Genomic DNA, 132064 nt, shown 5'->3' with positions numbered 1-132064 from the left:
GATATATAAACGACAGCACAACTACGACATTGCAATCGTGCTCTCGTTTGTATACCTAATATGATGTGCCTAGACTGAACGTTCACTCGTTCAGTCTCGGCACATACCTCATCCCCGCACATGCTGAACCTGATGAGATCGTCAGGTTGAACTGCATGTACGGGCGATGTCGAATGTCAGAAGCGACCAGCGGGCATGCGCATCGCTGGTCGCTTCCGACCAAAACATGCAGGATGCATACGCGATTTGCAAGTGATTGCACGATAACGATGTTATCGTGCAATCGCTTGGCTAAATCGCTAAGTGGATACCCCACATATGCTCCGTGAGCGATATCGTCTAGTGTGTCCCCGGCAGGGTGTGCTCAATGTCGTTCATGACATTGAGCACACCCGCTGAACGATATCATTAACAATTTCGTTCATCGCCAGGCTCTCTCCCCCATTCCATAACATGCAGCAACCTGGTGACATCGTCAGGTTGGCCTGCATGTTAACCCAATGAACGATGACGAACAACCTGCGGGAACGCGCGTCGTCGTTAATGTTCATCGTTTTTGTGTTAAAAATGGATGATAAAATGGACGACTGAACGATAGCAATATTGTTATCGTTCAGTCGTCCACTTTAATCGCCCAGTGTGTACGCACCTATAAAGGTGCGTGCACACGGTACGATTAAAATGGACGAGATGAACGGCAACGATATCGATCATATTGTTCATATCGTCCATTTTTTGGTGTCCCACGACCTGCGATGCGCGGGCACGTGTGGTCGATATCGCCCGTGCATGCAGGCCAACATGGTCGATATTGACCAGGCTACTATAACAATTGCGGGTCGGTGAGGAGGTGGTGTGCTGCATGATCGATATCGATCGTCCAGCATATCGTTATCGTTGTCGATCGTCCCGTCTGTACGCACAATTAGATTATAAGAGTATGCCCTGCACAGTAACACAGGACACACTGCTATACAGCATGCTGCCTCTGCTCCTGGACAGAGGGAGCAGCACCGTGATGGCTGCTAGTGCTACATCTACTTGCTGCATACAAGGAGGGAGAGGTGAGGGGGGGGGGCAGAAGTTTTGAATATATAATATTAAATGTTATTCATAATGCATTACCACTTGCGCACTGTTAATGTTGGGATGGTAGGGGGTGTAACTAAGATGAGTGATTGAGAATAACCGGAATGGGTGCAGACCCCCATAGATAACCGTTCTGGGTGCTGGAACAGGGCAGAGACCACCTCAGCCAGCCCTTCAGGGTGCTGGAATGGACTGCAGACCACCTTAGATAGCTGTACTGGGTTGATGTACTGGGTTACCACCTTATACAGCTTTTACACCTAAATTCTGGGTCTAACCCGGATGTTGGAACAGGGCTCCAATCCGGATCAGACCTGGAATTTAGCTGGCGCCGACCCAGGATATTCCCGAGTTGTCGCTGTTCACACTGGAGCCAGGTCTGCAGAGACCCGGCTTTTCCGACATTGAAGTGGATGCTTGGAGATTATGGGCCTCATTCAGACCCACTCGCGAGCAGCTGTCCGCTCGCAAGTGGGTCGATGGTGTGCACTGCGAATGCGCACGACGGAGGGAGCTCCGTCGTGCGCATGCGCGAGACGCGACGAGCGAAGGACTTTCCTTCGCTCGTTGTGTCTGATCAAAGGGGGCGTGCTGTCGATGTTGATTGACAGCACGCCCCCTTTGGTGGGCGTGCCGGGGGCGTGCCTGCCAGACGGAGGCGTTCCCAAGGGAACGCCTACCGTCAGAAGCCAGCCCCACTGACATCACTAGTGATGTCTGTGGGAGTGATTTTGGCTCTGATAGAGCCAAAATCACTCCTGGCCTTGCGGTTGAGAAACTCAACCGCAGGCTTCTGCTCGCACTGGCGATGGTCAAGACCATCGCGACCATCATCCTGCACGCTCGTATAGGCTGTGGGTGGTGACCCACAGCTACACGAGCGTCCAGGAGGACGCTCCATATTTATGGAGGTGGGCCCTGATTCAGAGCGAGCGCTCTGGTCAGAGCGTCCGGCTCTGAATCAGGGCCTATGTCATCTAAAAGCGCCACTGTAGCTGCACAATCAGCAGGCAAGCGGCAAGATACAGGTCACCCTGACCCGGATTGCGCCGTTTACACTGCAGGGTTTCACGGGTTATTCCTGTGTAAAGCCCTGCAAGTTACCTGGGTTGGATTGCCGGTCTCTCGACCCGGCAATCCAACCCAGTCCCCTTGAACACAAAGGAGCTACCCGGTGTAACCCTGCAATAACCTGGGTTTTAGGTCTGGTGTAAAAGGGGGTATTAGATAGCCGATCCAGGGGCCAGAATGTGGCGCAAACCTACTTAGATAGTTGTTCCGAGTGCCGGAATGGAACTCCGGCACAGCCGTAGATAGCCGTTTTGGAACAGGGCGTAGACCACCTAAGATAGCCTTTCCGGGTGCAGGTCACCTTAGATAGCCGGAACGAGCCGCAGACCACCTTAAATGGCCGTTACGTAAACCAAAATGGGGAGCTGACCATGTAAGAAAGCCATTCTTGGTACCAGAATGGGGCACAGACAGCCTAACGGGACGTAGGCCACCTAAGATAACCGTTGTGTGTGCCGGAATGGAGCGCAGACAGCTGTAGATAACCGTTTTGGATGCTGGAACGAGGAGCAAACAACCTAAGATAGCCATTCTGGGTTGTGGAATGAGGCGCAGGCCAACTTAGATAGTTGTTCTGGATGCCGATACAGGGAGCAGGCCACCTTAGCTAATCATTCCGAGTGTCCAAACGGGGCACTGACCACCTTAGCTAGCCGTTCAGGATGTCGGAACAGGGCACAGACTACCCTAGCCAGCCGTTCCAGGTGCCCGAAACGGGACAAAGACCATCTTACCCAGTGTTCAGGGTGCTGGAACGTGGCGCTGACCAGCTTAGATAGCCATTCTGGGTGCCTAAACGGTGTATATTCCACCTTATGTTGCCTTTCCAGGTACAGGACTGGTGCTCTTACCACTTTATCCAGCTGTTCAGGAATGCGGCATAGACATCCTTTGCCAGCCGATCCAGGTGCCAGAATGGGGCACTGACCACCTTAACCAGTATTTCAGAAGTATTTGAAAAAGCAGGTGGATCAGTGAGAGAGGAAAATAAGTCAGGCAGCAGAGGTAAAAAGACACTGAAGGGGGAAACAGTTGGAAATATGTAGGCAGTAAGTAAATTTTACAGTAATCAAGGAGAGAGATGGGGGTTTTAGTGGCTTACAGGGTAATAAGGTGCATGAAAATATAGCAGAGAAAGAAATTACATGATTTGGGAGAGGGAGTAACTGCATGGAGAGAAGGTGGAAGCAAGTATGACTGACACCTATACAACAGACTTGGGGAATAGAGGAAAGTGAGATTTTGTTAATTGAGATGGATGGGGGAGGGATACAATAACAAGTTTTAAAGAGAATGAGTAATAAGAAGTGGGGCGACATCCAGGAGGAACAAGTGGCATGGGAGAGGGGAGTGGTCAGTGCAGGGAATAGAGGTACATTTTGTGCCACTGGTGTGTAGATGAAATTGCATGATGAAGGAGCTGATGCCCATCAAGGGAAGAGATGTAGAGAGAAAAGAGTGGGCCAGTAATAGTTAAATTGAAAGGAAGGGACATGATGTGAGGAATAGTGCTTGGACAGGCAGGAAGAGAGCAGTGTCACTGAAGCCAACAGAATATAGGATATAATGGAGGAGGGAGGGGACAACTGTTAAAAGCCCCCATTAAGTCAAGAAGGATCAGTAGAGAAAAGTGACCCATCGATTTAGCAGATAGGCTCTCAATACTCACTTTGTTTAGGGTGGTTTGGGTAGAACCGAGAGGTCTAAGGGCCTGATTCAGGTTCGTTCGCACAGAGGGCCTGATTCAGAGATGGACGCTCTGACAAGAGCGCTCGCTCTGAATCAGGCCCTCCTACCTAAAATTGGAGCGGCCTCTTGGCCGCTCGCATAGCTGTGGGTGACCACCCACAGCTTATGCGAGCGGCCAAAATGATGGTCGCGATGGTCAAGACCATCGGGCTTGCGACGAGACCCTGCGGTAGGGTCTCGCTGCCGCAAGCCCAGGAGTGCTTTTAGCTCTATCAGAGCCAAAAGCACTCCCACTGACATCACTAGTGATGTCAGTGGGGCCGGGCCCAGACGGATAGGCGTTCCCATGGGAACGCCTCCGTCTGGGCAGCAACGCCCACCAAAGGGGGCGTGCTATCACTTACCACCGACAGCACGCCCCCTTTGGTGCGAGACCCATAGCGACGGCTGGCCGTCGCTATGCGGGTCTCGCGCATGCGAATGACGGAGCTCCCTACGTCGTGCGCATGCGCACTAGGGCACCATCGACCTGCTTGCGAGCGCCCGCGAGCGGGTCTGAATCAGGCCCAGAGTCGGACGATTTTTGCATTCTATCTGCCCGCCCCTAGACTCCCATTGACTAGTTACACAAAACCAAACTTAGATGTCTATTGGCCTGCTATTTGTGTCTGCACTGCAGCCCCCACTGAGCAACCACCACTGTGATGACACTCAGATATCTTTCTTCTCCCCCTGACCCGTCTCCCTCCATTCTCTCTTCCACTTTCATTTCCTCCTGGATGTCATAGCACTTCCCGAAGCCTTATATAACCGAGACCAAACTTAGAGGTCTATGGGCCCTATTTAACAACAAATCTAAATACAAGCGGCATATGTTGTTAGTATCGCAGTGATACATACTGTATGCCACTGATATTTATTACTGACCTCGTTGGCGGTGTCCTCCACTCAGCTGCTGGCAGCCTATTGCTGCCAGCAAAACGCTTCAATATCATGCGCAACTATCAGCCTGCGCATGTGCATGACTGTTTCACCTGGCAGGGACCCGGTAGTGCCTGGAAGGCTTTGCTGAACCCGAAAAGGCTGCTGCCGGATCCCCATTGACGGCAACGGGAACTATATCGCTGACGTTATCTAAAAATGACATACAACGGTAATCTTAGAATGCCCGTTTGTTAAATATTGAAAGGAAGACATAACCCCTTTAGCGAGTGTTAAAGGGGTTTACTAAAGGCCTGATTTTAAGATGGATGGATTTACAGAGCCGCATACAATTGGCTGTGCAAATCCGTCCATCTCAGTTGCAAATGCAGGAGGTGTCAGACACGTCCTTGCTGCATTTGTGATCCCAGCACTGCCACCGACAGGCTGGGATCTCCACCGCAACCATCGCGACCGCTGTTCGCTCCTTTTGTCAGGCTGCGGGAGCTGAAGATGCCCGCAGCCTTACCGGGTGCTGGTCACGTGAAGGGGCCAGGAATCTGTGACTGCTGACACAGACCCTGGTGTCACTCCCTGAAAATGGGGATGACACACCCTGGTTTCCGCGAATGGTGATCAGACACGCCCTGGCTCTGCCCCCCCCCAAACGCCACAGCATGTCAATAATGCAGATTGGGGTGGTCTGTGAGCGAGAATGCAGGATCCGTTCTGCACATCCGCAGAATGGGTCCTGTGCAGGCGCAGACCCCTAAATATCTGTGGCCTCCCAATTCCTGGCCTTCATCTCCCTTGCCTCTCCCCACTTCAAATTTGTTCTCAATCGCATTTTAATTTCCCAACGAATGCTGTCTGCCTCCCTCCTCTGCAACCTGCCATCTTCCAGCACGGCTTCACTGGCCCTGGCTGCATGAAAACACCGGCTATCCCGAGTAACCTGAGGGTTACTCAGACCAAAGACACAGCTGCTGTGAGATCTGAATCTCTACATCAGGCTCAGAATCCAGCTCAGTCTCATTTACAAAGCCTTAAACCTCTCTCCCCCATCTCTAATCTCCCATGCTCACCCACCCTCTCTGCTCCTCCTCTGTCTAAAGCGTCTCCTCCAGTCTGGGTTGACCAGTTTGGGGCTGGTTGCCATTCTGGCAGGGGGACCCCATATTGTGTGTCCCCTTACTACAGCATTCGCCCCCCGGCTGGTTCACCCTGGTGCTGGTTATTGGAAAATAGGGTGTTTTGATCGGATAGGTCAAACTCACTTGACTTAACAGCAGCACAAACTGACCGGAATCGACATCGGGTTTCAATTGAAAGTGAATCCTGAGGGCTAGTAAATACACATTTTATACACACAAACACGCTGTCTATACCCGTTTAATTGCATCTGTTTTGGAAACGATCAAAAACCGATGGTTAGTCAATTAGCCCTTCATCTTTAGACAGAGGCGGTTTAATAGAGGAGAGGGGCCATGTGCAGGCTCCGTGCTTACGCCCTTCTCTTTGGCAGCACAGTAGACCGGCTTTGTGCTAGTCTCTGGAAACATGATGCCCGTGCCACACTTTCGGGGACTTATCTAACGCTCATGCGCAAAACACCAGGAGATTGGCTGTCCTAGTGATTGATGCTGCACTGCAATGCCGACCGATGTAGGCCTCAGGAGAGATAATTATAATTATGGGTGTGGGCCTGCACCACACATTCTGCACCATACGCCAATGCCTTCAATTAATCTATACGAAAGACATGGAATATGCTTGGTAAAGCTGTATCATTTGTGGGCATTCATTACAATTGCAAATGCTCGATGTACACCGCACAGCCTACAGAGTCAGTCTATACAAAAGGCGTGAAATATGCTTGGAAAAGCTGTATCATTTGTGGGCATTCTTGATATGCAAATATTCTATGATGGTGACAGGGCTTGAACTACAGTACTTAGCATTCCCGCTAGGCTGTTTTAGAGAGGTGCCGCCCCCTGCCCGATTTCAAAAGAGCAGAATGTGCCTTTCCCGTTTGGCGGCGCCACGCTAAAATAACATAGCAGATGCCATCCCTACTCGTGGACCACAGTGTCCTGCGGGTGGAAAAAATTGTGGTGCAGCGATCGCTGCCAGTGAATAGATGCCAGACGCATGCACCCAGCATCTATTCACAAAGACAGGAGAGCTTGGGGGCAGCCCGGCATGTCCGTAAGTGCCAAGCACGCCCCCCAAGAGTGATGAAAAGGGGGTGCGTCTTAAAGACATGCCCCCTTTTCTCGTGACCACGCTGCCTTTTCGGAAACGTGCAGAAGTGCCCCTATCTAGGAGTAGCGCCCTGCCCTGTGCCGGACCTAAAATGAACACTACTATTGAAAGGTATGTGAATGGCTGTTTGCAAATGCTCAACTGACAGCGATTGGTGATTTTTTCAATGTTTGTGCACAGAATATGCTTCTGAGAGCATATTTAAGCAATTGCATTTTTTTTTTTTTTATAGTGTACACAGGACCTAATTCAGAGACATACATTGACCTGATAGGTAGGGCATATCTCTGATTGTTAGAGGACTGCGCATGCACAGAATGTGTACTGCTCACAGTGCCCCAAGCTACAGCTTGATTGACAGGCTGCAGCATTTGGGAGGCAGAGCGTGGGAATTCCTGGGCAGTATTCCCGGAAATGGGGGCGTGTTACTCCTGTTTTCCTAGAGGGACGAGGCCAGTGTCTGCATCGGTGGACGCAGATTTCCTGCCTCGCAAGCCGCAAGGACCCAAAAAGGCTGTGGTAACCTTCAGCTACCGCAGTCTGGCCAATGAGCCAACTATTATGACCGGTGATCCCAGGCTGCGACCTGGGATCACAGATGCAGCAAGGATGTGTCTGTTTCCTACAGAGGGATGTAGTTTAAATCCCGGTGGTCGGGATGTCGGCGCTCAGAAGGCTGGATTCCCATCAGCAAACATAACCCTGGCGCAAGCATCCCAACCGCCGGCATCCTGAGGTAAGTATTGGGGTTAGGCACTAGGGGGAGGATTAGGGTTAGGCTCCGGGGGGGGGAGGGAGGGTAAGGTTTAGATGTGTTTCTCGTATTAAAGAGATTTTAGATATTTAAATGCTGTATAGCAAATGCAAGTATTATTACACATAAACAAAGTGGTTTAATGTATGTGAGGCTCCATTGCTTTATTTAATGACTGATTCAGAGATGGACGGAATTGCAGAGCCGCACACAAACGGCTGTGCAATACAGTCCATCTAAAATGCTAAAATGCTAATGCTGCAAGAGGTGTATGAAGAAAAGAGACGCCTCCTGTCAGCATCTGCGATCCCAGCGCTACGACCAAGCGAGCAGCCTAGGATCACCATCATGACCGATGGTCACGATTTTCCCTGGCATCGGCCAGCTGTGTAAGCCTCAGCTTATGCAGGCTGTCTTACTCCTGGCTGCTTGCGAGGCCAGGAAGTCTGTGTCCATGGATGTAGACCCTGACCTCAGCACTGCCAGACACTCCCCCCAAACGTTTTTTTTCTGTCAATCATGCAGAGGCTATGGTTATGTACACCATCCACCTCTTCCATGTTGCCCATATCTGTGTACCCACCATCTGTCATACCTGTTTCCGTCTCCTATTTCCCAGTTCTCTAGCTGTCTCCCCACTTTCTTCTGATCTCTCCTCCCTCATGCTAGGTGACTTTAATATTTCAATTAATGATCGTGCCAATCCTACCAACTGCAAACTTCTCACCCTCTCTTCCTCATTTGGCCTCTCTCAAGGGACTTCTACCCCCTCCCATAACAACGACCAATCCTTATACTTGGTTTTCACTCATGTTTGTGCTATCTACAACATCTTCTCCCTCACTCCTCTTCTTCAGCATTTCTCTTTCCTACCTCTGCCCCTCGCACGTCCTCTAAGCCTAATCTAATTAGAAGTAATCCTGATCACTTTAATTTCACCTTAACCTCATGCTGGGTACAGATTAGATGATATATCGTCCGATATATCGTTTTGACGTGGATCGGGGACATAGTCTAATGTGTACCCACGATTGCGCTACCGCGGTTCGTCAGCGACCTCATCACATCTGCTGTTCTGCACAGTAGATATGATCCTGGATGCAGTCACTGAACGATATATCGCTTGGTCACGCAACATATCTTTTTATATGTACGGGCAAACAATGTATTGTTACATCGGTTATCCCGTCGCCCACGATCCATGATCGTCTAATGTGTACCCAGCATTCGTCTCTCTTCTTTCCACAATCTCCACTCTCTTCTGTCAGACCAAGTTGTCCACCCGCTATGGCCAAGCCCTTTCCTCTGTCCTTGACTCTACAGCAATGGCTGTCACTATTAACACATAATGATCCTCTTCTCTGCCTTTATCACTCACTCTGAACTCTTTCTCAAAACATACTCACTTTCTGCTGAGCTCCTGTGAAAGAAATTGCACTCTCGCGCTGACATCCTCCACTTTAAATTCATGCTCTCCTCTTATAGCTCTGCACAGTAACGTGCCATGCAGTCTAAGTTTAAAACTATCATCTCCTCCCAATACTCAAACCCATGGCATCTCTTCACCACATTTAACTCCCTTCTATCCCTTTCCTATCTACTCCGGCCCTTATCCCTCTCCGCACTTAATTATTCCACCCACTTTTACTGCAAAATCAATTAGATCTGACATCTCATCCTTGCAGACTCCTCCTTTTGCCCCCCACACACACCCGGCTGCCAACTTTGTCTTTTTCCCCCCTCTCAGGTGTTGAAGTTCAAAACTGTCTCTTTTCTTCTTCTTACTCCACCTGCCCCCTCAACTTTCCCACCTCCACTGGTGCCTCTTCCTGACTCCTGCTCCCACATGTCACCCTACTTAACCTATCCCTCTCCTCAGGTACCTTCCCCTCTTTCTTCTGATGTGAAGTGGTCACCCCAATTCTTAATAAACCAACACCTAACTTATTCCCTCTTCATCTCTAGGCCTCCAAACTTCTTGAGTAGGTTGATTACAACACACCACACTAATTCATCTACACCCAAGCTCTCCTTGACCCTCTCCAATATGTTCTTAGACCTCTCCATTCTACCCAAACCACCCTAAAGAAAGTGAGTATTGAGAGCCTATCTGCTAAATCGATGGGTCACTTTTCTCTACTGATTCTTCTTGTCTAATGGGGGCTTTTAACAGTTGTCCCCTCCTATATTCTGTTGGCTTCAGTGACACGACTCTCTTGCTGTGTCCAAGTACTATTCCTCACACCATGTCCCTTCCTTTCCACTTAACTATTAATGGCCCTCAAGGCTCTGTCCTTGGTTCACTCTTTTCTCTCTACACCTCTTCCTTTGGTGGGCATCAGCTCCTTCAGCATGCAATTTCATCTATACACCAGTGACACCAAAGGGTACCTCTATTCCCCTGACCGCTCTCCTCTCTCGTGCCACTCGTTCCTCTTGAATGTTGCACCACTTCTTATTACTCATCCTCTTTAAAACTTGTTATTGTATCACTCCCCCCACCTTCCATCTCCATTAACAATATTTCCCTTTCCTGTGTTCCCCAAATCTGGTGTATAGGTGTCAGTCTTGATTCCACCTTCTCTTTCTCTCCAAACAGCCACTTCCTCTCCCAATCATGTCATTTCTTTCTCTGCAATATTTCCAGGATCATGCACCTTCTTACCCTATAAGCCCCTAAAACCCTCATCCGTGCCCCCATCATCTCTCTCCTTGATTACTGTAAAATTTACTCACCCACTGTATACATATCTCTGACTTTTTTCCCCTTCAGTGTCTTTTTACTGCTGCTGCCTGAATTATTTTTCTCTCTCACTGATGCACCTGCTTTTTCAAATACTTCTGAAATACTGGTTAAGGTGGTCAGTGTCCCATTCCGGCACCTGGAACGGCTGGCTAATGAGGTATGCACCCCATTTCGGAACAGCTGGATAAGGTGGTAAGAGCACCGTTCCCGTACCTGGAACGGGAATATGAGGTGGTCCGCACCCCGTTCAGGCTCCCGAAATAGCTATCTAAGCTTGTCCTTCCCCTTTCATGTACCTGGAATGACTATCTAAGCTGGTGTGGTCAGTGTTCCGGTACCCTGGATGGCTGGCTAAGGTGATCAGTGGCACGTTCCGGCACCCTGAACACTGGTAAGATGGTCTGTGCCATTTCGGCACCAGGAACAGCTGGCTAGGGTTAGTCTGTGTCTTGTTCCGACACCCTGAATGGCTAGCTAAGGTGGTCAGCGACCCGTTGAGATACCCAGAACGGCTATCTAAGGTGGGCTGCTCCCCATTCTGGGACAGCTATCTAAGGTGGCCTGCTCTCTGTTCCATCACCTGACAGTTATCTAAGGTGACCTGCGCCCCGTCCCGGCACCCAGAATGGCTATGATGAGATATTCAACATAAATATGACCATGCCTCAAAAATGGCGCCATGCATATTTCAGCTTGATATCTGTTTATTTACATGTTTTATTTTAAAATAGACACTTTACATAATTTTTTTACAGACATTTTGAGGTAGTACAACAGTCATGACATACTCTTTTGTATGTTGCTTAGAAAAAACATAACTATAATAAATATACTGTACATAAAGTAGCTGGGTATAAAATGATTATTCATCCTGAAACTCCAAATTTTCTATTTGTGATATCAAAGTTGTGAAATATATTGTGTTACTCATCCATGGATGTTCACATTGCAATCAGTTATTGTATTACTGAGTAGACATTTTGGTCAAGTTTCATATATAAACAGTCTAGAACACAAGTGACATGTAGGTATCATAACCTGTGTTAGTTCAGCCTTTATCCATTGTCAACGATCGGATTGTTATAAAATAAAATCATTTTAAGACAGGAGTCATGTGAAGAAGTGATTTCGGAAGTATAATATCACTTTACCTAATAATCAGACACGGTTATTTAGGAATCCCCAAAATGTACTGTACGCTTATTGATTTGAAGCAAAACTTTGCTATGTCTTCTTTGATTTTCTCTCACATATATGGACGGAAAATGTGAGAAGCCAAGTTGCTTACTGGAGGCTACATATAACATGCTGCAGTTGGTTGCTTTTACAGGCATAACACAGCTTTGCCTGCAGTATGCACCATTGCCAGGTAGGGGCGCTGTAGAGCAGGACCTCTGGGTGTGACTGGATAGGTGTATTCTGAGAATGGTGCCATGATGCTTCTTGCCATTATTTGTCACTGTACAGAAAAGTGCCAAGCCTGCTTAGCAGTCTTATTATGTCAGCTCATTAATGACTTACAGTTGCCATAATACAATTAAAGCACAGTCTCCAGCAATTCATCCTCTGTAAAGTTATCTGCTGCATCGATGCAAGTTAAGTTCCTTGTTCCTGTATAAAGAAGAACACTTTTATCAGAAAGTGCACAAACAATGTAGTTGTGGTCCTGTTAAATTTTTAGCTTGCTACTAACTCCAGGTAAAATATTATTGTCATTTTAAATGGCAAAACTGCCATTGTCGACTATACCATCGACAATCAGCAGTTGTTTAGTAAATATACCACTAAAGGGGGGTATGCACTAAGCGATTTAGCCAAGCGATTGCATGATAACTACGTAGTTATCGTACAATCGCTTGCAAATCGCACATGCATCGTGCATGTTTTGGTCGGAAGCGACCAGCGATGCGCGTGCCCGCTGGTCACTTCCGACATCGCCCATACATGCTGGTCAACCTGACGATCTTGTCAGGTTCAGCATGTGCGGGAATGAGGGATGTGCCGGGACTGAACGAGTGAACGTTCAGTCTAGGCACAGCAATCCCGAATGAATTTGGATATCAAGAAGACGAGGTAGGCCAAGATAATGTCATCCAGACAAACAGAAGAAACAAGAAGGATGATATAAGAATTAATAAAGGACCTATAAAGAATAGAAAGGGTGGTGATGAAAACAATAGAAAAAGATGATCAAGGAGTTATAACTATAGGTACGACACCGAAGATGTCAGTAATAGGAGAAGATCACCACATGAAGTTCAGAGAATGATACATAAGGAAGACTATTGGCAGAACAATGGAAGAAGGAATTTTGAACAAAGGGGTGTTTATAGGAACTTTGACCGAATAAGGAATAACAATAAAGAATATCGGCATCAACAGAAAAGATATGATATAGAACCACACTTCATTCGTTCAGATGATAGACAATGGAGAGGGAGAGATACGTAAATGGTGATGAAACGCAATGGCAAAAAGAATATGTTCCGAATTATTTTTTAGACAAAGGACACGATCATGGGACAAGATGGTGACATATAAAAAAGAGGAAAAAGAGGGGGGGATAAGAATAGGAAAAAAATAAAGAAAACTAAAATTAAGGACAAGAAGAAATTAATAAGAGAGGGTGATTTGAATAGTATGACGAAGGAAACACAACAGAGGAAGGATCATACATCTGAAACTCCGAAGGATGAGAAAGGAAAAATATACAATTTAAGTAGGAGAGTTTTAACAAAGGATGAAAAGAAATTGTTATTAAAACGCAAATTTGCAACAAGCAAACAGATTAACCAGTTTAACACCTTTATAGACGTTGAGAAATTTGTAAGAAAACTGACGATCAAATAATTTTTTGATGGAAAGAAAGTCAGAGAAGAACCCGGTGAAGAAAGAAATGGAGAGAAGTTTAAGAAAAAATCTACTTTCTATCCTAAACATCTCAAGGGATCGTTGATAGATCGTTTCCAGAGGTCAGTATTAGAGGATATTGAAAAGCTAGAAAAAATCCGTCTGAAAAAAGTTAATCTGACGAGAAAAGAAAGAATAGCTTTAAAAGAATTACAGAAGGATGACACGATTATAATTAAACCATGTGATAAAGGGGGAGGCATCACTATTATGAATAAAGAGGATTACATCGCAGAAATTGAGAGACAACTCAATGAAGGAGGAACATACCAGAGATTACATTGTGATCCCACAATGAAGATTAAAAACAACCTCTGGAAGTTTTTAGAAGAATCGGAGCATAAAGGCATCATCACTAAGAAAGAGTGCAAATTTTTAAAGGTGGATAATCCAAATATTCCCACCATCTACGTTCTACCAAAGGTGCATAAAAATCCAATCAACCCACCTGGTAGACCGATAGTGGCGGGAGTTGGGAGCCTTACGACAAATTTATCCGAGTATATAGATGCTTATCTCCAACCGGTTGTTGGTACTACTAAATCAAATTTAAAAGACACTACAGACGTACTCCGAAAAATGTAAGATATAGTATGGAATGAAAAGATGATATTAGTAACCGCGGATGTGTCTGCTCTATACACCAATATACCACATGATAAGGGTATAGAAACTGTTAAATGGTATCTTAATAAAACGGATTTGACAGAGGGAAAAAAAAAGAATTTTTACTAAAAAGCATCGAATTCATTTTAAATAATAATTACTTCTATTTTAATGGTGACTATTACATGCAAAAGATGGGTACCGCAATGGGGACCAAATTCGCTCCCAGTTACGCCAATTTATTTATGACATACTGGGAGGAAACACGAATGAAGGAAACATTGGATGGAAACTTGAAAATTTGGTATCGTTATATAAATGATGTCATTTTTATTTGGGAGAAAACAGAAGAGGAGTTGGAATCCTTTTTTAAAGTTCTTAATGATAATGATTTTAATATAAGTTTTGGTTTTCAATCAAGCCAACAAGAGATCAATTTTTTGGACCTCACGATATACATGGAGGAAAAGAAATTGGAAACTAAATGCTATAGCAAACCTACTGATGCTAATAATTATATATCAAATTTTAGCGAACATCATGAGAATTGGCTTAGGAGTGTGCCGAAAAGCCAATTCCTAAGGTTAAGGCGGAACTGTAGCAAGAAAGAAGTGTGCGAAGACCAAATCATGGAGGGAAGATTTAAAGAAAAAGGTTATGAGGACGATGTATTAAATAAATTCAAGAAGGAAGTGCTGGACAATGATAGGAAAACACTTTTACAAAGCTAACGAAAAATAAATGAAGGAAGTGAGACTTTTAAACATGCATTCATTACTGAGTACACAGGACAATATAAAAAAATGGAAGGCATTGTGAAGAGACATTGGCATTTATTGCTGAAAGATCCAGCACTAAAAAAGACATTACCCATGAAACCGGTCTTTATCTACAGACGAGCACATAATTTGAAGAATAAATTAATAAAGAGTGCACTCAATACAGAGAATCCACACCCTATACTTAGTTAAGGATTTTTCCGCTGTGGTAATTGTGTAGCATGTAGAGAAATCAAAGTAAAAGAAACAAAATATGTTGACTTCATAGTCAAAGGGAATACATATAAGTTAAATCAATTTATGACATGCAACACGACAAACGTAGTATATTTTATTGAATGCAGTTGTCAATTGGTGTATGTAGGGAGAACCAGCCGAGCACTCAAAACAAGACTGGGAGAACACCTCCGAAATATTAGGAACGGATTGATGACGCACTCCTTATCAAATCACTTTAAATTAGTACACAATTGCTCCACAAAAGAGATAGTACGGTTCATGGCGATTGAAAATATCAAAAGTACGTGGAGAGAGAGAAATGAAGAAAAGAAACTAGCAAAAAGTGAAATGCAGTGGATTTTTAAATTAAAAACGATGATACCAAGAGGTCTTAACTCAGACTTTGAGCTAAAATGGTTTTTATAGAGGTTTTATAACCATATACTGTTTATTTATTTACCATTTATTTACTTACTATTTTATATGATATTATCCACTGATTTACACAGAGCCATTTTAGTCCCTCCACTTTGGTTCTATATATGTAGCCCTATTGACTTTTTATCGATATTTATATTTTTTATTTATTCACCCATTCTCTCTTATATCAGATTTTTAGTGGAATAATTATTATATTCACCCTATTTATGCACAAGTCACTTTATTAGATATTATTTATCTAAATTGCTCTTTTTTTCACCATCATGTCAGGGAAAAAGAATTATCTGCAAATCCCCCATGGTTAAGATGGCACTTGGTTGGAGGAAAAGATCGTTTTGACAATGATTAATGCCAAACATAAGATGGCTACCCTGACTAGTGGGATATACGTATGTACTATATTGAACATTAAGAAAAGTGTCCCACCTAAAATGGCTGCCGAAAAACGAGATATTATATAGAGGAAAATTGAGCTACATAAAGATGGCCGCCCATACCGGAAATATAATGGGCCTAAGATGCGTTCCACACACAGGATGCGGAGACGCTAATGGGCCTGGGAGCCACGACTTGGGGGAACATGGTACATGAACTTCATATAAACGCATGGTGCGAGTGGTGGGAGCGCGTTGTGGACGGACTGATATGCGCCGGAAGTAGGAGTGACGTACATCCGGTCCGGCGATATACATATAAAAGTAAATTAAAGTATTTTAGAAGTATATAAGATACTTTAGAAGTATGTTGTTTGTTTGAATTATTGAAGAACATCACATGGATGACTAGATTATGCGTATAGGTTGTCTGACTAAAGGTATAAAGAAATGAAATACCCTGACCTTTGACCCGGAAGTGAATCTTGAAAAGAGTTTAAAAGATGATCATTTCTGCACATGTCACTTTACCTTGAGGAAGGGAGCAGCTGACTCCTGAAACGCGTTGGTACACAGTGACAGGATCATCCAGCAGGGAGGATTTGCATGAATATCCCTCAAATAAGGACCCTGAAACAGGTGATCCGGAAACCTCCATCTTTAAAAACTACGGGCCCTTGTGAGGGGGACTTCTGGTAATTCCCCAATTTTTATTTTAAAAAGGACCATTTACCTCCATCATACACATACAATTTGTTATTGCTTTTAGGGCATTAGTGATCATATGCCCATTTTAATTTTTTTAATTCTAATTTTCATTGAGTTTAATAAATTGCATTTGTGATTGTACTACACCATGTTTGGCCGATCTTATGTCTTTCATGTGTATGGAAATTCCACTACTGCAATTTGACGATTATACACAGTATCCTGATTGGAGTCGTGGGGAAGTATTGTGATTATTATTTATATCTCTATCTGGGAGCACTGTGCGCACTTTACGGATTATTTTATTATTCACATCACTAGCTATACGAACGAGAACACGATTGCAATATCGTAATCGTGCTCTTGTTTGTATATCTACAAGTGGATACCCGCCTTAAGAGTTTTATATTTTCATAATGCTGAGAACATTAAATCAAACATATAAAAGAGTACATATCAGTTCAATAATTATCACTTTTGGACAACTCACTAATAAATTATTGTTTTCCTGAAGCCCATAGCTATCCACCTGAGGGCTCATAAAGAAATATATAAGCGTGGAATAAATCCATCTTTAGGACTAGGCAGTTTATAGATTAATCGCTAGACTGCTAATACTGTAGTTGTTTCAAATTACACATTTGCAATCACTGTGCAATGCAACAATCTTTCTTAATCACTCAGTGTTGTCATTTAATTGCTTTGCATAAGTTTGTGATGACTCAACCTCACCATAGTGTAATGGGACCACCAATTAATCAATGATCTTAAGAGATTTTTGGAGATTCTTGGCAGGAAATCCTCATTTGAAGTACAGAATACAGGAAGTTAGTGTTTTATTTATAAGGGGCCGCTAAGCAATTCATATCATGCATTTAGTTGCATAACATTGTATTTAATCACCATGGATCTCATTAACCATGATCAGTTTATGCACATTGGTTTGGTTTTGGATCTATAGGCCTAGACGATCTACCCAGCGTTCATCAATTAGCATGCCTACTCTTCACTCTTGGAAGATGCCTCCACAATATATAATATAAGTGCAGAGTGGGGGGGGAACAATCTGAAGAGGTGAACTGCGTAAAAGTGTAATAGTCAAAGTTCTAAATCCTGCCATGTTAGAATCACCATTTGCATTAAAACAAACTGTTTATTTTACCCCTTATAATTCTTGGTTTAGCCTGAGTAATGGCTTACACTTGTCATACAAGTTATGTGATCTCAGCATTGTCTTTAGTACTTATGGTATTTTTGTGTGTTTGTAGCTTTCTTTTACTTCGGGCATAGCGCTCAATTCTGAGTTGGACAGATGGGATTCAATCGGGAAACCGGCTGACGTAAGCCCGACAAATCGGTTCCCGATTGCTTTATCCCGGCGAGGTTATTAACAAACAGACATACTAATCATCAGCAGGCACCACATTGAATGAGTGCTGTGGATACATTGACCAACACTGTTGAGATATATGCAATCACTATTATTGTGGTTACTACTATTTCTTTATATGACTCTGCTGAGTTCATAGACAGGGTTAAATATTATATTAAGAAATTATACATGGATTAATATTTATGCCATCTAGAGCCACACTATTTGCTTACTGACCTATTTGGAGTGATATGAATACTGCCACTAATAAGATAATGGTTATGATTATCTAAGATCAACTGCACCTATTCAAATTCTTTTTCCCATATACTTGAGGCATATTATACATACTATTTCTCTCTGAATATGCAGCCATCATTGGCATAAATAGTGTCATCCCAACACTGAATAACTACTTATAAGCTGCTAATAACTGTGAACTACTGTAGCTGATTTGCAACATCTCAATCGAACACATTGTATCTAGTAAAACTAATACAGATTACTCCTTTAAATTGTGGCTAAATTTCAGTTATCAAACTGATATTACTCTGATCATTCCTTCATTAATAAATTGTGGAAACAATAGTCAACATACAATCTCTAAGATTAAATATTTATTTCCATAAATTATATTTTTAAAATAGCGTAACAAGTTACGATCTATCTCTATACATTGATCAATATCACATTGCTTATGTCTTCTTTATATGGGTGGATAATATCCCGATATATTGATAACTGAAGGAATATTATATATATTGTGTCTGTGTAAGAGTGTGCAAGCACCTTTGGCATATTTTAATCTTTACTTTCATTTCTTTGATCTTTATTTTTAATACTTCGCCATTAGTTCAACGTTTGGAGGGTAATATAAATATATTTTGAATGAATATCAATTAAAGGTTATTTTTTTAGATATTTTTGGAATTTTTCCGACTAGTGCACCGTTATAGTACTCCTTTGTCTTTCAGCATGTATACATCAATTGGTAGTTGGTAGCACACACCCTATAGAACTCTATTGAATATCAGCTCCACTTGCATCTAGCATACTAACAGTACTATAGGGTGTTTTGTTGGATTGGACCTGTGCAGTTTTTCTCTTTGTTGTTAGTGTCTGACTATACAGAAGTGAGGCTGACCTGTTGCTGCCTCATCTCTCGTCTCCCTGCAGTCCCAGGGAGCTCCACAAAGCTGGTGAGTGTCAACTACAACATAATCACAATAAACAAAGAAGATGTTTATAAGTTATAAATATCTTATTTGTATTATTCTAATCATTTTAAATCAAATCTCATGAGTATACCTACCCTGACTGCATGTCCATGAACGCGTGCGCAGATTCAGTTTTACACAGTTTTGGTAATGTCTGTCCTATTCTGAGTCTTAACTGGTCGGATCTGTTTTTCCATGAAATTGGGCAGTTTGGGACGGCAATTGGGAGACAACAATGTGAGCGCCCTGACTTGTGGGAGTGTTGTGGGCCTGTATCTAAAGCCCAGTGCGATTCTCAGTCATACATTGTGCAAGTGCAGATACCAATGATGCTTGTTCCTGGAGCTGATGTAAAATCAATGGGCAGCACTCCTTTTTGCTTGCAGATGGACTAACCCCTGCATTGGCACTATGGATTCTCCCATTGGCATACGATAGTAAGTCATGTTTCTGCGGCTGCCCTACAGCCACTTGTCGTACAACTCAGAATGAGCCCCACTGAGGTGCAACTGGAAAATGCAAAATGCATCCACTTAAAATTAAAGAATGGGAACCAACCTTCACCCCTTCACAGTTCTGCCCAATTGGGTCCTCTCATGGGCAAAACATGGGCAAGTGGGATAGAATTGTAACAATTTTCCAATTTATGTTACCATATGCAGAAAGTATTTTCTCATATAGCAGCAAATTGTATTTATCTGTTTTCCATGCATATTGCAATGGCCATGGAAATAAGGGCCTGATTCAGAGCCGGACGCTATTTGCGCTCGCTCATCCAGAAAAAGGGGCTGGCTATTTAAATCAATCGTTCGCTCTTCACATGCGAACGTAATTTTGAAAAAAACGCCCCCTGGCCGCTCGCATCATACGTCATGTCCGCTATTTATTAGATTAATCGAGTACATCGGACGGCGTATGAACGTATGAACTGCTCGCTATTCTTGTGGTTGGTTTTTCCTACCACAATCATGCGAGCAGTTCTAACTATAAAACAACCAAGTGACTTGGGCAATGACGCTGCTTTGTTAATTATGCACACCCTTAAAACGCCCGTTTTGGCACGCCTGCGTTCGGATCTCCACTCCCCGTTTTCAAGCACCTTCCCCTGTTACCACCCCCAAACTCCTCATTCTGTCACTCAAAATAGCAGGCATTCGCTATTTAGCGAGCACACGATTTTGGGCCGCACTGACTGGTTCGCGCATGCGTATTAAAATCCGTACGCATGCGCAGTTGTGCGAACATCGGTCGGAACGAACGAGCGGCCGCTTACGAGCGGCTCTGAATCAGGCCCTATGTCCCTTACTCATGCCTATAGAACGTAAGAGGGAAACTATTGCAGAACTGAAAAACTCAGATTTCTAACAGCAAAATTAAAAAATTTTTCAATTTGGTCATTATTTTGTAATATATTCCTACTGTATTTTCAACACACACAACATTCCCAGCTTTAGAATTCTGACTTGGGGTATATTTACTAAAGTGTGGGCTATTAAAAGTGGAGTTGTTGCCCATAGCAACAAATCAGATTGTAGCTATTGTATTCTAGAAGGTGCTAGATAAGGTAGACTCTGATTGATGGCTTTGGGCAACAACTCCACTTCTAAAAACGTTTCCCTTTTGTGTTTTTAATAATGAACCTATTAATGAAAATACCATTTTTGCAGTATTAAATGTATTATAAAATTTTGAGACCGTATCCTTAATATAAATATCATGTTATATCGTGTAGATGGCAGAAGCAAATTTCTAAACATCCAACAACATACAGTAAGGTACATTCAGAAATCTTATATTGTTTTTACACACCGTTTAATTTTGTGAGTACGGACTCCCCAATTATACTGGTGACTTCATTGTGCCATTTAGTCCATTTAACTTCATTTATTCTACAAATTGCAAAAATATAAGGCATTGTTAGTATACTGTATTAATTTTAATGATAAATGTTGTGTAAATTATCCAGTGATGGTATCTACTCTTCTTTGCATTACCTTAAACATATTCGTTTGTCATTTTCTGAGACTTTGTATGTCTCTCCAAGTTTAAAGATATTCCTTAAGTAGATTGGCAAGCTTTTTTCAAATGTTAGTATTGTCCTTGCTCTCTGAGAAAAAAAGGAATAAAAATAAATAATTATATTTAATTTTGTGTATCAAAAGATAGATGAAGATTATGGGCCTGATTCAGCAAGAATTGCTATTCTGCTAATACACCCGCAACGCAGTTGCTAATATCAGAGGTGATATGCAAATAACTGCACTCATATTTCGATCGCAGCCTAACATAAGGACGCCCACTAGGGTATCGCAGTGGATAATTTATGCACACCCATACAACGGCACTGGCACGCCTGCATTCACCCTACCACCCCCCTCCATCACGCACAAATGGCATTTCCTGTCAATCACTCAGTGATGGGTCTGCGTGGCAGGTGCAATCGCAGGGACCAGTTCGCGCACTGCGATGCATATGCATGCGCAGTACACAACAATCGGCCGGGATTCAATTAGACGTTAACCCGTTAACTGAATGGGTGCTAATTGATCACTGGCCCATATTTAATTAGCCCCGCGTATCAGGATTTATTTTCGAGTCTCCTGAGACCCTAAAAGAATCCATGTTAATTATGCAGTTATCGGGTAATAACTGGCAGTTAATTAATGTACAGGTCCATGAACTTATCATGGATCCTATGCATTAGCAAGATATAGGCAATTACGGGAGATTATTTGATTAACCCCGGACGTTAAAACGCCTGAGGCTACCTCCTGTAATTTCCTGCGGTAATTAAATTTTCCCCCATGATTCTTTATCGGGTATCCTTCCATAAGCAGAACACAGAAATAAGATACTGACTTAGAGGCTTTAAGGAGCATTTTCTTGTGGTCAAAGTTTTGCCTACACTCTGGGCATGATTCAGAGGTGGACGCAATGCCGATGTATGCGAAGAAGAGCAATTTTTATTCTACTTCGCATACATATGAGTCACATTGAGGGGTCAGTCCAATTAGGCTGGGTTCTGCGAGCCGTTCTCACAGCAAACTCGCACTGCAAATTACATTTGCAATCTAGTTCCAAACTCGCAATAATTTTCTAGATGTATATCACCTTTCCTTGTGCGTAGCCCCTTGAGCAGGTGAATATGTAGGGAAAATCTTTACTTTATTTTAAGGTCAACATGTCGGAACACAGTGCAGAACTTCTGGTACACCCTTTCTTTAAATAGCATAATTTGGCCAATAAAATACATGTCGGTTTTCTGGTGAATTTCTATAAAAAGCTCAATTATGGGTTAAATGATGTGGGGCAGGTATGTGGAGGTGTAAGTGATGTGGGACAATGAGGACGTGTAAATGATGTGGGACAGGTATGGGAAGGTGTAAATGATGTGGGACAGGTATGTGGAGATGTAAATAATGTGGGACAGGTATGTTGAGGTGTAAATAATGTGGGACAGGTATGAGGAAGTGTAAATGATGTGGGACAGGTATGTGGAGGTGTAAATGATGTGGGACAGGTATGTGGAGGTGTAAATGATGTGGGACAGGTATGCGGAGGTGTAAATTATGTAGGACAGGTATGTGGAGGTGTAAATGATGTGGGACAGGTATGTGGAGGTGTAAATGATGTGGGACAGGTATGTGGAGGTGTAAATGATGTGGGACAGGTATGTGGAGGTGTAAATTATGTAGGACAGGTATGTTTAGGTGTAAATGATGTAGGATAGGTATGTGGAGGTGTAAATTATGTAGGACAGGTATGTGGAGGTGTAAATGATGTAGGATAGGTATGTGGAGGTGTAAATGATGTGGGACAGGTATGTGGAGGTGTAAATTATGTAGGATAGGTATGTGGAGGTGTAAATGATGTAGGACAGGTATGTGGAGGTGTAAATGATGTGGGACAGGTATGTGGAGGTGTAAGTGATGTAGGACAGGTATGTGGAGGTGTAAATGATATGGGACAGGTATGGGAAGGTGTAAATGATGTGGGACAGGTATGTGGAGGTGTAAATTATGTAGGACAGGTATGTGGAGGTGTAAATGATGTGGGACAGATATGTAAAGCCTGTCTGTGTTGTATTGATGGGAGAGGGGTTTTTGAACAAAAACAGGCATTTCCCAAGCATGGCGTGTCTTGGCCAGCGGCTGCATCTGTATACGGAGGTGCACTGGCCCCGGAGGCTTACTTCCAACCAACATTCTGAGCAACCATAGGGTTTCTCAGATGTACGATGGTGCGACCATTTGAGAGGGGTGTGTATAAACTCAAAAATTGCACGGTACAATTAAAGCTGTCCAGCATTTGTGGGCTGCATGCAAAAAACACCAGTATTGTATTTATCCAGCATGCAAAAAATAAAAAATAAATGTATTTGCACAACTTACAGTGCAATATAGTTTGTTCCAGATACAAAGCTACTTGCTTTTTTTTTGCTTTGCTCCCAACTCAGAATCAGCCTCTCTGTGTGTTCTTCTTCCTAGCAGTGGCATATGGCAAAGCACCTATTAGTAAAAGGAGCCCTGCTTCAACCCCTTGAAATATGGGCCCTCACATACCCTGCACCTACAGTTAAATAGCCACAATTGTAAAATGTAGTGTTTCTAGTTGGTGACAACAGTATTGTTGCTGCTTAATGACCCCTCCTCCTGTGCTGCATCACACTCAATGAACATACCTAGTGCTGGGGAGGCACCTCCACTGTTGTCTCCCTGTGATGACTTGTTTTATTGCTATTTTATTATTGCTACTATTCTTTTAAAGTGACGAGAGGAGAGACAGGGAAAAGGGGTGGTGAGGGGAGCAGAGATGAGATACAGGAAAACTGCGGGATAGGGGGACAGATAAGAGACATGGAGACGAGGGGGTGAAGGGGACAGATATGAGAGACATGGACAAGGGGGGGAGAGGGGAACAGAGATGAGATACACGAAAACTGGGGGATAGGGGGACAGATAAGAGACAGGGAGATGAGGGGTGAAGGGGACAGAGATGAGAGACATGGACAAGTGGAGGTGAGGGGAACAGAGATGAGATACAGGAAGACTGGGGGATAGGGGGACAGATAAGAGGCAAGGAGACGATCGGGTGAAGGTGACAGAAACAAGAGATAGAGCAAAGGGGAGGTGAGGGGGAAAGATGGGATACAGGAAGACTGGGGGTTAGGGGGACAGAGATAAGAGATAGTGAGACAATGGGATGAAGGGGACAGAGAGGGGAGAAGGGGAGATGAGGGGGACAGAGATGAGATACAGGAAGACTGCAGGTTAGGGGGACAGAGATAAGAGACAGGGAGACAAGAGGGTGATGGGGACAGAGATGAGACACAGGCAGAAGGGGGTGTGAAGGGAACAGAGATGAGATACAGGGAGACTGGGCGTTAGGGGGACAGAAATTAAAGATGGGAAGATAAGAGAGAATGACAAAAACCTGCCACATCGGGCACAATAACTAGCAACTTAGTGTATGATGGGACTAAGGCCCTGATTCAGAGCCGGACACTCTGACCAGAGCGCTCGCTCTGAATCAGGGCCCACCTCCATTAATATGGAGCGTCCTCCTGGACGCTGGTATAGCTGTGGGTCACCACCCACAGCATATACGAGCATGCAAAATGATGGTCGCGATGGTCTTGACCATCGCGACCATCGGAACTGCGAGTGAAAGCCTGCGGTTGGGTTTCTCAACCGCAAGGCCAGGAGTGATTTTGGCTCTATCAGAGCCAAAATCACTCCCATTGACATCACTAGTGATATCAGTGGGGCCGGCTTCAGACGGTAGGCGTTCCCTTGGGAACGCCTCCATCTGGCAGGCACGCCCACTAAAGGGGGCGTGCTGTCAGTCACCATCGACAGCATGCCCCCTTTGATGAGACACCCCGAGCGAAGGAAAGGCCTTCGCTCGTCGGGTCTCGCGCATGCGCACGACGGAGCTCCCTCCGTCGTGCGCATGCGCAGTGGGGAACATCGACCCACTTGCGAGCGTACTGCCGCTCACGAGCGGGTCTGAATGACCCCCTAAAAACCACTTACATACTAGAGTGAAAATGTTCTTAAAGGAGTTGGAAACAAAGCAAAAAGCAACTTGAGTGGACAAAGCATGTTGCAATACAAAGGTTACATGCATGTAGCCTACAAATACTGGACTAGTTTTATTTTTACACTACAATGTAAAGTTCACTTAGGACACAACACATTTCATATCTACATAGTTTTGACAAGGCACAAATACTGTATGCTCCTTTGTTTTTATTTGATCCCAACTTTGAATCAGCTCCATAGTGTTTTGCTCGGAAAACAACAAATGACATTGTACATACACACCTGCAGTCTCCAAATGTTCTCGCTCTGCTTACTAATATTTTCCACGGTTTCTCCCATTAATGCAATTAACATGTTCAGAAGAAGCACAAAAGTTAGTATGACATAAATGATCAGGAGCATTAGAAATAGGACCGGGTATTTAGAGTCCTGCTGCATGTCCAGGTCTCCTAAGCCGATGGTGAGCTTAAACAGTTCCATGATAGCCATTCTGAAACCACTATAAGCGCTGCACTCTGTACCATCACTGCAGTGTTCAATTAGAGAGGCAAGGGCTGTAAGGGAAAAAGAAGAAAGAAAAACAATATGTTCTTCATTTATCCTTAAGATGTTTTCATTATTAGAAATTTCTAAATGGTACTATTACAAACTGCATATTCAAGTCTCTAAACATGCAGGCTTAATGTAACTATTACAGAACAGAGATGAGCGATATTAAACATAAACACCGGGCGCAAGTATTGATATGTTTATTATACAGCAAGGGCACAGTAATGGTACCTGTGCACATTATAGTTGCATAATATGGCCTGGACATTAGATGGCATGTGGGGAGAAACTGGTACAGTTGATAGCATGTAAGGGGCATTTAGACCAGTGGATGAAATGTAAATTATAAATCATAAATCTTTACCCGCTTTTCATGAATCGCGGCTTTCTATAATAGGGGACAGAGCTATGTTGACGTGATCGAGGCACCATGGCGCCCGCATCGACCACCTTATGTGCCAATCCTTCCCGCCTGAGGGGACTGCCAGGATGTCGACAACTATGGTACGCATGGCACAATGGCTGCATGGTTGGATATAGTGATGTTAGAATGTTGTTGGGGCCTGGTAATATAGAATGTAACACCCCTGCTTGAGTTTCCTTGGACACATAAATTCAATTTGGGCTGTAAAAATAGCTTTTACCATTTAATAGTAGCAATACAAAGCTACTTTCATTACTTATTTTTTCTGATTTACTATAGACACACTTTTGGGCCTGATGCAGAGCTTGCCACAATCACACCCCAAATTGCATGCACAATTTGCATGCACAATTGTTGCCAAATGCAGAGTGGTAACCATGGAACCATTTGCTATCAGGAGCATCATATACAGTACTCAGTAGCAAGTCTGTTCTTCATCAGAGTGAGAACGCTAATCAGAATTACACTGGTTACTGGGGGACCCGGAACCACAAAGTGCTGAGGTACCTAGGCCATTCCATGATTACTCGGCTGTTATTTCACATTGTGCACACAGGCTTGCTATGGGTGTATAAAGCTAAGAAAACTGGAAGCCAGGAACATCTGGACTGTTTGTTACATTTGTTTCTATGTGACTCCAATTGTAACTTTATATCAAGAGCTTCCTAATTTCCTGCATCTAATACACTGAATAACACAATTAGGAGCTCCCAACAAGGGATTCACATTATCAACTTTATGAAAGATCCAATTGTCTGCTACTAAGGGCCTGATTCAGATGTGGACGTATATGCAGTAGATGCTGCGACCTTTCTTGCAGTTGCTACTGCAAATTTATGCTAATACTATCAGCCGATGGGCTTTCTACTGAGACGCCCACCGGCTGCGGCTCTAATCCTCCATGGTGCGCAAAAAGTCGCACCATCGGTCAGACATCGACCACTCCATCGGACTTCTGAGCATCACTATGGTTGATCAGAATGTCCGATGGAATTTGGCCGCTGGTGTCAGTGGAACTGCGTCTTTCGGTGCAGTACCTGAGATCGCATTTCGGGCACATGCGCAGATGTAGAATAACGGGCACTCACACAGTATGTTCTACCTCTGAATCAGGCCCTAAGCATATTTGCCTACTTTTGAAAAAGCATTTTCAGGGAGATTGTGAAATCAACACCTATGCGCGGGGTGGTAAAGTGGGCGTGTACTGCTACATCTAGTAGGCGTGTCATAAATTTAATTTACAGCCAAATGTAAATGAGAATGAAAGCAGACAGTAAGATCTACTTTTGGATGAAAACACATTGATACTTATTAGAAAATGCATGTGGCCATAGGGATCATTGTGCCTTATTACCAATGCAGGGAAATAATACCAATGATCCCATTTGAACGTATAAATCTGGATGTTTTTTTTTTATGTAAAAGCTTCATAATGGGGATAAGGTGCAAACAGGGAGATTGCTGGACTCTTCAGGGAGTCAGGGAGAGTGCTACTATTTCAGGGAGTCTCCCTTACAATCAGGGAGAGTTGACAAGCATGGCCCTAAGGGGCCTATTTATCATTAAATATTTGTGTCATATAATCACATAAAAGTGTCTGTTGCCGGATTATCCCAAAGTTTTTTGTTTTGTTTCAAACTCAAACATTTGTAAAATAAACTTCAAGAGCCCCTGAGAGTCACTCTATTTTCTCTGTGGCTAATGATTGAAGCATGGCTTAGGTCTTAAATTATAGTATGTATCTTTACACCTGTTTCTGCTGCATATGAAAGCTGTTAAGTAACATGGTAATACAGAACTGTCAAATGTATTTCATTTACCATTTTAAAATGGTTGCAGAGAAGGCTTACTAGCTGGAGGACCAATCAAGAGCTACAGACTCTTGCTGGTGCTATGAGAAAACCATGGTAAAGTGGCTGCACAGAGTATCCCCTGGGGCTCCTGTTAGGGAAAGTAATAAACAATTTGTGTATTCTCTTTTTAGTAATGCTATGTTTTTGTGGTATGTTTAGCTACTGTATGTTTAGTACAAGTAGTAATCATTGTCATCATTTGTGCCCAAAAGCTTGCCAAGGTGTGTAGGTGCCAGTCAAAACTCCTCTTAAAACATACATGATATTACTGTGCACTCCCAGCAATTAAAGACTGATATCCCAAATCTCCCATAGTGACACACAATACTATAAATGGGAAAGGCAGTTCTGTCTGGAGGCTTACTGTATGGTCTTCTAAAATGTCCATTTGACACTAACCAAACACAATCATAAAATGAAAGGTGTGTTTAGAGGTATCATTTATACTGTCATGGAAGAATAAAGCCACCAGCTACTGAACATGTAATGTAAGGAAAAGAAATAACTTACCTACACCAAATCCAAATAAGAAGAGACTATATACTAATAAAAACTTTAAGACATCATTCAAGATAACCTGGAAATAAAATAAAATGAATGCGAATAATACATATAATAATAATGTAGACACTAAATACCTTGACAAAAAAAAATCCAATACTATATTGCATAGTAAACATTTGAAACAGTTTAAACCATAGATACCATTTAAATTTGTTTATGACACTTGTTATAATAACATCAGAATCTAATGCAGGTCAAACATCTATGGTCCGAATTCTCATTCTGCTGATCTGATAATAAGCGATCCGTTCAGCGGACTCCAATGATCTGTTACTTGGATGATTGGGAAATTACTACAGGCCAAATGTAATAGGGTGAGAGTTTAGAAAATGTGAGAGTTTAGCAGTAAACTCTCACACTTTTTAAACTCTGCCAATGTACTAGAGTCCAAGAACATGCAAACTCACATGTTTTTAGACTCATAAAACTCTCACGATTTAAACTCTAATCCAGATGTTTTCTCATTTTGAAGATAAAACTCGACCAATATGAGAGTTTACTGCCAAACCTCACAGTTTCTAAACTCTCACCCTAACATTTGGCTCTACTTGTTTACAATCCCCAACTGAACGTTTTTGATGGTTTTTGGCTCGGAATCGGCGAATCAAGATGGTTCAATTGTATGAATAGAGCAAATGTACTTAGCGCACCAAATAGTAAACAAGCAGCTATCTATTTTAAACAAAGAGTTGCATAATCATACATATATACAACAAGAAAGAGCTAATTGATATTAGTGTTGATAAATAATGAATAAGCGGCAATGTAACAGGTAAACTGTAACCAACAAAACAGTGTTTGTAACCTTTGAACAAGTAAATGATGTTTATAACTCTTTTTATAGGTAAGTTGTGTCTGCTTCTCCGGTGCAATGATACAGGTAACTCTCCCTATCTTACCCTAAGTAATGCTGATTGTCCTCCAGCCGTTGCCGGTGTCAGCTGTGCTGTTGCCGGTACCCAGATTTTCAACCCAGGTTGAGGCCACCTGGGTCAAAAGTTTTTAATTTGTATACCCATTCAGTTTCAATTCTGGAAAAAAAATTTCTACAAAAGCCACTCTTTCTAGTCTTGTTTGACTTGGTCAATGGCCATAAATGTAATTCCTTGAGGGGGGAAGGTTAGGTTTAGGCACCAAGGGGGGAGGGTTAGGTTTAGGAACCAACGAGGAAGGTTAGGGTGCGGGGTGGGGAGGGTTAGAGTTAGGGGGCAAGAAGGGAAGGTTAGGGGGAGAAGAGGGGAGAGTTAGTATACTTACCCAACCCCTGTAGGGATACCGAGCATAGGGATGCCGCTGTCGGCATTTTGACAGCAGGCATCCCGAATGCCGGTACTAAGGTATGAAACCCATTATTTACAGGGTTTCTCTATAAAAGATAAAAAATGAACCATGTACGGTCAATATCTGGGTTGTAATGGAATTAATTCTCTGCAATATGTGGCTTCCAATTGGATTTTTTTTTCGCACTATATGGCTGGCAATATTTGGTTATCGTTGTGCAATATATTCTGTGCCAGTGGGAGATATCTGTAAAATTTATCTATGGGCCTGATTCAGAGTTGTAATGGTTTGCGTACAACTCTGATAGTAAGATATCTGCGCAGGTGCAGGATCAGTACTGCGTGTGCACAGGTCTCTATCTGAGAGTACGTACGCAGTGCCCCTATGCCCTTAGGAGCAGAAAATGGGCAGGGCCGGCCAGCTTTCCAGAAAACAGGGAACAGTGGCGAGGCCAGGGTCTGTGACTTGTGATCCGCAATTCTGGTAGCCAGTCTAAGTAAGGTTAGGCTTACTCGAATGGCTGTTGGCTGCAACCATCAGTGATCCAATGCTGTGTCTTCAGACGCAGCACTCGGCTTTGTGATTCTGTCGGGGGGGGCGCCTTTTGTCTCAGCATTAGAATGCGTTGCTGCGTCCAAAGACACAGCAGCGATAATAGCGTGCAACTCTGAATCAGGCCCTATGCCAATGATTATTTATCTGAAATAAGTTTGTAATAAGGAATTATGGGCTTGATTTGAATTTGTAAGCAAACTCAATGGTTTCCGTACAAATCTGATGGTTCTGGGTCTGCCCAGACGCAGGACCCATTCTGTGCATGTGCAGAACGAGTCCTGTCAGATCACTCGCAGTCTCCTCTGATTGACATGCTGCAGCGTTTGGGGGGGGATCAGGAGAGTTCTACAAAATGGGAGTGTTCCCCCGCTTTTAGTGTGCCGAGCCCAGGGTCTGTGTCGGCGGACGCAGACTCCCTGGACCCTGCAGAGGGGTTCCGACGGCCAGGCTGAGTAAGCTTCAGGTTATACAGACCAGCAGAGGGCAGCAACCATCACAGTCACGATGGTGATCCGAAGTAGCATCTACTGATGCTGCACTGGGATCGCAGATACATGCAGGAGGTGTCTATTTCCTACAGACACCTCCTGCTGCATTTGCATTTTACTTGAACGGTATTGCACAGCCGCTACCCTGAGAATGAACAATATTTATATAACAAGGATATGAGATATGCCATATGTGTATACTGTAGCTCCATTTCCAATGACTTACAAAAAGAGGTAGCCAGGTACATTATTCCATTTAGTATATCATAACACATATAATATATCCTAGTTACTGTATGAAGTAATTAGAATTTTTATGACATCATATTGCATATTGCCCCTTACATTCTGTATCATAACACTGTAGATTCCCAGGGACTGAAATCCTCTCGTGTAATACAACATGTTTGTCCATCCAAGCACCATGGCTATGACATAAAATGCCAGATATTCTTGTGCCCCAAATACGTAGCAGAAAATAGATACCATAACCAGGACCGCTTGTGTGAAACTGAAAAACAAATTAGCACATTTTACATTTTCTCTCTTTTTCACTTCTCACACAAGTTAAATTCATGTAAGGTGCTGATAATGGTCAGAGCTTATTCCTGATGATATTCAACATCTAAGTTTAGCCTACAGCCATATTGATATATTTTATGATCTGTTTAACAAGGGATTATGTACATTGAAACCATTTTCAAACAAACCTATTATTTATTCACCTTCGATAAATTAGTTTTAATGGAAGAATAAACAAATATAGTAGTCATCAAATAAGCAGTTTGGTAAGGGATCATAAAAAGTAAAAACAATTGTTTAATTTCCTGAAGAAATCAGAATTGCAATATGTATGATTTATGGACCACCATGTGTCCAGCTGGGCGGCCAGTCATCATCACACTGTCATGATGATTGGCCTATTTATATGTGGAGGCCAGGAGCTGTAGCCCCATACATCCCATTGTTAATTCGGTCCTGGGACAGAGGCCCTGATTCAGAGCCGGACGCTCTGACAGAGCGCTCGCTCTGAATCAGAGCCGTCCCTGCTCCTTTTTGGAGCGGCCTCCTGGCCGCTCGCATAGCTGTGGGTGATCACCCACAGCTATAGCGAGCAGCCAAAATGATGGTCGTGATGGTCAAGACCATCGCGACCATCGAGCTTGCGACGAGACCCTGCGGTAGGGTCTCGCTGCCGCAAACCCTGGTGTGCTTTTGGCTCTATCAGAGCCAGAAGCACTCCCATTGACATCACTAGTGATGTCAGTGGGGGCGGCCCCAGATGGTAGGCGTTCCCATGGTAACGCCTCCGTCTGGGCAGCCACGCTCCCGGCACACCCACCGAAGGGGGCATGCTGTCAATCACCATCGACAGCACGTCCCCTATGGTGCGAGACCGTCGTTATTCGGGTCTCGCGCATGCGCACAACGGAGCCGCGTCCGTTGTGCGCATGCACACTTGGGCACCATCGACCCGCTTGCGAGCGCTCAGCATCAGGCCCAGACTCACAAACAGAATCAGGCCCAGACTCCCAAACAAAAGTGATATAAACACTGTGTTTTCCCTGGGCAAATCTAATATCTCTAGGTTGGCATAAAGATTTTGCATTACAGTATTTTGAAATAAGGGTACCTGCACGAAAATATAGGTACAGAGGTATAGAGTGGAACCACGGCTCATGGAGCAAGTGCCAGCTATGGCACTCTTGCTCCTATCCACCCACAATCTCGGTAATGAAGTGCACACGGAGGTGGCATGGCCAGAATGTGGGAGTAAATTCAGACGCCCAATACTACACAATGCCGCCCACTTCCCATTACCCTTAAGCCTGAGTAGTCCGCAAGACATCTGAAACATCGGTAGATTGAAACCATACACACAGTAGAGGTTGACCTGATGTCGTGCAGGATTTTGGTCACTTCCTGCATGCATCGAGTTGTCTAGCTGAATATGCCGCCACATTGCCTTAATTATGCATGCCCCTATAACGGCGTCCCAACGCACAGGTACGCCTGCTTTCGCCCAACCACCCCCGTCACCACCCACAAACAGCACTTCCTGTCAATCAATATCGGAAGGGTCTTCATACACACTGCGTGTAGTCTGCGTACCCTTACCTGTTTGTACTGGCTAGTTCGCGCACATGCAGTGCAATGCATACGCATCCGCAGTGCAAAAACATCGGCCGAGTGCGTGCGTTCTCTCCCTTGCATTCCTTTTGCTGAATCAGGCCCTATATTAGTAGCAGAATGTATCAGCAGTGTCACGGTTCTTTTCTGTTTTGATTGTGGATTTCTTTAAACATGCAGTACAAAACCCGAGATTCGGTTTTTATATCCGAGTTCTGAACTTACAGTGGACCCAAACCGGGACTTGGTTCTACTGGGAACCCCGAAATTCGGGTCACTTTGATTTTTAATGAAACTGAACCGCACATCTCTAAAAACAATAAATGCATCTGCACCCCTAGCATTGCATCATGGTAATATACAGAAAGTAAAAAGCAGACTTTCTGTCTGAACTGATATTCGTGAGGGGCAGGGATAATCCTGACAGGTGCTGTGTAATTCAATACTTTTCAAGGTAAATCCCTCACCGACATGTACATTGGGTGCTTTGATGACAACTATTACCTTCTTTTGGCAAACACTGCTCAAATAACTGGATCTGGTGCTCCCACCTATGGCAACTAGTTAGGGATGGTTCAAGGGGCTGGCAGGGCTATTGCCTTGGGCACTGAGACCTATGGGTGCCACCACAATCACACTGCCATCACTCTGCCATCTCTCTGCTGGGCCAACAGCCGCCAGGCACTATGACCCAACGGCTCTCCACGGAGATGCTGCCACGCGCCCTTTCTGACATGCGCATACATAGCTCACCGTCAAGTCTTTCCTCCACACCACACTGCAATATGCCACTAAGGAAGAGTCAGAGCATGCAGAGAAGAAGAAGGTAAGTTGGAGGGGGCCAGGGAGGGGGTTGGATCTTGAGGGGACACAGTATACTGGAGTGACAAGAGGCAGAATGCTCGTCAGACAGGGGGCAAGACCCTATTTAGTAACGGGCTGGAGTGACAGAAGGCAGAACACTGAAGTGATGGGGGGCAGGACCCTCTTTAGTCACAGGGTGCTGCAGTAATGGGATAGGTGGCTGCAGTGATAGGGGGCTAGAGTGGCAGGGAGCTGAAGTGACAGGGCTGGAGGCTGGAGTGACGGGGGGCAGGAGGCTGGAGAGACGGGACTGGATTGACAAGATTTTAGTGACTGGGGGCTAGAGTGGCAGGGAGCTGGTGTGACTAGGCTGCAGGGGCTGGAGTGACGGAGCTGGAGTGACATGTCGTAGTGGGCTGGAGTGACGGGCAGGAGGCTGGAGTGCCGAGGCTGGAGTGGCAGGGAGTTGGAGTTACAGGGGGCTGGAGGTTGGAGTTACAGGGTTTGAGTAACGGGATTGTAGTGACTGGGAGCTGGAGTCACAGGAAATGGGATGCTGGTGTGACATGGGGCAGGGGGCTGAAGTAACGGGACTGGAGTGACGGGCTGGAATGGCAGGGAGATGGAGACTGGAGTGGCAGGACCAGGAGGCTGGAAAGACATGGGACAGGATCCTGGAAAGACAGGAGGTTGGAGAGTCACAGGGGGCAGGAGAGTGGAGAGGACATGGGGAAGGAAGTGGCACAGGAGGCATTAGTCTGGTTGAACCTCTGTGGTGTGATGAAAACAATGGTTAAATTCTGACACAAACAGGCATCTCCTGGACCATGTGATCTCTTACATGAATATTGAATACCAACTGGAGACAATGGCCCTCATTCAGAGGCGGTTGCAAGAAATGAGCGCTCGCTCTGAATGAGGGCGGCCGCTTGACTTTTCAAGTGCGGCCTCCTGGTCGCTAGCTAAGCTGTGGGTTACCACCCACAGCTTTAGCGACCGAGCAGGTCGATGGTCAAGACCATCGTGACCTTCGGGGGTTGCAACGAGACCCTAAGGTTGGGTCTCAGCAACCACAAGCCCCAGGGAGCTTCCTGCTCTGTTCGAGCAGGAAGCTCCCCACTGACATCACTGCTGATGTCAGTGCGGCCGCCCACAAAATGGCAGGCGTTCCTTAAGGAACGCTTCTGTTTGTGAAACCATCCCCCCGCCCCGCCTACAAAACGGGGCGAGCTGTGGATCAACATCGACAGACGCCCCTTTTGTAGAGAGCTCTCCGGGGCTTGTGCACGCGAAGTGCAGCCACTGCGCGTGCGCAGGGCCTAAACATCGACCCGGTTGCGAGTGCTCAGGCGCTTGCGAGCGGGTCTGAATGAGGTCCTCTGACTTAGAGGCTTTAAAGAGCATTTTATTGTGGTCAAAATTTTTCCTACACTTTCTGCATGATTCAGAGGTGGACGTAATGCCGATGTATGCGAAGAAGAGCAATTTTTATTCTTTGCATACATATGAGTCACATTTATGACCGGGTATAAATTAGGTCCAATGTCTGCCTATTGAGGATTAATTTCTTGAGAGGTTCCCCCATCGCAGAGCACTCACCATATAGGCAAGGTGTATTTTTACTTAGTACACACAAAAAACTATGCATATATATATATATATATATATATTTGTGATAGAAGCACTGGAGAAGTTAGGGATAGCGTGTATATGTATCCAAGATTCCTGTAATATGTATCTTAACCCCCACCAAGAGTCTGTTTTACAAACAGGTCTGAGTGTCGGCTTTAGGTAAAAGCCGGAGAATGGGGCCTGGGGGTGTGGGTGTGAGAGAGAAGGGAGGGCTCCATCCACAGGGCCGCTTCAGGTGTTGGGCTTTTCAGCCTGAGACCAGGCTAATTAATGATTACACCTGGAAGTTTCTCATAAGAGCTGTGTAGAGTGTTGATGCAGTGTCTCACACACCCTGGTGAGAACAGACATTGATGTGTTGTTCTGAGACACTGTAACATTGGTATGTACTATGTTTGTGGTAAGGCAGTAGGCCCTGCCACATGTAGAGAGGGAGTTACCTATCTAGTTAGAGCCCAGACGGGCTAGGGTTTATTTTTATGTTTTGTTTGTTTGATTATTGGTGTCACACAATAAAAACTGGTGCCGGCCAGCTTGCACGAAAACCAATGACTACTGCTGTTTCCTGGCTGCTGTGTGTAAGGAGGCGTCCGTCTACCCCAGGAGTGGGACACCCTACCCCGACTATATCACAATATATATATCGTTATGGTCCCTGAGGAAAATCTCCAAGATGGGAGATTGAAACGTCGGCTATTAAATGACCTGCTGGTGATAGATTGTGTTTGGAAGTCCTGTGAGTGCCACCCTTTTTCCACTACAGATTATATAGATATATATATATATATGTATATATATATATATATATATATATATTTAAACACATGTACACGGCTCTCAGTGCAAAAGAGAAAAACAGGCAGCATTCTTTTGCAATGAGTGCCGCCTATGTGTGTTCTTATGTTCATCTGCTACCTGCTTGGTAGGGAGATCGGAGGGCACCTGCATTTACAGAGATTGTTTTTTTTTTATAGAGGAGTGCTGCCTGGCATGGATTTAGGATTTTATATTTATAAAAATCCATACCAGGCAGTGTTTTTCAAGTTGTTAATTACAAACAATAAATGTAAATGTTTAAATTGAAAAAGCATAATTTATCTAGGCACTTAAAGTAACATGTCACTATATTAGGAAATCAACACATTACTTTACAAAGAGAAGATAAAAAAGTATTGGTATAAAACTTACAACAGAATATGGAACCAAGCATCGGACACAACTGATTTTAGGTCTGAGGGCTTCACCCAGAAGATTGCTGTACCCTAGATAGAAGAAAACTCCATTAACTAGTAAAATTTAGAAATATACTCTGTTGTTCTTCAGATGATTATAATATAATCATAGCATTTGTTAAGAAAATTGATTTAATTGAGTCATTATTTGCCAGTTTATAGATGTACATTATTAATGGCTCTTTTAAAGATATAGCTAATTTTTGTATATTATATGATACTTATAAGGTACCAATCACCAAGAAATATGGTGACCACACAAATTCTAGATTTCTGAATAGGTAATTGATTGACCTAGAGCTGTAAAGCCGGCCCTCTGAAACAGTTTTCTTACTTTTAACCTCCTGTGTGGGCATGGCAGACCTAAATTATTAGTATCAATTAAAATAGACATCTCTAGTTTTACCCTGTGATTTATATCAGTGATGTGCGGTCAGATGAGGTAGATGAGAGCAGTGGTAGATCTACATTTTTGGGGCCTGAAGCTTGAACTGTTATTGGGGCCCCTTTGCAACCAGCAACAATAGGGCAACATCCAACAAGGTCCAAAGAGCTTTGCTATCCTTGCAAGGACCTTGAGGCCCAAATGTTGTAGATGTAGAAACCACCCCGAGATAGTGAGAGACTGTAGATTAATAGATTTAGAAACCCCCAAAAGAGCAAGAGACTGTAGATAGATAGATAGATGTAGAAACCTCCCAGACAGTGAGATACTATAGATAGATGTAGAAACACCACAGTGAGTGAGAGACTGTAGATAGATAGATACTGTAGATATATAGATAGATGTAGAAACCCCATGGAGAGCGATAGACTGTATATAGATAGATGTAGAATCCCCCCAGAGAGAGAGAGAGAGAGAGACTGTAGATAGAAAAAGAAACCCACCTGGTAGTGATACACTGTAGATAGATAGAAGTAGAACCCCCTAGAAAGAGAGAGAGAGAGACTGTAGATAGATAGATAGATAGATAGATAGATAGATAGATAGATAGATAGATAGATAGATAGATAGATGTAGAAATCCCCCAGAGAGAGACTGTAGATAGATATATAGATAGATAGATAGATAGATAGATAGATAGATAGATACAGTAGATAAATAGATAGATAGATGTAGAAATCCCCCTGAGAGAGAGAGAGACTGTAGATAGATAGATATGGAAATCCCCCAGAGAGAGAGAGACTAGATAGATAGATAGATAGATAGATAGATAGATAGATAGATAGAAAAAGAAACCCACCAGATAGTGATACACTGTAGATAGATAGAAGTAGAACCCCCTAGAAAGAGATAGATACATGTAGAAATCCCCCAGAGAGAGAGAGAGAGAGAGACTGTAGATAGATAGATACAGAAACCCAGTGATACACTGTAGATAGATAATGGAAAAATATAGCCCAGGCGTTAGAGAATTAAATAAATTCTACCAGTAACAATATGGTTGAATGAAGTGGTCACCCTCATAAATAACAAGTATATATATATATATATATATATATATATATATATATATATATATATGGAAAAGTGGGCAACCATAGAGTCTGGGGTTATCTGTAGTAACGCACTCAAATCAGTTTTGCAATAAACTACAAATGTACATTTATGTAAACAGACATTTCAACACATCGCATCAGACATAAAAATACTACTTGCATAAAAGGAATAACAGACACTAAATAAAAAATCCTAATGATCAAAAAGGTGATCCCAAGAAACAGAGTACAAATTGATACAGTGTTAATTCAGAAGAACGTTACTATCTAATAGTCACTGTCCAGCTTTATATTGTGTCAATTTATCCACTGTTAGGCCTGTATATTAAAGTCAAATGTTGTAACCAACTCCCGTTGGGTATTCCATCAAGGGGAGATTAACGCTGATAGTAAAGGTACTTTATGTCCGGGTAGTGATGAACCCGACCAGCGGGGAAAAAATCCGGTGGAAGCCGCTCCTAGAAAGCGTGTAGCTGCCTGAGGGGTGCAAAACGTTCTCACTCCAAGTGTACTGCAGCTCGAGCTGTGACAGTACAGGGATGGGGTCTTTGTCAATGGAGCCACATCAACCGCGGTATTGGTGATATCACTGTTCAGCGCTATAGCGCCATTTGTTCAGCGCTAGCCACAGATGTCCCCGCTCCAGGTAAGTGATAGCTCCGGCTGTCTAGAGTGTGGGATGCGGTACTCTATTGTGAAATCCGCAGCAATTAGGATGGTAATGGCCCCATCTCAGTGATCAGAACAACTTGGTGAAGTAAAGCATTACAGAGGGAACCGTATCTACGATGAGCTGGAAAATGAGCTCTACCCGTGTCTGAGGAGCAAACAGATCTGTCCCTCTGAAGTCCGTAAAATTAATTCTGAGTTGGCTAGCACATAGCAATTCAAATTCATTGGTTTAGAGCATTATCAGAGTAGTTTCTGAGGGAGCACCATGAAGCATAGAGAGAGCACCTAGGCGTTTGGTTACAACATCTGACCGTAATATACAGGCCTAACAGTGGATAAATTGACAATATAAAGCTGGACAGTGACTATTATATTTGTCATTTTGAGTGCGTTACTAGATAACCCCAGACTCTATGGTATGGTTGCTCACTTTTCCACTGTAGATAGATATAGAATCCCCCCCCCCCCCAGTGAGTGAGACACTGATAGATAGATAGATGGATGTAAAAAAAACCCTAGTGAGTGAGAAAATGTAGATAGATAGATAGATAGAGAGATGTAGAAATCCCCCAGAGAGAGAGACACTGTAGATAGATCACCTACAAAATCAAACCTTGCTCACTCCCTCTGTAGGATCCCAGCTATTTATCCTCCTGAGTGGGAGAGTCAGGTCTCTCCGCCACGCTGCATGCTCCTGCCACTGAGCTGTATGCCATCCCTCAGTAAGCTCAGCTTTTAATTTGTGCTCAGCGCTGGAGGGCCGACTTCGGACAGAAGGGACAACACAAATGGAGATGGGAGCATCTAGTGGCACCTGACAGTCCTGCACTCAGCAGTTACACTGACAGCAACATTCTATTCTATGCCCGGCCGGCTCATAAGAGCCATCCTCCGGTAAGAGCTGTAGTTAGAGTGTCTCCCAGCCAGCATTAATCATGGACTACTGTAGAGCATATTTGAATGTCAATATTAAGTACTTCAACCCATTGTTGTGTTATTCTATCACTAAAATAACCTTATTTTAATAACACTCACTTAAAAAATTCCATTGATTTTGTTGAAAAATTCACTCATTAAAAAAAAATTTGATTGAGGGCCCTTCGGGGGTTAGGGGCTCTGAAGCTTAAGCTTCATTAGTTTCACAGTAGCCTTTCCTGTGTATACTCCACAGCTTTGACTATAAAAATTCTAAGAAAAATTTTAGGAAAATATTATAAATATCCTCTTTGTATTATGCTAATCATTTTTATAGTCACAACTGTGGAGTAAAAAGTGTATGGCAGGTGAGGCACTGCCTCCCCTCTCTACCTTTTCCGCACATCCCTGATAAAAACACACCAAATTTCCAGCACTATATACTGCTGCACCTTCATATAATGCCCACATGAACCCTCAGCTTTATATATGTATCTGTAAATCAGACTCTAATAATAGCCATTGCCTCCCCAGCCATTTACCTCACCGAACGTCACTAATTTATATATTGGAGTTAAGGAGATACATTTGTATAACAATTTGAACAGATAGATTTTCTGTACATTCTGTAACTGATCCTGCAACAAAAAGTCCTAATAAATCACAAGTTTGTTTTGATTAATAATAAATTCTTCTACATGTTTGTGCTAAAATTGTCTACTCCCACCACCCTTGTCCACCTCAAACTATACCATTCCCTTACATACTAAAGGTAGAAAACTTATTTTATCAGATATATGTCTAAAAGTGAGAAGGATTGGAGGAAGAGGGGGGAGCACAACAAGGTACCATTAAGGGCCACTTTAGGTTAGTCTGCTGTGTATGGGCAAACTCAGTGGAGGTCATTAGGAAGCGCCCAACCACTAGTCCTCAAGATTTCTGCCTGTGGAAGCAGCTGGTATAATTACTGACCTGGCAAAATAGATGAACTCAACTCTGAATGATTAAAGAAATCCACAAAACATGACTTGTTGGGGACACTTGAGGACTGGAGTACAGCAATAAGCCTTCATTTTATACTGCTCAATTTTCAGATATAGGTTAACAGGATAAATGACTCCCCCAAAAATTTTTTACAACTTTTTCAAAATATGAAATAAACATTTATCTTCTTTCGTAATCCGACATAGAGCCTGATTCAGTACTGATCACAAGTGTAAGTACGGACGCACATCGAGCGATTGTTTGCCATCTCACATGTGTATAAGTCGCACTGGGTGTGAGCAGCGATCACGGCAGTGGTCGTCTTTATGCCGGCTGAGCTTTGGCAGCCATTAGCATATTTTACCAGCTGCGTTCTGTTTGGATTTGCAGCTGCGATCTTAATTGCGATCCGTACTGAATCAGGCCCATAGTCCCTAAATTGGTTGTCTGTAATGTACCAAGAGCTATTTTCATATAGATAATAAGATAACGAGCAGAGAATCTTACCTCTTTATCTATCTGTAATTACTAATTCTTGTTTTATTACTGTGGGTTCTTTTTTTAAGTGCTGTAGAATATGCTGGCTCCATATGAATATATGTTAATAAATCATTAATAGTAATCTTAATAGAGGAAAAAAAACATGAAAAGTCCACATAAAAAAAATTACCCGCCAGCACAAAATGAATGACTGAAGTGAAATACAGGACGTTAGAACACTGAGGGCCTGATACAGAGGTGGACGCAGTAGCAGTCATGTTTGCGATTTTTTTACGGTAATATGCAAATACTAGTTTTAGCCTTCCCCTTGTGTACTAGTGTGGGCTGGACAGTGTAAGCCATTTCAATGGCTATGGATGGTGCAACTCCACTGGTGGTTCTAAACACTACACCATCGGTGCACCATCACGTTCACCATAGACACTTACACCAGCCTATGGCTGGCACAGTGTCTCCTTCCTTCTGAACTCCAGCTAAACATGGCCTCTGTGGCTGTGGCTCTGCTTTAGGGAACACAGCCGTGTTCATTGATACGTCCATGACACGCCTATAACACAGCCTTTTTTTGCGTTCACTAGAGGTTACCTCCCAGACACTGGCCTACACTCAGGGTAACGCACGCAGGACTTTTCACGCATTCACGGTAGCAAATAATCGTTCCACTGCACAAACATCAGCTTTGTGTCCACTTTGAAAAAGACCCTGATTGTCCGAATGGCAATTATCCGAATCACCAATTAAGAAAATGGTGTACTTGGACCCATCATACATAGTGTGCAGGTGAATGTTTTCCATTGGACTAGCTCCATTTTTGTAAGTGGTGAACAGAGGTTTTGGAGAATAATTTAGTCAAACTTTATTTAAAAATTGTGTATTTGTGTTTAAATAGATTCTGATGAGGATGAAGTTCCCCCATACTAGCTAGGCACTTCAAATTGGATAATTGAGACAAAGGTTCAGAGAGGGTGGTCAGTGGGTGCTCCTTACCCGAGGCGGATGGAGGATCTCTGTTCAGCTGCTGCCACTGGAAATATGATATTTTTATGGGCAGCCTTTTTTTGTGTGTAAATTACATCCTCAGACCCTAAAGCTGGTTACACACCTATAGATATATCTGTTCAATCCATCTGGTGGGATGGAAAATCTGGTAATGTATGGGAGCAAATATCAATAGAAATTTGTTACCAAACACTGGAAAATGTAACAGATTTTTCTTCCCACCAGACAGATTGAACAGATATATCTGTAGGTGTGTACACACCTTTAGACTCAGGGGTCTATGTACTAAGCCTTGGGGAGAGATAAAGTGGACAGAGATAAAGTACCAACCAATCAGCTCCTAACTGTCACTTTACAGTTGAAAAATGACAGTTAGGAACTGATTGGTTGGTATTTTATCTCTTTCCAGGGCTTAGTACATAGATCCCTCAATCCCCACAGGTATAACAATACAGTTTGATTCTTTTCTGCTCCCAGTGAACAGAATGATATCATCCCCTCAGATTATGGTGCCAGTTCCAGGGATGGTATTGTTTACTTCATTCATGACAATAACATACCTCTTGGATAATTTCATATGTGGCACAGATCAAAATAAACACGTGTGCAACGATTTTCAAAATTCCATTAGTGCTATTTAAGTTCAGTGAAGCTAGAGTCTACAATGAGGAAAACACGTTATCATTTGTAGAAAACATAAATTCTGGTTACCAATATATGTGATAAAACATGATTTAGTATACTTTTATTACATGAAAACAAGATAAATAATTTTACATATTTTAACATATTTCAAAATATGAAGACGCTTAGACTTTCTTTTGATTCTCAATAGATTGTTATTTAGCTACAGATCTCTTTAAAAACTCAAACTAATTGAATACATTACTTTGTCTTTCTGGCTTCTATCCTGTGCTTTTGATATCATTAGAGTAATTTGTTAGGAATGTCAATTAACATGGAGGGACAGCTGTCCACCACCATGTCGCTCTCACACAGTGGTAAGATGGCACCGTGCATGCTAGGGGCAGAACTCTGGGAGACAATGGAGATGCCTGCCGCCATGCTCCAGCACTGAAGGGGCACCTCCTCCATTGCCCACAATATATTCACCCCACTTAGGGCTGTAACTATGTACCCAGAGTGTACCGCCACAGCCGCCCAGTACATGGCACCTCTTCCTGCAACCTGAGAAGCCACCATACACTTGTGCAGAGCTCCGTGTCAGACCATCAGCTGCCGCATCCATCTATCTATAGCCTGTCCCCACTCATTGGTGTTGCTGCTCCTCATCAGCTTCTTTTGTCAATGTAACACATCCGGCACCCCCCTCACCCACAACTCTCTGTCTCACTCCTCCATGGCATGCCTATATTCTGTGCAACTGCGGGTGTATCTGCTTGCAAAATGCTACATTACAGTGTCAGCGGCTGTGCCGGGGGGGGGGGGGGACCACCAAATTAAAACTTGCCTCCGGGTGTATGGGATGAACTTACGCCACTGGCACATGCACAAATAACCATCTTGGTTAGGGAATGAAGTGTCCCCAGAGGAGTCATTTTGTTGGAGATTGGGCCATAGCGCACTGCACTTCTAACAGAGAGGACACTTTTTTAGGGCTGAATTTTGCTTTGTGGAAGTTCACTGCCATTTTCATTCCCCAAATCACTTGAAATTTCAGAGACGAGATTTGATCTCATCCTATGCTTTTTGCACCTTCCAATTGTGCTTAAGTAGAGAATCTCATTTGTTTTAGGGGTGAGCGGGTTCGGATTTCTGAAATCCGAACCCCCCCGTGCCCCCCCGATCCGAGGCCGATCCGAGTCAGGCTCGACTTTTCCCGCCTGACTCGGATCTGAAATCGAGGCAAAACGTCATCATCCCGCCTTCCGGGTCTCGCGGGTTTTGGATTCTATATAAGGTATCCGCGTCAGCACCATTTTCTCACTCGGCTGTGGACAGTGAAGAGGGAGGGTGGGAGTTAGGGCTGGCTGAGCTGTGTAGTGTGCTGTGCTGTGCTGATGTTGTCCATAAGGGCTGTGTCCACTCCTCCAAAGTCCATAGGGGCTGGCTGTGTTGTGCTGTGCTGCTGTTGTCCATAGGGGCTGTGTCCACTCCTCCAAAGTCCATAGGGGCTGGCTGTGTTGTGCTGTGCTGCTGTTGTCCATAGGGGCTGTGTCCACTCCTCCAAAGTCAATAGGGGCTGGCTGTGTTGTGCTGTGCTGCTGTTGTCCATAGGGGCTGTGTCCACTCCTCCAAAGTCCATAGGGGCTGGCTGTGTTGTGCTGTGCTGCTGTTGTCCATAGGGGCTGTGTCCACTCCTCCAAAGTCCATAGGGGCTGGCTGGACTGTGTTGTGCAGTCAGTTGTCCATAGGGGCTGTGTCCACTCCAAAGTCCTGTGCAGAGTCCCAGTCCTAAAGGGGTGCTGAAGTGTTGTCCAGGGGGTGCTCTGTCTGTCAGGGGTGCTCCCCCCAAGTGCTAAAAAAAATAATATTTTTTCTGTGTTTGTGAATTGTGTGCGCAGTAGCCGCACGTGCATCAACAAAGTAGTGCCAAGCGTGCGCCTGTGTCCCATAAATAAAGGGCCGGCTGGATTGACCGTTAAAGGGTGCTGTAACCCCCAAAGGGCACTCCAAACAAAATAAAAAAATATATTTTTTTGTGTTTGTGAATTGTGTGCGCAGTAGCCGCACGTGCATCAACAAAGTAGTGCCAAGCGTGCGCCTGTGTCCCATAAATAAAGGGCCGGCTGGATTGACCGCTAAAGGGTGCTGTAACCCCCAAAGGGCACTCCAAACAAAACACAAGATTTTTTTCTGTGTTTGTGAATTGTGTGAACTGTGGCTGCACGTGCATCAACGAAGGAGCAGCGCCAAGCGTGCGCCTGTGTCCCATAAGTAAAAGGCCAGCTGGCTTGTCCGTTAAAGGGTGCTGTGACCCCCAAAGGGCACTCCAAACAAAATAAAAAAATATTTTCTGTGTTTGTGAATTGTGTGGGCTGTAGCTGCACGTGCATCAACAAAGGAGCAGCGCCAAGCATGCGCCTGTGTCCCATAAGTAAAGGGCCGGCTGGCTCATTTCTTAAAGGGTGGTGTAACCCACAAAGTGCACTAGTCTCCAACAAAAATAAAAAAATATTTTCTGTGTTTGTGTGCGCCTTAGCCGCACGTATATATCAATATAACATAAATGGAGGACCAAACTTTCTCCGATAAAAATAAAATAGGGAAAGATCAAGAACCACTTCCTCCTAGTGCTGAAGCTGCTGCCACTAGTCATGACATAGACGATAACATGCCATCAACGTCATCTGCCAAGGCCGATGCCCAATGTCATAGTAGAGGCCACATACAATCCCAAATGACAAAGTTCAGGAAAATGAACTTGAAAAAAACATTTAAATCATCTGAAGAGAAACGTAAACTTGCCAATATGCCATTTACGACACGGAGTGGCAAGGAACGGCTAAGGTCTTTCCCTATGTTCATGACTAGTGGTTCAGCTTCACATGACGATGGAAGCCCTCCTCCCACTAAAAAAATCAAACGAGTTAAGCTGGCAAAAGCACAGCAAAGAACTGTGCATTCTAAGAAGATATCACAAATCCCCAAGAAGAGTCCAAGTGTGGTGGCGGTTGCAATGCCTGACCTTCCCAGCACTGGATGGGAAGAGGTGGCTCTTTCCACCATTTGCACGCCCCCTGCAAGTGCTGAAAGGAGCACCCACAGTCCACTTGCTGATATGCAAATTGAAGATGTCACTGTTGAAGTACAACAGGATGAGGATACTGGTGTAGCTGGCACTGAGGAGGAAGTTGGCGAGGAGGATTCTGATGGTGATGTGGTTTGTTTAAATCAGGCTCCGGGGGAGACAGTTGTTGTCCGTGGGATGAAAAAGCCCATCACGGTCATGCCTGGGCAGAAGACCAAACATTCCACCTCTTTGGTCTGGCAATATTTCTATCCAAATCCGGACAACAACTGTCTTGCCATATGTACCATATGTAAAGGTGAAATAAGTAGGGGTAGGGACGTTAACCACCTAGGAACATCCTCCCTTATACGGCACCTGCAGCGCGTTCATAAAAAGTTACTGTCAAGTTCAGAAACTTTGGCTAAGACCTAAATCCCTTTTTCCTGTTTTATCCAAGGAATCGGTGGATGAGGAGAATGAGGACGACATCTTGCCTCCGTAGAGCCAGTTTGTGCAGGGACACATTAATTGCCAGCTTGTTTTGTGGGGGCCCAAACGAACCAATCATTTCAGCCACAGTCATGTGGCAGACCATGGCGCTGAAATGATTGGTTTGTTAAAGTATGCATGTCCTATTTATACAACATAAGGGTGGGTGGGAGGACCCAAGGACAATTCCATCTTGCACCTCTTTTTTTTCTTTGCAGTATGTACTGTTTGGGGCCTAGTTTTTCAAACTGCCATCCTGTCTGCCACTGCAGTGTCACTCCTAGATGGGCCACCTGTTTGTGCCGCCCACTCGTGTCGCTTAGCATAGTCATCCAGCTACCTCGGTGCAATCTTTTGGCCATAAAAACAATATTGTGAGGTGTTCAGAATAGACTGGGAATGAGTGGAAATGAAGGTTATTGAGGTTAATAATTGCATAGGAGCAGAAAAACCCACAAATTCTGTGATTTAAGCTGTTTTTATGCTTTTTTTCAAAAAAATACAGATCCAAAACCCAGAACCCAAAACACGGAAGGGTGGTTTTGGCAAAACCAATCCAGATCCAAAACACGAAGAAAGATCCAGATCCAAAACCAAAACACAAAACACGAAAAGTGGCCGGTGCACACCCCTAATTTGTTTGTATACTTCGAGCAATATAACAATATAACAGGAGCGTCAAACACACAAATATGTAACATGTAATAAAAGCAGTCCCAATGTCCTCTCTCATAATTAATGAAATCATTAATTAGGCTAAACCAATCAGTACGTTAGAAAAAAAAGAAAATTATTTAGGAATTTTATGAATGAAATTTGGACTTAGTCTCTAGGCTCTCTGAAAGCCTAGGCTTACTTTGAATAAGTAGGTGTGCACATCTAAGTGTACTAGGCGGTCATGTAGGCGCACCCAGTGGAAAAATCAAAACACCTTATCATGATAAAATTAAGATTCTAGAAAGATAAAGCAATATATTTATTTAAAGAAATTACATATTCATGTAAGTCATCCAATGGAAGAAACCTGTTTGATTCAAACTCCAAACTATCATACTCATGATTGACATGCTGCAGCATTTGGGGGACAGAATGGGGGAGTGCCTGGGCAACGTTCCTGGAAATGAGGACGTCTCCCCTGCTCTCTGGTAGTGCCAAGGCCAGGGTCTGCGTCGGTGGACGCAGATTTCCTAGCCTCGCAGGCTGTCAACCTGAGTAAGCTGGAGCTGCCGCCATTGCAACCGATGGTCGCGATGGTCATCTGGGGCAGTGCCTGTAGATGCAGCACTCGGATCGCTATTGCTGTCAGGAGATGTCTGCTTCCTATACATGCCTCCTACAGTATTTAAACATTTGCTGGACGGTATTGCACAGCCGCTTCCTTGCAGCTCTGCAATAAGGTCTGACCATGAATCAGGCCCAATATCATTGTCTTTTTAAATCACTGTGGAACTTCATAACAGTGATATATTTACAGATTGAAGGTATACCTTACCTGATTTCCACGTGGCCGGTAGTAGACCAGAGTCAAAACAATATTAAAAGCAAAGTTAATAAGAAAAGAGATAAAGAACATGTATTTTGCAAACTTTTCCCATTTAAATTGAAGTAGAGCTTGAAGAGGCTGCAAAGCCAAAAGTTCATGGCGGTTCTAAGAAAAAATAGAAAAATATTAAAATAACTAAATCATGTAGACAGTTTATTTCTAAATTACAGCATATAACATAAATGTATTATTGCGAAAATTTGTCACTGTAACCCATCGTACTGAAGGAATTTTAATTCAGATCGGCCAGCTGGTCCAGTGTCCATTGTCCCACTCCAAAAACTAGCACCTATTTAAAGGCCAAGCTCCATTCTAGCTCTATCCTACTGTCATTGGCTGGTTTTAAATACATGTTTTTTAATTCCTGTGTCTGAAAGCACCTTAATTGCATGGTATAATGCTTTTGTTTTTTAGGGTTTTTTTTAGGGGTGAGGAGGAACTGGCGGCAGCAAATGTGAATTACATTGTACCCTATTCTCCATGTTGTTATATGGCACATGTGCCATAAAACCAAACATACTTTCGTGCCTGAGTTGGAATGACTCCAAATTGTAAATGAAGCCTTTAGATTGTTTATAATGCAGTAAAATGGTGCCAGACTCAGTTTATCTCACCTTAAAAAAAACAAATTACCTGTTCCGTGGCAGTATGGTTTTAAAGGGCCATAAAAAGTATTATATTGTACTCATTCACTTTGCCAAAAGTTACAAAATAAAGGCTGAATACAGTACTGTGGGCCTGATTCAGAGACGGACAGTAATGCAATTGCAACTGCATTCTGCTAAAATATGCTAATACCTTCCAAAGCACAGCCAAGCATAGGGACACCCACTTCTGCCTTCTCATATCCATATGACTACGTGCAAAAGCTTAAACATCGGTATCAATGACGCACATCGCGCAGTCATACAATATATAAGGCAAGTCTGAGCAACCATAAACAGTGCAGCTCTCCTGACACACAGAGAGCTCTCATGCTGTGCAGGATATCGCAATGACTCATTTTGCAAGCCCACAAAATGGCGTTTAAATGGTCAGACACGCCTGCGTTATTCTAACCCCCCGTTACCCCCCCAAGCGCTGATTACCTGTCACTCACAGGGGTGTATCTGCCCATTGGCCAGGATGGCACTCGCCAGGGGCACCGGCCGAGAGGGGCTTTGTGTAAATCAGTCTGAACCCTGTATGTGTACTTCAGTCAATGGCCATTGAGTTGGAAATTGGACTAATTATTTGATTACAAGTGGTGGCAAAAACTTTCCTCCCTGTAAATCCATGATCTTCTCATGTGTTTTTCTTCCACTTACATCAATGTTTGTATTGTAGACAACAATTTCAAGTACGGAATTTTGTGAACAAGTATCAACATCTTTCAAATCATACAGAGTGGAGGAGAAAGGACCATACGCCCAGTCTGTAAACTTTCTGGACAACACCCTGTTTTCTTTCTCCTTTATTTCTCTACTGAGAATATATTTAAGTACCTAGAAACATACAAAACAAACCTAGGTTAAAACATCAGATGAATAACTATACACATATTAAGAATTAATTTATCATAATAAAATTTAGAAAACAACAGCGAGGCTATTTTCTATTGTCATTTCCCCCAAACTGTGCTCACCATATCCATTTTCAGTACATAGGTACTAGATGTACACCAACTTCTTTGTTTAATGCAAATCAGGCTTATAGAGTCCTATTGGTTAACTCTTTGGGTGCTCTGTGTAATTTATTTTATGCTTTTCAGGCCTGGCCACATGCCCAATTATGTCATATCTGCTTCCTACTGCTAAGCCATGTGACCAAGATTCGGTATTATGAGAAAATCGGCAAACTTGACCAAGATTGACTAGAATTCCATATGCAGCGTTCCTGCAAAGATATGCTAATGATTTAGCCGACGTCTCACATCCACCGCTTGCGTACAAAAGACGAACCATCGGGAACATTGGTCGCACATCGAACATCTGAGTCAGCTTATGCTGTCTCAGAATGTTCACATCACCTAAAATGCCGGGGCCTCTGCAGCTGTGAACAAACTTGCAGAGGCTCATTAGGGCTCGTCCAAAAAACGGTCTCGACAAGTCTGCATTTTTGTAGCCAGCACCCTGTTACCTCAACCTAAAAGCTGACTACCTGTCACTGAAAAAATCCTTGGTGCGCTAGCTGTCTCAAACCCATAGCCACAAATACACCGTGCACCTCTGGTGCATGCGCCAAAAAATCGCTCCTTTGCGTCTGACATCAACGCTGTGTGCACCTCTGAATTGAGACAAAAAGAATAGCGCTCATCTGAATGGTTAGATCTACAAGCTGGCTTGCTAACACCTTCACGTCCTATGATAAGCAAATTATTATACATTATCTAGATTTCTACTTCAGGGTCCATAGGGTATCCACAGGATACCTTGGGGGTATAGGTGTGACGTCAGTCATCGGGCACCATAGAGTTAAGCTTTCAGCCTCCCAGGATGCACTAGGGTCCCCCTCCTATACCCCGCCCCCGAGCCAAGGCACCTCAGTTTAGTTTGGTGCCCAGCCGGAGTCGGGTGCACCTGTTGGAGTGGGGGCTAAGAAGAGCCCCTGAAGTTTTCCTGCATGCAGCTGTGGCTGCACATCTGGATGTACAGCATGGACAGTCAGTCCTGACGTCCATGCTCTCTTCCCTACACCCCCGCCGGTACCAGAACGCCGGTACCGATCCGGGGATGCTGGTGAGCATCTGGTGACCCCAGATGTTCCGGACCATGGCCGGAATCAAGGGGGACAGCAAGGTAAGCAGCGGGGTCCCACGGTGGGTCCCCGCTGTTACATGGTCCAGAGTCCCCAGGCAGGGGGCTCCCTGGGGACTGGCTGCAGCGTGGAGCCAGGTAAGAACCTGCGCTTCCACTACCCCACTGGGAGAGCGGACCGCAGCAGAGCGGTAGCGCTGCGGCGTCCCGGGGGGTTAAATGCATGCCAGGGGAGCGCGCCTTCCCTGTCTCACAGCCGGCGCCTCCCCCGCTGCACACAGCCCTCTCTGCACACTGCCGTCTGGCCCTGTGGCAGCGCTCCTCCCCCAGGCCAGCCTCCTCTCTGCTCCTCGGCAGCCATCTTCTTGAACGCATGGTGAATGCTGCTGGAAGCCTGGACGGAGGCATCGTGGTCTGGGTCCCCCCGCATACCTCTCCTCCGCTGTGGTCAGGTCTGTGTATGCAGCGCTGTGTCCTACCAGACTCTGTGTCTGCGTAGTTGAGTGATCAGCACTGGTTAGTGCAGGAATTGATTTTCTTTGCATTGTATGTGACTGTGCTAGCGCTGCTGCCTGTATCTTCTATTCTGACTGTCAGCTTTATTACTGTCCCTGTTCTTTCTGCTAAGCCCTTGTGGTGCGGTGCTGCAGGGTGGTCTCTCGCCTCTTTAAAATACAATTGGTGAGAGGGGTCACATACTTGTACCATCATGTCTGAAAGTGATTTTCCTCTCCGGCTACGGTGTACTACGTGTAAAGTACCTTTAGCAGAGGGGGAGGGTAGCACGGAGGGCCTCTGCCGGCAGTGTTTGTCAATGGCGCGGCCTATTACGGTTACAGCACCGGTACAGCAGCCGCCCTGGGCTTGTTTCGCTCAGGCGCTTACAACCTTGGTGGGCCAGTTAGCTCCGCAGCCCGCGTTTACGCAGATGGGTTTGTCCCAGCAGTCAGTGGTGTCGTCACCCATGCAGGGTTTCCCACGACAATTGGTGGTACCCCGCAGTCTCCCTATTTCCCCTCTCCCGGTTTCTCAGGAGCCGGCGTGGGTTAACTCCCTGACGAGTTCTGTACAGCACTTGTCGGATGTGTTGCAGGGGGAGGCTGTGATGCGGCCACATAAACGGCCGGTGGCGTCTCTGTCGGCTCCTTATGAGGATGACGAAGGGACGTCTGATGATGGGGAGATTCTGGATCCTTACGATCAGGAACCTCTCCATACTACGGACGCTGACGCTAGGTCCAAAGTGTATATTCCTGGACTTATTCGGGCAGTACGCACAGCCTTGGTGATTGAGGACGAAGTTCCCCCAGCTGCTAAAGCCAAGTATGCCTTTTTTAAGGATGTGAAGGGTGACGCCACAGTCTTTCCTCTTTCGGGTCAGTTAGTGGACCATTTAGAGGAGGTGTGGAAACAGCCTGGCAAGCGATACCAGCCGCAGAGGCGCCTGGCGGTGGCTTATCCGTTCGCGGATAATTATTTTGCTAAGTGGGAATCCCCTCCACAGGTGGATTCTCATGTGACACGTCTTGTCCGTAGTGCCACATTGCCGATGCCATCCATGTCCTCCCTTAAGGATGCTACGGACCGCAAGGTGGAGATCTGCCTGAAGTCCGCTTATTCCCTTGCGGGGGGGGGGCAGCGCGGCCGGCTATGGCCATTTGCTGGGTTGCCAGAGCAATGGAGCGCTGGGCGTCCTTTGATTCCGACTGTCTGGCCGAACAAACGGAGTTGATTGGTAATCTCCGTGATTCGGCCACTTATATCAACGAGGCGGACGTAGACATTAGTACACTGGTGTCTCGAATTTCTTCAGCAGCGGTGGCTGCTCGTCGCACCTTGTGGTTGCGATCCTGGAAGGCGGACGCTGATTCCAAAAAGGGTTTGGAGGCATTGCCCTTTAACAGAGAAGTTCTCTTCCTGGACAAGATTGTGGCCACGCTGGAGGCAGCCAAATCGGCATGTCTCCCGTCGGCCGCTGTTCCTTCTGGTTCAGGACCATCATCCTTTCGGTCTTATAGGGCCCAGGGCAGGCCCAAACCACAGTCTTTTCCCCGACAGGCTGGTCCCAAGAAATCGGCCAAGCCCCGGAAGCAGGCATGGAGTACCAGACGTCCGGCCCCTAAACCTGATGACAAGCCTGCGGCCTGACGGTCCGGGCCTCACTTTGGTGGATCCCAAAGTGGGAGGCCGCCTGCTGCAGTTTGCCCAGTGTTGGTTGGTCACCACGACAGACACTTGGGTTCTCGAGGTGGTCTCCCACAGGTACGCCCTCTCTTTCCGGCACAGACCCCCGGCTCGATTCTTCACCACGGGTCTACCATCAGACCGGAACAAGGCCACGGAGCTGCGGAAGGTCTTGCACACTATGCTCCAGGCTGGAGTTATAGTGCCTGTTCCATTCTCCCAGAGGGACCAGGGTTTCTATTCCAATCTTTTTTTGGTGCAGAAACCCAATGGGTCGTATCGTCCGATTCTCAACCTCAAAGCTCTCAACAAGTCTTTGTGGGTGCCGAAGTTTCAGATGGAGACCCTACGGTCCATCATTCTGGCGCTGGAACCTGGGGACTACATGGTGTCATTGGACATACAGGACGCTTACCTGCATGTCCCTATTCTTTTGCGCCATCAACAGTTCCTCAGGTTTGCAATCTGCAGCGACCACTTTCAGTTTCGGGCGTTACCTTTTGGCCTGGCGACAGCACCGCGTGTGTTCACCAAGGTGATGGCGGTCATGGCGGCTTCTCTGTGGCTGCAGGGAGTCCGCATGTTGCCGTACTTGGACGACCTTTAATTAGTGGCAGGATCTCCGGAAACTCCTTCTGCGCCACTTGGACCTGACCATTGCACTACTGCAATGGCACGGCTGGTTAATAAACTGGAAGAAGTCCACTCTAATCCCGTCTCGGCGGATTCTGCACCTCGGAGCCTTATTGGACTCGGGTCAGCAAAGGATCTTTGTGACGGGGGAAAAGATCTCTGCTTTACAGTCGAGGGTGCGCAGTTGTCTGCACAGCCGCCGGGTGTCTCTACACTCGGCGATGAGGTTACTGGGCTCCATGGTGTCGGTGTTCGACATGGTGGAATATACCCAGTTTCACTCCAGACCTCTGCAGCACCTGATCCTGTCCAAGTGGAATGGGCTGCCTCAGTCTCTGAAGTCCCAGATGATAGTGCTCACCCCGGAGGTTCGCCTGTCCCTTGCCTGGTGGTTGCAGACGACCCATCTCAGCAAGGGACGTCCATTCTGGGTACCAAATTGGGTCCTGTTGACAACGGACGCCAGTCTTCGGGGCTGGGGAGCAGTTTCGGGTCCACACTTGTTCCAGGGCAGGTGGACGCCGTCAGAAGCGGAGCTTCCAATAAATATCTTGGAATTCCGTGCGGTCTTCAATGCTCTCCAGCAGGCACATCGGGTTCTAAAGGGTCGCCCTGGTTCTAAAGGGTCGCCCGGTGCAAGTACAGTCGGACAACGCTACCACCGTGGCCTACATAAACAGGCAAGGAGGAAGGAGGAACCCGAAGTCGGGCGGCTCTCATAGAGGTGTCTCGGATCCTGGTATGGGCGGAGCGCAATCTTCCGGCCATATCAGCGGTCTTCATCCCAGGAGTGCTAAATTGGGAGGCGGACTTTCTAAGTCACCAGGACGTTCATCCGGGGGAATGGTCCCTGCACCCGGACGTTTATCAACTGCTGGTGGACAGGTGGGGTCTTCCAGAGATCGACCTCATGGCGTCCCGGCACAACAACAAGTTGCCGGTGTACGGTGGACGTTCCGGTTCGCATACCTGTTTCCTCCGGTTTCCCTTCTTCCACGGGTAATCCGGAAATTCAAACAGGAAGGAGGGATGCTCCTGTTGATAGCTCCCGCGTGGCCCAGACGGCACTGGTTCTCAGACCTTCAGGGTCTGTCCATGGACCGTCCTCTGCGGTTGCCGATATGACCAGACCTTCTGTCGCAGGGTCCTTGTCTTCACCCGGACCTGACTCGGCTGTCTTTGACGGCTTGGCTGTTGAGACAGCCATGTTGAGGTCCAGGGGGTTTTCCAGCTCTGTGGTGCATACCATGTTACGAGCTCGGAAACCGTCTTCCGCGAGGATATACCATCGCGTGTGGCATACGTTCTTCCAGTGGTGTCGACCGAGAGGTTATGCACCGCGGTAGTTTCGTCTGTCTAGGATACTCGCCTTCCTACAAGCCTTGCTTCTTTGAAGGTACAGGTTTCGGCCCTGTCTGTCTGGTTTCCGGATGTGCGCACCTTTATGCAAGGTGTTCTCCGCATTCAGCCGCCCTTTGTTCCACCTGTGGTGCCTTGGGATTTGGCTGTGGTCCTGAGGGCTCTCCAGGGACCGCCGTTTGAACCACTGGGCTCAGTGGATCTTAAATGGCTAACAGCTAAGACTGTTTTCCTTCTGGCCATAGCTTCGGCCAGACGTGTTTCTGATTTAGGGGCTCTCTCTTGTAGACATGCCTTTCTTGATTTTTCATGGGAACAGGGCAGTGCTCCGCACTCGGCCTGAATTTCTTCCCAAAGTTGTTTCCCAGTTTCATGTTAACGAGGAAATAGTTGTTCCGGCCTTTAACTCACCTGGTCTTTCAGTGGGTGAGGCCACTTTGGATGTTGTGCGGGGCTTAAGGACTTATGTTGACCGCACTTCTTCGTTTAGGAAGTCGGACGCCTTGTTTGTCCTCTATGGCTTCCGTAAAAAGGGTTGGCCTGCTTCAAAGTAGACTTTGGCAGCCTGGATCCGTATGGCTATTTCTGAAGCTTATCTTCATGAAGGTCTGCCGGTTCCTCCTTCTTTGAAGGCTCATTCCACTAGGTCTGTGGGTCCTTCGTGGGCAGCTCGACGTGGTGCCTCTGCAGTCCAGATATGCAAGGCTGCTACGTGGTCCTCTGTCCATACCTTCGTGAGGTATTACAGGTTTGACACCTTCGCCTCTCAGGATGCTTCCTGCGGATTCTCCTTTCAGCACAGGAGCGTCCCCACCCTTAAAGGATACTGCTTTGGGACATCCCCAAGGTATCCTGTGGATACCCTATGGACCCTGATGTAGAAAATATGAGATATGGTAAGAACTTACCTTTGTTATCTCTATTTCTACGAAGTCCATAGGGTTCCACAGGACTCCCGCCCTGTCGCACCTGTGCTGCAGATGGGCTTTGGTCTGGTCACCGGTTTTCCCGTCTCCCTCTGGTGAGAGTGTGATTCTTTCGTGTATCCAGATCTTCTTTCTCTCTCTTCCTTCTCCTCCTCCGGCCTATGGCTTGGTAACTAACTGAGGTGCCTTGGCTCGGGGGCGGGGTATAGGAGGGGGACCCTAGTGCATCCTGGGAGGCTGAAAGCTTAACTCTATGGTGCCCGATGACTGACGTCACACCTATACCCCCAAGGTATCCTGTGGAACCCTATGGACTTCGTAGAATTAGAGATAACAAAGGTAAGTTCTTACCATATCTCATATTATTTCCATTAGACAAATCATCTAAGATGAAAGGCAGAATAGATGAGGCACTATTTATACCAACTATTAATCAGCTACAAAACCTAAACCTAACAGACTATGAGAATGTTGGCTGTAGGTAGGCATGCTTTTGCTTCATTTGTAATGGTGCCCACACACATACCGACTTGCTCCCAATCAGCTGATGTACACGATTTCCCCTGAACTGGGGACGATTTGGAGTTAAAAATGTCCAATCTGACTAAAGATCTCTCTTGCAGCCAATGCATTGTATCCCAGATTGGCTAATCTGCCCTACAGCACGGCAGATCTGAAGATGCGAGGTACGACGAGCGGGGACGTGCATCGGCATCGTGATCAAGAGTAGAAAGTCACGATTTGGCATTTTTTACATGATCTGTTGTCACGATTCGTCGAAATCGGCCAAATTGGATGAAAAGTCGGTATGTGTGTGGGCACCTTTAGTAATCCATATCATACTTACTTCCAATTTCCCTGTCTTTGCTGCTAGTTGCAGTGGTGTGAGGCCTTTCATATTTTTAATACTCTCAAAAAACTTGTTTTTGCAGTTGCGTAGGATTTTATCATACATATTTATTATGAAAGTGTTGACAACTTCTGAATCATCTGTCACAGTGACCAAAGCATGGAGCACAGTGTTTCCGAAAGAGTCCTGGATGCTGACATTGGTCTCGCTGTTCTCAATTAGCATATCAACCACCTTTGGTTGATTGGTGCATGCAGCAAGAGCCAATGGAGTTTCACCTAAAAGGAGGGGGTGGAAGATAAATCAACCAATATAATATACAGTAGTATCACAAATAGCAATAGTTATATACTGGATCTAACAGCCTAAATAAATTTCTCTCCCTACTCATTATGTAACTACATCATTTTACATTACAGGGCATATTGTGTAAGTGTAATAGAAAATAGGGATATTTAATATAGCTTAGAGAGAGATAAAATTGTGAGAGATAAAATACCAACCAATCAGCTCCTAACTGTTTGAAAAATGACAGGAGCTCATTTGTTGGTGGTTTATCTCTCCAAGCTTTATTAAATCTCCCCCTGAATTAGTTACATATACTGTAGCAGTGATGTGCAGACTGGGGTGCACACTGTATAGATCCTGCTAAAATTAGATACTATGTGGCATATTCAATTGGACGCGAGGTGTAGCGAGGAAAAAACTTTGCGCCCCTCGCACCCAATTTTGGAGTACCGCGGGTATGTGTGCTCCTGATGCCTACGGTATCCAATTAAAAAAAAGTGGTTGCAGGGTTTTCAGTGCTGAAACCCTTGCGCCGCATAAAAAAAAAATAAAAAAATTACACTTACCTGCCCGGGGGTCTCTGGTGGTCTCTGAGGCTTTCAGTGGCCTCCTCTCCATCTTCTCACTGGGGAGGGGGCTGCAGGGAGTCCCGGGGGCTGTTGGGAGGCTACAGGGAGGCACAAGGGCTGCTGGGAGATGTGGTTCTCCCAACGCCCATTACGGGGGGGTATACTCACACTGTGTGGACACACACACACCAGGGGTCACACACTCATGCACACACACTCACTCATAAACACTCACAAACAATCACACACACTGACATACTCACCGCTGCTGCAGGAGACCGGGTCCCGACACTGGATGCAGAAGACAGCACTTCAGAAGGTGAGTATTACTGACTAATTAAGCTAATTGGAAACTTCCAATTGCTTAATTAGTCATTAGGAGGGGGGCCGCCGAGGTCCCAGAGCATTTCCTGACCTTTTTTCCTAAAATTATGGATTTTAGGAAAAATTGGTTGTGCTTTGGAGGTACGCAAAAAAAAAAACTCCCGGCATTCAAAATAGGTAAAAACGCGCACCTAATTGAATAGCAAAAATCCGGCACCTACAGAAAAAACCTCACAGGCGCAGGATTTTTGCTTTTCTCGCCCCCGATTGAATATACCCCTATGGGCCTTACTTATCAACAAGTTTTATCATTCACAACGAATGATAAAACTCGTTGCGTATGATAAATGGTGCTCCAGCCAATCAGCTCCCAACAGATGACAGTTGGGAGCTAATTAGCTGGAGCACCATTATCATACGCAACGAGTTTTATCACTCGTTATGAATGATAAAACTTGTTGATAAATGAGGCCCACTATGTTGACAAAAGTGACTGGACGCTGACAGCAAATAGATCAACAAGATTTTATTGATGTCTATTACTTTGTACAGTAGGTCCACCACGTGCAGCGATTTCTGTTGACACCTTTCTTGGCAGACCGCAAGCGGTATGTTTTGCCATTCCATATAGTGACCAACTGTGACAATGAAGAAGGTCAAATCGGCCTATAACACACCCATCGCTTCAATTCGTCCCAGAGGTACTCAATGGGGTTAAGATCTGGACTCTTAGCTGGCCAGTCAATCCGGGTTACCGAATTTTCTGTATACCAGTCCAGTGTCGCCCTGGAAAAATGACAAGTGGCATTGTCGTCCTGATAAAAAAACATTTGTTGTTTCCGTAGAACTGCAAGTGCATGGGCCTTCCTACGAAGTGTTCTTGTCGAAACCACCGCATTAGTGGCCATTTGGAACTTGTGTGCAGCGGTTTGCATGGTATGCATTTCGCTTGAGCGGGGGTGTCCAATCACTTTTCTCTACATTGTGTGTTAGGTATTAAAAACCTTCATTTATATTGTAATAACATTTTACACAGTGTTGTACAGAGAATCTTTAATCATCCACATCAGCCCATGCCAACTGGAGCTTACTGTGTAACTTCTGTAACACACAAACACACACTATCATTAATCTACTACAGGTTGAGTCTCCAATATCCGAATATATATCCGAAATACGGAATATTCCGAAATACGGAATATTTTTAGCATGACTGAGAAAGTGAAACCTTTGCTTTCTGATGATTCAATGTACACAAACTTTTTTCATGCACAAAATTATTAAAATATAGTATAAAATAACCTTCTGGCTGTGTGTATAAGGTGTATACGAAACATAAATGAATTTCATGTATGTACACAAACTTTTTTGATGCTCAAAATTATTAAAAATATTGTAGAAAATGACTTGCAGGCTGTGTGTATAAGGTGTATATGATGCTTAAATGTATTCTGCATTTAAGTTTGGGTCCCATTCCCAAGATATTTCATTATGGTATGCAATTATTCCAAAACACGGAATATTCTGATATACAAAATACCCCTGGTCCCAAGCATTTTGGATATGGGAGACTCAACCTGTATTATGTTTTTGGACTGTGGACCTCTTAGAATATCCTTAGAAAGAAGTGAGAAACTCCACATTCAATTAATATTAACTTATAAAGTTCAGAAATTTGTACAGTACGTAGTGAAAATTGCATTTATAAATACACAAAATGAGGAATTGTACTACTTGGAGAATTCTAAAAAAAACAGGAACATTTCCAGGAGTAATTATTTAAAATCTGAACTGTCCTTTGATCTTACAAAGTTAATTGGGGCAGAACAGTGAAAGTATATTATATTTGTGGAAGTATATTATGGTAGACAATGTGAGATAAAGTTCTTGATATAAAACACCTGTTATAACACATTGAAACTATATACTTGCCAAAATAAAACCCTTTGTTCTTGTTCTTAGGATTGAAGAACTGGCCCTGTGCACGTACATTCACTTTAGCACCTTTGTCGATTAGACATTTTACAATGTGAACTTGTCGTCTTTCAATTGCTATATGTAATGCGGTTTGACCTGAATAAAACAATAAAGATTACACATGAAATGTATTCATATTTCTCTGGTGTAATACATCATTTTACAATACACTAGTATGTTGGACCCGGCATATGCCAGGTCACCTTGGTCCACTCACTGCTCTGCCCCTACTCTGTCACACCCCATCCCGCCGCTGCCCTGTCCCGCTGTATATACTTACCCCTTACCAGCTCAGAGCGATCCCCATCCAGGTCTGTCCCGTTGCTCACTGCAGTGGGAACAATTGGAGGGGCGGCGCGTGTCCCAGCTCCCAATGCGCATGCATGTTAGAGACGGGACAGACCTTGGGAGATTATTATATAGATTAAATAAATCTATAACTTTTAAGGCAAAATATCTCATTAGGTTTTACTAGAGATGTGCGCGGACCCCCGTGCTTTCAGTTTGGATTCATCTTCGTATTTAGGTTTTGAGAAACCACCCTCAAGTGTTTTGGTTTCGGATAAAAATCGATTCATAATCTATAAAAACAGCTAAAATGTCTGAATCCAAAACCCAAGTTTGGTTCCAAACTTGCAACAGATCCAAACCGGGACACATTACAAACGAGTAATAAAAGGGAATCTGTGCTTTGACCTAGTTCTACTCAGAACCCCTAAATTCACGTGTGTTTGGATTTCAGAAATCCAGACCCGCACATCTCTAGTTTTTACCTATAATAACTATTAGAACGTAGTATCTCCATATTCTGGTGATGCACATGTATACCACATAACTGAAAAGTAAACAGTAATACTATTTAAAAGTGACCAATTATTGAAACTTTTGCAGTCGGTGTGATTAATACCATTCAGAAACAAATTAAGTATCAGTTATCTGCCTGTTTTCTTTTACTATTGGAACAATGATTTACTTGTAAAGCTATATTTTCACTAGAAAACTACCAGTCGTAATCATAATGTTATTTTGAATGTACATTACCTTTGTAATTTTCTTCTGTATATTCAGCATTAATAAATTGTTCCAAGAATCCATTCTCCTCAGCAAATAATAGTAGAATACACACTATTTCAGGAGTGCCTTCATTGATGTTCAGTAATGCTTTCATCAGGCAGGTTTTCCCTGTGTCCTTGTATGTTAGTTTGTACATAAAAAAATCTGAAATACAGCATATTATTGGTTTTTATTTGTGGGTGGAGCATAATTGTTTGTCTTGTCATTAAGGAGCTGTACAAAGCTACAGATTTGCAGAACCAAGTTGCACACATATTGGTCTGAAATGCTACTGCTGGTATATTCAGCATACTTGCCTACTTGTCCAGGAGACTCCCGAATCTCAGGTTGCTCTCCTGATGTCAAGAGAGTGGGCAAGTCTTCCCAAGTGAAGTGGGCGACAAAGCAGTTTGCACTGAATCGGATAATCATGGCTCTGTCCACAGCTTCACAAGGCTGGTGTCAGGTTCCGGCCTAGGATCGGCCGTTACTCACCTCAGCACCAACTTCCCCTGACTTCTCGCTCGGTCAGACATCTGGTGCAGTGGCGAGTGGCGCACTGAGGATTATGCCTTTGGTGCATTTGTCTTCCAGTTGCTGCTCCGTGATTTGGTTACCGAGGTTGTCATCATGGGCGCAGCCATGACAGTATTTATCACCTGACTGACCCTCCGTCCAATGATAGCATGATCTTTGTCAGCTGATGATACCTTCCAAAGGACTGCTACCTTTGAATATTTAACAGGCTCTGGACAACAGGAAGTTGCTTGTACAATGTCGTTACTACTAATGTTTGCTTGCCATCACTACATTCCAGGTTCCCTTGTTGTTCTACTCTCAAGTCTATTCTAAGTTCCTCCTGTGCCAGCGGTGCATCAGAAACACCTTGCCCGCGTACTCAGTACATCCTGCGAGTACAATCACAGCGATATCCTCCTGTGCCAGCGGTGCGGCTGAAACACCTTGCCTGCGTACTCACTACATCCTGCAAGTACAGTCACAGCGACATCCTCCTGTGCCAGTGTTGTGTCTGAAACACCTTGCCCGCGTACTCAGTACATCCTGCGAGTACAATCACAGCGACATCCTCCTGTGCAGCGGTGCATCTGTAACACCTTGCCCGCGTACTCAGTGCATCCTACGAGTACAATCACAGCGTCATCCTCCTGTGTCAGTGGTGTACCTGAACATCTAGCCCATGTAATCTGTACATTCTTCAAGTGCAACTACCATGTATACCTCCTGTGCCAGCAGTCATCTGCTACTTTGCCGATGTACTTAGTTCTACATCTTCGTACAGTGACCTCGCCAGTGCTTCTTTCTGAAGTACTAACTTCCTGGGCCACATCGGTGTTCTAATTTCCATTCCCCACGTGTATCGGATACCTGATCAAAGGGCCACGACCTGCTTGCTGGGTGCAGCTTAAATCCATATCCTGCTTGAAGGGGTCACTGGTGAACACTTCCCAGCAGGTTAGACTCCACGCCTTTGGTTGGGTCTCGTAAACATCAGATAATTGTGGATGAGGAGTCATACATCCAGGCCCCTCGTCTCCGATTCCTTCCACAACCCCGGACCTCAGCTTTCAGCTCCTTAGTAGGAGATCCTCCTGGGTCAAGCGCGACAGCTGGTGATTGTGGCATTGTATAGGGGTGCTGGGCCATGATAATGTGATCACGCCCCCCCCTCCCGGGCTGCCCACTTGGCATGATACGCTCCCTGCACTGCCGTCCTTACTGCCCTCTGCCAGAAAGTCACCAAATATGATCTTCAATAAACCATCCAGCTAGTAGAGCTCTTTCTAAATTTGCATAGAGTAGGATTTTGTTGCGTCCCCTTACTGCCATAAAGCGACTAAGCTACAATGTTTCACCAATTTCAAGTCTGTGTCTGAGACACAAATACTGGGCACATTCATCCCATGCATACTTACAGTACTAGCTTCCAGTTGTCACCTTTAGCACCCTTTTCCCGTTCAATGTGCTCACTGGTACTCTGTTGCCCCCAGGACTGAATGTGTTTAGTGCATGCTTACAATAAGCTTATGCAGCAAAAAAAAATATATATGTATGAGATACGTTGACAATACATATGTACATGTACAGCAGAATGTAATACACTAATATAGGAATATGTACAAAGATAACAATGTATAGTCAGCAATGGAGCAGTTCAGAAACAAACAGCTTGTAAAAAGGTGGGAACAAGCAAATGGCCAGGGTTGGCAGCTAATCAGTAAACTAGCAAGGATGTGGATTGAAAGATCTACAGTAAAAAGGTAGAAAATGTCTAGCTAGACACCAGATGTTATACAATAAATAGGTCGACAGGGACAATAAGTCGACAGGGACACAAGGTCGACACTCTAAAGGTCAACATGTAAGAAGATCAACAGGTATAAATGGTCAACAGGGTCAAAAGGTTGATATGTAAATGGTTGACACATGTTTTTATTTCTAACCCTAATCTTCACCCTAACCCTGCCCTTGGTGCCTAACCCTCCCTCCTGGTGCCAAACCCTAACCGTCAGGGTAGCTGCCTAACCCTAGCCAACCCTTCTAGTGACTAAACCTAACCCTTCAGCAAGTGCCTAATCCTCCCTCCTGGTGCCTAACTGTAATCACTGAGGTAAGTGCCTAACCCTAACCATTGGGGTAAGTACCTAACCATAAACCTAACTCTAACCCTAAAAAAATAAAAAACATCAAGTGTCGACCATTTTGTGTCGACCATTTTCATGTCAACCTTTTGACATTGTCGACCAAATTACATGTCAACCTTTAGTGTGTCGACCTTTTGTCCCTGTCAATCTTTTGTCTCTGTCGACCTATTGAATGTCTAACATCTGGTGTCTTTCTAGGAATTGTCTACATTTTTACTGTAGATCTTTAGACCGGATCCCACTAGCAAAGTTCAGTGCTGAGTACAAGAGAGAATATTCTAATTATAAACAATTAGAGGTCATGAGTATTATAGGCAAACTATTAATAAATGAGCTGCATCAATCAGGAACATAGAGCAATAACCAACTGTTCTGAACGCTTTAACTAGTAATAGCCACAGTGAAAGACAAACAGCTACATCAGGAAATGAGCACATGATGATTAAATCTGAGGAGTAGCAATAGTACTGAAGCTACTGTTATTCTTGTCTCTCAGGATCCTATGTATTAATTAATATTTGTGGGATATATCCCCCCAAAATACTATTTTTCAGGAATTACCTACAAATATTATGCATCCCCTGGGTGGGAATCAATGGATTTGCCATGGTTCTTCGCCAAAGGTGGGTTTCTTTTTCTTCTTTCTTTTGGGTTTTCTTCCTTTGTGCAAGCACACAAGCAAACCATCGGTAGTTGCCTACCATCGACCAACGTTGCCCTTTATATTATATAACTATCGTTTGAAAGCTCCCTGTAATTGTATACAGAACCCTAAAATGCCTGCCTTGTAGATAGATCTCTAAATGCCTGCCTTTAATATATAGTTCCCTTAAATGCCTGCTTTTGTTATGACTCCACCTATCATTGTATGTTGCTTTGGCCTAGCCTAGGATTAAGTTGTGCTAAATTCACTCTCCTGTGTCTTGAACCTGCCTATAGTTGATTTGGTCCCGACTACTATAAGCGAGGTCACTTTCTGTATATTTTCACTATAAGTTTCTAAATTACCCCTGCTGGCAGATAATCAGATCAGTTATTAGATTTCTTAATATTGTGATTAGATTTTGAGAGTACGTACATAAGGAAACCGATTTGCACCTTATACTAAATGTTATGCAGTGTTACAATGTTCAATTTAAAGTTGAACTAGGATGCGCCCCTCCCAACACTAAAGTTGTCCACACATTTTACATTTGCCATCCTTTTCCCATAATGCAACATGGTTTGCAGAGCTGACAAATTGCAGCTTCAGGCTGGAGTTACTCCTCACTCTAATTTTGAATTGTTATATGTGATTTATTGTCTCAATAATATTGTAATAACGTGAACTTGTCATATATAATAATATATTACCTGGAGCACACATATCTGTAAATCCAGTATTTTCCTTTATTTCTTTGAGAAGTCTCTTTACTGACACCTTGTGTCCTTCGGAAACTGCATTGAATAACATTTGCTTTATGTTTTGTGCTGCATTTATAGAATGGGAAGATGCTTTGAATGCATTTTCGCTACAGGATAAAAAAAATCATCTCATTTACATGTAATACATTATACAACATGCTGATTTTTCTTGGTAGATTATATACGACTAAACAAAAAGGACCTGATTTAGAGATATATGGAAATCCATTTGTGCTACATATAAATGCACATCGCAAATAATTTGTCACACTTAGTATGCCCGCACCTTCCAGCCACACTTTGATACTAAACGTATCATATACTTGCTAATTATTGTGTTTGAAAAGCGCACAGAGGGCCTGAGAGATGTATGCTAACCCATGTTGCCCCTGTTTTCCAGGAGGGATGTCGGTGGAAGCAGATTTCCTGGCCTCACAAGTGACCAGGCACCAGCCAGGCTGATGTGAGCTTTGGCTTATGCAGCCTGGCCAAAGGAGCAACCGGTGGTCGCAATGGTTGTGATGGTGATCCCAGGCAGCTTCTATGGGCGCTGCACTTGGATCACAAATGCAATGCAGGAGCTGTCTATTTCCTATAGCCACCTCCTGCTGCATTTGTCTTTTGTTGGACGGTATTGCACAGCAGCTTCTGGGCCTGATTCAGAGATGGACGGATTTAAAGAGCCGCCCACAAGCAACTGTGCAATTCCGTCCATCTCAGGGATGGGATCACCATCGCAACCATCATGACCAATGGTTGTGATGGTTGCTACTTTGGTCAGGCTGCAGGAGCTGAACCTTCCCGCAGCCTGACCAGGTTTTGGTCACGCCAATGGCCAGGAATCTGCGTCTGTTGACAGTCACAGACACTGGCCTCATCCCTCCCGGATAACGGGGCGACATGCCCCTGTTTCGGGAACGGTGAACAGAAACGCTCCTGCTTCACCCCCCAAACACATGCGCATAACAGGTCCTGTGCAGGCGCAGACCCCTGACAATCGGAGATATACATTCATCGTCGGATGAATGTACATTTCTGAATCAGACCCTGAAGGCATTCAAGAATAAATTCAGTACAGTAAGAATATGAAGGTCCAAGTTACCTATTCCCATTTAGAGTAATCCTATTTTTGACTTACAAATATTTTTCTGAATTTTAGTAAGGAGGTACTAAATCTGCCCATTTGACAGTATATTTTATGATGATGATGACAGATACATATCACCTATATAAGAGGGTGAATTTTACCGAAGAAGGTAACTGTGAAACTCATTGCGCTTATGTAAAACCTTGTTTTAATTTTGGGAAGAACTAGTGGCCTTCCTTTATGCTGACTTAGGGCCTGAGTCAGAGATGAACACAACGCCGATATTTACGCAGATTGAGCAATTGTTAGCCATTGCGCATGCGTGTAAGCACTAAGCAGCACTGTGCATGAGCAGCGATTGTTTTGTGATTATGCTCGCACAGAGGATACAAGCGCAAAGTCAGTTACAGGTAGTCAGCGTTTGGGGGAGGTACTGTGGGGTGGTTAGAAAAATGTAGGCATGTCCAACTGTTTAAACGCCATGTTCTGAGCATACATGAAATAGCCACCGCGTTCATGCATACAGCAGAAGAGCCCTCTGCGTGCCTAGAGTCACGCTTTGTATGTGGCATCTTAGACTTACTCAGAAGGCTGATAGCCGCCTGATCTGCGTTCGATGTTTCCGATTTTGTGCCTAAGCAGCGGATGTGAGATGCTTTGTGTGGGAATTTCTCTAAGCACTGGATGGCAAGTGCGTCATTAGCATATTTTCGCAGCTGTGTTCCGTCCGAAATCGCAGCTGCGATTGCATTAGTGTACATCTGTGAATCAGGCCCTTAGGCTGCACTGTTATGTTAGAGGTGCAGTCTTTGTCCCTCCTACTCCCATTGTTGGCATATGCAAATGTTTAATCTTTTATACAGTCAACTCTAAATCTGGCCCCATATATAAAACAGGGAACATTTATATGGTAATCCCTCCAACAAAAAAATAGGATAAAACAACAATACCATTTTAATATTCTCTGTTCGCTCCTCTGTCCCACCCTCTCCTGCTCTGTCCCACCACTCTATCCCGTGGCTATACTCACTGCAGCTCCTCTCTAGTTAAGGTCTGTCCCATTTGCAAGCAGTGAGTAGAGAGGTAGCACGTGCCCTGGCTCCCACTGCGCATTCGGAGATGGGACAGACCTTATTATATAGACTATTAAAAGGACCCAGAATATGCCGGATCAATTTAGTCAGTCCCCACTCTATCTGCTGCTCCATCCCTAATCTTTCCTGCCCACCCCCTCCCTGCTGCTCTGTCCTGCCCTGCCCTGTCCCACACTTTGTCACCTAAAACTCCCAGTCCCCAGCATAGGGTTCTCGGCTCAGCAGCCTAGGACCATGCCCTGGCTGCAGCAGGTTTACCTTTACTCAGCAGTGCTAAGCTGCTGGTCCCCTCTCCACGCTGGGGTTTCAGGGAGCCAATTCTCCCTGTCCCCCCAGCATGTGTCCACACTGCCTTGCAGTACCGTGCTGTAATGCTGTGGTGCCGGGATCTAGGTTCCCGGTCCCCATCATTCCGTACCGCGGCCACCATAAACCACGTGTGGCCGGACTCCACCCACACCCCACTCCATGATTGGCCCGATGCCTAGCCAGTACTAAAGCAGAGATCACCATCGGTGGATAAAACCATGGACAGTTCACATCCAATGGTTTCATACCATTAAGGTCAACCACCAATGATACCATCGATTGTTAACCTACCGATGGCCATCCCTAGTCCAGTCTCCCTAGCAGTGGGATCCATTGGAGCACATGCCCTGGCTCCCACTGGACATGCATTGAGGGGACGGGACAGACCTTAGGTAATTGTTATACAGATTGTGTCGTGACCAATGAGACTGCACTTTCTTCCACTATGAAACAATGGCAGCTGACTGACTTTCTTGAGAAAGAATCATGCCACATCCAAAATTCCAGACACTTATAGACTTAATGCCAAGGTACATAAGATCGTACTGAATGCACATGGTGGCCTGATACTATATTAGGTGACTTTATATTGGCATTTCCATTTTTTTACCACTACCAGTAGCTTAGCTTGGGTGCATTTAGATTTGATTACTCGTGAAAATATCTAACACGATCCAAGAACTGACTATTTATAAGTGCCTGCGTGTGCTTCCTTGTAGCCGATCTTCACCTTAGAGAAGGAGTAAAATCATGTTGTATTATAAGAGAGTCACCTGCTTTACCAGGAAAGGATTCCTCATATAAAAAGAAACTCCCAGTCCAGAACCCAAGTATTGGAATTTGTCCCCATTGCTTTGATGTGTGAGGGGTTACTACAAACTTCAAAAACAATATTTCATTTTTTTTACGCGTTATAACTACAAGCTCCAAACACATGACCTGGCTATATAAAAATACATTACCTGTTATTATATTGATACAACATGCAGATAGCCTCCTCTTCTGTGGGTGAATCAACATTTTCACATTTACTGCTGTCACTATGTTAAATGAGAAATAAACATAAAATACAGAGTGCTTTAATATAAATAATTAGACTTCAAGAAGACATTCAGTAAAGGAGTGTAAAACATGTATTAACATAAATGAATCTTGATTTTTGATTTGTTCAGCAATTACCAATACATTTTATATTATCGGCAAGGTGGGTGCTTTACAGCTTTCCATGGGGTCGGGCCTATTATGCCATGTTTTGTATGTGTTATGATAAGCCCCTCCCCCATCATGTGCTATAAATTAAAGGGGAACCTCACCCATATTTTTAATTGCACATCCACATTTGATAATAAGCTGATAGAGATAGATATAGAGATTTTATATATATATATATATATATATACATATATATATATATATACATACACACACACACACACACAAAATAGACCTTTATCCTGCACCTATAGGTACAAGTCAGCTGCTCCACTTTGCGAGACCCATTAGTGAGTGCCTACTGAAATAACATTCACAAACAAACCCCTAGAGGGCGTATCTACAATAAATTAAAACTGGTATTCTCTGTTTCCTAGCTGATTATCTGCAGCTTTTCTGGTGATCGATAAAATTGTTCTGGGGGGATTCTAGTATCAGGAAGCAACAAACAAGAATATCATTGGTGCTATACCCAAAATTCATTAGATAATACCATACGACTGTAAACCCAATACTACAATTTGAGATACCTTTTTTTATATATATCTGTATAAATCACACTTCACAATACAATTTACATCACAGTTAGCTGCAGACGTTCCACTCTCAAGGTATAAGATTTTTACACCCTTATCCTAGGGATCAGAGGGCCTGATTCAGACCCGGTCACAGACGCTGAGCCCTCGCAACCGGGTCGATGGTGGCCCACAGCGCATGCGTGCGATGGAGCAGGCTCCGTCGTGCGCATGCACGAGACCCGGCTAGTGACGGGCAATCAGTCGCTCTGGGTCTCGCACCAAAGGGGGCGAGCTGTCAATGTTGAGTGACAGCTCGCCCCCTTTGGTGGGCGGGCCGGGGGTTGGCTGCCCAAACGGAGCCGTTTCCATGAGAACGCCTGCCGTTTGGGGGAGGCCCCACTGACATCACAAGTGATGTCAGTGGAGAGCTTCCGGCTCTGTTAGAGCCGATAGCTCTCTGGGGCTTGCGATGAACGAGACCCTACCACAAGAGTCTCGTCGCAAGCTATGCGAGGGGCCAAGAGGACGCTCCAAAAAAAAAAAAGCCAACCCTGATTCAGAGCGAGCGCTCTGTCAGTGCGAGCGCTCTGTCAGTGCGAGCAGCTCTGAATCAGGCCCAGAGTTCGATTGTGTATCCTTATAGTGAATCTCAGAGCCTTACCTACACGTTTCATCTCCTTATGAGACTTCATCGGGGTAGTTTCAATGCTCAGTACATAATTGAAATAGAATGATATAATCACCAATGATCGTCAACAGATCAAAGTGTTTTTCAAAACAAGAATAGCAGAAAAATTCCCACCTCTACAGTATATAGGTATGTTTGCAACGTGAGCCCGTCCAATGTAATGATGGAGAAAAGGATCTTACATCTTGTAACTTTACCACTTGCCACTGTGGTCCAAGTTGTGACTCTGCAAGCTCTAGGAGAAGTGTAGCTGTGTATACTAATTTAATGGTGTGTTGCTACACACAGACTCACACAGGCAAAGCAGGTTCCTTCTTTTATGTGCCGCACAGTTGGATTTCTCTAAATAAAGACTGTTGTGAACTTGAATTAGGAATTTATTTAGGTATTATTATTGGAATTTACTATAGTTGACTTTTATATAAATGTTGTTTGTTGTACATGTCATGTATGTTTCTTATTCAAAAATATTGTATGATATTAGTATAGCGCTGTTTTTTAAATATTTTACTTACATATTATACTTGTTGGTCTTTATTATACCCAGTACTATGGTGCAATTCATTGTTTTAATTACTTTTGACTTTGTTGACCTAAAAATGCACTTTCCCCATGATGTGTACCAGGTTGCTGCACAATATGTTCCAGTGAAAATGCATGCGGGTTAGAGAATGTGTAAAACGCACATTGTTTTACAGCAGAGAATCACCTGCTATACCGGGAATATCTGCAAATGCATAATCTCCACAGTTAGAAGCTCACATAAATATTTAATTCCATTCCACTGCACAAAATCAAGTTGTTACATGTAAGAGTAATATGAAGTGCATGAGGGACCCTACCCATATTTAGACTGGAACACCATGATTTATCCAGCTCAGAAGTAGCAGAATCTTGCATTTGGCTATATTTTCATCAACTAAGTCGCATACAACCTTGTAGAAACGTGCACATTTGTAGAACATTAGGCACATCAAAAACAACACATGTTGTACATGTTTATGCAGCTATACATATGAGTCATATTATCACTCTGATAATGTAAATAAAGTTCTGTTCGCAAATGTTACTTTTAATATGTTGAGGAGTGACTTAAACTTTACTATGATATATAGGGGGTAGATTTACTGAAGTTTCTAAATATTAAAAGTGGTGGTATTAACCATAGTATCCAATCAGATTTAAGCTAGCATTTCTCTATTGCATCCTAGAAAATGAATGACAGCATCTGATTGGTTGCTATGGGCCACAGCTAGAAATGTTAGTAAATCCTCCCCTATATATCTTAATAGCATACTTGCATACTTTTGAAAAAGCATTTCAGGGAAATTGTGAAAGCAACACCTATGAGTGCGATGGTAAAGTGGGCGTATACTGCTACATCTGAGGGGCGTGTCATAAAATTGATTTACACCCAAATGTAACTGAGCTCCAAAGCAATTAGTAAGACTTGTTGATGAAAACTGATATTTTCAGAAAATGCATGTAGCCATAGGGATCATTGTGCCTCATAACCAATGCAGGGAAATGATACTAATGATCCCATTTGAATGTACAGTACATACTGTATTCCTGTTTTTTTCTTTATATAACAGCATAGCGTACGGGGGGTGCCTGGTGTGCACAGGCACACCCTGTCAGGCACCCCCCTCACACATGCTTGCAGTGATCGCCACTGATTAATGTCCCCCCCCCACGGTGCCCAGCGCATGGCCAGGACTGATTACTGACCGGGCTAAACATGGGCACAGTTGCTCCGCCTCCCAGTGCCTCCTGACTCTGAGTATGTGCACGATGTGACGCGATGACGTCACACTGTGCGCATGCCCACCCACCAGCCTGCTCTGTCTCTCCTCCTACGCTAGGCTATGAGGAGGTGGAGGAGCATGCTGCTCCTCTTAGGAGGAATACACATCCTTCAATTGTGGTGCACTGGCACTTAATTGGCACTGGCAGGTGGCAGCCATTGACTCAGGCAGCAGCTATCAACCTGTCAGGAATGAAGATGCAAAGCGTAGACATCTGTTGCAGTAGAAGAGAGCAGTAGCCGCTTGCAAGGTCATAGGTAAGCAAGATGTGGAATAATGTGGGAATATTGTGTGGGACATGATATTTGAATGATTGGGTTTAATTATGATAAGATGTGAATTGATGACTTTAAGGTAATGCACCCTGACTGGTTCTAGACACCCCCATAAGCAGAGCTAGAAATGTTTTTCCAGTGGTGCACACCCTAATGTAATATGCTGCTCACGCCTATGTATAACAGCTTCATAATGGGGGTAAGGTGCAATCAGGGAGATTGCTATGCTCTTCAGGGAGTCAGGGAGATTGCTACTATTTCAGGGAGTCTCCCTGACAATCTGGGAGGGTTGGCAAGTAAGCTTAATAGAATGATAATAAAATGTATTTCCTTGGGTGTCCAACATCGAATATGTTAGGGCAGGTATTTCGTAGTGTGCCAGGACACATGTACAGTATGACACAGTGCTAGACAGGATGTGTCACAAGAATTAAGGGTTACGAACTAGTACCCAAGTTACAAGGAAAGCAGAACTAGATGAAAGTACTGTACATTTCTGTGATTGAAAGGGGTTGGGTATGATATGTCGACAGTCATAATGTCGAAGTTGACCATGTCGACATTCATCGTTTAGACAGTGATGGCAACTGCAGTGGCGTCTTCTGAGTCCTTGTAGTCATGTGACTGTGACTTCTGGGTCAGACCTCTGATCCTCTGGTGTTTGGGTGAGTATTTCTCTCCTGTCCCTAACCCTAATCCCTACCTCTAACTCTTCCTCTGTTGCCTGACTCTACCCTCCCATTCCGCAGCCTAACCATAACCTCTGCACGCACCCTAACCCATACCTCTCAAATGTTCCGCATTCAGTATCTGCAGTGGGAAGCACACACCGCTGCTCTGCATAGCAGAACAGCGGGTAAGCAGCGGGAGAATAATGAGCTGTGCAAATGAGCACGACATCTATTCACAATGTAGGGGAGCCTGGGAACAGCCCAGCATCACGGAGAGTGCTTGGCTTGCTCCCACGGTGACATGAGCGAGACTCTGCCCCCTTTCCATGAGGCTCCTTCCCCTTTATGTAAGCTCAGCACCCTTTTTAAGCATGTACCAAGCCTCGGAATGCGATGCACTCTGGGGCTTGGATGCATTGGAAAAAGGTAGATCTGAGTATCATCAGCATAGAGATGATATTGGAGGCCAAAAGAGCTGAGGAGTTCACCTAAAGAAGATGTATAGAAGAAAATAGGAGAAGTCCAAGAACAGAACCTTGGGGAACACCTACAGTTAATGGAAACAGGTGGGAAGAGGAGTCATGAGAGGAGACAGAGAATGAACGATCAGATAGGTAGGAGAACAGCCAGGAGAGGGCAGTATCACACAGACCAAGTGAGTGAAGGATCTTCATGAGGAGAAGGTGGTCCACAGTGTCAAAAGCAGCAGAGAGGTCTAGGAGAATGAGCAGAGTAGTGGCCCTTGGTTATGGCAATAAGGAGGTCATTGCTGACTTTGTAAGGGCAGTTTCAGTGGAGTGGAGAGAAAGGAAGCCAGACTAAAGTGGGTCAAGCAGGGAGTGGGAGGAAAGAAAGGTAGTAAGGCAGTTGTAGACAATACGCTAAAGGAACTTGGAGGCAAAAGGGAGAAGAGATATGGGACGGTACTTGGAGAGAGTGTTAGAATCAAAGGTAGGTTTTTTAAGAATAGGGGAGACAGTGCCTGATGAGAAGGACAGATTAAGGAGGTGGGCAAGATGGGAGTAGACAGAAGGAGATAGTGTAGGAGGCGGGAGGCGATAGGGTCAGAGGGGGAGGTGGAAGGGGGGGGAGGACCGGACGAGGGCCATGACTTCCTCTCCTGAAGCAAGGGAGAAAGATGTCAGAGTAGGTGAGATGGATGGGGAGAAATTATCAGGGAAAGGAGGGGATGGAGTGTTTGGGGTTTGGTGGGACATGATGTCCTGATGTATGGTTTTAATTTTAGATGTAAAGTAGGTGACAAAGTCAAGGGCAGAGAGAGCGTGGAGGGGGGTGAGGAGGGGGTGGACAGAGGAGGGAGTTTAAAGTGATGCCGGGGGTCCAGTGCACAAGTTCCGAAAAAGCATTTTTTTCGGAACTTGATGGGGTTACTGAGCGCCACTCTGCGATGGCATTCAGCCCTCGATAATCTTCACAGGCTGCTGCTTACATGGCAGCCTGTGAAGAAATAACCTGCCAGCCACAGCAGAGGGATCTATTCAGATCCCTCCCTGCTGTGTCTGCACTGCCGAGCTGAGAGCTCCAGGGCACCGCAGACATGTGACCACACTCACTGGCCGAAGACACTGACGGAAAAGGTGAGAGGGGATGCGGTGGAGGAGGGGGGCATTGGACACTCGCCGGGGGGATTCCGACACCCACGTGTTGGGCACTTGACACCGCTGGAGGGGGAGTGGACACCCGCAGGGGGGGTGGTGGTGCAACGGACACCAGAGTGGGTGGGAGGGGACCCGGATCGGACACCGGAGGTGTCGTGGGGGAGAAGATGGTGAGACACGGAATAGAGGGGGGAGAGCCATGAGGCAGTGAGGAAATCCTTGTGGATAGCTGCATGGGGAAAAGTATCACTTTTCCGAAAGCTGACTCCGTAATAAGAGCAGCTTTTAGAAAGTGATACTTTTGATAGGGAGGCATGATGAATGCCTCCAAAACAACTTTTAGACTTGCAGCACACATGTCACGATGAATAGGCCCCTTAATCTTAGATTTGAATTCTCTCTTCACTGTTTCTCCATATTATGTCTGGCCCTCTCTGGTATCTTTCTGCCTTTTGAGAAAGCCGCTGATTGTGGTGAATCACATTAAAGATAAGCTGTATCTCATTCATCATTGCATATCTGTATTTCCGGATCCACTACCGATCATCCTGTGGAGATCTCCTACTAAGGCATTATTTGCCTGCCAAGCTGCTATATCAGATATTACATTGCTGGATATTCCTTCTTACCAACCAAACACATAGCCGCAGGGCCGCGGCTCAACAAAGTGCGGCCGTTTACATCTGAACCGGAGATAGACGGAACATTAGGCTGACGAAAAAAGTTACCATTCAGCTGGTAGCAACAGCGGTCCCACTGTGCTGCCGGAGTGCTTATCCATTACAGCATAATGAACCCATTTACTCACTGTTGGTAATCTTTACCGGTATGTGAACTGCAATTATTTGTGGACATTTGTCTTAGAGCCTTAGGCTATCACATAGCCATGCTATTTCTGTTACCAACAGTAGCGGATTCCAATAGGACAAAATTTCATTGCTACAGACATTGTACTTTTTGTTTCTCAACTCCACAGACATTTTTTTAAGTCATCTAAGCATTTATGTTTTATACATTGTTGCTATTCTAGAATTAGCATCTTCAGGTTAAGCTTGTGAATAGTGCATTTCAGTTGCAATTGCTATTTTATATTTATGTAGATTCTTTATCTTGCACCATTAGGTATGAGAGATTTATTACTATCTTTGTGATACATTTACATCAGGTATTAGAGCATTTCTACACAGTTTTAGTGTGTGAAAAAATCATATCATATTATATATTTTTATTGTATGGTGTTTGTGTTTGCAGCACTTCTCCACCTCCCTTCTTTTGTTCTTTTGTATACTCTCTGGTATCCACTCTAGAGATGGCCATATTTGTTTGGATAGGAAAATTTAAGAAAAATGGTTGAGGCATAGACATTTTTGGGGCCTATTCATTATCGGAGGTCATATGGCCTCCAATGATAAAGTATTGAACTCGCTGTGAGGGATACTTAAGTATCCAACTCGCAGCGGGGGATAGATTACACGGGAGCAATTTATCATTCCTCCGGTTAGAGGACAGCTACTCCGAAAATCAGCTATCCCCTCGGTTAGTATCACAGCTACAGATGTAGCTGCGTTATTTACCCCCTCCCCGATGGTCCGGCTACAGGTCACACATGTACACAGCCGCCGGGGAGTCCATGAGAAGGCGGTGGAGGGATCCGCTCGCATACCCGGATCTCCTTGCCATAAATGGCGCTTGTTCTGGTGAGCAAACTGCAAAAACTTTCAGTTTTCGGAGTTTGCTGTATATCAGGGGATACTATCGGATGATGATGAATGGCCCGGTAACTAAAATATGCGGAAACTAGTGTTTCGTATGGCTACCAGGCCATTTATCATGGGGTACTTTATTATCACCTTTGCCACTCTTCTCATGTAACCCACCATGTTCTTTTTAAATCCAACTTCTCTAATTTATAACCTTTATCTGTATTGTAAGGACGTACTGTATATATGTGTTTTGTATAAGAGTGGATGCATATCACTGGTAACAACAACTTTATACCATTGTCTAATATTCGATATGACTATTCCTTCACATTTGTATCATTATGTCATTCTTCAATAAAAAAAATATAAATAAAATATATAGTTTATATTATATGTACAAAACAAACGTTGCAGCAGGAGGTTTAGATACTGCAATACAGTACCTCTATTAAGTATTTAACACAACTAGAAGGAAAACTACAAGCGTTGTTTATTGCTTATACTGTATATATTGTTGTGTAAATAGACATTTACATAAATCATCACCTGCAAATTGACTGCTATTTTGTAAGCTTGCTGTACTGCTTACTGCATGCAGTATAGTCTTAATATACTTGTACATTTTCTTTTAGTTTATATCATTACTATAAGCCACATCTTTTGGTGAGATGTTTTTTATTTTGCTGCTGGACATTTTCTTTATCTACTGTAGCTCCTCCGTCATAAAACGGGAGTAAAATATGTCATAATTTTTGTAATTAATATTTGCAATCTGTAGAGGGCTATTCAACAGAAATGTGCAAAAGTATTTTCACAGGAAAGAGGATGTTACTTGTTCTTGGATTTTATAAAATGACCCTATTTGTTCTTTCAGTAAGTAATAATGATATAGTTAAGTCTCACACAATCCACAACTGTTTACGGGGCTTTACAATAAGTTTAATCTGTGTATGTGAGTATTTAAGGTACATTTGAAGGTGAGACCCCTTTTCTTGGGCTAGCATTCCTCCCACCTGCCCCATGTGATTTTAATTGGTTTGGGTCATTTACATTGCAGTACACACATGAGCTCTATTAAAGGTAAGTCCTAGATAAATATATTTAATTTGTCAGTATTGTTAGAGACCCACCTTATGAGGTTCACCGTGATGTAGTAGGTGGGCAAACATTTTTGGCCAAACATGTACAGTACTAAGAATCTTGCTTAAAAAAAAATGTTGTAGTTTATTATAATTATTTTGATCATCATAATTCTTAGTGCTTATAGTGTGGACCTGCATTGTCCTTTCTTTCTGCATTACAACTACAGATCTCTGTATGGTAGCACCTCTTATTATGTTCAAGATTAGGAAGTGCAGCCCCCTCTTTTTTCTGCTTTACAATAATTTCCCCAATTTGTTACCCGGAGATAACTCTTAATTTATGGCAACGCTCATGCTATGATTTAAGCTCCTTTTTAGCTAGTTAAGTAACAACTTTTAAAATGAATAGGATAGTTTGGGGCAGAATAGTCTGTATGATGTACAGAGATATTATATACCATATTTATATTTTCTGTAGTGGAAAACAAAAAAATAATACTATAATATCACTAACCCCATTGCAAGGTTAATCTAGACTTTGTAAAATATATAAGTGTACATACCATACTGTAATGTTTGAGTCCATAGGTTTTGAAAATATGGGAGGAGATTTGCTTGGAGCAGCCGAATCTGGTACGTCACTCCAATCAGGGGACTCGGAAATCATTTTGTCAACTGTCATGTCATCTACAGTATGAAAAGCCTATGTAACACAAATGAAAGAAGCAGCTGACTTTGTAATAAGCAATCTATGGTCGGCTTTGTAGATCTGAAGGGCTCACTGGGTTGTATGACATACTGGATGAAAGTGCACAAAACTAGAGGGAATAAGTTTTGGGGCGGGACAGCTTCCTACCCATATAACCTGTTATATTGCTTATGGTGTAAGGGAGCTGCACTTATGGCACACCCAGTAAAAAAAAAAATACGCTCTAAAAAGAGATACTGCAATGTAATATTGCTATACTTGACTGTCTACAGTACTTCTAATGTTTTCATTTGTTTAACAGGAAGTGCCTCTATAGTATGTACTAGTATTTACCAAGTTATTTAATGGATTAGATATAAATAAACACTGTTGCAGATTTAATGGCATATTTATTTATCACAAATTTATCAAAGGGCAATTGGAGTTATCTTGAAAAATTACCCCAATCCCTTCAATTCACATATTTTTAGTAAACAGATCGCATTTCCCATCCTTGTAATGGGAAATGTGGTTTGCCTGCAATTTACTAAAAATATATTGTGAAAAAATACCAGGAGAAGCCCTGTGATAATAACGCTACGCTCAGATGGCATTATTAGGGCTTTCCCCCAGTTCCCCCGACTCCTGCTCTGCTCTAACAGGCAAAGCAGAGGCGGGAGTCAGCCCCTGTGATAATTTAAAAAAAAAGATAAAAAGAAAACCCCAAAACTTACCTGCATCCAGGGACCAGTGATCGGTGCTCTGGTGATGTCCTCTGGGGCTCCCGTCAGCTGGTCTCCCCGGCTCCGGGAGAAGTGGATTCTCAGGGACAAAGTTTTATCACAAGCTCTGTCCCTGCATGCAACTTTTGATACATCCTTGTAAAGTATTCAAATATCGCATTGCGATATTGGGCATATTTATCACAGCCAATCCGCATCTGAGCTGCAGAAGATAAATATACCCCTTAATTTATGTATCAGATGTTTCCACTAGAATATATGTATAAATATGTATTTAGGAGATATTCTCTCATTTGCTATTTATCGAAAATGTGCGTGAAAATAAATTCCATTCATCAGAGAAAGGATTACCAATGAAACTGAAACAGTTAAGCTAGGCACTCACTTCTCCAACAGTGCGACCCATCGATGTGGTGAGCAATGTAACAATACATTGCGCGCAATGTATCGTTACATGCTCTATGTAAATGCACAGCAGATAGAACGATTCAATGAACGACGGCCGGGAACAACAGATGGGCGTACACACTCAGGCTCGCTGAGAGTCGCGGCGGGCCCGGGAAATAGGGGGCGTGGCCTAAAAAAGATTAGCAGCGGCACTGCGCGCTGGGGAGGTGGGCGCTCTGGGCCCCCTCAGCCCTGCTCAAAGCCAGGGGGGCGCGATCAGTGTGATCGCTCCCCCCCACAGGCATAGGAGACTGCTGTGGCTGCTGCTCAGCAGCCACGAGCAGTCTCCACTGCAGCTCTGCACACGCTGTGTGCTGGGCTGCTCTGAGGGAGGGGGAGCGGTGCCGGACCCGGGCCCCTCAGGAAGCCCGGGCCCCGGTAATCTGTACCCGCCCCCCCCCCTCTTGGCGCCCCTGTACACTCTATACAATGTTTATGATACAGTATATCGTTCCTATCCACATCTGGATGATATATCGTATGGTGTGTACCCAGCTTTAGACATAGCTACAAAAAGCAAGAAACAAAATGAAAAGCGAATCACCAGTAACTTGGTACAACCTACTATAAATACTGCACTGTAGCAAGTGGAAGCACATTACAAGACAAAAATATAAAGTGAAAAGATAGTTTGATCTGAATCACATGAGTTTTCAAGATAACAAATATAAAATGATGTAAGAATAGTGAGAGGTCTTATTTTAGAGGCAATAAAAAACAAAATGCAAACAACGAGTTTTAACAACTAGCACAATCCATTAACAGAATTAAGACATACAGTCAGGTCCATAAATATTGGGACATTGACAAAATGTTCAGATTTTGGCCTCTATTCACCACCACAATCTTTTTGAAATGAAACAAACAAGATGTGCTTTAACTGCAGAATTCAGATTTATTTTGAGGGTAATTACATCCAAATCGGGTGAACGGTGTAGGAATTACAACGGTTTCAATATGTGCCTCCCACTTTTTAAGGGGCCAAAAGTAATGGGACTATCAACTCAGAAGCTATTTCATGGACAGGTGTGGGCTATTCCCTCGTTATTTCATTATCAATTAAGCAGGTAAAAGGTCTGGAGTTGATTCTAGGTGTGACATTTGCATTTGGAATCAGTTGATGTCGACTCTCGATATGAGATCCAAAGAGCTGTCACTATCAGTGAAGCAAGCCATCATTAGGCTGAAAAATCAAAACAAACCCATCAGAGACATAGCAAAAACATTAGGTGTGGCTAAATCAACTGTTTGGAACATTCTTAAAAAGAAAGAACGCACTGGAGAGCTCAGCAACACCAAAAGACCCGGAAGACCACGGAAAACAACTGTGGTGGATGACAGAGGAATTATTTCCCTGGTGAAGAAAAACCCCTTTACAACAGTTGGTCAAATCAAGAACACTCTCCAGGAGGTAGATGTATATGTTTCAAAGTCAACAATCAAGAGAAGACTTCAAAAGAGTGAACATAGAGGATTCACCACAAGATGCAAACCATTGGTGAGCCACAAAAACTGGAAGACCAGATTAGAGTTTGCCAAACAACATCTAAAAAAGCCATTACAGTTCTGGAACAACATCCTATGGACAGATGAGACAAAGATCAACTTGTACCAGAGTGATGGGAAGAGAAGAGTACGGAGAAGGAAAGGAACTGCTCATGATCCAAAACATACCACCTCATCAGTGAAGCATGGTGGTGATAGTGTCATGGTGTTGGCATGTATGGCTGGTTCCCTTGTATTTATTGATGATGTGACTGCTGACAAAAGCAGCAGAATGAATTCTGAAGTATTTCGGGCAATATTATATGCTCATATTCAGTCAAATGCTTCAGAACTCATTGGACGGCGCTTCACAGTGCAGATGGACAATGACCCGAAGCATACTGCAAAAGCAACCAAAGAGTTTTTTAAGGCTAAAAAGTGGAATGTTATGCAATGGCCAAGTCAATCCCCTGACCTGAATCCGATTGAGCATGCATTTCACTTGATGAAGACAAAACTGAAGGGAAAATACCCCAAGAACAAGCAGGAACTGAAGACATTTGCAGTAGAGGCCTGGCAGAGCATCACCAGGGATGAAACCCAGCGTCTGGTGATGTCTATGCGTTCCAGACTTCAGGCTGTAATTGCCTGCAAAGGATTTGCAACAAAGTATTAAAAAGTGAAAGTTAGATTTAGGATTGTTTAGTTTGTCCCATTACTTTTGGCCCCTTAAAAAGTACGGGGCACATATAGAAATTGTTGTAATTCCTACACCGTTCACCTGATTTGGATGTAATTACCCTCAAATTAAATCTGAAAGTCTGCAGTTAAATCACATCTTGTTTGTTTCATTTCAAAGCCATTGTGGTGGTGAATAGAGGCCAAAATATGAAAATTCTGTCAATGTCCCAATATTTATGGACCTGACTGTATGGTACAAGGCTAACGTTATGCTGCCCATCCACTAGCAGACCTCAAAACGACTGCATGATTAAGATATTGTAATCGTGCAGTCGTTTGTCAGTCTGTGATGTGCCTACAGTGAACGAGCAGTCGTTCAGTGTAGACACATCAATCTCCTAACATGCTGAACCTGACGTTATCCAGCATGTTTGCCCGATGATAGATGTCTAAATGACCAGCAGGAGCGCCCATCGCTGGTCGTTTTAGACATTTTTGCAAACAATTTGCAAATGATTTATGAACGTTTTAACGATAATAATATGGTTATCGTTCAATCGCTCAATTTAATTGTTTAGTGGATGTGCACCTTAAGGGCCATATTCAATTAGGCATGAAAAGTGCCATTTGGAGAAAAGTTTTCTCCGATTTGCACTTTTTGCCTGTTTTCAAAATATCTCCATATTCAATTCCCTGGAGTTTTCTCCTACACGGAAACTCCATAGGCAAAAAAGTTTCTCAAGCAAAAGGCAGGAAAAAGAAGTGCAAAATCCATATTTTGGTGTACAGATGTGGGGACTTGGTTCAGAACCCTTTGGATACCCCCCATATGACTAATAGGGCAGAAAAAAAAATAACTTAATTCACCCCCAAAAAAAGAGATGTCATTTTATGGGTGTAAATGAAAAAAGTGTTGGAAAATAGGAAAAAAGTGGGGGGCCTGGTACTTTGGGGGGCTATATAGTTGGGACAGGCATTTTTGACATTGCACGAGGCTGCAGCAGGTGTATTTTTGAGATTTTTTAAATCTTCATTTTAGAGACATCAAAATATACTAGTACCCATATTCAGGTACCCCAAATTTAACTACAGTACTTATTTTTCAGGAAAAACATTGCTTTCTATAATTTTTACACACATATGCATATAATAGCCCTTTGCAACAAAATAAGTTTAATAAATACCTTTATTAGGGCTACTACTACTATTCTATATTGATTCCCAGGGACACTGAAGTTCTTTATGGGGTACAGACTGCTTTCCCCCCAAAAAATATGTCCTTTTAGCTAGTTTCGCTTTGGAGAACATTCGCCTATTCACATTTTTGCGTTTTTTACAATTGAATAGGGCGAAAAGCGGGGACACGCATGTAGAAAACATCGCGGCAAAACAGGTGAATGAGGCAAATTCATTCCGCATTTCGCCAGACGGCACTTCTCGCTGCTAATTACATTCGGCCCTTGGTGGCAAATAAAGAGAGGGAACAATTTGCACCCTTGCAAAACCGTGTTGCACTACAGGGGAGGGGGGGCAGATTTCAAATGTGCAGATTTATAGTTTGGAAAGGGTATCTTTAGCCTAAATTTTATCAAAAGGACAGGATGTTGCTGGTCATAATACTGACAGGGGCATCTCGATGGTCAAAATTCCGACAGATTTAGGTATTTAAGTATTTTAACCCTTACCCTAACCTTCCCCCTAACTCTAACCCCTCTCCTTGGAGCCTAACCCTAATGCTAACCCTCCCCTCCCTCAGCCTATCCATAACCCCCCCTTAGTGCCTAACCCTCCTCCTAAACCTAAGCTTCCCCCTAACCCTAATAATTACTGCCGGAATGTGTCTGGATTCTGACAGTCGTGATGCTGCTGTCAGTATTGCGACTGTCAGTATCCTGCCTGCCGGGACCCCTGCTTTTGCATTTGGATAACAAATACTGGGCAGCTTTGTTTTAAAACTAAGCTCTTGAATAAGCCTATCACCTGGCAAGAGACAAATAGTACATTTGCATATAAATATAAATTTTTATGTTGCGAATTTACACAAAAAATATTTATCATATCTACATAAAAAATGTGAATTGTGATAATTATGCCCCTTTGTCTTTTATTATGGTATGGGTTAGGGCCCGGGGTTTAGTAATGATTGATAGGAAAAAGAACCAGTCAGGCATTATAAAGCAAAGCTGCTCAGAATAGTAATGGCCAATCATTACTCAAATACTTACAATATTTGAAAACAGGACAGGTTGACAGTCCAATGACTCACGCTGCCAGTGAGTATGGTAGAGATGGTGTACTTCCCAGCTGGCCTGAAATGTGATATTTATAGCTGTTTGATGGTGACCAATGAGCTGAAAGTTCCTTCTCCATCTGATATTGCAAAAACAATCCAGAATTTACATATGTAAATAATGCATTTGTGCAATAGTTCAAGCTGTGGTTTGCAAAACTGCTTGTGAAACTGCCAGAAAAAAAAATTAGATGTGGTTTTAAGAGGAGAGATTGCTCAACCCACATGTTGTTTGAGCGATCGTATCTGGCCTATCAATGCAGAAAAAAATAAGGTACGTATTTATCTAAGTCTTATTAATTATGGGGGCAATTATACTTTTATTAAGCAGCCAATATTAATTTATGAAGCCATTTCATATTTTATTAAGGGAACAATGTTACTATATTATTTTCTAACAGGAAAATTTAACTTTATTATTTTATAGCAAGATAAACATTACTTCCTAATTTTATAATGGAGGCAGTATAGTGGTGGAAAAGGCCTATTGACATTAAGGGGCAAAATTATGTTAAAGACAGCACCCGCGTTCAGCTCCTGCACTAAAGAAATACTTGAAGAGCCACGGAATAAGAGGAGGGCACTAAAAGTGCTCAATCACTTCCACCTATCACCACCTAGACACCCACAGAGGGGTCACCTCTTTCAAACAATGAAACTGTAAAAGTTATTGTCTAGTGATAATCATACCATAACATCCTACACTACAGGGTGCATTTAAAAGTCCATGGATGGTGTTTGGAGGGCATAGATCGCCACCATCCAGTTTCAATAAACTCTGGAACACCCTCATCAGGAAAAAGGGAACTCCCTTTCAAATTATATGGCCTCTAGCAGGTATGAACTGGGGCTTAAAATATGCCTCAGAAATCTTCCCGTGAATAGGCAAAAGGGGGCACGGCCACATGACACATGGGCATGGCCATGTATCACACCAGCGAGGATTAGCTCTACAATCAACAGAAACGCTGAATCTAACATGCCGCACAGTTCTCAAAGGACTCTTGCAACTGTGTGCCATTTAGCTGTAAATGGCACACAGTTTGCAGCTCCTGAATTGGGGACGGGAAGGGAGCAGTGACCGGGTCCGTTCCACTAAATGGAGGCATGTCACCTCCGTTTTGTGGTAGTGTCGAGGCCAGGGTCTATGTCTTACAATGCAGACTTCCTAGCCCTGGCATCATGAAACCACTGGTCATCCTGCATAACCTGAGGCAGGGTCGGATTATAGGCGGGACGAATGGGTTGGTCGTCTTTGGGCACCCACACTGCTGCAAACAGCCGGGACCTGGTCACTTGAGACTCTCACCTCCCAGCAGCATCAGACAGCACATGTCACTTACTGTCACTGATATTTCTGTCCGTGACTGAAAGCAGGGCTGGCTCTTTGGGTGTTCAACCAGTGCGGTAGAACATGGGCGCCACCCCATAGAGGGCGCACCCCTCCCCAACATCCTGATTTCAGTGGGACAGTACTGTCCCGCTGTTCTACTCATGGGCCGAAGTGGTCAAATCAGGAGGTTGGGGACTCCCACTGCTGCAGCTGTGCTGGACCCGGAGTAGCTGAATGGATGCTGCGTCCATGCGCGCGGCATCCATTCAGTTCCGGGAGAGGGCTGGGGGAAGCCCAGCTAGTGATGGAGTGCTGGGTTTATCCCTAGCCTGACGTTATTTGGGGGTGTGTCATGCAGGCATGCCTCCAAATAACGACACTTAAGGGGCGTGGCCTGTGGCAATTAGGCCACACACCCATTTTCATTATTGGGTGCTATTTACTGAGCGGGCACAGGGTGCTCTGACCCCTGAAAGCCCCACCCCCTTTGCTGAACTAATGCCGCAATTCATGGGTGTATGGGTAGGGGATGGGGCCTAGTGTCATGAATTACCCACCCCATTAGAAAGCTGGTGCTGTAACAGGACAGGTACAGGTAGTGTGTGACTGTGTATGTGTCCCTTCCTCCCTATATCAATCTCTCTCTCTTCCTCAGTCTCTCCCCTTCCCCCGTCTCTCTCTGTCATCTCCCTCTCTTCACCCTCCCTCTCTCTTCCCTCTCTCTTTATCGCCCTCTCTGTCTCACTCCTCCCCCCCTCAATCCCTTTCTCGACTCCTCTCCCTGTCTCCTTTCATGTCCCTTCCTCTGTCTCTCTCTCTCTCTCTCTCTCTCTAGCTCCACAAAGGAAAAAAGGAATTACACCGGCCGATTGGGGGGGCTGATGGAGTCGAGGGCAGTGGAATGTAAATATTCTGAAGTGACCACGCATATGCTCTTAGTGTCTAACCCTAACCTTCCCCCCAACCCTGCTACTTACCTTCGGTATCCACCCACTCAAAATCCTGCATTTGCCCCTGGCAGTGTACTAGATAATGACCGCAATGCTGCCGGGAGTCGGTTCCCAGCAGTGTCGTGGACATGTTGTAGTGTGCTGCCACCTTGCCAATCAATGGAGACTCCAGAGACAAGGAAAGGGGCATAGTAGACAATGCAGGAGGCCATGGTAATTTTATTGATGGGGCCCCCACAACTTAGTCGCCACAGGGCCCCCATAAACCTTAATCTGGCTGAGGATTACTCATATGGCCAATGTCCACGCAAGTGACCTGAAGGCTGCATCCTTGTACACAGCTGCGGATCACTGTGACGCGCATGAGGCATTTTTCTACTAGAGACGCCTCCTGCTGTTTTTTTTTATGTTAGCATATGTACAAAGACACAGCAGCGATGCTAAACCCATCCACATCAGAATCAGGCCCTTTGTTGTTTCAGATGCGAATGAAGTCTTATGCAACATTATTGGCAGTATGTGGGAAAGATTTCTGGACTGCACACCCTAAATATATATATAATGGGAGGTACTACCTGATGAGACAAATTGCAGGCACAAAAACAGACAAATCTCAGGTGCACAACTCCAAATTATTAATAATATATAAATGCAATAAAATTTTGCAATCAATAGAGGTTTTTAGCATAATCTTGGCCAAGGTTATGGGCCTACCCACCATATCCAGGTAACCTCTGTAGGGTAGGTCCCTAACATACTACGATTCAAATCCAGAGTGCAGGATACCCCCAAACTAGCCCAGCTAAGCCGCCCCAGGGCACCACCATAGTAAGAAAAGTGCAGTGTGAAAGAGATAGTTAGGAGCAGCTACTGCTGCATATAAAGAATGAAAATAAAAAGTGAGGTACATATATAATAAACAAACAGTGAAGGGTTAAAATGTGTTATAAAAGAAAAATGTGTTATAATGCGGTGCCCTGAAACAGATCAACCAAAGGCAATCCAGGAGGACCCACGCCCCAAAAATGAACCAAAGTTGCACTACAGTATATAAAACTTGTAGGACTTACCTAGAATTGTGCCTATTACTAGTGTGCATATTCATCACAAGACTCCATGCTTTTAAACCAATAAGGTAGGGGTGCTAATCCAGACTGAGGGCGTCTCCTTTCCCTCAGGTGTGTAATAAAGCACATTAAATGGAGTATATGGGAAAGATTTCTGGACTGCACACCCTAAATATATATATAATGGGAGGTGCTACCTGATGAGACAAATTGCAGGCACAAAAACAGACAAATCTCAGGTGCACAACTCCAAATTATTAATAATATATAAATGCAATGTATCCCATATACTCCATTTAATGTGCTTTATTGCACACCTGAGGGAAAGGAGACGCCCTCAGTCTGGATTAGCACCCCTACCTTATTGGTTTAAAAGCATGGAGTCTTGTGATGAATATGCACACTAGTAATAGGCACAATTCTAGGTAAGTCCTACAAGTTTTATATACTGTAGTGCAACTTTGGTTCATTTTTGGGGCGTGGGTCCTCCTGGATTGCCTTTGGTTGATCTGTTTCAGGGCACCGCATTATAACACATTTTTCTTTTATAACACATTTTAACCCTTCACTGTTTGTTTATTATATATGTACCTCACTTTTTATTTTCATTCTTTATATGCAGCAGTAGCTGCTCCTAACTATCTCTTTCACACTGCACTTTTCTTACTATGGTGGTGCCCTGGGGCGGCTTAGCTGGGCTAGTTTGGGGGTATCCTGCGCTCTGGATTTGAATCGTAGTATGTTAGGGACCTACCCTACAGAGGTTACCTGGATATGGTGGGTAGGCCCATAACCTTGGCCAAGATTATGCTAAAAACCTCTATTGATTGCAAAATTTTATTGCATTTATATATTATTAATAATTTGGAGTTGTGCATCTGAGATTTGTCTGTTTTTGTGTTGGCAGTATGTACTGAACAACAAGCCGGAATTTAAGGAAGGACTGGATGAAGTTAATAAAAAATGGAGAATAGAAAGCTGCTTCATGGAATAAATTATGAGCAAACTCAGCACATGGTAGACGTTCTACCCAGTTATACTGAGATAGATAGGCTCTGAGAAACTTCTCCAAATCTTGTTTCACTCGTCTGACCATTGACTGCAGGTTAGTGGCTGATGCTAAATATAATTTGATTTTGAAAGACTTTCATAGTGCCAGGGGAGTAACTATAATAGGTGTAGGGTGTGTGCTGCACACGGGCCACTGGGTCCAGGGGGGGCTCACACCGTACACCCTGCACCCATAGTTTTTAATACTTATCTCTCCGAAGTCCGGCATCAGCTGTTGCCGCAATTTACAATACGCATGGACATTGTGCACGCAGCCATTTTCCCAGCGTTTTGCGTGTGCGCAGTAGGGAACTCGCCAGGAACACAGCAGCCGCGCCGTTTTTCTGGTGACCTGCGCATGCGCAGTAGACTCTGGATGCAGACTAGTGCCCAGAGTCTACTCTGCAGTCAATGTGCCGCTGGGGCGAGAGGAGGGGGCCCCAGACGGGTAATGCTCACAGGGCCCCTCCTCTCTTAATACGCCCCTGCATAGTGCCCTCTAAAATTTTGAGGTGAATTCCACCTCTCAGCCTGATATTATCTCTAGAGATAACAGACAGAAGATATCTTTAAAATAACATACAGACAGTTTTGAAGCTGAAGGAAGTACTTCTAGGGGTAGAAAGTGAGCAGCCTTGGAGAATCTGTCTACAACAAACCAGATGGTATTGAAGCCATGACAAGAAGATGACAGCTCTGGAACTGGTAATGGATATAAAGGACCTTCAGAAACATTTCTTGGTACTTTATGATGGACATATTAAAGATTATGCTTCAGCCTGCTCTATATATATCAGTCCTTTATTTTTGGTTGTCAAATTTCTTTAATAATCAATCCTTAAGTCTTCTTGATTCCAGTGTGCCCAGAGAACTGAGAAGCATTTCCCCATTTTATAATTTTGGAACATAGGCCCTGATTCAGAGCCGGACTCTCTTTGTGAGCGCTCACTCTGAATCGGGGCGGCATTTTTTTTTGGGACGGCTTCCAGGCCGCTCGCTAAGCTGTGGGTGACCACCCACAGCTTTAGCAGGCTGCCAGGTGATGGTCGCAACCATCGGGCTTGCGATGAGACCCTTGTGGAGGGGTCTCGTCCACCGCAAGCCCCAATGAACTTCCTGCTCTAAAAGAGCAGGAAGCTCACTACTGACATCACTACTGACAGTAGGGCCGCCCACAAATGGCAGGCGTTCCTTCAGGAAAGCCTCAGTTTGTCCAGCCACCCCCCCTGCACGCCTAGAAAACGGGGTGAGCTGTCAATCACAATCGACAGCCGCCCCGTCTTGTAGTGAGTCCCACAGCGAGTGAAAATTAACTCGCTACGGGGCTCACGCATGCGAGCTATGCGCTCGTGAGCGGGTCTGAATCAGGCCCATAGTCATGAGGAAGTTTTACCCACCGGTATATTCTAGTTGATCACTGAAGAAACAGACAAGATACTGTACAAAATAGGTTTACAAAAGGTTTCAGTTTGATTGTGTTATCAGAATACTATGGTGACAGCGGATAGCAGTAGCAGAGTACTATGGTGACAGCAGATAGTAGTAGCAAAGTAATATGGTGACAGCAGATAGTAGCAGCAAAATACTATGGTGACAGCAGATAGTAGAAGCAGATTACTATGGTGACAGCAGATAGTAGAAGCAGATTACTATGGTGATAGCAGATAGTAGCACAGTAGTATGGTGACAGCAGAGAGTAATAGCAGAGTAGTATGGTGACAGTAGTTAGTAGTAGCGGAGTAGTATGGTGACAGCAGATCGTAGTAGCAGAGTAGTATGGTGACAGCAGATCGTAGTAGCAGAGTAGTATGATGACAGCAGAGAGTAGTAGCAGAGTAGTATGGTGACAGCAGGTAGTAGTAGCAGAGTAGTATGGTGACAGCAGGTAGAAGTAGCAGAGTAGTTGTGACAGCAGGTAGTAGTAGCAGAGTAGTATATTGACAGCAGGTGGTAGTAGTAGAGTATTATAGTGACAGCAGGTAGTAGTAGCAGAGTAGTATAGTGACAGCAGATAGTAGTGGCAGAGTAGTATGGTGACAGCAGATAGTAGTGGCAGAGTAGTATGGTGACAGCAGGTAGTAGTAGCAGAATAGTTGTGACAGCAGATAGTAGTAGCAGAGTAGTATATTGACAGCAGGTGATAGTAGTAGAGTATTATAGTGACAGCAGGTAGTAGTAGCAGAGTAGTATAGTGACAGCAGATAGTAGTGGCAGAGTAGTATGGTGACAGCAGATAGTAGTAGCAGAGTAGTATGGTGAGCAGAGTAATAGCAGAGTAGTATGGTGACAGTAGTTATTTAGTAGTAGCGGAGTAGTATGGTGACAGCAGATCGTAGTAGCAGAGTAGTATGGTTTTAGCAGAGAGTAGTAGCAGAGTAGTATGGTGACAGTAGTTAGTAGTAGCAAAGTAGTATGGTGACAGCAGAGAGTAGTAGCAGAGTAGTATGCTGACATTAGATAGTAGTAGCAGAGTAGTATGGTGACAGCAGAAAGTAGTAGCAGAGTAGTATAGTGACTAGTACCGTAACTAGGGCAGGGCTAGCTGGGCACTGTAGGACAGGCGGCACAGGGGGGCACCGCCGGGCATGATCCAGCCCGTCCTCGTTAGGCAGTGTAGTGCCGAACACAGTGTGTGCCATCAGTGCTACACATTTACACAGGACCGGCGCTAGGCTTCCCTGCGCCCAGCACCGGTCGTGTGCTGCACAGCCGAGCCCCTTCCCTCCCTCTGAGTGCTTACCCAAAAGCGCCAGGAGGAGGGTGGGAGGCGGGCGCAGGCTGTGCAGTTTAACACACACATCGCTGCCAGCTCGGCAGCGATGTGTGTGTTATCCGGCAGCCAATGAAAGTCAGACAGACTCTCATTGGCTACTGCTGCACACACATCACCGCCGCGCGACGGAGATATGCGTGTTAACCAGCAGCCAATGAGAGTCAGACAGACTCTCATTGACTGCTGCAGCACCCACTGCAAGAGCCGGGCTGGAACTCACTCATGAGCTCCGCCTTCCGGCTCCTACAATGGGTAATGGGAGAGACGTCATGATATCTCTCCCATAATGCAGAGCGCGCCAGCCCGGGAGGACCGACGTGTGGTGGCGGGAGCAGTGGCCGGAGCGTGGATTCAGGTAAGTGTATTTTTTTTTTAAACTTGTGTGGCTGCACTGCGGGGGTACCAATACTGGGGGTGGGGCACTACTGGGGACTACAACTGGGGGGGAACTACTACTAGGGGCACTGCATCAGGAGGGTGAACCTCTATTTGGGACTACTACTGGGGGGGAACTACTACTGGGGGCACTATATGAGGGGCTTACTGCTAGGGGCACAAGGGAAACTACTACTGGGGACACTATATAAGGGGCTTACTATTAGGGGCAGAAGGGAAACTACTAATGGGTACACTATATAAGGGGCTTACTACTAGGGGACCACTACTGGGGGCACTAAATTGGTGAGGTATAAGGGCATTGCATAAGGGGGATCACTACTGGGGGCCTGCATAAGGGGGACCACTACTGGGGGCACTGCATGGGGGGGACTACTGCTGGGGGCACTATATAAGGGGTTTATTGCTAGGGGCATTGCACTGGCGGGACCACTACTAGAGGCACTAAATAGGGAGGACCACTACAGAGGGCACTGTATAAGGGGCACTTTGTTAGCGGGATCACTGCTGGGGGCTGCATAAGGGGGACCACTACTGGGGGCACTGCATGGGGGGGACCACTACTGGGGGCACTATATAAAGGGCACTGCATATAGGGTACCACTACTGGGGACACTGCATAGGGGGGACTGCAACTGGGGGCACTATATAAAGAGCACTGCATAAGGGGGTACCACTACTGGGGGCACTGCATTGGGGGGACTGCTACTGGGGGCACTATGTGAAAGGCACGGCATAAGGGGGTACCACTACTGGGGGCACTGCATTGGGGGCACTATGTGAAAGGCACGGCATAAGGGGGGACCACTACATGGGGCACTGCATAAGGGGGGGCCACTGCTGGGGGCACTGAGTAAGGGGAACTAATGAGTGGCTGCATAATGGGGACCACTACTGGGGGCATTGCATACTGGGGGTACTGTATAAGGGGATCTAATGGGGGGCTGCATAAGGGGGACCACTACTGGGGTACTGTATAAGGGACACTACTATGGGCCTGCATAAGAGGGACCACAACTGGGGACATTGCATAAAGGGGGTACTGTATAAGGGGCACTACTGGGGTTAAGGTGCATATGGAAAGGAATGTTCCGAGTGACGATAAAGGTGTGTGTCAAGTTGACACGCCCCATTTTTAAGTGACCACGCCTTCGGCACGTGCATATGGGGGGGTGGCTCCATTTTTACATTTGCCCTGAGCTCCAAATACCCTAGTTATGCCACTGATAATGACAGCAGGTAGTAGTAGCAGATTAGAATAGTGACAGCAGGTAGTAGTAGCAGAGTAGTATAGTGACAGCAGATAGTAGTGGCAGAGTAGTATGGTGACAGCTGGTAGTAGTAGCAGAGTAGTTGTGACAGCAGAGTAATAGCAGAGTAGTATTGTGACAGTAGTTAGTAGTAGCTGAGTAGTATGGTGACAGCAGATCGTAGTAGCAGAGTAGTATGGTTTTAGCAGAGAGTAGTAGCAGAGTAGTATGGTGACAGTAGTTAGTAGTAGCAAAGTAGTATGGTGACAGCAGATAGTAGTAGCAGAGAATAATGGTGACATCAGATAGTAGTAGCAGAGTAGTATGGTGACAGCAGAGAGTAGTAGCAGAGTAGTATGGTGACAGTAGTTAGTAGTAGCAAAGTAGTTTGGTGACAGAAGATAGTAGTAGCAGAGAATAATGGTGACATCAGATAGAAGTAGCAGAGTAGTATGGTGACAGCAGAGAGTAGTAGCAGAGTAGTATGGTGACATTAGATAGTAGTAGCAGAGTAGTATGGTGACAGCAGAGAGTAGTAGCAGAGTAGTATAGTGACTAGTAGCGTAACTAGGGCAGGGCTAGCTGGGCACTGTAGGACAGGCGGCACAGGGGGGCACCGCCGGGCATGATCCGGCCCGTCCTCGTTAGGCAGTGTAGTGCCGAACACAGTGTGTGCCATCAGTGCTACACATTTACACAGGACCGGCGCTAGGCTTCCCTGCGCCCAGCACCGGTCGTGTGCTGCACAGCCGAGCCCCTTCCCTCCCTCTGAGTGCTTACCCAAAAGCGCCAGGAGGAGGGTGGGAGGCAGGCGCAGGCTGTGCAGTTTAACACACACATCGCCGCCAGCTCGGCAGCGATGTGTGTGTTATCCGGCAGCCAATGAAAGTCAGACAGACTCTCATTGGCTACTGCTGCACACACATCACCGCCGTGCGACGGAGATATGCGTGTTAACCAGCAGCCAATGAGAGTCAGACAGACTTTCATTGACTGCTGCAGCACCCACTGCAAGAGCCGGGCTGGAACTCACTCATGAGCTCTTCCGGCTCCTACAATGGGTAATGGGAGAGACGTCATGATATCTCTCCCATAATGCAGAGCGCGCCAGCCCGGGAGGACCGACGTGTGGTGGCGGGAGCAGTGGCCGGAGCGTGGATTCAGGTAAGTGTATTTTTTTTTTAAACTTGTGTGGCTGCACTGCGGGGGTACCATTACTGGTTGTGGGGCACTACTGGGAATACAACTGGGGGGGAACTACTACTAGGGGCACTGCATCGAGAGGGTGAACCTCTATTTGGGACTACTACTGGGGGGGAACTACTACTGGGGGCACTATATGAGGGGCTTACTGCTAGGGGCACAAGGGAAACTACTACTGGGGACACTATATAAGGGGCTTACTATTAGGGGCAGAAGGGAAACTACTAATGGGTACACTATATAAGGGGCTTACTACTAGGGGACCACTCCTGGGGGCACTAAATTGGTGAGGTATAAAGGCACTGCATAAGGGGGATCACTACTGGGGGCCTGCATAAGGGGGACCACTACTGGGGGCACTGCATGGGGGGGACTACTGCTGGGGGCACTATATAAGGGGTTTATTGCTAGGGGCATTGCACTGGCGGGACCACTACTAGAGGCACTAAATAGGGAGGACCACTACAGAGGGCACTGTATAAGGGGCACTTTGTTAGCGGGATCACTGCTGGGGGCTGCATAAGGGGGACCACTACTGGGGGCACTGCATGGGGGGGACTACTACTGGGGGCACTATATAAAGGGCACTGCATATAGGGTACCACTACTGGGGACACTGCATAGGGGGGACTGCAACTGGGGGCACTATATAAAGAGCACTGCATAAGGGGGTACCACTACTGGGGGCACTGCATTGGGGGGACTGCTACTGGGGGCACTATGTGAAAGGCACGGCATAAGGGGGTACCACTACTGGGGGCACTGCATTGGGGGCACTATGTGAAAGGCACGGCATAAGGGGGGACCACTACATGGGGCACTGCATAAGGGGGGGCCACTGCTGGGGGCACTGAGTAAGGGGAACTAATGAGTGGCTGCATAATGGGGACCACTACTGGGGGCATTGCATACTGGGGGTACTGTATAAGGGGATCTAATGGGGGGCTGCATAAGGGGGACCACTACTGGGGTACTGTATAAGGGACACTACTATGGGCCTGCATAAGAGGGACCACAACTGGGGACATTGCATAAAGGGGGTACTGTATAAGGGGCACTACTGGGGTTAAGGTGCATATGGAAAGGAATGTTCCGAGTGACGATAAAGGGGTGTGTCAAGTTGACACGCCCCATTTTTAAGTGACCACGCCTTCGGCACGTGCATATGGGGGGGTGGCTCCATTTTTACATTTGCCCTGAGCTCCAAATACCCTAGTTATGCCACTGATAATGACAGCAGGTAGTAGTAGCAGAGTAGAATAGTGACAGCAGGTACTAGTAGCAGAGTAGTATAGTAACAGCAGGTTCTAGTAGCAGAGTAGTATGGTGACAGCAGGTAGTAGTAGAAGAGTAAAGCTGTAATAGACATGCATAGCAGAATTTGCTTCATGCAGTAGTCCTCCAGATGAGAAGTTAAACCCAGGTACACATGTATTGGCCAAGTATACACTGATAATACTGTGTAATGAAGGTGTTGGTCCTGTTGGCCAACACCTTCATTGTGTGGTATGCTTAATCAGATTTATTGTAATCTGGTAAAACAGTAAGTAACAAATGACACAGGGTTATCACAGGTGTAACAGTGTTAGGCAATCTGTGTGCAATATAGCAGCCTGAAGTTTAGGGTGATGGTATAGGGTACTTGCAGGGATGTTTGGGGAGCTGAAATGGCTCTGGCTCACGGTCCATCCTGTCCTCATGGACACAATAGAGTATAGATGCATGGACTTGCCACTCGTGCAGTAGGTGTCGGACCACTTCTGACCAAGCTCTGGTGGTTATATATATATATATATATATTTATCAGGGAAAATGGAGCGCACACAGGGCCTGATTCAGACCCCATCGCGAGCGCTCGCAAGCGGGTCGATGTTGCCCAAGTGCATGCGCACGACGGAGACGGCTCCGTCGTGCGCATGCGTGAGACCCGAATGGGTCTTGCACCAAAGGGGGCGTGCTGTCGATGGTGATTGATAGCACGCTGCCTTTGGTGGGCGTGCCGGGGGCGTGGCTGCCCAGATGGAGGCGTTCCCATGGGAAAGCCTACTGTCTGGGGCCGGCCCCACTGACATCACTAGTGATGTCAGTGGGAGTGCTTTTGGCTCTTATAGAGCCAAAAGCACTCCAGGGCTTGCGGCAGCGATACCCTACTGCAAGGGTCTCGTTGCAAGCCCGATGGTTGTGATGGTCTTGACCATCGCAACCATCATTTTGGCCGCTCGCTATAGCTGTGGGTGGTCACCCACAGCTATGCGAGTGGTCAGGAGGCCGCTCCAAAAGGTAGGAGGGACGGCCCTGATTCAGAGCGAGCGCTCCCTCAGAGCGTCCGGCTCTGAATCAGGGCACAGTCCACTTTAAAACAGCAGGTGCAAGGTCAGATTGAATTCATAGCAACAGTAGGTCCCAAATACTTGGTGAAATGGAGCCAGGACCAGCACACCGTAGATATCCAAACAAAATATTTAATGAAACATAAGAAGAAGCCATATATAGGTGCAAAACCAGCTGGATGCAGTAATAGACAGGTAGTAATCAGCAGTTCAGATGCACATGTAGAGAAACTGGGAAGTCATGCTCTGAACCCGGGACAGCCCCGACGGCCGTTTTGTCTACCTTCATCAAGGGACTAATAGCTAACTAAACAGCACCGTGTTAAATACCCTAAAGCAAAAGTGACAAATCAACTCACCTGTGCTGTGTTGCAGACTGCGCCGACAGGCAGGAGCGGGGTCCCACATGTGCGCTCACATCCGGGCCAGCTGCACCAACGTCACCAGGGCCGCGTCCACAGATGACACGGTGGAGGTAACCTTGGGAACGGCAAGCAACAGGACGCCGCAGACAGTGCACCCTGCAACCAGCCAGCCGCACCGTGTGGACACAGGACAGATCCCCACAACACATAAAAAACAATACATACAAAAACATTTCTATGCAAAAAGCATAATGTTTGTAAACATCACAGTATACTCGTAGTGTATACAACTATAGCAGCAAATCTCGCTAATCAAGAATAATCATAAGAACAGTTAAGATACAGATAATGTAGCAATAATGACAATGAGTCACAGAACGCTACTAGTTAGGAGCGTGGGGAGTACAACCGACTTGTATAGTCTAAGTAATTGCCTAAACGTACATATTTTTTAACCCAGAAAAGCAGAAAAAGTGAATTCCTCGTTTAGTCCATGGGGCACCATGGTCCCAAGCTTGTAAATCCAACTGCATTCATGTCTTAGAAGCATCCAGTGTCTGTCTCCTCCTCTTTTAGGGGGGGGCACATGGTCGAAGGGCATAAAACAGAAGTCATTGATCGAATGTCCACTTGAAACAAAGTGTCTAGCCACTGGAGGCGTGTTACTTTCCAGCTGTCTATAAGCTTTTTTAATTGAGGACCTGTGCATAGAGATGTGTTCCTTTAGCATGCGGATCGTCCTACCCATATATAATTTGTTGCACGGACATATTATAATGTAGGTCACAAATTTAGTGTCGCAACAGGTCCTGTGTTGGAGGATAAACACCATTCTGCTATTTGGATGTGTGAAAGTACTACCAGTCCTCATAAAGTTACAGTTAGCGCAACCTGTGCATCTGAACGCTCCCCGTTGCAGGCTTAGCCAACTGGCTCTGTTGGAGGATCAGGGGGCAATATCAGCAGTGGATATTCTTTTTTTAAGATTTCTACTTCTCTTATAACAGAAGAGAGGTTTGGATTCGCATACATCTTTAAGGACTGGCTCAGTCTGCAATATATGCCAGTGCCTCAGAATGGACTGTTTAACAATCCCTGAGGTGATTGAATATGTGCTCCTGAACACCATCCTTGAATCCTGCAATTTAGTTGGTCTTGTTTTTAAGAGATCTTGTCTATTTAAAGTTAGACAAGTTTGTATAGATTGGTCGACCTCGGTTTTACAATATCCACATTGAATGAATTTCTGTCCTATCTTGGAGTTCTCTCTTATCTGATGTAATCCGAGTTACTCTGACAGGTTGTGAAAACGGAAGTCCTCTTTTGAGAGGCATGGGATGAAAACTAGATGCTTCTAGTAGAGTGTTCTTATCTGTCGGCTTGGTGTAAACGGTTGTTGAAAACCTACCATTACTTATTTTGATACACACATCTAGATAGTCTATTGTATCAGCACTACATTTGTAGGTGAATCTGATAGACCCAGGTAATAGGTTGAGACTCTCCACAAACTCCTTAAGGGCCGTCTCTCCTCCAGCCCAAATAATAAATAAATCATCAATATATCTAACATAAAAAGAAATGTATTGTGACATTTTTTTATTTTGCGTAATGTGTCTTTTCTCAAAAGAATACATATATAGATTTGGATAGGGTGGGGCCATATTAGACCCCATCGCTGTTACTTCGAGTTGCAAAAAGTCATTATTGAAAAGAAAATAATTTTTATGCAAAATAATCTCCATGAAAAGCAAAACAAACTCAATTGGGGGACCTCCATAATAACGACTGGATGAGATAATCTCCCTCATAGCATTCAGACCATCTTCATGTACGATATTCGTATAGAGACTTGTGACATCAAGCGTCACCATGATACAATCAGTGGGTGGTTGGCCAAAAATATCAAGCTTATTAAAAAAATTGGATGTATCTTTTAAGAAGAAAGGAGTATTTTGCACAACTGATTGTAAAAAATAGTCCACGTATTGTGACTGGCTTTGGCATAAAGAGCCTCTGGAGCTGATAATTGGTCTGCCAGGGGGTCGTGTCAATGACATGCACTTTTGGCAATATGTAAAAGAGAGGTATGTGAGGAAAATCTTGGGTAAAAAAGCGAACAGTGTGTTCGTCTATCCAGCCATTATTAAAACCGAAAGATATAATGGCATCAATCTTCACATTAAATCTGTCAGTGTGGGTCAAATTTCAATTGTTTATAACAACTGTTGTCAGTTAATTGACTCATGACTTTGCTCACATAGTCATCAGAGTTTAGCACGACCACACCACCACCCTTATCTGCGGGTCGGATGACTATGCGTGCATTGTCACGTAATTCCTTCTATATATACATATACGCAAGAGGTCAGCACTCAGAGTCCATTCAATGAAGGTGTGAACAGTGCTGTGATTTATTCAATAATCATCTCATCGGTGTTTCGGGGTGGACATGTGGCCCCCGAAATGTCGATGAGATGATTATTGAATAAATCACAGCACTGTTTCACCTTCATTGAATGGACTCTGAGTGCCGCCTCTTGCATATGTATATGGTGGGGATGCCGACCCCTGTAAGGATGGCACCAGAGCAGGCATTATATGTGTTTTAAACAGTGCTGGATCATTTTTGCAATTGCGTGTGTGTGTATATGTGTATATATATATATATATATCTTTTGGTTAAGTGACACCATGTCTCATTTTGTTTTATAAATATTTGTTGTACGTGAAAACCATTTAAGGATGGGCCGTCACTTATGGGACAGTGCTCTGTACTTCCCCCTCAGGCAAAAAGTGAACATTTAACCCCTGTTTCAGCCTCTTTTGACTGGTAATCCCTATAGGAAAGCCTTATTATCATTTGAGCTTCCTGCATTAGTTTTCCTTGTTGATTAATACAGTAAGGCTACCTGAGATTACTTCTCAGAACACACCCTGTCATCCTTTACTGTTTAGAAGCTGACACCTTCTCCCACAGCTATGAGATACGCCTGTACACTTTGTGACATTGTATACATATAGGTCCCCAAGGATCATTTTGTGTCAGTATTATAACATACTGGCATTTTAATAATTTTATATTTAGTCATTTTTATAGATCATTATTTTGAAATGTATTTTGTTTAATTTAATACAAATATGTACAATCCCCATGTGGATCTATCCTTTCTTTTATATTTAAATATTTGTTAATTTTTAAATAAGGATTATTATACACAGGGTTTCAACATTAGTAAGTGTTTAACCCTTTGGTGGGGTTCATCTTCCCGATATCAGGTAGACTGTGGAAGATGAGCACTACTCATCCAAGCATGATGCACTTCACTGACTTTGAATCCAGCTTGCATCTTTTCTCCTTTGGTATATGCACATAGGCCATACTTTCAAGTTCTGAGATGTCATACACTTGGTTTTCTCCATGCTTCTAAGGGTGTTATGTCCTTTAGGGCAACTGTAGGAGAACAGATCTTAAAATATACTGCTCTGGATACGGCTTCCTCCCAAAGTGCTTGTCTTGGCTTGCGTCCTTTAGCATGCATCTTGCTCAGTCTACTAGGGTACAGATTGCTCATTCACTGGCACTATTTTGCTCAGGAGTATAGATGATGGCCAATTGATGCTCTACTCCAGCGGTGGGGAACCTTTTTTCTGCCAAGGACCATTTTGATATATATAACATTATTTGCGGGCCTGGTGCAGCCCATGCCCCTCCGAGAGATGTCACACAGGGCAGGGCCACAATCGCCGGTGATTACAGCAATGCTGTAAGAGCAGCGATGTGACTGTCTGAAGCATCCTAAGGATGCTCCAGGCAGCACTGCTGCATAGATTCTGGCTGCAGGTTTCCATTCTAGGTACGCTGCTAGCCAGATGATGCTAGCACAAATAAGCTGCAAGGCCAGACCAAATCATTCCTGCCCCCGGACAGGAGGTTCCCCATCCCTGCTCTTCTCGATACTTTAAGAATTGCTCCACCTCTCTGTTGAGATATTATCATATCTAACAGGGGGTACCCTCATTTCTCCAGACAATACCCTCCTGCACTACAGAAAAATAATGAAGTTCAGGCATGGGGGAAGGACTCCCCCAAACTCTCTACAAATAATTTAGGGGTACCCATTTTAGAAAGAGGGTGATCCCCCAATATGTTGAGGCCCCTTAGTACTTGTTGTCTGGTGATTTTCCTTATGTGAGGAGGGGGGGGAGAGCACTACACACTATCACCCACATAGTGACAGCATCCATATTTTAAAGTGAGTGATTTGAAATATGTGTCCCAGTAGTAGTTATTGTCTAGTGATCACTTGTGACCACCAGACAGTATTACCCTGTGTAAAGGAAAATAGACATTTTCCATATATGGGTGGGAGGGCCCTACCATGGCCATAGCTACACTTATATAACCCTCATACTGTCTAATATTTTCCTACCTTTAACCTCTCATTAACTGGTGTACCTTTTTTGTTGGCAGTGCCTCCACCCAAGTATTGGTGGTTGATATGGGCCTACTTGGGAAAACCCAAATACTAATAGTGATTGAGTAATGTGGTATAAATAACACAATGTATAACTTATACCCATATTCCTGATCACATTCTGTCTTTCTTGGATTTGTGTGTTCTCCAATGACTCTCACCTCTCCTCCCAGTAAGTAGACACCATTCTGTATAGTTTAGTTTTAATGAAATTTATACAGACAAGATATTCATGCATATAAGAACATGAACATCTTTTTTTTTGCATTACATAACTCATCACATACAGTTTGACACCTAGCAAAAGGATAAACACAGTCGCAGAGGCTGGAGGTAGCAATCCACCTTGGAAAAGATGTCTTTGTGAAGTGGAAACACGTACAGTAGGTGATTTTCTATGCTGCAGTAATTCCCGTGGATACGGCTCATCTCAACCCTTGTTTGCAACTAAGAGACCCTGGCTGTCTGCCGGCAGCGTCCAGCTATTACCATCTCCGGGGGACTGAATAATACCAGCCCTGCTAACGAGTCAGGCACGTCTGGAAGCCAGTCAGGGAAACTGACCTAGTCCCACTGCCACACTGCCCGGAGGCATATGGAGCATGAGACGGGATCCTAAATAAGGCCACAGGTAAATACCTCAGTCCTTTCCGCATAACACACACAGCTGGAGCTGTGGAAGAGACTGAACGGGGCTCCAAATATTGTCACATTGTGACCCCAGGATTACAAAAGGACAGTCACCAACATTAGATGCTCCCCGCTGGTCGGTTTGAGCGCACTAATGTCCAGGTGCAAAAGGGTGTTTATTTTCAATGACAACAAGGCACAGGAGCCCGCAGGTAATATTTGAAATAACACTTTACATCACAGTATAGGCTAATCAGACTTGCAAACAATAGTGACTTTATTATAAAGACTATGGGCCTGATTCAGACCTGGTCGCTAGATGCGTACGCTCGCAGCGAGCGTATGCAAAGTTTCCAAATTGACATCATGGGATGTGATCGCTCGCCAAGGCATAAGCACACCCACTTTTAGCACACCCACGTCATCTCCAGGAAGTGTATGAAAAAATTGGTACATCGAGGACCATCGGATGCAGACGCAGTGCTTGTGGTAGCCTTACCCTACCGCAAGCTCTGCGAGCATTTCAGTGTAAAAAAACCCCAAGTGACGTGTACTATGACGCTGCCTGTTAGTTATGCACGCCTCTGAAACGGCGTTGAAACACTCAGGCGCGCCTGCGTTCGCATCTCCAACCCCCTGTTTTACTGGACTGCCCCTGTTACCACCCACAAATGGCCTCTCCTGTAGCGGTATGCGATCGCAGTGCGTAATTCGCTCACGCGCAGAATGAAACATGCGCGTACGCAGAACATCGGGCCGCTTGCATATAGCGAACGGGTCTGCATCGCGCTCTATTTTCCCAATTCTCTGGAGACAGGAGAGTATCTAATATTGGGCCATATCCAGGGAATACGCACCACATGCTACATGTCCAATTATTAACAGTATATATATTTTTTTAAGGTTGTTATTATAACTGTTTTCTGGATGTCAATTGTTGACACTATTGATGTGATTTTCATATAAATAAATGTTTATGTATTTTTATTCTGACGATTGAGTATATTGATTGCTACCTCCAGCCTCTGCGACTGTGTTTATCCTACTTACATACCTTTTATATCTATGAGGGTGACTACCTCATACAGCCGCATTTGAGACTGGAGAGAGATTTTAACTCTTGAGCGCTATTGATACCTAATTTAAACCTCTATGCAATCCTACCTATACCTTCTAAATCTTGCCTATACTTTCTAAAATTGTCGCAATTTAGCATAATGAGTCGCACAGTAAATAAATGCCTTCAGACTTTGAATGTGGTTCCAAAGCACAAAATTATTACTCAGTATAAAAACAGATGGTTACACGTTGTGATCTAAAGACAATTAGCGCAAATAAATCATACAGGCCCATGGTACAGTTGTTACATACGCACATGCTCTGGACCCAGATACCGGCATCAGCATTAGAAACCTCCGTCAACAGCACAGCAAGAAGACTCTCCATTGGGGTGAGAGAGCGCACATATATACTCTTTCAGGGATAGACAATACTATAGACAAGTTTGGCATGATTCCATTGGTTCTTCTTAAAGGTGTTTCTGTTACAGGATAGTTTATAGGACAATTTCAAATGGACACAAACAGCCTCCAACCGCCCTTGTGTCCTTTTTTCCCGCTGCATGCTAATCTAATCTGCTAACATTACAGAGTACATTTTAATGTTTTAACTCTTTATAGTCCGTAGTTTGCAGACGCAGGTTCTGATCTTCTCGCCGATGGTACCGGAAATCTGTGGAGACACAGTGGATCAGTACAACACCAGACATGGTCTGCTTACCATGTCCTAAACCTTAGATAACAAATAATCTTTATTACACAACATTAATAATTACTGAATAAACCTTGACTTTTACACTTTAATACTAGGGAACCTTTTATGTAAGTGTGCAGTGTGTAAGTATTGGGGAATTGGGAAAAGACGCTAGTTAGTGTTGTGTGACTATGTGTTTTGTGGAGTACACTATGGTGCGTGTCTTGCAGGGATAATTATATATTTTAGTGACTGTCTGTATTTACATGGTGATGACTTTTAACTTCTTTCTATTGTGTGGGAATCGCACGACGCTAAATAATAGGATCGCCGTATGTACTTATAATGGCGAGTTTTATTAAAAATGGCACTGGGCTGCCAGTCGCAAAATGGCGTCTCATTGCCATTCGTAAAATGGCGTCGTGCAGATCTAATTTTAAACCGATCCTGTCTCAGCCAATTATATGGCTTCGACAGCGCCTAAGCTTTTTCTCTGTTTGTTGAGACCTAGCAATACATACAATTAGCTGAACAATGCTATAATACTAGATCAGAGTAATATGTATGTATATGGATCCATAGAATAAAATGATGTATAGTCTACAGTGTATTCTGTAATATGAGAGTGCTTTGTAATTATGAGTCCAGATTGCTTTTAACTCTTAGTTATTTACACTGTTTTACCTAGGGTATCATGCCAGTATCCTCCTTTGTATAGGAAAATTTGGAGTCTGTATCTGAAGCAGCCAGCTAGTGTATGAATCCACCTGTCGTTAGATAATTAAAGCTCTATAAGCCACATTAAAATGCAGATATTACCGACTGAATTTGCATTGCGAATTCAGGCAATATCACTGGGATTTATTGATTTATTGCAATAAAGCTCTGTCCCCGCGAACCTCCTCCGCAGCCTTCTCACTGTATTTTTCAGAAAAAATACACTGACAAGGTGCCCGTGCATGCGCCAACTGGCCGCCACTACCCCCCTCCCCCCTGCTGGTGTGATACAGCTCACCCAACACTTCTGCCCAGTGGACAGGGAAACTAGCCTCTGACTATCACTCCACCTCCATTAGACTGTATGGCCTTTTAGCTGGCTGTTTCGCCTACCACCTGCTGTAATCTTCCACTGACAGCCTCCTGGCCACCAGACGCTGCCTTTCCAGCAGGGTGGGTGCTGGCTCCCATCATCTTCACAGCTCATGTTGTGACAGGCTCCATCACCAGCTCCACTCCCCTGTTCTGGGCACAGGGGGGTGTGAGCACCCAAGGAAGAGAACTCCAAACTAGCCCTCAGCTGCCGACAGCTGTTATATACTTCTCTCTAACCGGACCCTCTTTTCCTGATAGAAACCAAAGCACTCCCTGCTATATTACTCCACCCTTTCTACTATAGTGTATGTCATAGCCAGAATTACCACTAGGGATGGGCAGAGAGAATCAGCGTACTGAGTTGAGCCACATGGCTCAACCCAGTGGACTGTCTCGAGACAATGTCACGGGACAGGGCTCTTTAGAGCTGTGGTAAGCAGGGGTGCCAAAGACTCTGTTCTGATCTCAGAGATCTGAACCTACCCGAACCAAGGGTATCCAAGGCAGATCCGAGTCGGCTCAGGTTTTCCCACCTGACTCGGATCTGAAAACGAGGCAAAACCTCATCATCCCGCTGTCGGATTCTCGCGGATTTTGGATTCTATAAAGGTCCTGTGATTGCAGCCATTTTTCATGGAGAGTGAAGAGGGAGGGATCTGGGATCTGTGATGTTGCTGTTGCACGCTGACGCTGTGCATAGTAGCTGGCTCCAGTTGTCCATATAGGGGCTGGCTGTTGTCCTGTCCATAAGAGCTGGCTGTTGTCTATAGAGGGACTGGCTGTTGTCCTGTCCATAAGGGCTGACTGTTGTCTATAGAGAAGCTGGCTGGATGTTGTTCTGTCCATAAGGGCTGACTGTAGTGCTGTGTTGTCCAGGGTGCTCTTCAGCCACTCCCAGTGTGAAAAAAAATAAATACAGTTTGTGTGTGTGCATGTTAGCCATACTTGTCATCAGTGCAGGGGTGCTGTGCTGCTGTCTATCAAGGGGCTGCTGCCTCTTTCAGGGGTTCACCCCAGTGTTAAAAAAAAAATAATAATAATTTTTGTGTGCATGTTAGCCATACCTGTCATCGGCATAGGTGTGCAGGGGTGCTGTGCTGCTGTCTGTCATGGGGCTGCTGCCTCTTTCAGGGGTTCACCTTAGTGTTAAAAAAAAAGCAATTACATTTTTTTTGTGTGCGTGTTAGCCACACCAGTCATCGGCGTAGGTGCGCAAGGGTGCTGTGTTGCTGTCTGTCAAGGGGCTGCTGCCTATTTGAGGAGTTCACCCCAGTGTTACAAAAAAACAACAACATTTTTTTGTGTGGTTGTGTGCGTAGTGAGTATGGAGGACAGTCACATGACCAGAGAGCAGGGTCCACATACCAGTCTTGAAGGCCGTCAACGTCATCTATGAAGGTCGATGTACCAGGGCTTAAGTCAGGCCAAAAACTCAGGTTAAAAAAAAATCAACTTTTACCCTGTTACAGCAAAAAAAATGTAAACCTAAGTCAGCTTTAGAGGAACAAAAAATTGGCAATATGCCATTCACTACACAAAGTGTCAAGGAAAGGATTAGGCATTGGCCTGTATTTATGATGACTGATGGTTCTAATGATAATTTAAGCCCCTTTGTTTGTAGGAGAGGTACAAAAAAAATTTAAATTGTTAAGACGAGTAAGACACCAGAACCAACTGTGTGATCTGAAAAATCAAAAATCCCTAAGGAGAGTCCAAGTGTGTGAGCTGTTGCCATGTGTGAGCCTGACCTTTCTAGTAATACTGTACTTGAAGAGACCCTCCTTCCACCATTTGTGTGCCTTCTGACATAGAAAACGAGGATGCTTTTGTGGAATTGCACGAGGACGATGAGGAGGATATTTATCTAGTTGGCAATAACAACAAGGATGATGAGGATGTTGATGGCGAGGATGTTTGTGTAAAAGCTGTAAATCAGGCAACAGTTGTTGCCCAAGGTGGGAAAAATCCCATTGTTGCCATGCCTGGACAAGGGACCAAAAAATCCACTTCTCATGTGTGAAATAATTTCCACCCAAATCCAGACAACTTTTGCCAAGCCATTTGTGACCATTGCCAAGTAACAGTGAGTAGAGGTAAGGACCTTAACCATTTTGGAACCTTCTGCCTGTTACGTCATTTGCAGCACATTCATCAAATCTGAAAGGATATTGAAAGTTTGGGGACAAAAAAACAAACAACAATCAGTCCAGTGTCCCCAAGCTGCTCCCTTCTATCTGGATCCAACCACCTGCAATATCCACCACCAACACCTGCATCATCATCAACATCCTCATTCATGATTGGAAGTAGCCTTTCATCCAATATTATAAGGGCTGACTCCTCTCCTATCAGTTGTTCCTTAGAAGGATCCTTGAGCATTATGCCTGTTGCTGTTGCTACTGCTGCTGTTGCTATAAGTGGATCTTCATCCCAGAAGGGTACCAGGAAAAAGACTACTTTTAGTAGTTCAAGAAGTTCAACCAAACAATTGACTGTGTCACAGTCCGTTGCATTGGCAAACAAGTATGACAGCAAACACCCAGCTGCACAGCGGATTACTGACGCCATAACAGCTATGCTGGTATTAGATGTGCATCCAGTGTCCGCCATTAATGCAGTGGGTTTTACCCAGTTAATGGAGGTCCTGTGTCCTCACTACAATGTGCCTTTTAGATTACACTTCTCTAGAATAGCAATTCTCAATCTGTACAAGGGCATTAAAAAAAACTTATTAATGTCCTCCGAATTGCCATTGTGCCCACTGTCCACTTAACCACAGATATGTGGACAAGTGGGACAGGGCAAACTATAGATTACATGACTGTGACAGCCCACTGGGTAGGTGTATTGCTTCCAACAGTGCAAACAGCAGCAGCAGCTAACAAATGCCAACTCATTCAGAGGCAGGCTACTCTGTGTACCACCGGTTTCAGTAAGAGGCATACCATTGAGAACCTCTTAGAGAAACTCAGGGAAATCATTGCAAAATGGCTTATCCCATTTAGACTCTCCTCGGGATTTGTGATTTCTGACAATGCCAGCAATATTGTGCGAGCATTACATGTGGGCGAATTCGATCACATCCCATGTTTTGCTCACACAATTAATCTGGTGGTGGTGGTGCAACATTTTAAAAAAAAAATGACAGTGGCGTGCAAGAGATGCTCTCAGTGTCCCGAATGATTTCTGGACATTTTCGACATTCAGCAACTGCCTGTTGAAGATTGCAGCACCAGCAAGAACTGTTGAATTTGCCCTGCTATCAGCTGAATCAAGAGGTAGTAACTAGGTGGAATTCTACCCTCTATATGCCTCAGCGGATGAAGGAGCAGAAAAAGGCCAATCAAGGCTGCACTATGGCCTATGACATAGGGAGAGGAGCGGGAATGCACCTTAGTCAAGCGCAGTGGAAAATAATTTCCATGTTGTGCAAGGTTCGCAAACCCTTTGAACATGTCACACGTGAAGTTAGTTCAGACACTGCCAACTTGAGTCAGGTCATTCCCCTAATCAGACTTTTGCAAAAGCAGCTGGAGAAACTGAAGGAGGAGCTAAAACTGAGTGATTCCGCTAAGTATGTGAGACTTGTAGGTCAAGCCCTTCATGCCCTTCGACAGGATCCAAGGGTTGTCAATCTCTTCAAATCAGATCACTATATTTTGGCGAACATACTTGATCCTAGGTTTAAGGTGTACCTTGTATCTTTCTTTCCAATGTACATAAATCTGAAAAGATGCAAAGAGCTGGTGGTGAAAAAATTGTCAGATCAAGCGGAACGTGACACGGCAGCATCTCCTCCTTCAGTTTTTACAGCTGCCAGGAAAAAACTACATTTTCCTAAGAGACCCACTGCTGGTGATGATGCAGATTAGTCAGCAAAATCTAATGACATCTGGTTGGGTCTGAAATAACCAATACTACCATGACTTTGTTTGATACAGTTGCCATTCAGAGAATGGTGGATGACTATTTTAGGTATAGCATCCAAATAGGCATGTCAGACAGTCTGTTTCACTACTGGCAGGAAAAAGAGGCAATTTAGAGTCCCTTACACAAACTGGCTTTGCTGTATTTATGTTGCCCACCCTCCAGTGTGTTATCTGAAAGAGTTTTCAGTGCAGCCAGGAGCCTTGTCAGTGATCATCATAGGAGGTTACTTCCCAAAATTGTGGAAAAGATGATGTTCACCAAAATGAATTACAAATTCCACGAGGAAGTCCTTTACCAACACTTAAGTCCAAAAAATACAGAAGCGTCTGACTCTGTAATGGTGGATTCCAGTGGGGACGAATTCATATTGTGTGATGAAGAGGAGGATGCACACACTGATGGGGCTGACGATGACAATTTCTAATCTAATGTACTGTAAAGCCAGTTTGTGTATGGGATCATTGCCACCAATGTCCACTGCTCATTGGCAGCTAGTTTTGTCCAAACAAACCAATCATTTCAAATGGCAGTCCCTGTCACTGAAGTGATTGGTTTGTTAAACTGTGAATAACCTATTTCATATATACAACATAAGGGTGGATTGGAGGACCCAAGGACAATTCCATCTTGCACCTTTTTTCCTTTCCATTATGTGCTGGTTGGGGCATTGCTGCCTGACATTTTAATGTTATGGTTTATGAATGTTCAGAAATTGTAATGGCCACAGACAGCATCTCCTGCATGCCCCTTTAATTTTTTTAAAGAAAATTCTGAACCAATTGCTGCTTGTTGTGTCAACCCGATGGCACAAGTCGCACAACAGCGACATTTAGCCAAGGGTTCTCAGCCCTTAAAGCTGCTACACGGCCCAAAGGCCACATCCTGCTTCATGGCCCAAAGGACAGCTGTCGTCATTCTTCACCAGCCCTCAAGGCTGTAATGGCTGCAACTTGCCAAGAGTTCTCTGTATTCTACTACTACTCAGCCCGGAGGCTGCATCATCAATTAACTATCAACTATCAACTATCAATTCTTCAGCCAGGGGCTGCATCAATTATCAATTCTTCAGCCAGGGGCTGCACCAATTATCAATTCTTCAGCCAGGGGCTGCACCAATTATCAATTCTTCAGCCAGGGGCTGCACCAATTATCAATTCTTCAGCCAGGGGCTGCACCAATTATCAATTCTTCAGCCAGGGGCTGCACCAATTATCAATTCTTCAGCCAGGGGCTGCACCAATTATCAATTCAGCCAGTGTCTGTGCCAACTATCAATTCTTCAGTTAGGGGCTGCACCAATATCAAGTATCAACTCTTCTTACTTCAGCCAGTGTCTGCGCCAACTATCAATTCTTCACCCAGTGGCTGCACCAATTATCAAGTATCAACTCTTCTTACTTCAGCCAGTGGCTGCGCCAACTATTAACTATCAATTCTTCAATCCTCAAGGGGTACACCAACCTTCATCTTTGCACGGTCCTCAACTCTATTTATCAATCAGTTTTGAGCCAGCTAGCTGGATGCAACCTTTTGGCCCATTAACTAGATGAAATAATCAATATTGTGAGGTGGTAGACTGGAAACAAGTGGAAATAAATGTTATTGAGGTTAATAATACTGTAGGAACAAAGAAAGGCAAATTTTATGTAATTTTAGCTGTTTTTATGATTTTGTAAGAAAAAATCCAGATCCAAAACCAAAAACAAAAAACAAAACACGGAGGTGAGGTTTTGGCAAAACCAATCCAGATCCAAATCCAGGGGAGATCCAAAATACGGGGGGTGGGTGGGGGGGGGGGGGGCAGTGTACATCTCTACTTTAAACCGAGATAGCAAAATTAAAAAGAAAAAAAAATGAATTTAAAGTGCTAATTTTTTTGTCAAAACCTACACTTGCGGTAAATTTACTAAAGTGAGAGTTTTTAAAGTGGAGATGTTGCTAATAGCAACCAATTAGATTCTACTTAACATTTAAATAGCACCTTCTAGAAGATAATAGCTAGAATCTGATTGGTTGCTATGGGCAACATCTCCACTTCTAAAAACTCTCACTTTAGTAAATTTACCCCTTAGAATCCAGCTTTTTACTATTTTGGAAAGGTGGTTTACTGACGAAACAAGAACCACAAAGTACAGTATTTAATTGTGGTGCTTATAAAATGGAAATAAATCACGTTTACTTTTTGGTTCCCTTTCTTGACATTTGAATAAAAAAACCTTTTTTGGCCATTTGGGTTAATTATATTTTTGACATGTTAGAATGAGTAATGGTATTTTTTTAAAATACAAGGTCTTCTGGAAAAAAACACATGATTATTATTTATGTGGGTACCGCATAAAAAAATCCATTGGGCCTGACTCACAGATGTACACTAATGCATTCGCAGCTGCAATACTGCAAGTAGCTGCTGTGCGAAAATCTGCAAATGCTTTGTAAGCAAATGCCTACAAATATGCAGCCATCGTTGCAGATCATTCGATAATCATCCTATGTTCACGCAGATTGGCCGCCGTAACTGGGAATTTAGAACCACTTTATCTGTGTACAGGATTGCAGACGCAGGCTATGAAAGCGGCCTGGATTTTTTGCCGACACTCCCCGTTACCTTTCCCAATCAGTCCCTGACTGTCAGTCGCTTTGAGATTAAGGACCTCATTCAGAGTCGGTCGTAAGCGGCCGCTCGGTCATACACCTAACGACCGAGAAACTGAAAAAGGAAGCAATCGCACGGCCGGTCGGTCGCAACCAAAGTGACACCCATACGTGAACAATGCACCTCCTCTAGCTAACGAGTGATAGCAGCTAGCGATCCAGTCAATCGTTGTCAGTCGTTGTCAGTCGCTGTATGTTAATTTTCTTATGATGGTTGCGGCTGCTTGTGTTGTGTTGATTGATGCCCACAAAAATTTAAAAAGAAACGCATAAAAAAAGCCATCCCCATGAAATTTATTTATTCTTATTATTCGCTAATGCAAACGCAGCTGAATCAATTACAAGCCAATTAGCAGTGTTATTAGCTTCAACAATCGATTATTAGCTGCTTGCATTGTGTGGCTCAAAATAGAAACATCAATCCTAACATCAATAACATTCGATAGGATCGATTGTACTGTGTGGCTTGCGGGAGCTCCTACCCTACCTTAAGCTGTACGATCAGCCAGCCCTCAAACCTGCTCGCAGAGTGACGTTTTACTACTTCCGGCTATGTCGGTCGTAGCAGGTAATTTATGTACGCCCCTAAAACGCCTTCAAAACGCTGAGGCACGCCTGCATTTTCAGACCACCACCCCCGTCAACACCCACAAACGGCCTTTCATGTCAATCAACTCACGGAAGCCACTTCCTGCTCGTAAGCCGTACGATCTACAGCATTTTGGATTGCAAAACCTTGTACGCACATGCGCACAACTAACCGTGCGCATGCATGGTTTGGAAACATCAGATGCGTACGACCGAGCGACCGCTTACGACCGACTCTGAATGAGGTCCCAAATCCTTACTGCAAGCAGCATCACAAAGATACCATGGCGCAGTGCGACTGTGATTCAAGTGCAATCAACCGATAATTGCTCAACTGCGTAAATATCGGAACAGCGTACATCTCTGAATAAGGCCCTCAATCGCTCACTTTAGAGGCCATACTCGGATGGAGAAATTGCACATGCCATAAGGCGCTGGTGCACGTTTCGATGGTGAAACCAATGGTGGAGCTTAATGAAGCCACAGGTGGTATTACAGTATCTACAGATGCTGACAGTGGGTGTCTTTATCTTTTTCTTCTACAGTATTTGTTTTTGCGATGAGCTTCTCTGAAGACAGGAATCTTGACATGTAAATTATGTTTCTTACACTATATAAGTGAGTTAATGGATGATCATAGGAATGCTCATTGTGACAGAAAGTATCCATGATGACACGGATTACACATCCCAGACAAAATCAATAAATGACAAAACTTGTTTATGCTTCAGACTAAGATGACAAAACTCATTGCAATGATTCACTTATAGATAATCCTATTTTTAATATATTCATATACTGTGTATGCATAATGGTTTTATACTGTGACAAGAATCACAATGACCGGGTAAAATCCATCAGTAATTTAATTGCTCATCACAGACAGGTACACAGGATATGGCAGTTTCACAGGCAAGATGTTGCACAAAGTCTTCAAAACAGCAAAATTTCTTCAGTGGACTCGCAGGTCCAGGAATCCTAACACTAGTCACCCCCGGGCCTATAAGCTGGGCAACTATTTCACCGTCAGGCTCAGTTTCCCCACTATCTCTGCCGTTCTTAAACCAGCCTCACAGAGATGTCTGTAATCAGCTGCCTTTCCAGACTCTGATTGATACAACACCTAAACTGGACATTACACATTCCTAATGCCTTTTCTCTGCCAAAACTGGGAGATCTGGATATTCCATATTTACCTCATGTGAAATTATGCTGACCCTGTCACACTCCTCCCCCCTTAGCTTCAACCACCCTGGTGAAACTAAAACACTTTCAGGCGAGCTATCTGCTTCGCCCACATCTATTTGTGCCACACGTCCGGGTATACAACTCTCTACTCTTTCCCGAAGCTCGTCCTCCTCACCCTCTTCCTCCTCCTCTAGCTTAACCATAGGGTTGCTTGGAGGATCAGACCCAATAAACCTTCTGGAAAGGGCATCAGCATTGAGGTGCTGTTTCCCCGGACGATGCTGCACCTCAAACTTAAATGGCTGCAAAGACACAAACCAGCGGGTTACATGATCATTCACTTCTTTGTTCATGTGCATCCACTGTAAAGGTGCATGATCTGTAACCAACAAAAACTCCCGCCCCAACAAATAATGTTTTAACGAGTCTACTGCCCACTTGATTGCCAAGCACTCTTGCTCCACAGTTGAGTACTTGCACTCCCTGGGCAGCAATGTCCGGCTAAGGTAGAGGATGGGTTTCTCTTCCCCTTCTACCACTTGGGAAAGGACTGCTCCCAATCCTGTACCTGAGGCATCTGTCTGCAATATAAACTGTTTTTTAAAGTTAGGACAGGTTCTGCACAAAAGGCGCGCCTTAAATCCTGCCATGCAGCTTCTGCTGCTTTAGACCATACTATCTTGTCTGGGGACTGTTTCTTAAGACACAGTTAATGGTGCTGTCCTCGTGGCAAAATCACGAATGAATCTGCGTTAGTAACCCACTAGGCCAAGGAATGTTCTGAGCTGGGATTTACATTTGGGTTTAGGCCATGTGAGGACCGCCTCCACCTTACTGGGTTGTGGTTTTACCTGCCCCCTGCCTATAAATATATCCCAAATATTTTGCCTCCACCATTCCAATGGCACACTTCTCAGGATGTGCCCATAAACATTCCAACACTGCTTCTACTCTTGGTAGGTGTGACTCCCATTCGGGGCTAAAGATGACTATGATGGGTATTCAACATGAAATGTAAACTTCGCTGTCGAAGTTTACATTTCATATCAGAGTTTTTACCTGCATTAAAGTATTGGGGGCGCGCCTGCTTTTCCTCATATTCAATATTAAATTAACGAAAACGGGAGACTCCGAAGTTGGATTTGCGTAAAGTTACAAATTTTTCCTTAAAAAAATTGTAGGACCCCCCTAAAATTGTAAAAACATGGGGGATCACTATGGGTACCCCCGTTTTAGCCTGTAATTGAAAGTCGGGGATTTAAATAGCCACAGCAGGTGTTTTTTCCCGACATTGAAGAAGTGATGCAGAAGAGCACTTAGGTTATGTTTTTCGTTTTTTTAAGTGGTCCCATCAAATTTGGGGTACATGAAAATGGGTGCTAGCATATTTTTAAGTCCCTAAAGTAAGTTTTTTAAAATTCTGCATTTGTGCACCTGCCGCTATAATTGTATTCTAGAAAACACCTGCCGCATACTTGCAGAATAGCCCTGAACCTATTTCCCTATTTTTAAACAATTTTTTCCCTTTTTTTTTGTTCACCCCAATTTTTAAATTAATTTTTTGGGGTGTCCCTACTTTTTTTTTAACCGGATAGGAATCAAACTGTGACACTTTATTTAATTTGCGAAAATCATTGCAGAACTTTAAAGCACCTGAAGGCTTAGGCACTAAAACTATGGGATTATTCCATTCACTATTTGATTCCTCTATGACCCCTAGGTGAAGCATCTCCTCTACTTCCTGTTTAACTGCTGCCTGCTTTACCTTGGGTATACGGTATGGCCTCTGTTTTATTACCACCCCGGGAGGAGTAACTATATCATGCTGGATAATTTGGGTTTTTCCCGGAATGGCAGAGAACACATATTGGTGCCGTGCTACTAAACTCACAGCCTCCTGTTTCTGGCGGGGATTAAGGGTAACTTCAATGGGTACCTGACATTCCAGGGTTTTCTTGGCAACCAAAGAGGGCTGACCAGTGCTCTCTTTCCAGGGTTTTACCAGGTTTACATGGTAGATTTGCACTTCTTTCCTTCTACCCTCTTGTTGAACCTTATAATTAGCAGGTCCCACTGCCTCTATAACTTCATAAGGGCCTCGCCACTGTATTACATTTTGCTTTCAGTGGTGGGTACCAGAACCAGTACCTTGTCTCCCGGTTTAAAAGACCAATTAACCACGGTAACGTCATATCGACATTTTTGCCGCTGTTGTGCCCTATCCATGAGCTCGTTCACGAGTGGCGCAATTTGCCTTAAATAGCCATACAATTGGGTCACAAACTGAACGATGTTAGGCATGACTGTTGTTCCCACCCTTCTTTCAACAGACCTAAAATCCCTCTAGGTTGCCTCCCATAGAGGAGTTCAAAGGGACTAAAGGGGTCATTCATTGCGCTCGGACCGGGTCGATGGCCCCCCACAGAGCATGCGCACGACGGCGCCGGTGCCGGCGTGTGCATGCGTGAGACCCGCTACGACTGACAGCGCCAGTCGTAGCGGGTCTCGATCAAAAGGGGGCGAGCTGTCGATGTTGATTGACAGCTCGCCCCGTTTGGAAGGCGGGCCGGGGGGGTGGCAGCCCAAACGGAGGCGTTCCATGGGAACGCCTACCGTTTGGGGGAGGCCCCACTGACATCACTAGTGGGGCCTCCCCCACTAGTGATGTCAGTGGAGAGCTTCCGGCTCTGACAGAGCCAGAAGCTCTCCGGGGCTTACGACAAGGGAGACCCTACCCTAGGGTCTCGTCGTAAGCCCCGATGGTTGCGATGGTCTCTGACCATCGCGACCATCACCGGAGCGGTCATTAGAGCTGTGGGTGTTAACCCACAGCCTAACGACCGCAACAGAGGCGGGCGGTCAGGATGCAAGCGGCCGCCCAGTTTCTGAGCGACCGCTTGCATCCTCCGACCGCCTCTAAATGAGGCCCTAAATCCCATAAAGGATTGGGGTACCTCTCGCACTGCAAACATTAAATAGGGTAGGAGTAAGTCCCAATCTCGCTTTTCCTCACTGTATTCATTGCGACCCGAAATGACAGTTCTCATGTGGGTCAATGTCTTAGGGATCAAAAGAGAAGCTTTGATTGGCTAAGAACTGGACAGTGTCTATGTCAGCGGCCACTGAAAGCGGCCACTGCCATAGAAACCTTCAGGTTCTTAGCTAAGCAGCGCTTCCCTTTTGACTCCTATGACAATGACTCACGTGGGAACAGTCATTTCGGGTTGCATGGACTGTACATACAGTGCGTGTCTGTTTGGGTCGGGACACCGTTTTATTATTTTTCCAAGACCACTGGAATGCTTCATAGATAGAAGAGAACCGAGTACATCCAAGGACTTTGCAAGTATGAAGTGGGCGTTTTTTTTTTTGTTTAAGGTTTAACACATTCAGTGTGCATATTTTCTTCACAATGAGACTACATGTACCAGTGGGCACTTAATGTCCATGCATGCTGGCACTTGTTGTTCCATAAGTGCCTGCATGCCAGGGCAGGCTTGCTGGGATCTGTAGTCCCACTGTAAAAACAATACTATTTTATATTTTTTGTAATCTTAGCAACAGTCATTTGTATAGTCACGAAAAGGTTGAGTTGGTGGAATATTTTGGGGATCAGCGATATAACTACTGCCATTGAATTTGTTGAACTTCCCATATATAGTTAAAATTCAGGTTATTCTAGTAATAGCACTTCTGCTAAGAATGACAGATTTCACTGCAATTAAAAACAAACCACAATGGTGAATACGTCACTCTCTGATTAATGCTGAATTGTAATGTGAAACAGGAACTTTAGATTTCAGTGAATTATGTAACCTAGAAAATTCCTACACAAAACATTCAATGTGACACATTCTCATTCTAAACCAGCAAACTAATGCTTTTATGTATAACATGTTGTATGTTGAGCCAGAACCAATGAAGCCTCTGGCATCTCGGTGGAGTAAACAGTATTATGCATACAGTAGGGCTCTGACTGGAAAGGTAGAAATGTAATAAAATACCATATTGGTATTATTTAATACATCTGCATTTGGATTGTGTATTGTTCTTTCAGTCACAGCAGTGTAGTTGTCAGGATACAGAAGCACTAGAGCCTGGGTTCACACTTACTGTATTTAACTTGTCCATTAGTTTCACGGATCACACAGGTGTGGACAATCGCAAAAACACCTTTGTTATACTGTACTAAAATCAATGTAATATAGTAACAAACAATATACATATCTAATAAACAAATGTCAACTATGCTACCAATCATCTAATGTATCCTTCGCCAACCAACAGTTTGTGTGTTACATTTAGCGCTAACAGTTTCCTGACTCCCTGTCCCTAATGCAAGGTTACTCCATGGGATGTGGATGCAAGTTTACTCTGCGGGTGCCTGGAAGGTGTTCTGGTTCTTCTGGTACATGGCTCCTTGTCCAAATGCACACTGCCAGCAAGGTACTGTAGGGAATGAATACTACTCACCCTATTCCAGTAGGAACACTGGACTTTCTGAATTGTTGGCTTCTCCCTAAGGAGACAGAGGGCCTGATTCAGATCCGGACGCAAGTGGCCGTTCGCTCGTCCCCCGTACGAGCGGAAAAATTTTAATTTAAGCGCTCGCTCGTATGTTCGCTCGTAGCTAACCTTCCGCCCCATATTCTCCCAACCCCTCCTCTAGCTAGCGAGCGTTCAAAATAGCGAGCATCCGTCTCCTCTTTGGTTGCATTGAGCGCTCGCACAAGTCAATTCCGGAAGTGGCCCTGTCATTTTTCGATTGCCTGCTATTTCATTCTGCAAACATACTTGAATCGATTAATGGCTATCACTATATTAATTACCTTAATTGTTATTCACATGTTTGCAATCCTGTTTTTTTTTCAATGTCAATAAACTTTATTCTTGTTATTGTGTATCATTTCTTCCGCAGAATACGTACGGTTTGACCAAGGGGATGGTTTTTCGAAATTAATAGTTTGTTAGAATGCTGCTATTGTTTTGCGTTTTATTTTTATAGGTAGATTTTAATACTTTAATTTTGATATTTAAATTAGCTTACGCATGTCACTGCATCAAGCCTGTCATAACTCACATTATATTTGTGAGGGTGTAGGTCACATGACTCATACAATAACCAATAAAATTGTTCCTGTTAATTTACAAAGTACATTTGCCAATCAAATTTTTCCTAGGACCTTTATTAAAACTGTTTTGTGTAAAATAAATCATTGCCATCATGAGAGCCGCCGCTTTTTGTCGCCGTGAGTTACTGGTCCTCACTGAGGAGATGGACCAGAGAATTACTGACCATCCGCACCCCATCACCAACCTCCGCAAGCGGCTGGCCTACGCGGAGGTGCGCCGCTGCCTGCGTTCCCTCGGCTATCACCGAAATATCGGCCAGCTGGAACGCAGGTGGTCGGATCTGAGGCGCAGATCCCCACGCCTGCTGGCCCGTTTGCATCTCCAGATAGTGCAAAGTAAGTGTTTCTGTGTATGTTTAATTTTTTTGTTTTTGTTTTTTTATTCTCATACCTGCGTCTGCATGTTTACAGTATAGCCCTGTTTGTTTATTTTGGACATACCTGCGTGTGCATGTTTACAGTATAGCCCTGTTTGTTTATTTTGGACATACCTGCGTGTGCATGTTTACAGTATAGCCTTGTTTGTTTATTTTGGACATACCTGCGTGTGTATGTTTACAGTATAGCCCTGTTTGTTTATTTTGGACATACCTGCGTGTGCATGTTTACAGTATAGCCCTGTTTTAAAAAAAAAAAAAAATTGATAAAATCAAAATACTAAAAGGCAATTTGTAATTACAAATTTTTTTCTCCATCATTTAGGGGCAGAGCGGAGACTCACACTTCGCAGACGTGTGTCTCGTCCCCTATCCCCCACTCCCACCCAAACATCCTCTGCCCACTCTTCCCCAAATTCCTCACATTAACATCCCTCCAACTTCCCCCTCCACTCAAAACCCCCCTCTCTTTTCCTCACCCTCCACTTCATCCCACATTACCCCTCCTCCTTCCCTGAGCCACTGGCCCACCTCTGATGAGGAGGAATTCGGGACTCCAGGCCCAGTCAGCAATGTGCCCGGTATGTTTACATTTTAAACTATGGTTTTTTGTTATGTTTGTTTTATTTTGGTTGATGTTGTCCTTTTGCCTGTGCAGTTCAAAATAGTAAAGTAGTTCCAATGTTTTTTAAATATATCTTTGTGAAACAATGTCAAGGATGTTTTCCCCTTACACATATGACACATGTCCAAACACTCACACTTGTGTCTTTCTCGTTTACGCTACCAACAAATGTCGTAGTTTGGCTTAGTTTTTTTTTTTTTTTTTTTTAGGATTTTTTTTCTTCTTTTGGGGCCCTTATTTGTTTTAAATCTTATCTTTTTGCATTCCTTTTGTTTTGGACATGTTTTGGTAACTGATGTTTTTTTTTGGTATAGTCTGAATTTTTGGTTGGTTGTTAAAATCTAAATGAAGGTGTTATATTAGTAATCCGCACATTTTTTTAACCCACAGAGGACCAGAGGCGGAACGAGGCAATTGCTGCCGGATTACTGGATATACGGGGCCATGTAATTGCCATGCTGGTGGCATTGGACCATCTTTTGGCGATCCTGCGCCACTAATTTTTTTGCATGACAAAAAAAATTACCCTAAAAATAAAGTTTATTTTGATTTATTTAAGTCTCATTCCTTGTCTGTAAATCTTAGATTGTTGAACCTTACATAAGTCTACTATTTGTCCCTGAGTTTTTAAGTAATGTACATTTGTTTGTAGAAAGCTCAAGTAAGTATGTAAGCTTGCACATTAAACACATAACAATACCAATAGGTTTGTAGAATTAACCTCAAAAAGAGAATAATTTTTTTTGGGGGTAATGTAAATATTAAAGCTACCTGCTTAGGCCTAGAATGGAAAACATACTGATTCACCATAATACCTTTGGTGTTTGTTTTGAGCAACAAAGCAGGGTACTAAAGTTTACAAATTAAGAAATTACAGTATTAGGCATTAAGCAACTTTGCATTTTTTGAAACAGGTTACACTTGGTTGTAATTTACGATGGAAATGGTTGGGTAATGTAAAAATTTTTTTTAATGCACACAAATAATAAACACCAAGTGAATTGACACAATAAATTCAAACATTGAAAACACACAAAAGTCCAAACAACACCAAACCCCCCCCCCAAAAAAATCAGGAACTGTTTAAAGAAGTAGCATGCCAACATAAATCCACAAATGAGAATAAATCATTGTTCCCGAATTTATATCCAATGTGTCCACATAAAGTCGTTTGTGTTGATCAGGTAGTATGCATGGATTTTTATGGTCATTTTAGGGAATAAAAAAAAAAAAATTGTACATTAAAATATTACATGTGTACATTGTGTCAATTAAATAAATTTGTGGAAATAATTACCTAAAAAATCTTGCAACAACTTCATCGCGTATGGCCCCCCCACATACTGACCTCTGATCAACCTCGGGGGGGTCCATCCTCAGGCAAGGCATCCTCTGGCTGCATTGGGACACCACTCCTTATGGCGATGTTGTGAAATATCCCACACAGGACCACAATTTTCGAAACCATAGCCGGCAAATACATGAGGTCGCCACCAGAGCGGTGGAGGCATCTGAATCGGCCTTTTAAAAGGCCGATACAGCACTCCACCACCGGCTCTTGCAGTGGGTGCTGCAGCAGTCAATGAGAGTCTATCTGACTCTCATTGGCTGCTGTTTAACACACGCATCGCCGCCAGTGCTGGCGGCGATGCATGTGTTATGCACAGCCTGAGCCCGCTTCCTGGCGCTATTGGGCAAGCGCTCAGGGGGAGGGAACGGGCTCAGGCGTGCAGCACAGGACCGGCGCTGGAAGCCTAGCGCTGGTCCTGTGCAAATGTGTAGCGCTGGCCGCACTCATTGCGGTCGGCGCTACACTGGCTATCTAGGGCGGGCGGGCCGGTACCGTGGCCGGCGGTGCCCCCCGCGCCGCCGGTCCAACGGCGCCAGGGCACGAACCCCGCTCGCCCTTCCCTAGTTACGCCACTGCTGAGGAAACTCTGGGGACGGCACTATGCAGAATAGGTCAGACAACAGAACAGAGTATATATTGGAATCTGAATCAGTGGTGGAACTAGCGGCGGTGCAGCCGGTGGCTTGCACCGGGGCTCACTATGGTGCAAGGGCCCATAGCCGCTGCTGCACCCGCTGCTAGTGTCCCCACAAGTGTAGTGCAGACTGCACCACTGTGGTGCAGGGGCCCATAGCCGCCACTGCACCCTCTGCTAGTGCAGGGCCGAAACTATGATTTTTGTCACCAGGGGCAAGACAGTAATTTGGCGCCCCCCCTGGTAATTCCGTCTGCAGCAGTGCCCCTATAGTAATGCCCCCTGAGGTAATGCCCCTGTAGTAGTACCCATATAGTAATGCCCCTGTAGTAGTGCCCATATGATAATGCCCCTGTAGTAGTGCCCATATTGTAATGCCCCCATAGTAATGCCCCTGTAGTGCCCATGCTCCCATATTAATGCCCTTCTGGTAATGTCCCTGTAGTGCCCATGCTTTCATAGTAATGCCCCTGTAGTGCCTATGCTCCCATATTAATGCCCTTGTGGTAATGCCCCTGTAGTGCCCATGCTTTCATAGTAATGCCCCTGTAGTGTCCATGCTCTCATAGTAATGCCCCTGTAGTGCCCATGCTCTCATAGTAATGCCCCTGTAGTGCCCATGCCTATTAAAAAAAATATACTTACATTGAACCCTGCTCCTGCATCCAGCGTCGCGTCCGGTCCGCCGGCTGCTCCTCGGAACTATGGGGGAAACGTCATGACGTCTCTCCCATAGTGCCCGTGGGGAGAGCCGGAAGCTTGAGTTCACTGAATTTGCTTCCTACATGCCCATGCTCTCATAGTAATGCCCCTGTAGTGCCCATGCCTATTAAAAGAAATATACTTACCTTGAACCCTGCTCCTGCATCCAGCGTCGCGTCCGGTCCGCCGGCTGCTCCTCGAACTATGGGGGAAACGTCATGACGTCTCTCCCATAGTGCCCGTGGGGAGAGCCGGAAGCTTGAGTTCACTGAATTTGCTTCCTACAGATGTAATGAGCATATCACAGACGTCATGACGTCTCTCCCATAGTGCCCGTTTGGAGAGCCGGAAGCTTGAGTTCACTGAATTTGCTTCCTACAGATGTAATGAGCATATCACAGACGTCATGATATCTCTCCCATAGTGCCCGTTTGGAGAGCCGGAAGCTTGAGTTCACTGAATTTGCTTCCTACATGCCCATGCTCTCATAGTAATGCCCCTGTAGTGCCCATGCCTATTAAAAAAAATATACTTACCTTGAACCCTGCTCCTGCATCCGGTCCGCCGGCTACTCCTCGGAATTATGGGGGAAACGTCATGACGTCTCTCCCATAGTGCCCGTGGGGAGAGCCGGAAGCTTGAGTTCACTGAATTTGCTTCCTACAGATGTAATGAGCATATCACAGAGCAGGGCCGAAACTATGATTTTTGTCACCAGGGGCAAGACAGTAATTTGGCGCCCCCCCTGGTAATTCCGTCTGCAGCAGTGCCCCTATAGTAATGCCCCCTGAGGTAATGCCCCTGTAGTAGTGCCCATATAGTAATGCCCCTGTAGTAGTGCCCATATGATAATGCCCCTGTAGTAGTGCCCATATTGTAATGCCCCCATAGTAATGCCCCTGTAGTGCCCATGCTCCCATATTAATGCCCTTCTGGTAATGTCCCTGTAGTGCCCATGCTTTCATAGTAATGCCCCTGTAGTGTCCATGCTCTCATAGTAATGCCCCTGTAGTGCCCATGCTCTCATAGTAATGCCCCTGTAGTGCCCATGCCTATTAAAAAAAATATACTTAGCTTGAACCCTGCTCCTGCATCCAGCGTCGCGTCCGGTCCGCCGGCTGCTCCTCAGAACTATGGGGGAAACGTCATGACGTCTCTCCCATAGTGCCCATGGGGAGAGCCGGAAGCTTGAGTTCGAGAGAGAACTCCAGCCTCCGGCTCCGGCTACATCTTGTCGCTGCAGAGAAGGAGCCGGGCGCCCGCTGGTAATAAACATTACCAGCGGACGTCCGGCTTGGAGCCTCTCTGCAGCGCTGGACTGGAGGTCGCTGGCACCGGGTACAGCGGCGCACCCGATGCACGTGCACCTCCAGCCCCCCCCTAGTTGCGGCCCTGGCTAGTGTCCCCACAAGTGTAGTGCAGACCGCAGTGAGAGCCAGCGGCGGCTGTGTGTTTGTTATATCAGCCAATGAGAGTCAGACAGACTCTTATTGGCAGCTGCTTCCACGGAGGGAGCCAGCTGGAGCTCATTCATGAGTTCCGCCTTCCGGCTACCCCCTGCCCCCCGCAGCGGGTGATGGGAGAGACGTCATGACGTCTCTCCCATTGTGCAGAAGAGCAGGCCGGGAGGAGCGGACAGCGGCGATCACGGCAGGGGCAGGGATTCTGCTAAGTTGTGTTTTTTTCTTGTGTGTGTGTAAGGGGGCACGAGAACTGGCACAGCATAGGGGTGCGCTACTGGGAGCACTGTATAGGGGGATGGCCGCTACTAGGAGCACTGTATAGGGGTGGCCACTACTGGGGGCACTGTATAGAGGGGACTACTACTGGGGGCAATGCATAGGGGGGACTACTACTGGGGGCAATGCATAGGGGGGACTACTACTAGGGGCAATGTATAGGGGGGATTACTACTGGGGGCAATGCATAGGGGCATTACTACAAGGGGCACTGCATAGGGGGACCACTACTCGGGGCACTGCATAGGGGGGCAAAAAGCATATTCTTGCACCTGGGCCCACCACTCTCTAGTTCCTCCACTGATCTGAATACCACTGGAACCCTGGCATAAATGGGACCAAGTGCAGCCATTCACGAACACTAGCACAGGGTAAGATGAGGTCACAGGCCGGGTCAGCAAACACCAAAGGCAAACAGGCAGAGTCAGGAATTTTACAAGAGTAAAAATCACCAGAGGCAGCCAGGCAGAGTCTGGAATTATACTAGATCAGAAATCGCCAGAGGCATCCAGAATCGGGAATCACCAGGAGATAAAATACAAGGACGGAGTCTGAGGCAGCAGAGGTCATACACAGATACACGGTAGATTACCAGAGACAGAGCCGGAGCAGTTTCGGCAGGACCAAATGACTAGTTTGAGGAAAGAGATCTGATACTCTGACAACCCCACAGGGGAACTGCAGGCTGTAGTTATAGGGAGTCAGGTGGGAACTAATTCAATCAAGGCGTTGAACCCTTCATGCAACTAGAGTGCTTAGCACTAACAGAAAACCTGAAACCAATACCTGAACTAGGCACATTAGTATACTGTGAATCTGAAGGACATCTGTGAAAATGAAAGTTAAAGAACATTATAAGAAAGTTAAAGATAAATTTATAGACATCCAGAAAGGAAAATGCTATAAAATAAATTCCAAGTGCTTGGATATCCCAGTGAGCACTGTTTGATCAATTGTGAGGAAATGGAAGCTTCATCATACCACCCAGGCACTGCCTAGACAAGGCCGTTCCTCAAAACTGAGCATCAGAGCAAGAAGAAGACTTGTGTGGGAAGAAATAGAGAGGCCAGCTATCACTTTGAAGGAGTTGCAGACTTTAGTGACTTATTATGGAGCAAAGATGCGCCAGTCACCCATATCAAGCGCTCTGCATACAAATGACCTGAATGGTCAGGTGGCTAGAAAGAAACCACATCAATACCAAGTATTAGTCTGCAGGGCTTGACAATTTATACAAGCAACATTTTTCAGGTTTGCTTTTTTTAAATCTGCAGAAAAATTCTGAATTTTGAGTTTGAAATTTTATTTTAAGAGTCTACTGGTTCTCATTAAAACATAATGTGTGTATAAATCTGTGTAAATGCCATTTGTAATATAGGCAAATCAGTTGACTATTTAGAAGATTGAAAACTTTTGCAAACCATTGTACTCATAAGGAGGATGCTTACCTATATAACTTAAACTTACAGAGAATAGATCATTTCCAGAGGCTGATTGATTTTAATTGACCACAAGAGGGAGCCCTATATTACAGATTTGGATACTGTATATTATGTAACATTAATGTTTTTCCAGAAACAAAAATATATTTGATAGTTCATTGAGTGGGATGCATCAAGCATTACATTTTGAGTAGAGATGTGCACCGGACCATTTTGCTGGCTTTGGTTCTAATTCGTCGTCTGGTTTTAGTTTTGCCTAATTTATAAAAAAAGCTAAAATCACATAAATTGGGCCTTTTTTGATTCTAGAGTATTATTAATCACAACAACATTAATTTCCAGTCATATCCACTCAATTTTGACCACCTGACAGCTCACAATATTGTTCACCAACTTAGGCTAAAGGCTGACTGGTTAAACTAAATAACAGAGCAATGGCACAAATACACGGTAGTCACTGGCGTAACTATAGTATGTGCAGGGGGCGCGTCTGCTATGGGGCCCGTGCCACCTCCGGGGCCCAGCCCTTCCCCTGCACCCACGGTGCCAGGCCAGCCATGTTTGTTTCCTCCTTTAGCAATGTGGTCGGGTACATTACATGCGTTGAGTACAGTGCAGGTTACAGTGCGGGTCGATCACAGTGCAGGTTGGATACACCAATGGTGCACTTACTGTGACAGAGGGTGCTGGCGGTGGTGTCCTCAGTGCGGTGGGGGGCCGCAATATTGCGTGCGTCTGCCCCATTGAAGTCTATGGGGAAGCACTGATTGGCTGAGAACCATGACAAATGGCTCTCTCAGCCAATCAGCGGTCAGCCTATTGATTTAATTGGGACTTTTGACAGTGAGATCTCATGGTTTTGACTAGGGATCCGAGGTAGACAGGGAGATCCAAGTTGTGGCTTTGATCGCCTCGGATCCCAGAGTTTTGGAGCGGCTCGGATTCCAAGGAATCCAAACCGCTCGTCTCTAATTTTGAGTGTGATGCATTCCACCACTGATCATGTGCATTTAGTAACGTTGCATGCTTGTCGTTTTTATGAATAAAAAGCTCTTAAAATAAGAGTTGTCCTTTGCGGTGTGAGGACTTCCAGGTTTATGATCTAAGGCCCTCATTCAGAGCCGTACGCTCTGAGCAGAGCGCACGCTCTGAATGAGGGCCGGCCTCCATGAAAATGGAGCGTCCTCCTGGACGCTCGTATAGCTGTGGGTCACCACCCACAGGCTATACGAGCGTGCAATTTGATGGCCGCGATGGTCTTGACCATCGCGACCATCGAAACTGCGAGCCGGAGCCTGCGGTTGAGGTTTTCAACCGCAAGCTCCGGAGTGATTTTGGCTCTATCAGAGCCAAAATCACTCCCACTGACATCACTAGTGATGTCAGTGGGCCGGCTTCTGACGGGAGGCGTTCCCGTGGGAACGCCCCCGTCAGGGAGGCACGCCCCCGGCACGCCCACCAAAGGGGGCGTGCTGTCAGTCAACATCGACAGCACGCCCCCTTTGAAGAGACACTACGAGCGAAGGAAAATCCTTCGCTCGTCGCGTCTGGCGCATGCGCACGACGGAGCTCCCTCCGTCGTGCGCATGCTCAGTCCAGAACATCGACCCACTTGCGAGCAGACAGCCGCTCGCGAGTGGGTCTGAATCAGGCCCTAAGTCCTTTTGTCAGGGCCGCCATCAGGGGGGGACTGTCGGGAGTCAGGACTACTGTCCTGGACCCAGACACTCCAACAGAGAAGGGGGCCCGGCCTGCTCCTGCAATCCGCCTGCCACCTCTACTGCCAGTGTAAGTGAAAGTGGCTCCCGTCCTTCGCCCGCCTGCCGCTGCTACTGCCAGCGCAAATATATGGGGCCCCTGGACGGTCTGTCCTGAACCCGCCGCTACTGCCTCGCCCTCAAAGTGAAAGGAGCCCGCCGTGAAAGAGGTCCCGGTTCTGCTGTCCGTCCCGTCTGCCGATGTACAATAAAGTTTATTCAGCGCACGTGACATCATGACGAGCAGAGCCACGGTGCCTGAGGAGCAGCAGCCTGGAACAGAAGAAACAAGGTAAGATTCATATGCTGGCTGAGGCAGTACGGTGGCTGGAACAACACTGTGTGTACAGGGCTGCAGAGAGTGAGGCAAAAGGGCTTTGGAAAGGTCAGAGTGCAGTGCAAGATAGATGGACAAGGGCGCCGAGAGGGGGGGGAGCGAGTACAAATTACCCGGGCTTCGCGGCGCTGAAAATCATTTTTTTTTCCGAAGGGGGTGTGGCCATGCCTCCCGCTATTAGGCCACAACCCCTGTTACCCGGGCCTGCCGCGGCTCTTGGTGGGCCTGTAGATGGAACATAACTGTGTTTACTCACATAGGCTGTTTTATATATATCTGTTTTACATATATATATATATATATATATCCATACATACACAGTATATATATATATATATATATATATATATATGGTCTATAAAATATAAAAAAAGGGTCTAGCAATGCACTTCTTGTCTGATCATTTTAAAAAATCCCATAACTGTATCCTGCTCATATTAAAAATGTTTTAACCATTGACAGTGTCAAAATTCATTGAGACATTGAAACCCGTCTAGCGCAAAGGGAGATGCAATGGATTATTAAATTGAAAACGCTCACACCAGGTGGTCTTAATAAGGATTTTGCATTAAATTGAATGGTTTTTATAGTGCCTTATTAAGATTTTTATGTTTTTAAATTCCACTTTTTTATTCTATCATAACTTAACTCTAAATATTTGATTCTTGTAGTTTTCTGAGGCACTTCCGAAAAAATGGCAGTCGAATATCCTGAATATAATGGAACTCTAATCCCTGTCCATAGAGGGCACAACATCCAATGTGGACCATGTGCTCCGCGGTCACCGGAAGATGCCGATGACATGCTTCTGGCGAGCATATGCCGATGACACACCTGGTGATGAACATCCCAGCCGGCCGCCCCACAAGCACCGGAAGTCACGTACGACGCACTTCCGGAAACGCTTGAGGCCCACGTGAACGCCAGACCGGAAGTCAACTGACAAAGGACTTCCGGCCCAACGATATCAGATTTTAGAAGGGGTACTGTATACTGTATATAGTGGATCTTGAGCATATTATATGATATTATATATCTATATAGTGTAGAGGATAAAGAGACGCACTGGTTACAACGTGACACTTAAAAATACACAAAAATAAATATTCAAAATATAAATAAACATATGTGACACACCTCAAAAATCATTGAGTGGCAGCTCCAAGAAAGTGATAAGGTATGGCTCCCACAATAACTGATATAAAGTGGAAGAAAGGAGCGCCTACTAGTGTCCAAAATAACTTCATAAACCCAACAAAGGATAGTGAAATAAAGTGAGAAAATAAACCGTAATATATCCACTACTTATCTGAAAGGATGTTTCTTCGGTCAAATGACCATTAGAAGAGATATGAAAGAGAGAAACAAAAAAGAAAATGACATAGTGTGTACCATCCTATACTGTGCATGACTTCATATATTGTAATAATCGGCTAGACCCTTTTGGAAATCATTCCTATAACCTAGAAGATTATTCCAAGGCACATTTTAGGGTCAGATACAGATTATATTAAAACAGTTTTATTGACACAATATCCAACAAATGGTAAAAAAAACACACGTACAAGACATAAAAGTATTCAATGCTTATCTGTCCATATGTGAGGGGTTGGTGAGCAGCAAATCCCAATGCGTTTCGTCTTTTTATGACTTCATCAAGGGGATGGAGACACAGTAACAAGATGCTCTATTTATACCCATGACCGCTAGTAACCCATTCCCCGGAAATGTCCAATCAGCGCAAGGCCACGCCCCTTGTTATATTTTTATTATTATGATTAAGTTTATTACTGATATCCAAGGAGTCCTCAACACTGTTGCGCTATTTTAATATGTTTTCCTGAGAGTTTAGGGACTCTCATTTGTGTTTGACTAGTACGGCAGACTCTGGAAACACTGCACTCCTATGAGTTTCTACACTTTTTTGCAACTGTAAAGAGCATAGTGAACAAAAAAAGTAAGAAACTGCAACAATAGAGTGAAAACACAAATTCAACTGTAGATATATTATATACAAAAGACAGGAAATGTCAGGAAAGGGAAGGGAGGGGAAAGGAGGAAAATGCACCCCAACGAAGTATGGTTATACAAAGAAACAAACGTATAAATATTACTGGCTACGTAGATAGAAGTTTGTGATATAGATACCAATTTGTTGATTCAAAAAGACGAAGGACATGCTCTTGTAATGATTGATCCAGGGATTCAACAAATGGACCCAAATTGTTATAAAATTTAACATCAATTATTTCCATATCTGCAAGGGTAGATTCCCCCTTTAAGTAGAGCGTGCATAAAGGCAATACATGGACCAATCATGGGGGAGAACATTTAATCCAATGAGATTATCATATATAAACATAGCATTGTTTAAGATCCTTAAACCAAAATTTGGGGATTTTGGAGCATTGCCAGAAATTGTGGAAGAATAGGGCACGAGGAACGTTATGTCTATTGCGGTATTAATCACAATTATACATGTATACAGCATTACTAGACACCACTATGTATGTGATTAGTGGTGGGATGTATTGCATTCAAAATTCGCAGTGGATGGTATGGATACTCTAGTTTACCTTGGTCTCTTGCAAATAAAACGTAAGCTAATCCTCACCTAATAACATGTATTACATTAACTATTGTAGTATTTCTCAACTCTGGCTTTCAAGTAAACTAAAGATGGGTAAACACAATACAATGTATTAGTCTTCATTTCTAACACCTTGCAACTAGTGATGCTGTGCATTCCACTTCCTGTCTGGTGGAACGCACGGCCATTAAACTTCCGGGTCTGTGACGCCGTGCGCATGCGCACATACTCTTTAGCGCCGATTAGCGGTAAATGTATCCAGGTGTTGTATGCATTATTTAGAGTATATATACCTTTGTAGGATAAGCCATTAGCACGCTTCTGAAGAAGGACTAATATGTCTGAAACGCGTTAAGCGTGGGCTTTGAAGATTGCATTGATTATTGTGTGGTGGACTACTGACTTCACTTGCTTCAGCTTGGGCATACTCCTGCATCCGGAGCCGGTGTTCTTTGCCTTCCTTTTACCATCCAAGGAACACAAGAAAGGAGCAGATGTGAATGTTGCTGCATTGCCACTTTTAAATGGATTTTACATGCCTGATTTTGTTCTACAATTTGTGATTGTAACTTATTATTAAACAGAATATGTTTTTAGTTTGATCTACACTATGTCTGTATTTTCTTTATATTTTCATATATGAGGATTGATGTGATCAGCGCATATTATTTGGAGGACAAAATTCACTTTGTTCATTTACCATTAATGACTGTGAATTCTAGATGGTTATGTGATCCTATATCAAGTGGATCCGATTTATGGTGATTATTTCTCTTTTCCTGTCACTTATGTGCACTTGTGATTGGGGGAGCGCTAGGAGGTGATCTACATCTATATTTTTTTTGTGCATGTTTTTTGGAGTAGTGGGTGTCTACTCATTTGTATTTTCACCCTTTGCTGCATCCCTGATTTTATTGCGCACTTGTTATCACCCTTGTCTATAAAATTATTATATTGTTACTGTTTGATTGCAGCACAAAGGAAAACTGCACCTGCCCCTTCACCTGACCCACAACTTCATGATGAATTGCCAGGTAATTGTGGTTGTATTACTTGTTTTTCCATTAACAAATCAGCTAACTCTCCTTTGTTATCGACTTTGCAAATTTAAATTTGAGATTATTTACCTATTATTATGTAATGAAACACTCTCTGACATTGTTGATTTAAGTATATTTATTTGCCCTGAACTGTAGCAATTTTCTTTTGTTGAAAAAAGTAGTAGTATTTTGTTTGTTTTTGTAATGTTACAAACATTTTGTTTTACATGTGTTGCATTTTGTGAAAATTGATTACAAGTGTTTTTTAAAATAACAAAACCATTTTAAACCCAAATTATTAAAGGTCCATCTTCTGCATGGAGTCAGCTGTGCTCTGCTGCGGATTTGGGACCAAAAGATCCAACTGATGTTGATCATTGTCCAACATCTCATTTGGAAGCATCTCAAGATCCTAGAGTTGATTGTGGTATGGCTCATTAAACCTACAAATGATTTTTTGAACATTTAGATTATTGTTTTTATCGTTAATATTTAAAGTTAGTTTTGTAATTGGAAATTAGTAATGTTTGCCTTTGGCTACATTTGTGCTTATGTTTACCTTTTTCAAATTCTTTTAGAATTTGACATTTCACTGTTGGACGAGTGCCCCACGGCTCAGCCAAGTGCAGAAAATAATAGTGAGGAAACGTTTACACTGGATTTACAGGCAATTTCCCCAACAACACCACAAGAGGATTCACAATAATATAACCCCTGCAAACAAAACCACACCTGAAAGACAACTTGAAAGAGATTTTCCATTTCAGCAATTGAGCTAACACAAATTGAATTTATGAGTACTCAAATGAGTCAGAATGCCGTTAATAATAAACTCCTTCGGAAAGTAACTAATGCATTAAACAATATTAATGTTACCTTAGAAAAAATGAATTCAAATATGCACAATATGGCCTCAGCCATTCAAAGTCAAACAGCAGAAAACATCACACAACACCAGGCATTAGTCAGTGGTTTCCTCTCAACACAACAAACTTAGGGTCTCATTCAGACCCGGTCACAAGCGCCGATGCGCTCGCATCCGGGTCGATGGTTAGCCCTGCGCACGCGCATGCAGCCGCACTGCGAGCACGCAAGCCCCGGAGCGAGAGAGAAACTCTCTCGCTCTGGAGTTCTCTACAAAAGGGACAGCTAGCCCCGTTTTGTAGGTGGGCTGGGGGGGTGGTTTCAAAAATGGAACGCCTACCGTTTTGTGGCCGGCTGCACTGATATCATCAGTGATGTCAGTGGGGAGCTTCCTGCTCGATCAGAGCAGGAAGCTCCGTGGGGCTTGCGGTTGCCGAGACCCAAACTTAGGGTCTCGTCGCAAGCCCCGATGGTCGCGATGGTGTTCACCATCGCGACCATCAACCTGGTCAGTCGCTAAGCTGTGGGTGGTAACCCACAGCTTAGCTAGTGACCAGGAGGCCGCACTAAAAAAAGGAAGCGACCGGCCTCATTCAGAGAGAGCGATCGCTTCTTGCGACCGCCTCTGAATGAGGGCTTTAATTAATAATATTAGTCACATTCAGCAGGGCCACACTAATGCTATTGTTAATTTAATCCAAAGTATCAGTACACTAGCTGAACGCATTTTAAGTAGATTACCAGAATCATTACCCTCAACATCCATTTGCTGTACCCCAATATCAAGTGAAGAAACAATTTCCCAACCCAGGTCTGGCCTCACAACCCGAGGAGGGATAACAGGCAGGAATGTTGAAATTCCACCCTCTGCTAATTATCCTAAAAGAAAAAGATAATTTATTGGTTTATTCTTGTTGTACTTATGTGTGAATTAATTTGTGCATTGGTTGTGTTTCCATTCTATTATGGCAATGTTTTCATTTTATGTCAATTATCATTTAAAGCCACACTAAAATGTTAGTTGAATATCTTTACTTGTACTTATTTAGCCAAGTAATGAGACAAAGT

The 132064-nt window shown here is 44.3% G+C and overlaps 1 protein-coding gene across 1 annotated transcript; it reads right to left on the bottom strand.

The window, feature by feature from the left end:
- Positions 1 to 11232: 11232 nt before the first annotated feature.
- Positions 11233 to 77827, bottom strand: LOC148481344 (transient receptor potential cation channel subfamily V member 3-like). The gene is made up of 16 exons (XM_088453679.1): positions 77609 to 77827; positions 68432 to 68509; positions 64929 to 65086; positions 60901 to 61077; positions 59815 to 59955; positions 56699 to 56979; positions 49322 to 49498; positions 47964 to 48119; positions 42849 to 42947; positions 36674 to 36747; positions 31265 to 31430; positions 28542 to 28608; positions 25488 to 25759; positions 21156 to 21268; positions 20971 to 21050; positions 11233 to 12146 (listed from the first exon to the last, which is right to left on the bottom strand). Exons 1-16 carry the CDS (start codon positions 77725 to 77727, stop codon positions 12073 to 12075), a joined length of 2232 nt encoding a protein of 743 aa, XP_088309805.1. The 5' UTR covers positions 77728 to 77827; the 3' UTR covers positions 11233 to 12072.
- Between the last annotated feature and the right edge of the window lie 54237 nt (positions 77828 to 132064).

Source organism: Taudactylus pleione, unplaced genomic scaffold (genome assembly GCF_031769625.1).
Source record: "Taudactylus pleione unplaced genomic scaffold, aTauple2 ptg000585l, whole genome shotgun sequence".
NCBI classification, from domain to species: domain Eukaryota; kingdom Metazoa; phylum Chordata; class Amphibia; order Anura; family Myobatrachidae; genus Taudactylus; species Taudactylus pleione.
This window is presented reverse-complemented; position numbering and strand designations above follow the sequence as displayed.

What these genes read in the sequence shown, in the direction of transcription:
- LOC148481344 (XM_088453679.1), bottom strand. Translation starts at nt 77,727, where the DNA reads ATGACAGTTGACAAAATGATTTCCGAGTCCCCTGATTGGAGTGACGTA. An exon ending in GACTCAAACATTACAGTATG is followed by an intron (nt 68,510 to 77,608) that starts GTATGTACACTT and finishes CATTTAACATAG; the next exon opens with TGACAGCAGTAAATGTGAAA. An exon ending in TCTACAATACAAACATTGAT is followed by an intron (nt 48,120 to 49,321) that starts GTAAGTGGAAGA and finishes ATTTTTTCTTAG; the next exon opens with AACCGCCATGAACTTTTGGC.